General features: G+C 42.2%; 11 protein-coding genes across 17 annotated transcripts; 4 read left to right on the forward strand and 7 right to left on the reverse strand.

Annotated features, from left to right (window-relative positions):
• Nucleotides 1–1,296: 1,296 nt before the first annotated feature.
• LOC148341558 (solute carrier family 41 member 2-like) lies at nt 1,297–10,807 on the reverse strand. 3 transcript variants are annotated; one of them, XM_088287695.1, is made up of 11 exons: nt 10,569–10,802; nt 9,032–9,676; nt 7,474–7,581; nt 6,542–6,613; nt 6,105–6,249; nt 5,784–5,930; nt 4,665–4,812; nt 4,131–4,210; nt 3,006–3,137; nt 2,771–2,919; nt 1,297–1,772 (listed from the first exon to the last, which is right to left on the reverse strand). In XM_088287695.1, the coding sequence occupies exons 2-11, from the start codon at nt 9,560–9,562 to the stop codon at nt 1,587–1,589; spliced, it is 1,698 nt and encodes a 565-aa protein (XP_088143821.1). In that variant the 5' UTR covers nt 9,563–9,676; nt 10,569–10,802; the 3' UTR covers nt 1,297–1,586. The 3 variants fall into 3 exon arrangements, with proteins under 3 accessions (XP_088143821.1, XP_088143822.1, XP_088143823.1); XM_088287696.1 differs by lacking the exon at nt 10,569–10,802 and adding an exon at nt 10,513–10,553; XM_088287697.1 differs by lacking the exons at nt 2,771–2,919; nt 3,006–3,137 and having other exon boundaries at nt 10,569–10,807.
• Nucleotides 10,808–10,930: 123 nt separating this feature from the next.
• Nucleotides 10,931–12,346, forward strand: nopchap1 (NOP protein chaperone 1). Its single transcript, XM_088287698.1, has 4 exons — nt 10,931–11,079; nt 11,457–11,525; nt 11,627–11,760; nt 11,841–12,346. The coding sequence occupies exons 1-4, from the start codon at nt 11,022–11,024 to the stop codon at nt 12,018–12,020; spliced, it is 441 nt and encodes a 146-aa protein (XP_088143824.1). The 5' UTR covers nt 10,931–11,021; the 3' UTR covers nt 12,021–12,346.
• Nucleotides 12,347–12,348: 2 nt separating this feature from the next.
• On the reverse strand, nt 12,349–17,586 carry rint1 (RAD50 interactor 1). The gene is made up of 15 exons (XM_088287693.1): nt 17,254–17,586; nt 17,059–17,184; nt 16,726–16,841; nt 16,482–16,655; nt 16,277–16,417; nt 16,026–16,197; nt 15,843–15,953; nt 14,958–15,183; nt 14,761–14,898; nt 14,569–14,663; nt 13,922–14,026; nt 13,601–13,821; nt 13,341–13,521; nt 12,990–13,108; nt 12,349–12,689 (listed from the first exon to the last, which is right to left on the reverse strand). Exons 1-15 carry the CDS (start codon nt 17,485–17,487, stop codon nt 12,470–12,472), a joined length of 2,379 nt encoding a protein of 792 aa, XP_088143819.1. The 5' UTR covers nt 17,488–17,586; the 3' UTR covers nt 12,349–12,469.
• Nucleotides 17,587–20,343: 2,757 nt separating this feature from the next.
• On the forward strand, nt 20,344–22,047 carry prl2 (prolactin 2). Its single transcript, XM_088288462.1, has 5 exons — nt 20,344–20,572; nt 20,637–20,815; nt 21,088–21,195; nt 21,277–21,456; nt 21,595–22,047. The coding sequence occupies exons 1-5, from the start codon at nt 20,551–20,553 to the stop codon at nt 21,787–21,789; spliced, it is 684 nt and encodes a 227-aa protein (XP_088144588.1). The 5' UTR covers nt 20,344–20,550; the 3' UTR covers nt 21,790–22,047.
• A 557-nt stretch (nt 22,048–22,604) lies between these two features.
• On the reverse strand, nt 22,605–27,633 carry hspa14 (heat shock protein family A (Hsp70) member 14). Its single transcript, XM_088287863.1, has 14 exons — nt 27,533–27,633; nt 27,169–27,249; nt 26,423–26,505; nt 25,504–25,552; nt 25,301–25,406; nt 25,142–25,232; nt 24,968–25,072; nt 24,616–24,777; nt 24,372–24,527; nt 23,620–23,722; nt 23,285–23,500; nt 22,959–23,123; nt 22,811–22,878; nt 22,605–22,726 (listed from the first exon to the last, which is right to left on the reverse strand). The coding sequence occupies exons 1-14, from the start codon at nt 27,587–27,589 to the stop codon at nt 22,648–22,650; spliced, it is 1,521 nt and encodes a 506-aa protein (XP_088143989.1). The 5' UTR covers nt 27,590–27,633; the 3' UTR covers nt 22,605–22,647.
• Nucleotides 27,634–28,176: 543 nt separating this feature from the next.
• cdnf (cerebral dopamine neurotrophic factor) lies at nt 28,177–29,474 on the forward strand. Its single transcript, XM_088287832.1, has 4 exons — nt 28,177–28,251; nt 28,440–28,567; nt 29,032–29,173; nt 29,242–29,474. The coding sequence occupies exons 1-4, from the start codon at nt 28,179–28,181 to the stop codon at nt 29,412–29,414; spliced, it is 516 nt and encodes a 171-aa protein (XP_088143958.1). The 5' UTR covers nt 28,177–28,178; the 3' UTR covers nt 29,415–29,474.
• krr1 (KRR1 small subunit processome component homolog) lies at nt 29,037–32,270 on the reverse strand. Of its 2 annotated transcripts, none has more exons than XM_088287831.1 (10): nt 32,140–32,230; nt 31,570–31,745; nt 31,370–31,504; nt 31,168–31,293; nt 30,993–31,076; nt 30,808–30,864; nt 30,392–30,562; nt 30,236–30,313; nt 30,062–30,155; nt 29,037–29,825 (listed from the first exon to the last, which is right to left on the reverse strand). In XM_088287831.1, exons 2-10 carry the CDS (start codon nt 31,666–31,668, stop codon nt 29,680–29,682), a joined length of 990 nt encoding a protein of 329 aa, XP_088143957.1. In that variant the 5' UTR covers nt 31,669–31,745; nt 32,140–32,230; the 3' UTR covers nt 29,037–29,679. The 2 variants fall into 2 exon arrangements, with proteins under 2 accessions (XP_088143957.1, XP_088143956.1); XM_088287830.1 differs by having other exon boundaries at nt 29,154–29,825; nt 32,151–32,270.
• Nucleotides 32,271–32,532: 262 nt separating this feature from the next.
• On the reverse strand, nt 32,533–81,929 carry LOC148341565 (uncharacterized). Of its 2 annotated transcripts, XM_088287791.1 has the most exons (24): nt 81,882–81,929; nt 80,634–80,724; nt 48,786–48,916; nt 44,058–44,216; nt 43,503–43,695; nt 42,499–42,622; nt 39,251–39,309; nt 39,113–39,173; nt 38,175–38,326; nt 38,023–38,087; nt 37,865–37,958; nt 37,375–37,641; nt 36,943–37,236; nt 36,299–36,550; nt 35,865–36,185; nt 35,677–35,789; nt 35,312–35,531; nt 35,087–35,242; nt 34,688–34,878; nt 34,315–34,466; nt 33,625–33,882; nt 33,384–33,537; nt 32,830–32,968; nt 32,533–32,674 (listed from the first exon to the last, which is right to left on the reverse strand). In XM_088287791.1, exons 6-24 carry the CDS (start codon nt 42,561–42,563, stop codon nt 32,550–32,552), a joined length of 3,138 nt encoding a protein of 1,045 aa, XP_088143917.1. In that variant the 5' UTR covers nt 42,564–42,622; nt 43,503–43,695; nt 44,058–44,216; nt 48,786–48,916; nt 80,634–80,724; nt 81,882–81,929; the 3' UTR covers nt 32,533–32,549. The 2 variants fall into 2 exon arrangements, with proteins under 2 accessions (XP_088143917.1, XP_088143916.1); XM_088287790.1 differs by lacking the exons at nt 42,499–42,622; nt 43,503–43,695; nt 44,058–44,216; ... (1 more) ...; nt 80,634–80,724; nt 81,882–81,929 and adding an exon at nt 39,373–39,531.
• On the forward strand, nt 43,857–50,756 carry LOC148341566 (cAMP-regulated D2 protein). Its single transcript, XM_088287792.1, has 3 exons — nt 43,857–44,223; nt 44,377–44,549; nt 49,908–50,756. Exons 1-3 carry the CDS (start codon nt 44,076–44,078, stop codon nt 50,358–50,360), a joined length of 774 nt encoding a protein of 257 aa, XP_088143918.1. The 5' UTR covers nt 43,857–44,075; the 3' UTR covers nt 50,361–50,756.
• Nucleotides 81,930–86,223: 4,294 nt separating the features above from the next.
• phlda1 (pleckstrin homology-like domain, family A, member 1) lies at nt 86,224–89,149 on the reverse strand. Its single transcript, XM_088287635.1, has 2 exons — nt 88,480–89,149; nt 86,224–87,831 (listed from the first exon to the last, which is right to left on the reverse strand). Exon 1 carries the CDS (start codon nt 89,013–89,015, stop codon nt 88,521–88,523), a length of 495 nt encoding a protein of 164 aa, XP_088143761.1. The 5' UTR covers nt 89,016–89,149; the 3' UTR covers nt 86,224–87,831; nt 88,480–88,520.
• Nucleotides 89,150–90,577: 1,428 nt separating this feature from the next.
• Nucleotides 90,578–100,800, reverse strand: nap1l1 (nucleosome assembly protein 1-like 1). 3 transcript variants are annotated; one of them, XM_088287634.1, is made up of 16 exons: nt 100,662–100,800; nt 97,854–97,892; nt 97,513–97,601; nt 96,591–96,693; nt 95,221–95,362; nt 94,977–95,069; nt 94,690–94,818; nt 94,529–94,600; nt 94,313–94,452; nt 94,085–94,230; nt 93,973–93,992; nt 93,756–93,878; nt 93,380–93,412; nt 93,250–93,300; nt 92,430–92,466; nt 90,578–91,211 (listed from the first exon to the last, which is right to left on the reverse strand). In XM_088287634.1, exons 2-15 carry the CDS (start codon nt 97,868–97,870, stop codon nt 92,461–92,463), a joined length of 1,164 nt encoding a protein of 387 aa, XP_088143760.1. In that variant the 5' UTR covers nt 97,871–97,892; nt 100,662–100,800; the 3' UTR covers nt 90,578–91,211; nt 92,430–92,460. The 3 variants fall into 3 exon arrangements, with proteins under 3 accessions (XP_088143760.1, XP_088143759.1, XP_088143758.1); XM_088287633.1 differs by lacking the exon at nt 92,430–92,466 and having other exon boundaries at nt 94,989–95,069; XM_088287632.1 differs by lacking the exon at nt 92,430–92,466.
• Between the last annotated feature and the right edge of the window lie 9,542 nt (nt 100,801–110,342).

Genomic DNA, 110,342 nt, shown 5'->3' on the forward strand with positions numbered 1-110,342 from the left:
ATCGAGCTATACTATCGATTTCTATCATATATATATATATATATCTTTTTATAGAAATATCTATCTCTCTACATCTGTCTATCTATATCGATCTTTTTATATCAATATCTATCTATATCCATCTCTATTGATATTATCAATATCTATCTTACGTATCTGTATTCATCTATACTATCAATATCTATCTAGATTGATATCTATATGCATCTGTCTACATCTATCGCTCTAAAACTATCTTTCTATATCCTCTATCTATACTACTGGATATATTTCAATATCCACTTAGCAACACGTGATTATATACACCATACCATACAACTATGCACAAACCTCTGGAGACGTTTTCTTCTATGGCGTGTCGAAATCATCAGTTGTGTCCTGCTGCTGCCTTCACCACCAGACCTCCCCTTCGACCCCCTTCTGTGCACAGGCCTCATATAAACATTGCGCTAATGGCCCGGGGGGTTGACAGGATGATTGACAGGCAGGGGATTCGGTTTCACAAGGCCCCGTGTTTGGGTCTGGGCCAGTGCCATTTAAGTGGCAGATCGCTCCGGAAAAGCCAAATGTCTGGCATTGTAAATAGTTGACCTTATTAAAAGACAATTATGAGCATTGATATGAGCTTCGGGAGAAGGAACTTGCTGCATTCAAATGGCGAGGAAGTTCATAAACATGAAAAATTCTCTCTGCACGATGGCGCGTTTGATCACAAGATTGAAGAACATTGCTTTAATAAGGCAGCGCTTTTGCACCTTCAAAGACATGTCAGGGAGGCGCTTTCACATTCCGAGGCCCGAGTTAATTGTGATTTGAGGCGCCTGTCATGTGACCAAGACACCTTGGATCTTAATTGGACGCCGTCGAGTTTGTGCAGACTTTTCGCCACGCAAAAGCTTTTACAAATAATTCTGTAACAAAAGGACCTGGTTGAAAGAGTGAAAATTCAATTTGAAATGCTTGCAACATTGATAAAAATAGAGAGAAATGTTTTATTTTATTGAAAACATTTATTTAGACAAAAAACATTCGAGGCATACACACTGCTGCTACATGTTAGTGTTTTTTTTTTTTTTTTTAGATTTTTTTTCTTCTAGTTTTTTTTGGGGGGAAACTGACATTTTTTTTTTTTTTTAGATTTTTTTTCTTCTAGTTTTTTTGGGGGGGAAACTGACAAACACTTAAAACACAATTGTAATAAAACAATACCTTGTTCACCAGTCAATCTCAAGCGGCATATGGGCTACTGGAAATGAATCCTGGTTCTCGTCATACGTACAAAAGAGGACAATGAAATAAGTGTTGGCGTGCAGCCATCCATTGTAAAAGTTTATTTAAAAAAAAAAAAAATAGGTGAAGCTTGATTGCACCGACCAATTTGCATGTAGAATTGGAACACTTCCACATAGCTCCCAGAAAAAAAAAGTCAATCCAAGAAGCATTCTTGCAAAGTAGAAGACCTTGAAGGGCTCATCGAAAGGTCCGGCCAAGTGATACGCAAGTGCTTCGGTGCAAAAGCCTCGACGACGAGAGCAGTGACGATGTACGGCATCAAAGTACGTCACCCGCTGTCCCTCAGCGAGGCGTCAGTCGCCCACGTCGCTGTCCTGGTCGCCGATGAGCCACAGGAAGTGGAAGCTGAGCGCCAGCAGAGCCGTGCCCAGCAGGTCGCCCAGCGCCGTCAGGTAGGGGATGGAGAAGCTGTCGGGGTCTTTGCCGCTGCGCCACATGGAGTGCACCATCCAGTCGGCGATGCACAACAACAGCAACACCTGCCAAAGGACACACAAAGGCTGACATGGGCAAGTTTTTCCACGCAGCTTTGACACCAGGGCAAATTTTCACAATTGCGATTTTTCACGAAAGTCTGTTGCCGTGGCGACGAGCAATTTGCCATGAAAACAATGTTGCTTTTGAGAAAACTCACAAAACTCTGCACAAGCATCAGGCCTGGCAAGACAACCTCATAATCACGCGCACATCGTTCTAAATTCGACTTGGTTTGATGCTGATTAATACTTTTCTCAAGTTTTTGACAATTATGTTTGCGAAATACACATGGAAAATGACCACGGCGATTATTTTTTATTTCCATGCGCCACTCAAGTGTGCAAGCGCATGAGCCGCGAAACAGGATCAAAGTAGAAAACAAGATGGACGCCAAAAGGATTCAACTCCAAAAAGTGGTCTCGCTGATACTTTTTTCCACGTTCCTCAGCCAACAACTTTTGAGCTTTGGAGTCAACGGTGGCATGAATGTTACATGAGCAGCGTCAGGCATGCTCATCCCGGAATTCTCCAGTTGCTTTGGTGACGAAATACGTCAAATTTAGCAGAAAAAAAGGGATAGTGGCAATTCCATTGTTATCCAGAAATGAACAAAGAAAACACATGAGCTTCAACTTCTCGGTGTCGTTCCTCAAAAGTCGCTGGCTCAACTGAACGTGCTTTTCGTGTGGTGGGTCATCTGATGCTGAACTAAAAAGGAAAATCTCGCTTCATCCGCACATTATTCCAATCCAACAAAAACACAGAAAGTTCACGATCGTCACAGTCAGAATTCAAGGCATTCCCTTCTCGTGTCAAAACGAGGAATAAATACTCCTCCCGGCGTCCTGAACGCGCCAAGCTCTCGAATTGAGATGACGCGCACACCCCCCCCCCGCCAATTTTGGCTTTCGAGAACACATTAGCATGTGCCACAGACAACGTGGGATGACGCTCGACATTTCAAGTCACGCCACCACGTCAACGGCGGCCGTAGGCATACCTGCAGCAGAGCAGCAGCCAAGTAGACGGACATGAAGATGGGCGTCAGCGTGGTGTGGCCGCTCTTCATCAGGTGAATAGTATAAAGGAATATAAGATGGCCGGGGATCACCAGGAGGAGGAGAACCTGAGCAGATCGGTGATTGGCTCCTAGAAATAGACAAAAAAAAATAAGTCGGACAAATGCTTCATTTACAAGGGCGGGAGTCCGGCAGGGACACCGGTGCAGGATTGACCTGTGCCGAAGAAGGTGCGGCAGGGGTAGTAGCAGCCCTTGGCCTCGTCAGGGACCTCCCCAGGGGCGAAGTGGAAGTGCAGGAAAGTGGAGATCCGGCTGGACTGAATGGCCACCAGGTTACCTCCGATACCTAGACACCGCAAAGGGATTCATGACAGCAAAAACATGCGGCGATCAAAAAAAGGACAAGCGGTCCGTCCTCATACCGCGACCTGTTCAAGTATTTCACCGCCGCCGAAATCAAGTCGAGTGCAATCAATTGCTGTCACAGAAATCGAAAAGCGAGCGCAAGAGGTCATGGTCCTTCCGCTTCACAAGTGAGCGCCATGTTGTGCGAGGCGATCACATGAATGAAATGGAAGTATGTGTTGGTAGAAAATTGAGCCATGGCGTCCCACAAGGTTTTGACCTCAGCCCACATTTTTTTTTATCCGGGCAGAAGACATTATTCTCAAAACGGATTTTTTTTTCTGTAAAACTGCACCCCTGAACCTGGACCCCAACATTTTGAGAACCCTCGCCTCAAGCAACATTTCAATATTCTGCAGATGACTCTTCTTCTGCTTTTCCAGCCATTTGCGGCGATTTTGTCTTTGGCGTTCTCATCAAGTGCTCTGTGGTGACAGCCACCAGATGCAAATTGAAATCAAATTCGTCACCATGTTGATCTTTTGGCGACGATTCAAATCAGATGATTTCCATGAATAAATAAATTGCTCCTGGCTACGGAAAATCATTAAATGCACGAGTCACAGACACAGCTGGGAAAGAGTTGCATGTAATACAACAAAAAAAAAAAAAAGTGTCGCAACCCCCATTTACTCGTTACTTAACTGTCCTACCCTCAAGTGCATTTTGTTTTTCAATTTAAAGAGGTTCAGTGGAGCAATCACGATATAAAGCAGGCTATGAGCGGGTTTAAAAAAGCCATAGACAACTTTTTATTTTTTGGAGTCAATAAGTGAGTCAACCTTCTGCAAATGCGATGCTACAAAACGGATGATGGGCAGCAAAAGTTCGACTTTTTAATCAGACAACTTTCATTTCATTTGAATCAATTTCATGATTGGAGCCATTAATGAATGCATACACACAAAAAAAAAAAAATGTCAAACTGACTCACCATTGATGACGGGGGTGTACACCACAATTCCAGCCAGATTGGGGTCAGACACCGTTTTATCCAGGATGAGCCCTCCGATGCTGCAGACGACAACATAATTTGCACCTGGATGATGATGAAAAGTAATTGGCACCAACGTCGCGCCACTCCATCTGAACGCCGCTCAAAGGACGCAAGGCAATCAGATGACTGGAGCGCTCACACATGGGGCTGATAACAGAAATATTATTGCTCCTAGAACGCGCGCTTTGTTATAAATGCGCAAAAAGTCGGAAATGGGCTGAAAAGAAAAGAGTTTGTAGCCCATGCAGTCGGGCATCCATTCGCTTTTCCAGCTCGTCTATTAAAAGATGGTTTAAATTGTACACGGGGGGGGGATATAAATAAACACAGTCGCGTTTATAAAGCTTGGGGGACTCCGAGAGCATCCGTGCGGCTGCAATTTCTTTCGAGGGTGAGTCATCACGCAAACCAGGAGCTGAAAAAAAAAACGTATGTCCACCCGTTCCCTTTTGAAGCGCCGGAGACAAATACCTGCTGATGACCATGGCCGTGATGACCGGCTCCCATCCGGAGTAGAGAAGGGTGCGGCTGGCCGGGTGCTTGGAGGAGATGACCATCCACAGAGGCGTCAGACACATGAAGAAGGCACAGACCAGGGAGGAAACGTACGGGTAGGAATCTGGGGGGGAGGAAGCGGAGATGTCGTCATCAAGTCGGCCGAGAGCTGAACTTTCGGACGCTCAAAGACGTTTTATGCTCACGCGTGGTCATTAAGCTGAAGCAACACAAAGAAAGTTTTGTTTCAACCAACAAGACGAGTATTTTGATTTTGAAGCATAATTGGGTTGAACACCTGCTTAAAGCCGCCACCAGCTGGTTTCCACGTGCATCTGTTTCGCTCCAATACTAAAGAACTCTTATAGGAAAACAGGGCAAGATTTTATCTGCATGGTGGCAACGCGAGAGAACACGAGGGGATTTCCGAGTGCCATTGGCAGTCACGCTATCTGCTGAGCTGTGGGTAAAAAAAAAAAAAGATCTGCAATGGTGCATAATGACCCGTATCAGAAAAGCGGAAGTGGTTATAACGGCAAAGGGGAGACCAAAGCAACAATTATTTTCTTCTACGCAGCGATTCTCAAACTTTACACACTTCAAAAAAATCTCCAAGGACCACCGGAATCAGCAACATCAAAAAGGTTACATGACGATATTAACATGGCACTTAGAATATCTTGCAAATGCAAGTAATACCACAAGTCACAAAAACGTTCTTAAAGATGATATGCAAATGTCATATATTGCCTCGGTTTTCTTGAGGCGGGAACATCTGTGTCTCAAAGGTAGAGCTGACAGGGTGAGTTTGAATGCGATGCTATATTCAGCGGCAAGAGCGTTGACTGTATCCTTGTATTAGAAGCAGGTTTGGGTGTGACATGAATTAAACATGTGGAATGTGCCTTCAAAAAGAGAGGACGTCTGTTCTGCAAATTCAGATTGTGCATTTATGCTTTGGAATGACGCAGGGGGGGACCTCTAGTGGCTGAATGGGGAAATTACAAGAGACAACCGCAGAATGGATTTTTTTTTCTAAGACTTCCCTAAATGGAATACGAGTAAAAACAAGTTATTTGGTGCTCAATCACCTACCCAGGCACTTGTAGAGGCCCTGGCTGATCCAGGCCAGGATGGCCAAGGTGATGAGGTCACCGAAACTGGCGGCGATAGGCGTGGCGACGTTGTCCGGGTTGATGCCCGTCTTCTTCGAGCCCACAATCACGCCCACCATGATGAAACCTGAAACACGAGGTGCAAAATATAAAGAAATGAGCTTTATCACTGATTTCCATCTGCGGCGGGTGAGTCTGGAAGTGTTCAGTGTGCTGAGAATTCCAAATAAACGTGCTTTTTTTTTTTGTCTGTCTGATTTTGCTGTGGTGAGGAGAGAATGCAAGCCGTCTACGTATTTACCCTGCAGCAAGGAGGCGATGAAGGCCGTGGCGACGCTGCTGGAGCACAAGAGCACGGCGTGGCTCATCTGGAACTTCCCCTCTGGGATCCAGCCAAGAACCACGGCCGCCACGGCCGCCAAGAAGCCCACCACAGTGGCCTGCACCTAAATAAAACAAAAAGAAACAGCAAGTTTTTTTTTTTTAGTATGGGACGCATTGTGCAAACAGGGATGATGCGCTCGCCAGGATGAGTTTATCAACGTGTGGGTATATGATTAACAATGTCTCCATCTAGCAGACGTCCCTGACATGATAAGTCTGAGGCAACACCAACATTGGTTCACCCTCTTCCAACATGTCTTTAGAACAAGTACAACAAGTACTCATTACATAAGTGTGTGTTTACAGGCGAGCGATAGGAGAATCTATCGCTTTTTAGGTCCAAGAAGAAGTTACCTGCTTGAGCGCCAGGTTGCCTATTATTAGATTCCACTTCTCTATCGGCGAGTCCATCTTGCCCACGTTCACCTGTGTTGGTGCACACAACAGACGCAAATAACTGTTTGTTTTTGGAATTTTTTTCCCACGTGGAATGTGGGCTTGTTTATTTGCATGCTATTGTTTAAAAGAGTTTTTTTGTTTTTGTTTTTTTTTTTAAGAGCCTTTTACCACAGGTCCTGCGGTTTGGACATAACACTTGTTGTTTGGAATTATTTTTGGTTGACTCATTGCAGCACCCTGTTCCATAATTGCAGATGGCTATGAGTTGTACACGAAACGTAAAAACTAAAATAGCAGTGACGCATGTCCCAACTTGTTTTCTCCCATAACAACAGCACGTTTCCGACTAATACGCACGGATTGAAATCTGGCCCATTTCAACAAAGTTGACCCAATGTGCACTGTCAAAAGTCTTTCCCAGCTCACTTGACATGAGGTAAATCCACTCCACTGCGAATGTGAGGCCTGTTTGTGGGGAGCCGGGGGGGGGGGGGCAAAGCAAACAAAGGCAGAATTCTGCTGGCTACTTGTTAGCGCTTCAAAAAGTGAAACAAGGGAATGAACTGAAATGTCAAACGGATTTCGCAAATCCTTTGGATTTCCATGTTGTGTTATAACAAAGTAATTACACGTTCTGCTAAAGAGCGCATCCGAGTAATTCAATCGCAACTCACATTTTACTGCTTAGTTTTTAATTACCAGTAGTCATTGTTTGGACACTTTCATGAGTGGTACATTTTGCAAGAGGCTCTTTTTTTTTTTGGTGATGACTCGCCTCTGACCTAACTCCACCAAACTCCTCCTTTTCTCATGACGCCAATTTCTGGTAATAAATGAGGCAAACAACCAGTTTGCGCGCGTGTGTGTGCGTGTGTGTTTTGGCAAACCGCTGTTGAGAGGCGTGAGGCCAGAGTCATCTCCAAGTTGCCCTTGAGGCCGAGCAGAGCGGGAACCAAGATGAAGATTTCGGTGATGTACTGGAACGCCTCCCAGTGCTGCGTGGGCAAGACAGAACCAGGAAGGACATTTGATTACACTCGGCTTATCCCTAAAGGGGCACATTTTGTTAAAGGCGCATGCATGTCAGCGGGAGAGAACAACGAGCCAAGCGAGTACTGCCAACCCAACACATTTAGTGACATTCTAATCTTTGACAGTCATTTAATATGTATAATCAACGCCTGCCAAATTATGGAGATGAGATGGCGATGCATCATTAGCACATGCGCCTGCGGGGCAACTTCACAGAAAGACTTTTTGTTGGCAGTCAAACAAAAGAAGTCATTAATGCAACAATGTGTACCGACGGCTTCTTAAGAAAAGGAGTTTCAATTTGCCGAGTAGAACAACACTTTTGAAATGTCCCAGACAGCGCCCAGACTTAAATCCAAACGGAATTTGGACTTTAGAAGTCCAGGTATTTAGTTGTAACGTATTACTGAAGTTTTGAATTATTTGTGCCCTGTGTGATTTTTGTTTAGTATTCTCTTTTTAGTGTAACTCTTGGCAGAAATTCACATTTTTTACTTGATTTCTCAGGAAACAATCATGTGGAGAGAGCTGGCAACTTTGATGAAAACCAATTCTAAGTGTAATTTCTAAGTAATGCATCTTCACTCGCCGCATCAAAAACTAAATTATCTTGTTTTGAATAAAAACATACAACGAAAATCTTAATTTTGTCTTGATTTCCCCTCAAATACATGAATCTAACATGGCAGTTGTAACGCAAAACCGCTCCAAATTTGGTAACTATTTGTTTTTACTCAAAAACACAAAACAAAAATGACGAAATGTTTTTCGTTTGGGATAAATATTTAAAACATCGCCACAAAAATAAAAGTAACAGAAGCTAATGCGTAAAATTAAATTAAGTTTGTGCCAAAGAAATACAATTATTACATAAAAAAATACAGAAATACATAAAAAGCAGAAAATTAAGAAGTACAGAAAATTGTTTTGCTTGGACCAAATATGTTTAAAAATAAAAAATAAATTTTGAAAAATAAATACTAAACTGAACAAAAATCACAAATATAAGACCAAAAAAGCTGGGCGATATATTTTTAAAAACAGAATTGAATTAATTTTTTGTTCAAGAAAAAAATTAAATAGAAATACTTTGACAAAAATACACATTTCAAAACATTTTGGATTTTTTTTTTTTAATTTTATCTACTTATTTATTTAATTATAAATAGTACCACAATTTTTTTTCCATAATGAAAAAATTGCAATTAGAAGTGCGATGCCCGAAAAAATGATTAATTGTAGCGTTTCATGTTTTTCACTCAAGCAATAAAAGGGAAGTGTGTATCCACGGATGTTCTAAAGCAAATATATATTTATTTGGGGGGGCGTTGGCAAAGGTGGGGCAATTCTAGTGAGCATCTGCTGACAGTTAAAAAGGAGTGAAATTTTTAATTAAACTGCTGCATGTGTTACCTGCACAACATCCAGCACCATACCGGCTGATACTGTTCCAAAACCGGCCAACAGGAAAGGCACGAGAATCTGAAAAGCCATGGCCAGAGGCGACTCCTTGGGCAGAATGTGCGCAGCGGGTTGCGTCTCTTCCTCCTCATCCTCTACACCATCCGCCTCGTCCCCGGACAGCCTTCTCTCAGCCAACATGGGCTCCAGTTCCGAGTAGCTTCCATCTCCGGAGTCCGACAGTGTGACAGAGGAGCGAGAAGCGCGGTCCAGCAGCCTTCGGCCTTCCAAGTGAGGCATCTCTTGTCTGTAGCCGTTCTGGAGCGCGCCACCCTCGGGTTTGGCACCAAGGTCGGCCATAGCCAGGCGCTCCTCCTGGAGTTTGGTGTAGCTGGTGGGGACTATGGTTTGGAGGAGGGAGGTGATCCGACCAGCGGATTTCAGGGAGAGAGAACTCCGGATTCCCCCTGCGCCGCTCATGCGTACCGTCAAGCTAGAGCCCAGGGAATCCCCGATCGCTCCGCCGAGACTCTGGATGCTCATGATGTGGACTCGCGCAGCAGTGTCTCATCTCCAATCGCCTCCTCTTCATCTGAGAACGGGTTTTAAAACAACACTGGTGGAGCGTCCATTTCAGGAGGTTGGAGACTCATCAGCCTGCAGAAAAAGAAAAAAAATTATCCATCCAACAGCCATTCATATTAGATAATGCTTATCCTATCTAGAAAATGATGTAGCTGAAGCCTATGTCAGGATGTCAAAAGGAAGATTATTTTAGAAAGAACCAAATATTCTAACCCTGAACCCTGAAGTGAGGCTGATGAGTTAACCACTAGTGGGCAACCCCTCACACCAATGAGCAATTTAATCATTTATCTAGCATGCATAACAATACACAAGTGTACCTGGAATCCAGTTTGAACACAGTACCTTAATTGCGGCTGTCATACATTATTAAGGTTGGAGTGAAATTTCATTATTACTTTTTAGAAGATTGAAAACCTAGATCTTGAAAATAGGATTTACTGCACATATGTATATTTAAGTAGATAAACGACAACTAAGAAATTTTTTTAATGGCTGATCAATTTATGGTATGGTAAGAAACATGGGCAAATTAATTGATATTAATAGTTAACGTCTGAAGTCGTATCCGCATGAATAATAAAGTATGGAAATTTAGTCTTTAAAATATAAAGGCAGATTTAACACATTAACATGTGCACTAGGATGACGTTTCGCAGTCCTGCGTACTGACTTTGTCTCTTGAGATTACGCCTCATTAGTGCACTAGCTTCACATTGAATGTGCTTGTTTTGCGAATAGCCTAAAAGGCACACAAATATTTCCTAAATCTCAGCGTGAGCTAGCATCGCGCTACATTAGCTGCGTACAAATGAGAAATGTTAGGAGGCTCCAGCAGCCTTCCCCTCGTTTAAGAAAAAGCGTAGAAAAAACTAAAGCTAAGGTCATCATTTCGGACGGAAACGAACCACATAGTTATAATTCATGTCGTGGTGATTTGTAGCGTCTTAGTCGGGAAGTTTACCATTGCGAAGCGAAGATATGCCATCCAAAAATCGAAGAAGATGCAAGGCGATGATGACAGTCTCTCACACAGCCGCGTCAGTGAGCTGTTCGAAGATAATTTGCGACGAAAAGATACTACCTCTCTTTCTCCAGCCCGTGCCGCACTCTTTTCCATTTACGAGTATGACGCGAATAAAACGACCTTTTGTAGTTCTAGTCATTACAGTGTGCACTTTATTTCGTATCTTCTGTTAGTTACATTTTCTAAATGATTTAAATCGTGACGTAACGCATAAAAGTACAAAGCGCTTTTTTTTTAGTTTTTTTTTTTTTTAAATACTTACCGAATTCCTCCTGAACGCACGAGGCGCAATACACATTCGGAACATTGCGGGCGTCGATGTGAGTAATGACCCGGATGTTGTTCTGACCAAAAAACACGCTAACATTTTGCTGTCGTGTTGCTTCTGTAATGGATAAAAAAAGTAAATCAAGTTCACAGGATTTGCTGTCATGTGGTAGCGATGGGGGTGAGTAAAGAAAACTACATTTTGCTATCAAAGAGGGGTTTTAAGTGGAAGGCGGAGTTGCTTTTGCCGGATTTACTTAGAAAACCTCATGCTAGGACTGTAAACGTAGAGGGTACTCGGTTTACGACGGGTGAGTTTATAAATCGGCACGCGCTGTACATTAGGCATAATTATACTGAATTAAATTTAACTCACTTTTAAGATATACACAATCGAAAATGTATATAATCAAAACTATGTAAAAAAAAAAAAAAGTAACTACAACGGTGTTGTGTGGCTTCATGCCCGCCCCGCGTATTGACGTAAACCGAGGACCGACTTTATTCGTTCGTTAACGCTTATTTAATAGCTTAAAAATGGTCATTTTGCCAACTCAGGTTTCGTCGAGAAACTACTCCTTAAACCACCAGCTGGCCTGAAGACAGAAAGAGTTCCACGCAGCAGCGGTGAGATGAATTGTGATTTGTAGATTATGCAGTATTTACACCGTTGGAATTAAAAATAAACCCATGTGCATACACAATTTTGTCTTTGTTTTCTGGAACAGTGATGGAACGGCTGCAGAATTTCCTCCCGCAGATCGCAGAAGCCAATCAAAAGCTAAAACAGCAAATTGAAGAAACGTCTGCAGGACATTTCAACATAGAGGACGTCGAGGCGGCAGAGAAAGTAATCGAAATGGTGAGCAAAATTACTTCTCACTGTTGGCTTGACAACCTGATTTATTCAAGGCGTCTCAATTCTCCCTTGCGTTTTTCCAGGACGTTGCGCTGGTAGAGCTCAGCGGATCAGATAGCGAGTCGGAAGAGGACGAAGATTCTTCTGACTCTCAGGAGGAGGAATCTGAGATTATTTTAACTGAGAGGAATCTCAAACTACCAGGACACAAAGGCAAGAAGGAGAACATTCACATCCAGGTAGTGGAGCAGCTGGAGAAATAGATGCGTCGACCACATGGGAGATTTCAGACTTTCTTTTGACAAGACTGCACAGTCTCAAATTACTTAAAGGACACAAAAGCTCCTCCTAAACTGAGATGAAGTGCATCCTCACAGGAACAGTTTGCACTCATTCAGATCGGCGCCAAGTCATTTGCCTTAAGAGTCAGAACAGATCCGGCGACCAAATCATGTTTGCCCAATGGGGATTTTTTTTTTTTTTTTTTTAGATATATATTCATGAATGATGTGATCCATAGTCTTCATGTACAACATGCCATTATGGATAAGAATGTATGAGCTTTGTAATAAAACCAGTCATCACACCAGCTAAAGTTCCAGAAAAGGACATTGATGGGTTTTGCAATAACAACAAATGGGTCAATATACATTTAGTACATGATAGAACTCAAACGTTAAAATTGTGGATTGATCAGTTTGAGATACGATTGTCACTGTCCAGGCCAGGAGGCTCTGAGATTAAAGAGAATTAGTACGTCACAAGGAGCCAAATAGTAAACTCCCAACTCGTTCAAGGCAGACTGCGGCGAAGGGTCGTCTCTTCCCGTCATATCCCTCGTGTCGCCAGCCGAAGAAGACTCATTGATGAGGTTCCTCAGCAGGATGGCAGAACCCACGTTAAGGCACAAGATGATGCAGGCTTCCTTAACACTGGGAAGACAGGAAATTTGATTAAAAAAAATGTATGAGCTTTTTTTTTTTTTGGAGGGGCGGGGGCAGAATGCTATTATAGGACATTTTAAATAAACATTGTTACATACCTCTACAACAGTGTCGATTAAAATTTAGCATACGCCATTTTTCATCAATATGTGCTTGAAATGTCAACTTTTGTACATGCGGTATTATATAACGGGCTGTAAAAAGATTTTCCAGATTTAAAGTCTGGTGGAACCCCCTCCTCCCCCTCTCTCTCTCTCTTGCAGAAGAATACACTTTGTCTGTACTTACTGCTTAAAAAAGTTCTCAGGTCTTTTGCAGTAGTGACCAAAGAGAGGGAAAAGGTTTCTGGTCATGTCAAACTGAAGTTGAGCTGCTCCTCCATCGCTAAAATGATTGGCCAGGACCACCTGAAAGAGAGCGAGCGACATATGGATTTATGAGATATACATGGTGGACAAAAGTAGGGACATTGACATTGACAAGTGTAGCTAAAAACAAAGTGTGATAAACTTGTCCTCAGCAAAAGCTCTGATTACAATTTTCGAGGAGAGCAAAAGCAAAAACAATGCAGGATAGTAGCCCTTGAGGACTGGAGTGACACCGGTTCTAAAGAATTATTGGAGAGATACAAGTCCTTACTTCCTGGTAGAGAAAACTGTCCAGTCTTTCTGCAAGACCCTGCCAAGCCAGCTGGAACAGAGACAGACTTAAAACCTGATGCAGGTTCAACAGACTGTCCCTGACGCAAAGCATCATGGGACACGCGGAACTGGACAAAGACATGGCGGACATGTCGTGCTGGGATGGATGCGAAAACCACCTACAAGGGGAGGGCAACAGAGGCGATTAATGCTCAGCTAAAGCTTGCAACTTCCTGTGATGATGATGATAACTCTCACCTGTCTTGGCAGTATGACTCGGCTTTTTCCGTGATGTCCCTCATGATGCCATCCAGCAGCCGACCCATCATGTCCCCTCGAAGTCGGTCCAGCAGGGCCAGCAGGCCTTCGAAGAGCGAGCTCTCCATAGAGGCCAGGCGACCCATCTCCAGCAGCCCCAGACCACCCACCACCGCCTCGTCGCCCAGGGACACGGCCGCCTGCTGCAGCTGCAGGAAAAACTAAACACGCGGGAAACAAGCAATTATCATTGCCCAATGAGAATAATTCTACATGAACATTTATATACATAAAAATAGAAACGGACTGGGCCTGACTGACCACATTGTCGCCCCAGTCCGTCAGGATGGTGGAAATGTAGTTGACGGCGTTGAGTATGGCACAGTAGCGTGGACTGAGTGGACAGCGAGACTCCTCCTTCATCACCTGGATCAAATGGAATAGAATAGTAGTCCGTCAAACGCAGACCTCGACTCTGGCAAAACATTCCATCTGTAGCCGTCATTTTGACACACTGCGCTGCGGCAACGACGTCATCGACTAGAATGATTATTACTTGCTGCTCGAGTGTCTAATAAAGGGATTTTGTTTATTTCATTCAAGTCCCGCGATGTCATGACTATCACGTCGAACAGCCTATTACTCGCAAAGTAATAATCACTCTTTAACTATTTATTTCGATAGTTTCATTGCATGAAAGTGCACCATTTGAATTCAATTTATACCAGAAGTTGAAAACCGCCAAAATGACTGCTGTCATAGAAAAAAAAAAAAAATTCACACAGAAATCTCGAAGAAGGTCAATAATTGCTATTTCTTGGGAGGTTAAAAAAAAAAAACATTTAAACAATTTTAGAGCAGCACAAAAACAACGTATTTAATGTCCATAGACTATTGAGCCCTTGGAAATGGAAGAACACATTAGAAATTGGGGGGGGGGGGCAAGCCTGACTGTTTGACATAATTACCTGAGTGAGTCGAATACGGAAATCATCTACCAACTCTTTCTGCAGCTCCAGAAACTTCAGCTGTGCAGACGGACACGGTAATGGCTGGTAGCGGTCTAACGGTGGAAAAAAAAAAAAATAAAAAATCCCCAAAAAGCTTACTTTTAACATTGTAGTGGTACACAGAGTTCATCACGGTGGGGTCAAGCTTACCTGTGATGACCTGTAGCAGAGTCATGAAGGTCTCAGCACAATCCGGGGATTTGAGCTCATCCATGTCTCGGATGTCTTTGTACTGAGAGCTCCACGCTCCCTCAGCCGACAACATGGCGTCCACCTTCTCCAACGCCACTGTGCGCACAAAACAGTTTGAGCTGAGCTGTCACTCGCGGGGAAATTAGCCAACCTACTCTTCTTCTCCACCGTGAGCCACTTCTGGAGGACGCCGTCGTCAAGCAGCAGGTGGAGCACGCCGGGCAGAGGCGGTGGGTATGAGTGGTTGCTCCGCAGCTCCTTTTCGAACTGCAGCACCTCCTCCACCAGGTGGCAGAAGAGCGTGTCATCGTAGAGGAGGCGGGAGGCGTCTCCTACCACCTTCTCCTGGACTAATGAGAGCAAGCCTCGACACAGCTCTACCTGAAAGAGTACATTCAGTCATTTTGATGAGAAACTCACTCACTATATGTTTTTTTTTTTTTTTTAGTAGGCCAATGTGTTCATAAAAAACAAGGAAGGGGTAAACGAAACATTAACGCCACCCTTCATTATAGGAAAATAAAAAGCTATATTTGTAAATTAAATGAATTAAAATGCACCACACCTAAAAATAAATTTTTTTCTTGGTAAATGTTTGAAAACCATACCATTGTGAATTTAAGAAATGTATTCTATGCAATTAAAAATAAAGAAAAATCAAGCCACTGTAACATAAATGCAGTTTTACCGTTCAATTCAGGGATTATTTTTACGTACCACAAGAGGGCGCCATGTACCACATTTTGAAATCCACTGGGTTCAATCGTAACTCATTCACTTGTTTTAAATAAACTTTAAAAATAAAATAGAGATTTGTTAAAAATGTAAATACATTGAATTAATTACAATTCACTGGTGTTCACGCAATATATTTTTAAACCCACAAGTGAACATTATTCGACTAAAATTGTTCTGCACACAAACGTCTTTGTAGCATATGTGTAAATATTGCAATAATGACTCATCTTATAATTACTTTGACAGTGCCCATTAATACTGAGTAGTGCCATGATCGCAAAGTCAGATTTCCTAATACACACCCTGGCATTGATGGTGGCATTGGCTCGATCCAGGATAGGTTGGATCTTTTCGTCCATGAAAGTTGTGCTGTTCCCGATCCACATGAGCACTTGTGTCAGGTACCACTCAGGCTGCACACGGAAATTTCACAAGCAGAGGGTTACTAGTGTGTGTGTGTGTGTGAGAGATGAGGTCAGAGCTACCTTGCTGGGGGTGTTGGTCTGTCGATTGCCGTAGAAGTGGTATCGGAACCTCTTGCTGAGTGGCTGCAGCATGATCTGGATGGGCAGGCAGAGTGGAGGATCTTGCGGGAAAGCAACTGGCTGGGCTTCGGCTTTGGAGGGAGGCGACGACCTCTGAGAGACGAGGTCATCTCTAGACAAAGAGTTAAAGAATGGGACGGTTCATCCGAGTCACGTCATAAACTTGGACAGACGTTTTTAGCGAAGGATACGATGTCTGTAGGGCCAGGAGCTGTGTGACGAGCAGCTCTAGTTGACTGGCCAGCTCTTGCCCATTGGCGGTGGGCGTGAGGGACTGGGTTGGGGGGGATATGATTGGCCAGTGGAGCTGAGTCAACACCTTCTCCAAATCCCTGAGAATTGGAGACATATATTAGTTCAATAGGGAGGAATGATTAATTTTACGTGGGTGTTTACCCAGTGAGCCGATCCTTGATGATCTTGTGCCAGAAGTGAAGAGTTTCTCGGAGGAAGTCCCGCAGGTGAGAGCATTTGGACTGACTCAGGCCGGCGTCCATCACAGCCATGCTCTCCACAGCCCTGATGGCCTCCCACACGCTGCTGGTCATCAAACACTGCTGGACGACAGCGCTGTGGACACGCAAGTGCGCATTAATTCAGGGGGTGTTTAAAAACAGATGTCAAATGTTCGACTTAGCACCTGAGCTCTTCAATGTGTTGAAGACAGCGGAGGTACTTCATGTGTCTCTCCACAGTTTCCACTTGGCGCAGCTTCTGGCTGAGAGTATCCATCCATGGCTGGGAGCATTGAAGGTGCTACAAGTGGGAACAGAGAATTGCTTTTTACAAAGTCTCATAATTAGGTCACAAACTTATAATTATTATGTTTTATATTGTAGTTCATTGACAATTACACTAAACTGGGGAATTATTTTCTGACAAAAATTTCCAAATGCATTTTGTAGACACTTCACAGGGATACGTTTGTACATGTAAAATTTTTTAAAAATATATATACTTTCATGTTATTTACCTCTCGCAGTTTTGTGGAGATGACTTTCTCCCGTTGCAGGAGCTCCTCCAAAGAAGCTCTGGCATCTTCAGCAGCAGACAGAGCTGCAGCCACTTGAGGAGGTACAGAGCTGGATACTGTCAACACCTAAGGGACGTACGAAATATCAATTCAATTATTGTTGCAAATTCATTTCCAAGCTCGTTTAACAGTCACCTGTTTTTCTAATGTGCTGTTCTCCTCTTTTAATTTCTCCAACAGGCTGCCAACATTCCTCAGAGATTTAACATCGCTGCCTACTTCTTTGTCTATAAAGCCCACCACATAGTCACGCAGTTCGTCAGAAAGGTCCGAAAAACAATCGCTGTCGGAGGTATCTGCTCGAACAGGATTTGAAGACTCTTTTGACAGATTTTCAAAAGGGGTGTCTTCGGCTGAGGACGCCGCCATCTTGGCTCTGACAGGAAACAAACTTCCTGCCACGAAAGTGTTTCGTGAAAGGAAGGCGCTTGTTTTAATGTCAAGCGTCGCCCGCAGGGGGCGAGTTGTCGAAAATGCACTTGTTTTAACGTAACTTCGCCCACCCGGGGTTAGACGTTGAATGAATTTGGGACACTGCACTGATTATTTCCGTCATGTCGTTTAAACAATAGAACAAATTAACAATTAATAATAAACCCTAATTAATTTAATAATAAAGTTCAAACAGTAATATGTTGAAGAAAAAAATATATAATGACTCAACACCACGAAGCCCCTTTCACAATAAAATGACTTCCGCCTACGTCATTTACAATATTTACATTTATGGCCAACAAATGCTTTTCATACAAATTATTATTTTTTACGGACGTACCAACTTTTTAAGTTTTCTCAAAAAATACGAAATTAACAGTTTGGTCTCTGTGGCGTTTTTGGCATTTCTGCATTTCGCACCTCTAGGCATAATGCGTAAACTACCAAATATGTAAATGCATCTTAAATTAGGTTACAGATATCCAAGAGTTCAATTTAAAAAAAGGTTCTCCTAAGATCATACTTTTGAATTCACTGCCTCACTTCTACATTTAAAGTAATATTCATTGTATTCCACATCTTGTAAAGTTGATTTTCAGGTTTCCATTAGCTGCAAGCTATAATATAATAAAATCGTAAAATATTTCACGATGCAGTCTTTTTTTTTTTAAATATACGAGTTTTTTTTAATTCAACAAGAGTAATAAATTGCATATTCCATGACATTCTTATTTACTAAGACCCATCAATGTACATTAATAAACTAAAAAAAAATGTTACATTCCATAGAGTGAGTTCCTAGGTGACATTTGTGCCCTGGCAGACTGTCTTTAAAAAAAAAAAAAAAAAAACTGGTCACAAATAGCAGTTTAGTTAACCCACTCCAGAGCAGGTCAGTCTGAATTGGACAAGGGGACAAGGTGCCAGTGTCATCTTGTGTTTAGGTGAACGTGCAGCAGAAATCACGTGGCGCCCCACTTTTCATCACTGGGGCGGTCATCGAGGAAATTATGTACAACTGCAGGACGACCCAAATGACCGGTTCGCAATACCAAAAGAAAATTGTTGCATTACTACAAGAACTTGAATTTTGTTGCTGTGGCCCATCGTTTATGGATCAAATTCCTCCTCTACATTGATAATCACAAATGCTTATATTCTTTTCAGAGATGCGTTTTTTGGCATTTTCGTGGTCATCATTATTGTAACTGGGATGGTTGACTTATTTCAACATTTACATTAAACATTACATTGGCTGTTAAAATATAAATAAATAAAATACGCACTACTGCTCAAATGGTAGGTTTTTGTGCTATAAAAAAAACATTTCACATTTTAAAACTTTTATTTTATAATTCAAGGTAAGCAAAACAAATTTCCCTCCAAGAGCACCCAAATTTAGTCAAATATGTCACGCATCACTACTACGTGGACATACAACTGAACAAATCCTAAATCGTTTTGCCAAGAAAACGTCTTCAATGAGCATTTAACATTTGCGACAAAAACAGTTTTAGGACCCAACTGCGGTTAACCAGTTTCCCATTTCAGCAGCCCTGAAGAGGATGAACACCACAAAATACAGCTCGGACCATTTGGGGTCCCCAACCCACAGTTTGGGAAACCCTGCTCTACTACGTATGCCGGTGAGTCAACTGCTTACATGAATTAAAGCCACAACAGTTTGACATTCAACCATCATTAAACACAAAGTGACACAGTGCTCTCAGTGGCATTGTGAGCTCTCGCAGAAGGTCGCCCGTCGGGCCAGTCTTCTCTTCCTGTTAGTGGCGGCACTGCTTCCAATGACCTTTTTTTTTTGGCATCTGTTTGCAGGGGTTCACCACATGGCTGCTGAGTAAACCCAAACGTTTTGAGAGTAGTGGAATGACATACCCTCTTTTCATGATGTCACTGCTTTCGTAGCGCGCCCGGGGTTATCCTGGTTCGTGCTTGCACACAGGAAGACAAAACGTGCACCGGGCCGGACGTGAGGGATGGTTGGGTGCAGTCATGGAGGATATCATGTGCTCACTCAGTTAAGCCTTTACATATAAATACGCAATGCATTTGGAAAATATTAGTATATTTATTTAAAATTTTAATACTTTAATTTTACATACAACACCCCATGAAAAAATGAAAATGACTGGATTTAAATTTTCTAAAAATAGATGCACACTGACAAGAATATTAAATTAAATAATTCCTCCAGAAAGCACATTATCCAAGAAGGTGTTATTAAAACATTGATTTCTCAATAGACTCGCAGCTCTTTGTTAAATATTAAATGCACCTCTTTCGCCGTCAATGGTGAAATGGTCGGAAATGAGTTAAAGGTAAAATTTATTATTAATGCATCTGAACCAGGGGTGCTCCTTGATAACATTTCAGAGTTTGTGGAGTGGAAATTAGGTTAAAAACAGCTGTATGTATATGCACTGGAAACTTTTAATAAAACAATCAATTTGGAAATGTAATACAAAAACAGCCAAAAAAAAGTTTCACTAGCGAGGACTGTGAGGATTCACTAATGGTGTACCACAAGGCACCACCCTAGGTCCCTTCTTGGTGAAATTATTTTTTAATAATTTATGACTCAACAATCAATATTTTTAGATCTAAAACAAGATTTTAACAGTCACACCTCCCTCCATGGAAAAAATAAAATAAACGCTAAAATCAGAGTCTCAGGTATAATCCACCCATCCATTTTCTATAGCGCTTGTCATTGTTTGGGTTGGGGGGGGGGGGGGGAGAAGAAAAAAAATATATTAAGATCTCTTTTTTTATTCATAAAATGTTTCAGCGTATGTGTGATCTCAAAGGTATGATTCATAAATCCCCAAAGTGCTACTGTATGTCAAATGTTTGACCCCTTTTTAACCTGCCTCCCGCCCCGCCTCCTCGCTCTTCTGGTCACTATTAAAGACAAGAGTCAGAGAGGGACACTCACACTGCACACACGGAGAAAGGAGCTCCTCCTCACTTTGCAGGATGCCGCGAAACCTCATATCAGGTAATTCTTTTGCGTCCTAAGTCATCCTAACCTCGGCGTTTATCGTGTCAATTCCTCCTCTCAGTTTGGGTGTTACTGGCGAGTACCACGCTGGGCAGCAGACCCGCCAACGTGGCTGCAGCGCCCATCTGTGCCAACAGCCCGGACAGGTGCCGGGTCCTCTCGCTGGCCAACTTGTTTGACAGAGTCATCCAGCACTCGGCCAGAATGCACGGCCTCTCCAATGACCTTCACTCTGAGTTTGTGAGTTGCTTTTTTTCCATCAATTGCAAATAAATCGTTTTGTATTCGGTGAATTGAAATGGGTTATCTGAAAAGACTCAGGAAGCCTGATCGATGTTTTTAAGTTGTGTTATTTAAATAAGCAAAAACACTAAGAATTTGACAAAACAAACATTGAATTCGACCTCACATAGCATTGTAGCACAGTCATCACTCGTTTCCCGAGCTACTCGTTGACATTTACATGACATCAGACCTCTTGATATTTAAATCGTGGGATGTGCACCGGGCAGGAGCAATACTTCCTGCCCAGTAGGAATCACGTCGGAAGGGTCAGCCGCAACTGTCACACCTCCACCCTCCTCACCCCCAACGGCAAGGAGAACGCTCAGAAAATAGCGGTAAATCCACCCGTTCCCTGAACGTTCCGTATAACCTGACAGAATTTCCGATCCCCATTCCAAATTGTCTCGTGACCGTAGCGCGAGGAGCTAACTGAGGTGATCCTGAAGCTCCTAATGGCGTGGAGGGACCCCCTGTGGCACTTCCACCAAATCACGGCCCACCAGCACGAGCTGGCCAACTTCAGCTCGGACAAGGCCCTCGAGATGAGCGGCATGGTGCACGAGCTACGCAAAGGCGTGGAGAAAGTGGCAGAGAAGGTATCCCACTTAGCTCATTTACTAAAAAAAAAAAAAAGATCTTTGACGTCTTTAGCCGTCAATGGTATTAAATGAGTTAAAAAGAATAACGGAGCACTTTCTTCACAGTATATTGTGCTTTTTTTTTTTTAACCTTAGATGCAGACACTGGGGATGATAAGCAACTCCATCAGCACCCTGTCATCCCTGGAGGATCTCTTGCCCTCGGAAAGCGGCGAATGGCGCCAGATGAAAGACCACGAGCTCCTCTATTGCTTTCGCCGCGACTCAGACAAAATCCAGAATTACCTGAAGATCCTCAAGTGTCGCATCGTACCTGAGCACGACTGCTGAATGGAGGGGGGGAAAAAAAAGAGAATGAATTACTCATCTGGGAATGGTTTTGAAATGGAGAGGCTCCGGTTCCTAACTACACAGATGAAATTTTTTTAAGTATGTGTAGGAAGCAAGAGTGAAACGCAAAGACTTTGAAAAACCATCATGCTCCATATAAGCACAGACAAGGATTGATGTTTAAATATCATGAATATTCCTGTTTCGCTGCATATCTTTTACCTAGAATTCAATATAAAATATCGGAACAAACCTTTGAGCTCAACTCCTTCATAGAGGACCGCATCGTATCCTCCTACTGTTTACGTACCGAATTTGAATTGATTTGGATTTCATGAGAGTTTAATAAACCTGCCCCATTTTGTATTTGAGGCCATTACGTTTTTGATTCGAGAGATTTTTTTTTTATCAGCAGTGGAGACATTTTTCCAAGGACACCTTTATCTTAACATCAAAAGCCTGTTTTACATATTATCACATGTATCCCTAAGTGGATATAGCAATTAAAAAGTTGCCTCTTTCAAGGAGAAAAACAAAAAATCATACTTTTAAGACAAAAGAAATGTAATGGGAAGGGAATAAAGTCAATACTTACAAGAAAAAAGTGTGTCGTTTTTTTACGGACCCCTCAAGCTCCGACTCACAGACCTCCAAGTTTGAGTGCATGGCGCAGGTGTACCTAATATTGTGGCCAGTGAGTAGATACACGACTGAAAGTTATTGACATAACCCCGTGCGGAAGAGCATTTAGTAGTCACTGGCAGCCAACCGGGTATAAATTTGGATTTATACATTTATTGATCACCAGATATAAAAAAAAAAAAAAAAAAAAAAATGTGATAGTGTGTGGTGTAAATTTCAGGATGCGGCAGCGATGTTGATAATCTCGGACCTCCCGCTGTTCTGCTCAACACAGGCGACATGGAGGGAACCGTCCCTGTAATAAACAAACACGCAACGGGGAGAGAAATTAATGAGGGGTGAATAGTGATGATAAAAAAAAAAAAAAAACAATCTGTACCTTTTCATAGTGACCACTGTGTCAATGTTGTGGTGCTCCTCTTTGGGCTCCAGGTCACGCAAAATAATCTGTAGACACAAAAAAAGTATTTTTCCGGGAATGGCTGAATCCGCAAATAGTCGCTCGCATATGTTGGGGCTTACGACACCTTGGCGAGCTTCTCTGGCTGCTCAGAGTCAAATCGCTGGTAAATCTCCAGGCAGAGGGAGGAGAGTTTGCCTCCTCCGCTCAGGGTGTGATGGCGGCGGGCGGGAAGCGGCAGACCGGACGGAAGGAGCACGGTGAATGCTTCCGCACCGGATTCATCCACCTCCTGCCACACGGTCACAAAATATATTTCAACATTAGCTCGGAAAAAATATACTCGAGTATGTGATGAAGATTTTGAACAATTCCAAGTTGCTCGAATGCTGAAAAAAAAAATTCAAAGGTTGTTTGGCATAAAAAAAATTAACTTGGTTTCAGTTGAGATACCTTAAGCAGGATGTCCGAGGCCGACACATCCACTTGGACGGATTCCTCATCGGAGACAAGGTGGTCCCTGCCCACCAACAAACCCGCCTGCAGGGCCGCACCCACCGCAATAACCTCATCGGGAGGCGCCGAGCTCAGGAGCTCCACGTCGGGAAACATGTCGCGAATCATCTGCTGCAGACGAGGGATCCGCGCCGAGCCACCACACAGAACCACCTGCGACAAGTCCGATTTGAGCATTTATCGTCCCTTAGAATCAAGCAACATCAACCCGATTATCATGTCGTTCTAAATGACTATCACATGGTGTGCAAGAGTTGGAGGAGGAGACAGACCTTGTTGATGTCACGGGTGGAGAGTTTGGTCTCCTCCAGCAGGCTTCTGATGGGCTGGATGCTCTTGTTGAAGAGGGAGGAGCAGAGCAGCTCAAATCGAGCCCTGATAGGACAGACATTGTATTTAAAAAAAAAATTTTTAAAAATAAATTAATTAATTAAAAAAAATTAAAATAATAATAATATAATATTTATATATTTAATTAAATTTTTTTTAAAATAATAATAATATAATATATATATATTTTTTCTCCTTGTTATTTAATTATGTGAATGCGGAAATGCATGCTATGTAGCTGTTTTTTGTTTTGTTTTTTGGATCGTTCAAAGGATGAACAAACTTCTTTTGGGCGACATTCCAAAATTACATTATCCACCCAAAATTATTGAGAACATTTTGTGAACCCTTTTTCACATTCCTCAAATTCTATACAAATCACAAAAGCCCCAATTTTCAAGAGACTAGCTTCTCCTTAAATACTTCACCAATTAAACCCATTGCAACTCAAAACCGTTTTGCTCATTGATGACATCAGAATATTCCTAAATTAAGACATTTTATATATTGACTTCCTCCTTCCGCATTTGTTGAATAAATCAAACCCTGCGAACTATGAGTCTCAAGTTCCAATTCAATCATTATTTCAGCCTAGTTTCAACTTCTCTGCAGTCACATGCAATTCCTACAGAAAATACATTCACTAGCTTCATACATTTCTATTTGTTGTTCCTAGCGCATTTTTAACACCAACCTGGAGACATTGCAGTCAAAGTCGGTGCCATCGTGCAGGGAGTCCACAAAGCAATTGGCTGATCCCAGTGTAGACAGTGAGTGCTTGGCCATGTCCGCTCCATTCATCAACTTGAGCATTGCTCGCGCATTCCCTGTCACGTCGTGTTTAAAAGTGCTGCACCGCACACAGACAAAAGCGGGGAACGAGTTAAACAACGAATCGCGCACATTAGAAGAGGACGACACTTATATTGTGACGGTACCGTTTGAACTCAGTGGCAAGATGCTGGGCCAAGGCCTGCGTGAAGCTTTCTCCGCCGATGCTGTGGTCGGTGTGGGTATTCAGGACGCGAAACATTCCTCCGTTCACCTGCAGCACGGTCACGCTCAAAGACGTACCACCCAGTTTGTAGACCAGAACATGGCTGCCGACACAAGAGCGTGGTTGCACAATACATTCAGTTCAGCATTTCATCAAAAGATTATTACTGTTGAACGTTGAGCACTAAATAGCTGGTCTCTATGAGTAAGAATACAAAAGGCATAAAAATAAAAAAAAAATAAAAAAACACTTTTTCTATCCGTGTGGACTTGAACAAAAATGGAGTGCGGCACCTCTTTGGAGCAGAACAGTCCTGTCCAATGTTATAGGCTAAAAGAGCAGCGGCGGGTTCGTGGATCAACCTGAGGACGTTGAACCCTGCGGCTTCAGCTGCCTCCCTGCATGATGGGGAAAAACTCAAATTAGCACGGAACTCAACTAGCCCACGAAGCGTGGATGTGTCCGACCTCAGTGCGCGCTTCTGAGGGTGCGCAAATTCAAACGGGACGGTAATCACGGCATCGGTCACATCAGAACCGAGAGCTGACTGAGCCGTTTCTGGAGAAAGAAATATTCAATATCAACATCAATTGTGAAGTCAATTTGCGAGTGCGAATGCGGGGTACCTTTCATCTTGTGAAATATAAGTTTGGCGACATCCTCCGGAGAAACGTACTTGGGATGGTCTCCTGCTGTAATCTCGTAAAATGGCTTCTCTGATCGGTTGACAACCTGTGGACGCATAACATGCAACGCTCACAGGTTCATGATGAAAAAATTCCAAGTGGAACATTCCAATAATGACCAAAAAAAAAAAAAAAAAACTCACCTGACACTTGGTCTGTGACTTGTGAGCTTGCGTCTCTGTGTCATCAAAGCTGCTCATTGAGAAACAACCATCGTCATACAACACAAGTAAGTTCAGCAGACAGTCAAGATTCTTGTATTATTGTACATTTCCAGAGGAATATTAGAGCCACACGGAAAAATAATGACAACCTGATTATCGATTTGATTGTACAAAAACAAAGCTGAATATTTTCAAGAAAAAAAAACGTATTGGCAATACCGGTCAAATTCATAAATGTTACTCATAAAAGAGATGGGAATAATTATTCCTTCACTTCCCCTTATAAGAATGACTTCAACCATGAATTCAAACTTGAAAACTATATAAAGTTTTCTGGTATTTTACTTGTTATATTCGTTTTATGTAAAAAAATACATTGCCTTTAATCTAAAGAGAAGCTTTCTTCTAAAATATACTAATTTATTTTTTGAAAAATCACTAAAAATATTGATTATTGAAATATGACTATTAAAATTATTGAGCATTATTCTCATATGACAAAGCGTTATGTTACAGCTGCAGCTGTTCTAAAATGCGTGATGCAAATAATTATCTTTTATATAATTGTCTTGGGGCTTGAAAAAATAAATAAATAAAATGAAAAAAAATCTGACTGTTCTTCTTATATGGTGGCCCTTCATTTTAAAAAATATCCCAAATTAATTTCCAAATTAAACATTTTGGATCACTAAAATACCTAACGTTCAAGTACTCAGTATATTAAAGTTATCAAATTTCCCGCCTGCCAAAAATATGACATTTCATTAAAAAAATATGCATGCACTATAGCCCTCCCTGTCACATTGTGACTTTGTTTTTCACTGTGGCCTTAATAGTCCTTCGTAAAAACTTTACCCTGATTTGACTTCATAAAAATGCTAAGAAAATGCGGCGTCACCTTCTGCCCAGCACTTGCTTGACTTTGTCAACCGTGTTGGCGGCATTGCGGACCCGCCCCTGCTTTGCTGCAATCCCCACAAGCTGCAGAGGACAAACACATTTAAATCTTTCATGGGTGTTTTTGATGTTATATCATCGTAGGACTGGGCGATTTTTTGAAGCCATTCTTGTGAATTGGTGTGACAATTAGGAGAACAGGTATCACCAAAATGATGGTGCCTGTTTATATGTGGTATAAAAAAAACAGTTATTTATTTATTTTACCCTAAGTATGTGCAACCAGCCTGCAAAGGTTTTGCTGACATCACTTTACCTCAACCCCGCAACGATGCATGATAAAAGGGCATGAAAGTGCTAGCAAAAGACCAGCTGAGCAATGCATCTTAACAGTTCGTTTTATAACGTTTACTTGTCAAAGAAATTATTGTCAATTTATTATGGAGTCCATTTAAATTCATTTTTTGAAAATAAAAAAAAGCAAATAATAGGATTAGGAAGCACATATTTTCAGATTATCTGTAATTAAATTAATATTTAATGCAATTGTTTCTGTTGAAATTGTATTCTTATTTAACATTAAAAATAAAGTATTTCCCCGTTGGGGTTGTGGACAAAACGTGGAACTAGTGTGATATGATTTGAAGATAATATTTATACTTCTGAAGCGTACGCCAAAGCTGATTTGTGGTACATGGAAACCTTTCAAGAGAAGGGAAAAAAAAATACATTTTCGATAAATTTTACCTGCTCATTCTCTCTGTAGGCGACCACAGCTGGAGTTACTCGATCTCCTGCATCGTTGGCAATGACGTCAGCTCGACCGTCCTACACATACGCGCGCGCACACGCACGCATTAAAAGCATATTCAAACAAAACTGCAAATATACAACTAGTGTTACAACTAAAGAATATGACGTCACAACACAACATATAACTTGTGTGCTATTCGCTAGCAGTCATACGGCACCCATACACGTTAGCATGTTAGCATTTGTCAAAAAAAAAAAAAAGAAAAAAAATATGTTATTTCTCTCCCAATATAACAAGGCGATAACTACTGTTGCTACTGACAACAACATGAATGGAACATCACCGGGAAGAACCCACCTTAAATATCGCCACACAAGCGCATGTGTACCCAAAGTGAACGCCGATAGCGGCCATGCTGAACGAGCTGTAGCCGGCATCACGTGGACACGAGGCACGCAAACAGCATCCGGGGGGGGGGGATTTTCAGAATAAAAGCGTGACATTGTGCCAAGAAAATAAGAGTTTTAATTTTATTTTCAAACTCCCTAATGAGTTCAAATGTGAAACGATAAATCAGATTTTCTTCGTTTAAGGACAGAAAACAACCAAGAAATGAATCAAATACACAGTAATTGCATCTTAAGGGTCCAGTTCTTCAGGGACTTTGCCTCAGTTCAACAGTTAGTTGGCACAAAGATTCTACAAGATGGAGCCTAAGCAATATTTTATATTAAACATGGCTTTGGCCTGACCGGAGATTAAAAAAACTGCTCAAGGGTGACTTTTCAATGAATAATGCCACATGGGTTTCCAGTAATGTCGTGCAAGTAAAAAAAAATAAAAGGATAAAGAATAATAAAATAAAAAAAAGATGGAATCTATTCACAACCAATGCGTAATACATTATTTGTGAAGACAGTGACATCGCTTCATGTGTCTCCGGGCTAAAGGAAGCACATTTGGTTTCGGCCATGCATCTATTAATAACAGCAAACACGGCACCATGTCACCACTTCTCCTCCGCACTCTTCTGCTTTTAAATGTGGTGTCATGTTCCAAAGCAAGAAAATGTGAAGGTAAAAAAGAAAGTGGCCGTGATTTAAAAATCTAAATTGCATGTCACTGATTTACACAATAGCTAGAGGGTGGTCTCTGCTTTGAATGTTACATACAAGGCTGAGGGCCCAATCACGTCTTGCACAAGAGGCATGAATAAGATTAATAAGCATGTTTTGTGACAATTAACCATAATACCTGTCGGCAGTGTGCGTGGGGTTTCTTCACAGACTATATGGAAGTGTGACATCAACACACAAAGAGCTGACTCCTGCTCTGGTGGAGAAAGAACTCTTCCAGGCATGCTCGGCTGCTCAGGGGAAGGAGGCGAGGCTGGTGAGTACACACACTATTGAGCAAAGAAGAATAGAAGAAAAGTAAGTTTCTTAATGATCATTTATTAATTCCTATTAAATATTTTCTACATTATAATGTATATAGGAGCATAAAATTTGCATTCATACACACACGCACACAGATTTAAAGAAAAAAGCATGAAAAAAATCCAGAATTAAAATCAATTTTGAGTTAACTTTTTTTATATACAATTTACTGTACTCAATCAAAATCAAGAAATCATTTTATTTTTTGTTAAATCGCTGTGTATATACAGGTAAAAATCTAATTTTGATCTATTAAAAATGTCAATGCATAGCTTAATTTTTTTACTTTTTCTTAAATTGTTTTTCCTCAACAATAAAGTCAACTTTTGAATTTAGTGAGAAATTAAAAATGTGCTTACTTTATCCCATAAACATTTATATTTATACATTGGATAACGATCTATATATTGCGTCAAGTGTTACTACCTAGGTGCCAGCAATGACGCAGCCACCCGCGTCACAGCATCCGTCTCTCAGCCTCTGGCTTCCCACGTTCCCGTGGAGAAGATATGCCAGCGCCTCAGCAGCAGAGACACGCAAATATGTCAACTCAAAAATGGTAATACGGACAAATGCTCATCTTTTTGGGGTTATATGCTTTTAAACGCCATCCCCACCCCTCGCTAGAGCCTGACTTGAGGGACCTGAGCAGTGAAGGCCTGAAAAAGATGCGAGTGCTGGAGCTGAGGAACATTTTAGCTTCGTGGGGAGAGGAGTGCCGCGGGTGCCTGGAGAAACACGAGTTTGTCAGCCTGATCCTGGAGAAAGCCCCAATTCAGAGTCCGAAAGGAGAACTGTGAATTAATGTATGTCTGAACAGCAATAAAAACCTTAAAAAAACAACAGCTTTATTTTTTTTTTAATAAAAGTGGTCCACACACACACACACATCACAGAGCAGAGAAATAGATCGAAGTGATAAATACTGACCAAATCTGCACAACAGAGAATTTAAAAAGTCAGATTGCTAGGTGGTAAGTTCCTCACAGAACATTTCACTTTCTCTCCGAGTCAAACTAATAGCACATCACATGCCGGTACATGACAGAGTTCTGAGTGTGATCTTCAGCTTTTGCTCTTGGTTTTCTTTTTGTTGGTGCTGCTGGTGACAGGAGGTGCTGGGTTCACTGGTGGAGCACCCAGCTTCTTGGTTTTGGCCTTTTTCACTTTGTCCTTAATGGCGTCGATGTCCAGCTTGCTTTCCGCATGTGCTGAAAATGGCAGATATGAACAAATCTTAGCCCCGCATTTATGCTAGCTAATACTCTGGTTAATTTGGATTGAAAATTTTAAACACAGAAGACGTTTACGTCATGAGAATAATGCGCTTTGCCATCTATAGCCAATTACAAAGCCCTTTCAAGGATATCACTTTTGTTTCGAGTTTCGTTCATCCCAGCAGTTGGGTGCATTACTGTAAGACACCAAGGTAAGTTTGCATTTCTACCTTTAGTCTTCTTCGGTAAGGGTTTCTCCTTAGGAGGAATAAAAGATTTGTTCCTCTGCTCCTGCTTCTTGGTCAGTGCCTTGGCTTGCTTCACCTAAAAAAAATAAAAAAAAAACATTCATGAGATAATGGTCTCACTTGATTAATAAGTCATTCGCGCGTGAGTGTACTGGCCTTAATTTCTGCCATCTTCGCCCTCTTTTTCACGCTATTCCGTAGGAAGAATTCACCCGAAGCCAATTCCTTGTCAACCTTTAAAAAAAAGAAAAATTGTCAATGATGATGATTACATGTTATTGATATAATTCAAGCATTTGTGATTGTGCTGACCTGGCTGTCTGGCTGTGGCGGTGGGAAGGGCGTGTACTCTTTCTTGACACGCTTGTTCTTGGGCTCCTTGCGCTTGGTCAAGTTCTTGTGCCGGAACTTGGGCAGGAAGCGCTCCCAGTTCTGCACGCGGAGGTCAGGGTCTTTGGACAGTTCCCGTTTGATCATCAGTGTCTGGCGATTCCAGCAGAAGGACAAAAATTAAAAAAATTAAAATAAATAATAAATGAATTTTTGGGGGGGAACTTTGCAGTGAGACACACTAGACATCTTTTGTGCCCTCAGCCCTGGGTTGAGCCAACACGGGCAGTCAAACCCAGAGAGAGTGATCTCTGTCAGAAGGGTCAGAACAAGGATGAAAAACCATCTTCATCAGGCACGTGACAAGGAAGGGAGGGGAATAAAGCGAGCAGACGTACCTTGATGTTGTAGATGGGGTGGATGTTTTTCAGCGTGTCCATGACAACTTTGCGCACCTGAACAAGATCATGTGACGTAACATTATGCACCTGTATCATCTCCTTTGTACTATTTCTATGCAAGTACAATTACTGTAAAAAAATTAAGAATCCCGTTGCGCTGTCGTTATCAGGCAGGGACTTACCTCCTTAAGGCCATTGTACGGCCCCAGGGCTGACACGGTGTTGCCCTGAACCATCACATAGCAGTTGGTCAGCAGTTCTAAAGCCTGAACATAATTTTTATTGAGATGGAGGAAAATAAATAAATAAGGTTGCTTTGACGGGCATAGGACATGACATACAAGTATAGTGACTCACCTTTAAGGTAGAACCTTTGGGGCCGATAAGACGCTGTCTTCGCTTCACAAATCGTTCCCTGTTCCTCACCAAGGTCCCAATTTTGATGATGTCACACGCCACATCATCCTGTAATATCCGTACAGCCTGGTGGGGAAGAATAAATGCATGTAAGAAAAAGAATCGCAGCTCCCAATTATGTTGCTCCCTCAAGAGTAATCACCTGTTCAAATGGAACACTTCGAGCAAGCAGCTTGATGAGATCTCTGGCTCTGATGATGGCATATGGGTCAAAGGTTTTTCTTGTGGTGCAGACAGTCATGCTTCCCTCAATCAGGTCCAGGGAGGCTTTAATATACTGTAAAGAAGAGGATCAACCACATGAGCAAACCCAGTAACATGACTAATTTGTGGCATACCCACCGTTTCTCCCAAAGCCTTCTCCACCAGTGGCCAGCAATCTTTTAGATAGGCCTCTCTGTATTTTGGGAAGAGTGTGGCGAAGCTGCTCTCCTCCAACATACCACGGGGATTGTCTTCTTTGGTGAAAGGTGACTCTTTCCACCCATCAGGAACAGTAAGCAAATTGGCTTCATCCACTATATGGCAGAAATCAAATTCATTATAGTTTGTCAGACTAAATACAAGAGCAATAAAACAAGAGTTTTGTGTAATTCACAGTTATGGAATAAGTGTCCAGGCAAAGTTAATTTTGGTGCTGAAAGAAACGTTAAAGTCACAATACAAATAAGTCTTTAAGGAACAAGTTAACCGAAATGACATCTCTAGAACACGATTAAAAGGACAAAGAACATCCTCATTTAAGTCGCCTTATCTAGCCAAATGGTGTAATAAACAACGCAACACGTTGCTCAGTATTAGCTTAGGTGCTAATTGCAGCACGCCTACCATTCAACACGTACAAGCAATATTAGCAGTGATTTGAACGTCTCTTTGTGGCGCTGTGTATTTTCGATATATGGTACAACATACGTATAAATTACCGGGCTTATTGTCGATTTTTTCCCCAGTTTGCGCTTCGCTCACGCCGTCCATGGCGTTTATAGTCGCCATCGTTGAGCGCAGGCGGAAATGACGTTTGAACTTTCTTCTTCGGGGTTTTAATGTTGAGGATACAAGCGTGACAACGCTAGCGTATTACACTGCTGCCACCATCAGGCAGCAAATTATATAGCTGGTATTGATTACACTGTTGGATACAATCCAATCCAAAATAGTCATTATTTAGCCTCAATTTCAATTATTCACAAAGAAATATCACACATATGACTTGTCATTTAATCAGGTGGAAAGGCAGTGTATGAATCCATTCAGCCAAGTAGATCTAAATGTATGATATTAAAAAAAAAATGGAACAAACAAAAGTGACAGTTTCAAGCACTTTATTTCTGTTGTTGCCGGGTGTGGAAAGCCATAATAGCTTTGGTTGCACTCACTGACAATACTGCTAACCCCAAAATGCAAACTAACCCCACCACAATGGAGATCATTGTCAAGTTCTCGTTCCCTGCAAAAAAAAAAAAAAAAGTGCACTTGTCAATCATTCGATATTAGACATTGCAACATAACACATTTAAATTTGTATTATACATTGTCAAAATATGAGAATATTTATAAGAAAAGACAAGACCATCACAATCTGATAAGAATTGCATAACTCACAGGAAGACCGTTTGACTCGTGACGCCTCCCGACTGACAATGAGAGGGCCAGCGGACACCACAGCCGCTCGTTTGGAGTTTGGTTTTGTGTTCATCATGCGGGTGGCTGCTCTCTTGGTGCGCTGAGGGCCTGTGCAGTTCTACAAGTTTGGAGGAATCGTATGGAAATACTTTAAGATGTAATGGACATGAACTCCCATGCAATTTTTGGTCTTAAAAGAAGAAGTGAAAAAAGGCATCAATGATGCCACCGAATTAGGCTACAATGTAAAATTCACTGGCTTATATTTATACGAAAGGTTCTGTTGTTCACATTCATATCATTGACTATTGTCTTGAGAAAGCTGAAACAAAGATGAGAATCTTAGATTGACACCTTTGGCAAGTGGAACAACAATTTTTCTTTGTCCCTTAGACAATGTATGCCTCACTATTTGTTCTGATCTTAAAACTGATAGCGCTCAGTAGTTTTCACTGATTATATAAAAAAATGTGAAAATGTCTTGCCCGTTCATTGAGGGATAGCTACAACCCGTAGTGACCAAGTAGCATTACCTTTGTACAGTTTTCTTTAAGGCCACATATGCCAGCCAGGCAGTGGAAATAAAGGGGCATTTCCTCAGGCATGTGAAACATTTGCAAGGCGAATCTGCTTTTCTGAGCCGCGCCATTCACAGACAGCCACCGGAACGTGTTGTCGATGGGACAACTAAGGAGAACAAATAAGTAATAGCAGTAGAACAAAGTCGTCGTTGCACACCTCCCATTTTGGGGATTAAAGGTTCAATTCCCTCACCCGTTCTCAAGGAAAATGCCCTGAACTTCGTTCTGAGGGTCACTGCTCTCAGTAGCCCAGCAGGACTCCACGTGCAGAAGGACGTTGGAGGCGAAAGAGGCGTTGGTGTCCAGGGCAACTTGGAAGTACAGCGTGTCCTCCGGGTCCATGCTGGCCAATTCGAGATAACTGTTGCTAAATGACTTGTCGCTGAACAGGTCCATGGTCAGGCCGAGCTGCAGGGAGGTGTTGAACTCCACCAGGGAGTAATCATTGAACCTGGAGAACAAAACGGGTGAGGGTGTGAGGTATTGTAATAGAAAAATGGTTCTCAATCCTAAATTAAAAACAAAATACTGTCCTTAAATCTTATTCAATAAAAATGCATTGCACAATTTTTTTTTTAACTAAATTAATGTTTAAAAAAACATACAATTCTTTCTATTGAGAGTATCTCAGCGTCTCTAAAAAAATAAATAATTAAATAAATAAAAAAAATTCTTATTTGCTGCTTATTTATTTATTTAATTGCGGTTTGGCGCTATCACTAAATATAGCAACAGCGAGTTGCCCTTTGCTTCGTAGTACTCGCGAGATCTGCCCTGGTTGTCATGGTAGCAAAAGAAAAAAAAGAACAACCCAAGTAGCCTCTTTGTATCTTAAATGATATCCCTTGCGAGTCTAAACGCTTCAATGTCAAACGTGACTCACCATTTCAAATCAATGCTGACATGAGCGTTGCGAATATAATGCAGAGGGTAGACGCACTTCCAGACCACTTTCAGATCCCGCCGGGTGATGGCTTCTTCCCTGGTTAAGGAGACTGCGAGTGTGTTTTGGAACTCAATGTGGGTTTTGTTCACCTGAGGGAACACAAAATTATTTTTAAGGTGATTTTGGAGGAGAAACACTCAAAATGCATTTACTTCCGTAAGGCGGGATTTTCACCGCATGATTCAAAGAGAATCTCTGATTGTTTCCTCGCAGTAAAACAGACCGAAATGCAAGAGAGCAGAAAAGTCCGAGTTGAGTTTTCGTCTCACTTTGAAATGATTTTCCATCCACAGGAAGTCCAGTCACTCACCCGCCTCTTTGTCCCACATTCCGAGCCGTGTCGAGGAGTGCGGAAGTGGAACAACATTCCGCTTTCTTCCACTTGGCAGGTGGCGTTGTTCAGCACAACCTCAACCTTCCCGCCGATGTACGCAGTGAGGTAGGGCTTCGCCACGCCACCAGTCATCACTTTCTCCAGACACTGACTGAAAATGCCTTTCTCTGTGAAGACAGGGGTGACTTTAACAGGTCAGCAGCAGACAAAAATGATTGGACTTTGGAGAGGTGACTCAAGTGGACAGTGACAGTGCTTCTTCCCTGCTAAAGGTCTGATTTTTTTTTTTTTTATTATTTCTGCCCGATGCAAAGAGTAAAATAGCACTTGAGACAAACTCGCATTCCATATAGTAAAAAAAAATATTTCCATTACCGTTGCAGACTGGGTGGGAGGGCACTGGTGCCTGAAGCACAGCGCTCACATCATAGTAGCCAAAACTGCACGCACAGTGATATGAACCCAGTGTGTTGACGCATTGTGAGTTCTGAGGACACAACGCATGGGTGGATGACGCACAAAGATCCGGACCTGAGAGAACAAAACTCCATAAAACGCACGCCCAATAAACTGATCTCAAGCAATTCCGTATTCTCCTACCGTCCCAGTAGAGCACTCCATCGCGAACGGAGACATAAGCATTGTCACGGGACGCAATATAGTCCACGTGAAACTGAATCGGCAGGGGCATGTTGTCGTCTTTGTGGGAGGCGTCGAAAAGCATCATGTAAATCTGCGTTTTGTTCATCTCGAACGCAGGTTCCATCACGGTCACCTCCATGCGGATTGGAGGACGGACTTCACTCAACAGCTCCTGCAGCTGGAGGACACAAAATGAACACCACAAACGGGTCGGCCATTTAATTCCTATACATTCAACAACAACATTTTTGTTATGTATCAAAACGACTGAATGTATTCACTAAAACAAAATGTTGACGATGCAGAACGCTGTGATGCCTCACCAAGGTTTGGATGCTCTCAACCAAAGTAGTCGTCGTCGCCTCGGCCATTTCGCCATCCAGATCATCAGGCAGAGAACCCGGCACGACCATTCTGAGCACGTAAATATCTTCGGCTACAGCGTAAAAACGGAAAAAGCAACCATCAGTAATTAGACGAATGTGACTTGCGCTACATTCGGGATTCAGACCTCGGTCTTCATTGATGGAGTCAAGTCCAACACCCCTCACAAGAAAGCCATATATTGACTTGTCGACTGTGAAGCACAACGCCGTTCGTTCCGACTCCCACAGGCCGTAGCACCGCTCCTGTAGCTCTAAGATGTACGTCTTCCCAACTTCCAGTCCCGGCAGTCGCAGCTCGGTCTCGGTCAAGCTGTCCGTCTGGAGAGCGCTGCCATTTTCCAGGGACAGTTCATATAAAAAAGACAGGGCGGAACTGGGTGTGCCGGGAATCCACAAGGCTATAGAGTCGTTTGTGCGGTACCGGAGTTCTAACACACCACGGGGTCCTGGAAATCCAGACAATGCAGCAATGGAATTATATTTTTGAGATAAAAAGATTGAGCTTTGCGAAACAATGATTAGCCTTTCAAATTGATTTTTCCATGCGATGCATTTTTACCTGTGTGTACTTTAAGGGTCTTGGTGCTCATCAGAACGCCATCACCACACAGTGCGTCCACTCTGGCGTGGTAAAGGCGGCACGGCAGCAGCCCTTCAACCATATAGTCCGTATCGAATGTTGCGCCCAGCAGCGAGCCCTCGTGGTAGATGTGGAACCTGGAAATGGACGAGGCGCCGCTCACCTCCCAGCTCAGCGTGTAATTGTTGGGCCCGAATGACGTCTGATGCAAGGACTCGATGCTGGAGAACGCTATGTGACACAAATGGGTTCACCTTGGCTGTCATTTTCTCTCTTTAGAGCAGGCGTGTGCAAACTACGGCCCGGGGGCCACATGCGGCCCGTTAAATGTTTTAATCCGGCCCGCCAAACTTAAATAAAAATTTAATGAATAAACTTTGTTAATGTTTTATTTTCTAAACACTGTGGTTTTTCAAAGACATATATAATGTAATGCTTTTGTTCACTTTCATTTAAAATTAAATCCATTTTTTTCCTTCTATGAGGTGAGGTGACCAAAACACTCCATCCATCTGCTCCTGGTCCGGCCGCTCTGTCAAATTTTAAAACCCATTGTGGCCCGCCAATCCAAAAGTTTGCCCAGCCCTGCTTTAGAGTCATCCGTGACAAAAAGTAGAGCTTACCAGCAGTTCCATCATTCAGGACGATTTCACTATAACGGGCCTCCAACCCTGCTTGGCAAACCGTCTGCAGGGCAAATTTAACCTTGCTGCAGGGCTGCAGGTCAGACAGGGTGAAAGCAAAGTCATCCGCTGCGAGCCAGGTGGGCACCTCCTCCATGACGTGGTCCGTCCCGTTGAGATGGAAGGCTGTGAGAAGGAAGAGGGAGAACCCGAGGTTCTCTGGCAAGTTCCAGCTCAAAGATATGCTGCTGCCGTTCCATGAACTGACCCAAAAATGTCTGGGAATGTCTGGATCTGATGGGAAAAGACGACAAAACATTTTACAGTACGGTTTGTATTAAAGCCAAGATGTAGAATGAGTGAAGTTTCGCTGGTGCAAAGGCATTCTTTCGGACTCGTCAATAAGAATCCACTCTCAACATTGCAACTTACCAGTTAAAGTCGAGAGACAGGTGACAAGGAAATTGGCCTCTGTGTCCACGCACACCACATAGAGCATACAGGAAATCAGGGAAGTGAATTGATAGTGAGTGTCAGTGATCGTGTTCCTGGACAGCATGTTATAGGAGCCCTGGTCAGCATTGAACAGGGACACAGTGTGGGTGCTGCCGGCAGGAGCTGATCGGGCCACGGTCCACGACAAATGCAACGTGGCGGGAGACCGAGCCTCCACCTTGATAGGATACCGCAACGAGTGGCCTGGAATGAGGATAGTCAAAGATCAAACTAGTAGGAAAATGGATTAGGTTTGTAAAAAGTCACCAATTTTAATTAAACTGAGATCCTGTCCTGCCATTTGAAAACAGACATTGAGATTTTTTTTTATTGGTTTGCTTGGTTGGATTTATATGCCCCCCCCCCCCAAAATAAATCAGTTTATTATGTGTTGCATTTATCGCACACAACACATGCATGCTCTTACCAAAAGCAAGGAAGAAGTTTTCATCTTGAAAGAGGAACAGTGTGCCATTTTGACAAGGGAACGCCTCAGAGGGATCCAGCAAATCAAGGATGCTCTACAAACAAAGATTAGGTTACAAAAACAGCTCCATTTTATTGCTATATAGATTATTCCAGCACCTGTGTCGCACTTGTTGGATATTTCTCGGGTGCCTGTCGCCCAGTAACTTTGGTTTGCTTGGTACCTCAAAAACAAACAGCAACGTTTGAGAATGTTCTCTTCTTAATGGCTAAATGACATTAATCAATGAAGAATGATTTAGTGTGCTTACCAGGGGAAACAGTTAAAGTCCACGAGTGAAGAGAGCCGGCATATTCGAGGGTCACATTGTTTTCTACAGATGGCGGTACCGTCAAGGACACCATTTCACCGTTTGTCCAGAGGTTTTTTAAAGTGGTTCCATTAAGCCATAGGTTGCCAAAACTACGAACCAATAATAAGTCTTGTTACCCTCCGAGCTAAAGTGGGCCAACGTTTGTTCTCAATTACTTTGGATTTTTAAAGTGGACAGCTGGACAAGAACAGGTAGTGTCAATGTAAAACAATTATTTTGATAGTTATTCTTCCATAATTGCATTCGTAATGAATTTGTCATTTTCTGTAGAGTTTTCCTACGGCGGAGCTAGACATTTTTTTTTTTTAAGTCATTGAGAATGTTGAACACAAGACAGAGATTGTTAAAGTGCGGTAGACTAGAAACACGAGTGCTATGCTGACTCCCTTACTGGTATGCAAAAGAATAAACTCTTAGGCACTGTTCGGTTGTATTTAACTTGTTAGCATAATACACACAAGATAAAATTGAAGTGATGTTTTTAAAACTTTATTTGTTTTGTATTTGATTTAATGTGTAATACATTTCAATTGAATCATCACTTATGGGTGCGGTAGAAATGTTCAAACTTTTACCATAGTTAAAATTAATCAAAGGAACACTACACACATAATACCATAATTCTAATTGTTGGCCTTGGTGATTTGGAGTGCAAAATGTTACAGTAGGCCAACAATGTGCAAAAACGTTTGAGAACCACTGAGATGGACGTTTCAACATTAGGTTAATCAACAGCATCGAAAGAAGACAAACTCGAAAGCAAATTACGTAAATCAATACAATGCAATGCAATTTCTTGTTAGCATGGCGTCAGTGAGCAGAGAAAAGACTAATGGTATTTCAGGGAGAGAAAAAAAGGGGGAAAAAGTATTTACCTTTCCTGAGGGTTGCCCAAGTCCATCCAACAAATAGAAAAATAAACGTCACCTGTGCGTCCTGTGAAAGGAACAAGAAAAAGTGTTTGTATATCGAACTACACGTTAAAAGAAATTCGAAAGCAGCGTCAGGCTCACCTAACGAGATTGCTTGAGCAAACAGTGTGAAAAAGACGACTCGAAACTCAAATGAATGCCTGAAGATATATTCAGAATTAATAAAACAGAAACATTTCAATTGTTCATGTGTGTTGTCTTACATTTTTCTTCATAAATCCAGCAAGGAAAACGCGTTTTTGTTCCGTAAAAAGTAGGCCTTGCTGGAAAAGGACAGGCCACTAATGAGTGACAGGTGAGTGATGACGTCACATCACGCCGCGAAACGACGAGGACGTTAAGTAGTCGTCGTTGCTTATTGTATGAATGATAAAATCAACGTATGTCAATATAAACACAGCTATGTGTAAAAAAAATATGTTTAAATAAATATTTCCTCCTATATGATCTTCTCTTTTGTGTGTCAACTGTGGCGCCTCGTTCATGGCTTCACTAGCAATTCTTAGATGGGCCTGTAGGTGTCAGTGTGCACCAAAATGGAGGCCTGGAGTTACAGGTCAACATCCGCATACACCTTTCACTAAAATTTGATTAAAAATGATAATTAGTTTGCCGATTAATTTCCTTGCAGGGTTCGGGCATGTACAAGTAGAACCACTGTGTAAATGGATAAGGGGGGGGGGGCTAATATCAAAAGGGCATTTCATGGCATACAAGCAGCTACGATACATATTAACCAAAATAAACCACTTTAAATTACTTTAAATTACAATAACACGACCTAAAATGCCGAAAAGAGCCTTCTATGGAGAAAAGTGGACAGTAAATTGATCGGAAAGTAACAAAATCAATAATAATCGGTTTTGGACTTGATTCTTTCCGGCCTTTTTCAGGTTGTTTAGCTCAACCACACAAAATAATAATAATACATTTTAAAAACTAACCAACTAAATAAAATGATGCCCGTTTGGTTCAGTGAATACGGTAAATTGTTTAGAGTTGCGAATATCAATGTGCTCATGTATGTGTCATGCGTATGACTGGCAATCATTCCAGGGTGTTGAAATCAATGTATCATTCGTTTTTCGAAACAATACGGAAAGTATAAAAACAACAAGCACAACAAAAGACTTGTTTTGTAAATTTTCGTTCTACAAAAAAAGGGGGAGAATATCTAACGATTCGTATTCCAATGTCCGATTTTGTGCACAAATGCTCATGGAACATAAACAAAAAAACTAATATTACAGGCGATTTGTACGTTTCATGTTCTTCGAATGTCATCCGCTACAAGTTGCGCGACACGGGTCGGAAGTTCAACCGGATGAGCGCTTTCATTTGACTCACGGGAACTTCTATTGAGACATAACGAAGTACACGAGCCGTCCAAATCGCGTGTCATCTGTTTTTTTACCTTCTTTCCTTTTTCTAGTTGAGCACAAGATCAGAAATCGGTAAACGAGTCGTTATCCGTTTTTTTTAGTTCTTGGAACGAATATTGACTTTTTATTTGGTTTTTTTTTTTTTACTTTCCGTTTTGTTTTGTAAATCGAATGCATGATTCTTCCTCACGTGTGTGAGTTTTCATCGCGTGTAAACTAATTCCATTCGGCAAAGTAAAGGCGATGTGTCCTTAATCAGAGTGCAACATTACAGTGCTTGTATTTCGGTGTCCAGGGTCCAGTGAACAGCACTGTGCGTGACTCACACAGAGCAACTTTTGTCAGATGAATTTTAACAAGTAATTGGAGTCACAAGCCCGTGGAGAGTCTGAGGCAGCAGTCTTGTAAGGGGATTTGTCTCATCATGATCTGAGTTGAGTGTGTTGGAAAATATTCGTGTTACTTAGTAAATATGGGGAGCTGGAAATATTCGTTGTTGTTGTGTACATTTTGCTTGGTGCTGACTACTGGAGAGGTAACAAAAAATGATGATGAGGTCAACCTCGTCAGCTTCCTGAGAGGAATCTACGCCGGACTCTTGGTGAGGGAGGACCCGTTCGTCCTCAACACAGACTTTGGGATAAACTCCCTGGCTTGGGAAAAGCCGGAGGGCCTCTCAGAAGAAAGCGAAGACAAACCACTCAAGGAGGACAACAATGAGGATCCTGGACCAGTGGTGTTGACCAAAAACGGGCCGATCAAGGGGATTACAGCAGATAAGGCCCAGATATTTTATGGGATACCATATTCAGATCCCCCGATTGGGGCTTATCGCTGGAAGCCACCGAGACCTGTGAGTCCTTGGAAGGGGGTTTATGACGCCACCTTTCCCAGGGACCCGTGCGTGCAGGGATGCAGAGGATCACTTGCTGTGGAATGTCCAAAAAATGTAAGAATCGACACTTATTATACAGAAAGACATTTAAAGGTATAGTGAGGCAGTTTATTTGAGTTAGTTGTGCTCAGTGATCATCGATTTTTTCCAGTTTCCTTCCACATCCCCCAAACAGGCATGTTAATTACATTTAAGATTCTAAATCAGGGGTCAGCAATTTCACCCCTCCCCTAAATTATCCATAAATGAATGAATCCATAAATCGTGTTACTAATAGCCAAGCTGTATATATTAATTGACGCCGATCAAATATCCCACTTAGGTCCGCGAGGATTGTCTCTATCTGAACATCTTCGTCCCCCGGGATGTGAATTTAAGCTCGCCGCAGCACAGTTCACTTCCTGTGATGGTGTGGATCCACGGTGGGGATTTCATCGCCGGTTCGGCCTCCAAGCCGCTGTACGACGGCCGCTTCATGAGCAACTTCACCCACACTGTGGTCGTAAGCCTGGAGTACAGACTAGGTGAGGAATAATTGTCGTAAACTTGGAGTATAAGACAAGGCGAGGAAGTCTCACAGGCAACCATTAAAATAATGTTTATGGATATTTGACGCGGAATGAGGACACATCATGTGCATGCGTGTGAGAGTCATTATTTGAAAATGGCTGTTAGTAATTATTCCGTCTGCCTCTGCGGCAGAACACATGAGCAATTTGGCAAATGGCTGCCACGCTGGAGTCAATTTGGCCTTCTGGGATGCTGATCATGTGACTGTATGATTTAAAGGTGCGTTTGGGTTCCTGGTGTCTGGCAAAGACCCCAAAACGTCAGCCGTGGGAAATTACGGAATTTTGGACCAGCAGGCGGCACTTATTTGGGTCCAGGGAAACATTGCGATGTTTGGAGGTGACCCCAGCAAGGCAAGTATCAATCATTTATTTAATAGCAGCTGAATGGCAGAAATTCCAAGTGTATAAAGTAGCGACGTGCTTTTGTGTCAGGTGACAATATTCGGAGAGAGTGCGGGTGCTCAGTCGGTGAGTCTTCACCTGATGATCCAAAGCAGCAAGCCTCTGTTCAAACAGGCAATTCTGCAGAGTTTGCCTTTCTCCATCCCTCTCAAGACCAGGTGAGGAAGCGGCAGCTCTATATCTCATCTCTCCCACAAACACTCTGTCATGTTAAAAAAAAAAAAAAAAAAAAAAAAAAAGACTCCTTGTTAGAAATGTTTCAAATCGTCACACTTCTTCCCAATTTCCGCATTTTTACGGCCAAAAGACGCGCTATACCAAAGGGCGCAGCACCAGTTGAGGGTGCTATTTCTGTATTTAAGACTGGGCGCGGCGCACTACCAGGCGCATGCTAGCGCATGCTAGCTGGCGCATGCTAGCTGGTGCATGCTAGTTCACGCATGCTAACTCGCGCATGCTAGCTCGCGCATGCTAGCTGGCGTATGCTAGCTGGTGCATGCTAGTTCACGCATGCTAACTCGCGCATGCTAGCTCGCGCACGCTAGCTCGCGCATGCCAGATGTCGGTACCAAAAATATCTCTGAACAGCATATAAGCAAACAATGAAACAAAGAAATAAAAATAACACAAAACATGCATCTTTCATGCCATTTATATCCCCAAAAGAAATTAAAATAACACAAAAAACAGTATTGAGGCATTCTGGGAGCCTCAGCCAATCAGATGGCTGGTTAGAGAGATGTGAATGGTGTGCTTTGGGCAGTGTGTTTTTTTTTTTTTTTTTTTTGCAGTCTGTTGTCTAAACCTGTGATGTTTCTTGCTTGCATTAACATGAATGATAAGACAGACTACGACATCTTGGACAGCTGCCCCTTTGTCTAGCTTTCTCCTGCACCATCACTCAAAGAACGCATTCACAAAATGTATTTGTCACACTCAATTCGAAGCATAGATGTCTCAGACATCGGTTGCATGACAAGGCGCCTCGTTTGTTTTGGGGGAAATTTGGGACTTTAAAGTGCGCCTTATGGATGCAAAAATACGGTAATTGGCTTTCTATTTGACCAAACATGGCTCCTTGCCCGACAACGGGTGGCATACAAATAACGACTCCAGGCCAGATATAGTTCAACTTGACGACGATCATGATGATGATCCAGTTTCCACGTTCCCCTCAGACACGACGCCCTGAAGCTCGGGAAGGACTTTGCAAAACAGACCAACTGTTCGGTTGGCGACATCGTCTGCCTGCTGTCTCTCACGCCACAGGCCGTCCTGGAAGCGCAGATGAAAACAAGTAGGACGACGCACAACATCAACAACAACAACAGCAGCAGCGGCGGCGGCGGCGGCGGCAGCCCACACTTTGCAAACTCGACTGTTACATAAGCGGCGCTTGGCGAGTTCATGATGAAAAACACAAGTTTTATCTTGATTTATGGCATCCTGTGAAGCTAAATAATTCTTGGGCAGGACCTTGAAAGGAGCAGTTTGTTTTTTACTGCTATAGTATATCTTTCTGAGGTGTGATAGCCCTGAAACTCAAAAACAAAAACCAGGAGGTGATTTATCGACTGTTTTTTTTTTTCCCTGGCCGGCCTTTTAAAAATCTGATGTCAAATCCCTTCAGGTTGTACTTTTGAAATAATTCTGTGATGCCAGGTTCCAAGCTGGTGAACCCGTTCCGATTCCTGGAGGCGTTCGAGACGTGGGGTCCCTTTATTGATGGCGAACTCATCAAGGAGCAGGCGGTGACCGCTTTCCAGAACGGCCACTGGCAGAAGGAGAAACCGCTGCTGCTGGGTGAGACACACACACACACACACACCCCCCCCCCACACACACACGGTTCATTATTAATGCGAGGCACGCAATCCCCAACGCTTCTCATTATAACAGCGCACAATCATCACGAGGGGTTCATATTTGAGTTTTTGTTTTGTTTCTGCCCTGCAGGTACAACCTCAGAGGAAGGCGTGATCTTTGTCTACGGCGTCTTTAACAAGCCCGTGTCTACGGTGGAGTCCATCATGTACGTTACGGCCATCTTCAAACAGCACAGCCTACGGATCCTGCACAAGTACCTGCCGCTTTACAGAGACTCTGATCGGAGAAATATGCTGGCTCAGGTGAGACCTCCTGAACAATTTTAAAAAAGGATGTCATTAACAAAGGCCGAAGGTTGATTGGAGTCCGGCCCACGAATTGTCCCCTGTGCGTGTGATGAACCTTCTTGCATAATGGACAAACGACAAAAAATGCCTCAGAACGTGTCAAAAGCGCCACTAACAACTGTTTCTGTACGACTAAACATTTTTTATGAATAAGGCCGGAGGGTTCAAGCCGGAACTGTACCAAAATTGCTCCCGGAGTGCGGGGGACTGACCGGCAAAGAAGGGTCAAGTGCCCGGCCCATGTACAGTGGTTATAGTACGTGACAAATACGATCAATAATTCCATGTAGTCAGATCTATTGCTAAAACAACAAACGTAATGAGGCCTTAAACACATTCATGATCGTATAAACCAGGCGTGGGCAAACTACGGCCCGGGGGCCCCATGCGGCCCGTTAAACATCTTAATCCGGCCCGCAAAACTTGGAAAAAAAAATGAAATGACTAAAACTTGTTAATGTTTTATTTTCTAAATACTCTGGTGTGTCACTTTCATTTCAAATGAAATCTATTCTTTTTCTCGGATGAGGTGAGGTGAGCAAAACACTCCATCCATCTGCTCTTCGTCCAGCCCCTCTGTCAAATTTTAGAACCCGTTGTGGCCCGCCAATCAAAAAGTTTGCCCACCCCTCGTATAAACAAACAAAAAGGCCAGTTAATTGCTCACCGTGGCAATCATCAGGGCTCGGTACCGGTCCCACAGGAGTCCATAATTGAGTCTTAACAGGCAAGTGAAGCCTCAAAAGATAGCAGGATCCATTTATGATCCATTCCAAGATTTCAAATATTGTACAATGACATACTTAACTCATTCAATACCATTGACGGCTAAATACGTCTTTTTTTTTTTTTTTTACTCAGCTGGTAGTGAATGAGTTTTAAGAGAAGCCTTGATGGAAGCCTTGCTAAATAAAAGGATCACTTTGCGCCAAACAAAACACAGCTCACTAACAACCATTGGGAGTTTGGCAGGCTTGTGTTCTTCAATTTAACTTTGGACTCAAGCCTCATTGCTCGCGTCTCAAATTATTGTGCAATTATTTGTAATGTAATGTTGGCCTCTGCGCACAAGCTTGGAGCTATACGATCACATGGAAGCCAAATGCGTTGTGAGGGAATTACAGAGATGGAGTAGAATGGAGGAAGGCATCACATGGTTACTTTTTTTATTGGCCAAATGCGGGTTTGGGAGATAAACATGTTCTCGTATTTGTTTTTACGCTAAGACAGAGACATTGATTTCATTCAAATGGTTAGTAGAGACACTTTTGTGGACTTTATTGGTTTATTAATAATGGTCGTTTTCAGATAAAGGAATCAAATGAGAAAAGTCAGGCCAAAAGACTACAAAATTATATCCAACGCTGTATATGTTATCGTTTAAAAGAGAATAGCTCGCTCGTTATACGACAAATCAAAGCAGTGAACCACTAATACTTTAGTAAAGAATGTGTCTTCCCCTCCATTAGGAATGCAAGTACCATAAGAAGCAAGCACTTAAACGCACCGTCGGAAAATATAAGATATGCAATGAATGAGAACTACTTTTTTTTTTTTTTTTTTTTACCCAGACATTAAAACTGACTCGCAAAATCTCTTTAAACCTCTGCTGCGGGGCGCATTTAATTAAGCAGAAGAGACAATAATGTATGCAAATTTGAATTTCCCAGCTCACAGAAAGAGATACTGTTGCAAAGCGCCCGCCATTCAGACTGAGTCCAATTGTGTGTAAATAAGAATTTTGATTCTATTTAATAGCAATTTGGGGCTTTTATTCAGCCCAAGACACCTGATTTAGGGCACAAGTGGATGAATGGCTTCGAGCACGTTGCAGCCCGGGCATCAATAAGCCGCCATTAGGTCTTCGACAGATGGGTGGTCATGCATGGATCAATGTCTGCAGTTGTCGGCCTCTGCAGTGTCGCTTGAGGCTGTGATTTATGCAGGGAAAAAAGGTCACGCGTCCTAAAAGTCGAGCAATTAAGAAAATAATAGACGTCTGGCTTGAGCATTTATTCGATAGTACTCGTATACTATTTGTCCTCACGAGTAGTCATTTTCCCATCACTTTTGGCCTACTAGTGAGCTATTAAATTTTATTGTGCTGCACAAGGAACGCTACAAGGCCCAACTAGTAGACATATGTCACATACTAGTAGCCTCCTTATCAAATACAAATGTATTCAATATTCATCTACTCGTGTTATTTTTTTCTTCAATGCTAGAACATGTTTTGCATACTAGAACAAGTACATGTTACTTGTGAGGTAAAAACTGTGCACTAGTAGACAAGCGTGTTTTCTAGTACGACTACTGACATAACAAAAAATCTCATGCTTCACTAGTTGTACTACTAGTGCACAGTTACCATCGTTTCACCTCACTAGTAACATGGAGTGGCGCTACTAGTGTGCCGAAGTTGTCCTACTAGTGAGGACATGGATCGTTCTAGTATCTTAATTTTGATATCACAGATAGCAAATAAATGCTGAAATGGATTTATAATAAATCATTTCAGCATTTATTTAATGAAGTGACCATCAGGCAGTGACACATGCCAACTAGTTGGGCCTGGTCATGTTACAGCCGGGATACTAGTAGGACAGCTAGTGAGGCAAAAATGATGCACTAGTTGGCGACTATGTGCTACTAGTGCAACTTGTAAAGTGTTTGATGTTAAATAGAAGAATTGTATTTTGTCACGTTGTGCTACTATGTTTCAGTTTTGCCAAACTGCTAACATGCAGTTGTCTTACCGGAATGTGTAGTTGTCACAAAAAGTATATTAGCGTGAGAACTTTAATAAGATGCATATAACACATAGCGAATAACTGTTTAACTGACTTTCGTCAGGCTTTTTGGACATGGACATCCTCAAGGGCAGGCGTGGGCAAACTACGGCTCATGGGCCACATGAGGCCCGTTAAACGTTTTAATCCGGCCCGCCGAACTTTAAAAAAAAAATTAAATGAATACCCTTGTTAATGTTTTATTTTCAAAATACTGCAGCGTGTCAAAGACATATTTTGTCGTAATGCTTTTGTTCATTTTCATTTCAAATTAAATGTTTTTTTTGTTTTTTTTTTCTCAGTTGAGGTGAGGTTACCAAAACACTCCATCCATCTGCTTCTAGGTCCTGCCCCTCTGTCAAATTTTAGAATCCATTGTGGCCCCGCCAATCAAAAAGTTTGCCCACCCCTGCTCAAGGGTGTCATGTCCTGCCTACAGAGGGAGCTAAATCTGCAGCTTCTTTCGCTGGCGACTAAAACCCTCCCTACTCCTTTCCATCATTAGTATGGAGCTGGAAACTTGGAGAGCCAGCTACCTGCATGGTAGTCACGAAGTGCGTCTCTTTGAGATGCAGCCAGACTGTTCACACCAGGAAGTGACTTGTCTGTCATCAACACCCCGCAGTGACAGTGTCATCACCCCGGAATAATTAATGAAGCGCTAGGCCGACGTAGTCCGGTAATGCGGGGATGCTGACTGAGATGTTGATTTGAGTACACACATTTTGGTATACGTGTCATCAAAATGTGGAATTCAAAATATTTAATGATGTTGTGAAAGCGTTTTGGTTTGGTGTATACAAAGTTATGGGGGGAAAAAAAATCCAAAAGTTATCATGGAGTGCAAAAGTACACGCAAAAAGTGTGTGTGGGGTGTAGACGTCTGCTTATTTTATAACGGAGGATATGTAAAAAAAAAAAATTTAAAAAAAATCGTAATTTGACACGGATGTTTATATAAATCCAATTAGGAAGTGTTTTAAAAAGCCCGAAAAATAAAAGATAAATACTCATAATGATGCATCAAAAAACATTGATTTGGTCATATTTAACATAAAACTTTGTGTGGGTCCCCGTATGTCTTCCTACCCTTGGCTTGAAGCAAAAAGAAAATAAAAGACATAAACAAATTCCATGAGCGTAGCAACAACGTTCTAACGATCAGAACATAAATCCCTTTCTCTGTTTTACAACCCCAAAAAATTGATTGGAATTTGGAAGCCTGGAGCATGTTTTATTTTTTCCCCCCATCTCCCTCTGTGATGTCGATGAAAGTTCAACGTGCGCACTTCGGGGGAGGACGCGGGAGGTCAAGAGGTGATACTCTTGCGCGCGTTTAGTATTCACCGACAGTTGGGGCCACAGCTGGAACACACACTCACACATACGCACACACACTTACATGTCTTCATAAAGGGCACTTCTCCGGAGGTTGTGGGAGGAGGTCGCGATAAATGTCAGCCAGTTCACCACAGAGGTTGATGTTGAGCGCTCAGCATTTTTTTTTTTTTTTTCCCCCTCCACAACTTGTGCCTGCAAACACGGTGGAATTGGATCAGCACAATTTGGCAAATGTAGGACACAGTTTGCAAAGCAGCACAGAAGTAGAGACAAATACGGTGTACATTTACAGAACTACGACCTTTTGAGGGCTATGTTACATAACGTCATCCCAAGACTAAATGTCTATGTCCAGTATGTGCTGTGAGGAACAAAAGAGAAGTGAATCCGTAGGTGTGTGAATCTCGGCATACAGCTCTGTGGGTGCAGGTTGCAGTTCTGGAAAAAGATTTTTGTTAAGTAGCGTTAAAATAGTCTCCATTTATTTTTTTAAGTACGGCAGTAATCATTTAATTTCATACAATCGGAGGTGTCCAATTGCCCCTGTCACATCCATGGCCAACTACATCATCCGCAAGGGAAGATCTTGCAGTCCAGCATTTAATATCATGCATGGGCCGCGAGTCTATTTCTGTTCCCGCAATGTCAAGCACGGGATACTCGGTCGGACGTACTACTCATCCGACCGCCCTGATTTTCATGCAAATGAGGGATGCCGCAAGGATTGGCTGGGAAAAGACAACTTCGAACACAAAACGGTATACAAAGCCGCCAACGAACTGTTTTGTCCAGGTCTACCTGTGCAAAGTCCAGCAAAATAAATGAAAGAAAATTCTACCCGTGCACACAATTAAACTTCGCTTTGCGCTAGACTTGCATGAAATTAGGGCCCGTTCAGTCAGCCCTCCCAATGCAAGTCAGCATTTAACTCCATAAGACGTATATATATACGTTTTCAAAATTGTAATCCCTGCCTCCCAAAGACGTATTTATACGTTAAAAAATTTTGCGGCATTGCTTCATGTTTTTATATCTTCAGAACACAATATTCTGTCGGCCTTGCAAAAGCAGTCAAAATCCAGAAAAACAACGCTGTGATGGAGGTGTTTCCTCTCGTGAATGTGGATGGAATTAAATGAGTTAAGAATTAAGGTAGCATATTTGTGTCTTCTCCTCCCTTCAGATCGTCACAGACTTTGCCTTCCTCTGCCCATCGCGAAGGGTGGCGCGTGCCGGCACAGAAGCAGGAAGCCGAGCGTGGATGTACGTATTCGACCACGTGACGTCGGACCCCCGCGTCTGGTCCGGTCTGACCTTCTGCTACCGACACGTCTGCCACGGCGCCGAGTTGCCGTTCGTCTTCAACTCGGCTCCCGTGGCCGACTTCACCATGACGCCGGCCGAGAAGCTGCTGTCCAATCGGATGCTGTGTTACTGGGGCGCCTTCGCCCACACGGGCGACCCGACCTCGCGGGTCAGTCAGACGACCTTCTGCCGGGAGCAACGTCTGCCTGTGTGGCCTCGCTATTCTGACACCAGCGGATGGCTGGTCATGAACCTGACGGTGCGCTCGCATGCACAAGTGGGGACCAGGAGCCATGTGTGTGACTTCTGGGACCATCTGGATGTCTACTAGGGTTGCAAAATGTTGGGAAGTTTCAGAGCTGGAAACTTTCTATGGGAATAAACTGGATAAACCAGGAATCTAGAATCTGGAATTGAGAAAATGAAAATCATTGAGAAAAGTATCATTTTTACTTTTCCTGACAATTCCCATGAGAAGTTTCCAATTTGGAATATTTCCAAAATTCCCCATTTTAAATCCCCAGATTTAATCCTCCGCCCCTTTGCAATCCTAGCATTTAATAGCTGACAAATAGTATAAATTATCACCAAACCTTACTTTAAAGGTCCTGTATCATGCAAAATGAACTTTATTTGTAGCCTTTAGCAATTATAAAATGCTAATTCCTCACCAAAACACCCCCAAAGTGGTGTTTTCCTCCATTCACCCATCTGAGCGTTGCTGTTCATTCCTGCTCTGCCCAATCAAAGGAAACGATTGGGTCCTCATACTTATATGTTTACAAGACTGCAGACTACACACATGCCCATTTTCCCAGAGGCGCCGGAGTTGGGAATAAGTATCAGTAGATGTTTTCGCAACTAGTCTTCCTAGTAACAAGAATTGTTCATTTTTTTTACTTGCATTTTCATTTAGAAAATGTGCAAGTGTCAAAAATGTGTTTGGGTGTGAGAAGTTTAGAAGTTTGTTCGGTCTTCTTTCAGATAAAACTATGCGCCAGAAAGGGTTGGAATTTCTTTTCGGAAGCACGCGACAGGCCATGCAGTTGCTATTTGTCTGTGAGCGGCATTTCTCAGAGAGCCGCCTGGTGACCCTTGGCCAGTATCTAAGAGGACTGGCTGAGAGATTAAACCGTAAAACTGGCACCATTGCCACAATCAAATCTGGTAGAGAGGCCAAAGCTTTACTGCTACCGTATTAGCATTAAGCCACTAACGTTAGCGTCGTTGTCAAGCACGATATGTCATGTTGTTGTCAGAAAAATAAACTCGAGTGTTTGCTGACGGCAAACGTTCTCTTCTTTATTGTTTGGCAATTTTCAAAATCCCAAAAATTAACCACCGACATAATTTATATTTCATCGCGCCAAAGGTAATATCTAATCATATACATGCCCCTTCTTTACTTCTTTGTCGACCAATCATAAAACTGCAAGGTGTCATGTGACACACGTTACAATCTACTTTCTTTTGGTGCATATGAGTAGTCTGGCCTCTCACTCGTTTCCAAACTAGACATTTGTATTCAAATATTTACAATGAGGGGAATCTTTGCCATATTTACATTAATAAAGTCCCTTTCCAATTATTTCTTTAATAACATGATATTCACAATAGAACAGGTAATATTATTAAAGTCCAAAAAATGGCATGGACGATATTTGTAATTAAAAAAAAAAAATGTCTCATCGTGTGGTCTGAAGAATATAAAAATATTTGTTTCCCCTTTTTATTACAATGTGTGTTTCTTCTACTTTTCAGGCTACTGTATATTCCCACGAGATTCATCATATAATTGAGGAACAACCCCGTCTCGATTTGTTCATAAATCACCGAGCATCGCGTTATTCCGAACGTTGCCCGATATAAAGAAGAATAATTAGGTGGATGGTGAGAAAATAACGATTGTTGGCTCAATTACGATTTAGTCACGTGACGTCGTTTGCACGCTCCCGAGCTATGGTATCACGCCGCACATTTAATCACGCGGTTATTTTCGACTGTGTGCCATAAAAATGTTATTGCGGCAACAAAAACACACTCTCCTGCATATGTGAGCTTGATTTGTCGTTATGGCCGCAAATAATTTCAACTGCGCGTCGACGGTACTTAAGGCGACAAAATTGCTCCAATACATTTCATTTCAATTTTGTTTATCGACTCAACTGTTGGGACGTGTTGGATCAAAATCGCCGTCACCGTCTTGAATTGGACTCAGAAGGGACAGACAAATGGCCGATTTACTACGACAAAGATCATGTATTGAAATTCTGCAGCTGCTTTGAGGACTCGCTGATTATTGCACATAAAGAGGAGATGGCCCAATAAACTAAGTTTATTTCAAGGTCCGTAAAAGCGGCGGCCTGCGGCGCCCGGGCGCAGTAACATTTAAGGTCAGCCAGGTGCACTTTCATCACTGCTTGGTTATCAGGATGACGGTCCCGGGGCTCAAGAAGAATCCGATAAATTAACTCCACGATGCCCCATGCATTGATCCTCGCGTGGCTACAACTGGATTGTTCTCACCTCCGCGCTGTTGGCTTAGCCAGGCACTAATGGCGCTTGTTTGCGAAATTCTTTTTGCGGTGCACTTAAAGAACGCCGTCGCTTTCTAGAAGGCTTTTAAAGTGCATTTGAATTAAAGTGAGAGATGAACTTGATAGAGAAGTTCAAAGTCTTCTGCGGACTATTCAAAATGTCAGTCATACTTAGAGGGAGATGGACTGGGTGTATTTAGTTTTTTTTGCAGGATTCCGTTAAGATGGAGGTATGGGAAAATCTCATTCGCTGCCATTGACGGATATAGAAGTCAAAAAAGTACTTTCGTTGTACCGAGGCTGGCAGTGCATTATTAAGGTGAAATTTTGACACGTCATCATTTTTAACGATTAAAATCAATGGAAATTAAAATGATTCATCATGCATTTAGTATGTTACCACCTAAAAAAATGTTTTCATGAAGTCAGATCTTTTCAACATATGGAGCACAATAGCTCGGAAACGGGAACGATTCCCACTTCAGTTGCGGAACAAGATGTCTGCACATTTTCACACTTGACTGCGGCCAAATAAATAATTCCAAGCTCACTTTTTTTCTTTCTTCCGAAGCAACAGCAATTATCAGAAATACCAAATTAAAATCTCTTCATTGTAGTATACAGCTCTGAAAAAAAATATCATCTTCAGTATTTTGACCATTTTGAACTTGATTATTTTTTTTTTTTTTTTCAAAAGCAGTTCAGTATCATTGTCACACTGAGCTACAGGTGAGTAAACATATCTGGCTCCTGGCGCCTCTTAATTCCAAAAGTGGCGGCTGTGCTGCAGTGCATGCAAGTCTTTTTTTTTTTATTTATTTTTTTTTTTGGGGGGTCTTCAGCCTTGAGCATCTATCACAACACATTACTTTGTCCTGCGTAAACACAGCGTTGGCTCGCCCAAACTGAGCAGCACAAGGACCCGCTAACCAATGTGCGTGCGTGTGATGTCCCCAAGGCTGTGTGACGTCAAAGTGCATTCAAACTCTCCCCTACATACAAGACAACGTGACGCATTCTGTTAGTCGCTGCCAACTAAGACAAGACTGAGTAAATGCGGTGCAGAATGTTCCACATATCCTCAAGGCAATGTTAAAATGAATGGCTCATAAAATTCACTGGATACTTCCTTAGGCACGCCTCCAAATTTGAGCTTCTTATAAAGCAGCCTTGATTAAAAAAAAATAAATAAATAAAAAGATAATATACAGATTTGTTTACTACTATCAGAGATATATTAATTTAACGGGGGTATGTTATGAAATAGACTTATTACATTTATTTTCTTGCTTATAAATTGTTGGCTCGCTGGATTTCCTTCCCATATATCGACTGTGAAATTACACAAAGATGTAAATATTTTGTTTGGAAAATGTGTGCGTCACATCACAATTATGATCATTTACATAATACCCTGACCATGCCGAGTTTCTAGAGCAGGGGTGGGCAAACCATTTGATTGACGGGCCACAATGGGTTTGAAAATTTGACAGAGGGGCCGGACCGGGAGCCGATGGATGGAGTGTTTGGGTAACCTCACCTCGTCAGAGAAAATAAATACATTTAATTTGAAATAAAACTGAACAAAAGCATGACAACAATATGTACGTCTTTGAAAAACCACCGTATTTAGAAAATAAAACATTAACAAGGTTTATTCATTTAAGTTTTTTTCAAGTTTGGCGGGCCGTATTAAAACGTTTAACGGGCCCGCATGTGGCCCCCGGGCCGTACTTTGCCCACCACTGTCCAAGCGGAAGATCCGCCCAAATTGTCAATTCAAAGCAAAAAGGTAAGCAGAGCTGCATTGAGGTTCTGATAAGTGGAAGCGTGCAGTTCACGACGCACTATTTGCGTTTGTCAATGTGTCCAATGCATGCGCCACATACATGGATCTGCACACTAATTAATCATGAGACGCTGCCTCCATGACGGAAAATCTCGATGGGAACTTGTTGCTTTTCTTGGGGGGGGGGAATTCGGGGGCTCCACCTTTAGCTACGCCAATAGTCACCATGGTAACGAAATCTACTCGCCAAGCTCATCACATACACCTGGGGAATTGTTTGAAATGATGAAATTTACGGAGAAAAATAAGTATTGGTCTGTTTAATTCATAACGTGTGACAATAACCAAGTTCCCTGGACTTGAACTTGCATGTGTGCAGCGGTGTAACGTTTCCTGTGTGGGTAGTCTTTCATGTGAACAGCAGTATATCCTTTCTCTTTGTCCCATCTTTCCTACACATCTCTCAACAGACTAAGGAGGACTCCCCTCAGGGGAAGTAACCCCGCCCCCCCCCCCACCCCCATCCCCGCCAACCAACCATCCGTACATCCTTCTCACATCACAGCTACCTGATCTTCCCTTAAAGTGACGCTCAGCCGACCGCTTCGATTAGTGTAACCGAGGCCTTTCTTGTGTTCTCGAGTTACAGCTCACCCGAACACACTAATGATGTTTTATTCTCATAAATCCGCCCTCAAACATGTTTTCGCAGATATACGATACATTGTAAAGGACTGCCGTTTCAAAAACGTCACTCGCTTTTCAAAAGGCGACCCCGCCGCGCCATTATGTCGTCATTCAATACGTTTGCCGCGCATTCACACATTGCTGGGAGTCGAGACATTATACTGGTGGGAAATATAAGACGGGAACACAACAATGTCAACCCCCGCGCGGCGGAATTTGTTACAGTCATGCATTTAAAAGACAGATCAATCTACTCGAGCGGAAAACGCGCCATCTGTCCGACATAATGGATTGCAGCACAACAATGTCATGCGCAAAGTCAGTACACACAGGGAAATATATAAGCACATAAAACTCTTTTTTTTTTTTTGTTTCGCAGGTTCTCCTATGACAAGTCGCTGCGTCTTCCAGTGTATCTTTAGGACCAAAGTGGCAACATTATGAGTAAGGATGCAGCTCAATGACAAGCTGGCAAGAGAAAAATGAAGTATCATAATGCTGTAAAGAAAGGGAAAGCAAGGTGTTCACTATCTCTTGGAAGAATAATGGTTTCCAAAATATGTGTTCATGTCCCGAAATGTCAGGGAGGGGAAAAAATATGGAGGAACGACAGAATAGTTTAGAATCCGAAGGATGCCGCACCATGCTCCAAAGCATACCACATCATCTACAAGACAATGAAAGGTATGGAAAAGCCCAAATGTCATTTCAAAGCATTTTTCACCATGAATGTGGTCAATAATCTGTAATGAGCTCTCGTGAAATCTTTTTGAGGGAGAAAGTAAAACTAAACAGATGAAATAACGGGGTTGCAAAAGTGTGCACACCCTTTTATATTTTCGGAATTAACCAGTCACATTAAAAGTCATGTGGAATGGGAGTAAGCAGACATGCGGCACCGTTTAAAGGGCCTTTGATTAACCACAAATCATGTTCAGATGTTCTAGTGGGCTTTTCTGGCGTCACGTAGTACAACACAAGCCGTGGCCCTCAGAGAGCTTCCAGATCAAAGTTCAGCACGGAAGATCATATTTTTTATACATCACAAAAACCTGACATTTGCAACAAGGGTGTGTAAACTTTTTATAGCAACGGCACTGTATAGGAAGATGAATCGTTTGGAGAATCAAAGGAATGACTCTCGATCCAAAGCAGATACAAGTTGGGAACCAGCGATCTGAATGTATTTTGTTGATTGTAAAATTCCACAGCTACGATGTGGTTTAAATAATGAAAAGTGACAGTGTTGCTCAGCCTGGCTGCTTTCCACGTTTCCAACGAAAGCCGCGACGAAAAAGGTGGGGAGCAATTGGCAGCGGTTGAGCCACTCTCTTCCCAAGTCCCTTCACACCACATATTGCGTGAAAGAGGAAAGACAGACACACACCTGCGTCTGTCCTCGCTACCTCCACGCTGCCGGCGGATATCGGAGTTGGCTCTGAAAGTTTGCGCCCACATTTGCCCCCACGGCTCCCTCTCCTGGGATTGAGTGACGTGTGGGCGTACGAGAAGAGGGGAGTGGGGGGGGTCGGGGGGGGGGGGGTTACTCCAAAACTAGCTCCTATCAAACAGTTTCCATAGCAACGGCCTCAGGAACGTTTAGCAGGTATGGGGATGATGTTGAGTCTCAGAGAGGGCCGGTCGGAATAAACCACTCAACGCTCGCTGACTTTAATGAGATCCGCGTGAAAGTTTGATGGAGGGCTGTCACGGAACGTTAGCGGCGCGCAACCCCCGGGGATGCAAGGGGGTGGGGAGGGGGAGGGGCTTAGGGGAGCCAGAGTGTTGGGAGGGTGACAGCAAAAATAAAGAGTGGCCTTGAAACGCTGTTTATTGGTGACCTTTTTTGAAGAGTGATTTTCAAGCCGGCTCCGGTTGTCATCCATTATTGAGCAGTGCGGAAACAGAGACACAATGCAGACATTTTTAAAAGCAAATACACAACGTTATAAATTCTTGGCATATCTTCTATTGTATTTTTGGTTCTCAGCGTAATGTGGATCACAAACTATCTGGCCAGTCATCTGTTGAGAAACAAACATTAAAACGCATAATACCCTAACTCAAAGGTGGGCAAACTACGGCCCGGGGTCACATGCGGTCCGTTAAACGTTTTAATCCTGCCCGCCGAAATTGAAAAAAAAAAAATGAAATGAATAAACCTTGTAAATGTTTTATTTTCTAAATATTGTGGTTTTTCAAAGACGTATATATTGCTGGAATGCTTTTGTGTACTTTCATTTAAAATCAGATTTATTTTTTTTCTCCATTGAGGTGAGGTTACCAAAACACTCCATCCATCTGCTCCTGGTCCGGCCCCTCTGTCAAATTTTAGAAGCCATTGCGGCCCGCCAATCAAAAGGTTTGCCTACCCCTGCTCTAACTGGTTGGCAGTCAATCGCAGGGCATGTTCCAATCATTTTCTGTAGAAGTGAAACATTGTCTGAGTCACTAATGAACAAGATACAGGTTCTGCACCCACATGCAAAATGCATATTTTCACACACTGAATATATTTCCATATATTGCTAATATCTGCCTGACTCGTAACCACCTACAGTACATGCATCGGCACTCTCCAACACGCGTGTCACGGTGACAGAGTGTGTATATATTATCTCAGGGGTTGGGGTGGGGTGGGGGGGTGAATGTGACCTGACAGGTCCAGTAATTGCATTCAGCGGATCATAAAATTGCACGAGTTGCATCACTCTTGCCCCAATGACAGGAGGCGGCGGCGAGGGGATGCGGCCCCGAGGTTTAAATGCACGGTGCGTTCCCATGCAGTGTTAATTAAAAAAATTTTTTTAAAAAGAATGCAGGGGCGCCTGCGTGCATAACAATACTTTACCAAAAAAAGTCCACTCCATAAATAATTTCATGGGAGTCATTTATTTTTTTTTTTCACCTCCAACCCCAGCAGCTCGGAGACTCAATTCATCGCCCGGGTGCTCATCTGTGTAAATACACTCGACACACGAGGCAGCTTCTCCATGCATTTAGTAGCAAGTCTACCCTCAGAGTTGCAAATTTGTTTGTCAGCCAAGAAGCAACGACACCATTTCGAAATACTTGTCCTTTTCACAATGAATATTATTTTTACAGATTACAGCAAAAGTCGCGGAGCTTCGCTATCGCTTCTTAACATCTGCATTCAGACGGTTGCTTCCGGTCCAGACTGAATTGATGCTGCGGTGAGAAATATATTATGTATCGAAGACAGCTATACAGTCGGTCGTTAACAAGCCTTTTAACGTCAAAATTAACTCCGACTGCATAATTAGTTGCTTTGTTTCTGCCCTCAACGGGCTTTTCAAAGTCTTTCTCCGTCACAATGCGGGTGACAAGACACATGCAAAGCTGTCAAATAAAGGAAAATTGTCTTTTTTTTTTTTTTTCCACACCATCCTTTGTTTTATTCACGGAAGACAAAAAGAGTTTCTGACAGGCACGGACCAACGGCTGAGCGTCGACGCTTTCAGTCAAAGATAAAAAGAATTGCAGGAGAGTTGTGTTGGAATAATAATGTTAACAGTCTTCAAAGGTAATGAAAAAGACAAAGAGAAGTTGTGGAAAAACCTTGTTCTCAATCGAAACAGTCTGCACGCTTTAAAAAAAATAAATCGCCATTGAATGTTTGAGGGGAGTGGAAAAAATAAATAAATAAAAAAAATCAGAACCTGATGGAACATTCAGGCCGGACGCCCACGCGTGTTTTGTCATTCTTTGAAGCTATTTCATAAAACAAAAGGTTTTTCTGGAACCTTGCGAGTGTTGCTATTTCCATGGCAACCGCATGTACGGCAGCCGTGAGCTTTCTGGAAGCCGCTCGGATTACATGGAGGGTCACGGTGGAGTGGAGCTGAGAAGGGCAAACATAAGGAAGAAAGAAAAAAAAAAAAGAATTGATGAATTTTGGAACGCGCACAGAAAGCAAATTGTAAGAAAAAAAAAAAAAAAAAGCAAAAATAGAGAAGCACTTTCTAAAATGAACGGCTTCGTAATTTAGGTCGAACATCACTTAATAATCCCTCGAGGTCCCCGATGTTACCTTTTAATGAACTTTCAAGCGACATCTGACGACAATAAAGCTGCCTTGTACTCTCGAAAATCAAAACAAGTTTTCCTTTTTAACTAACTCAACCCAAAGCCTCAGGACACAATTAAAAAGCAGACCCAACAAACCTGTCGCGTATGGATTCGATGAAGCGATCAGAGCTTCTGCTCACAAAGAGCTTTTCCATTCGAAGCAAGATGGAGACGAATTTATTGTCTATTCTCTTTGAGGAAACGGCAGCAAAGAATGTTTCTTTGATAATGTGAGGCTCTCTCTGAAGTCTCAGCCAAATGCTCTCTGCGAGTATAGAAATGGAGAACACCTCCCCTACCCCCGTGTCATTAGTTAACGTGAATAAACAAACAGCGGCAGATATGTCATTTCACTTGCTTGATTGGATGCAGAGTTAGTCTGTCTGGTCTCTGGGTTGGCTCTCCAGAGAACGCCGACTTTCTGGCAACTGGCGCTTAAAGAAGCGGACTGAAAATCTACAGAGCGTTCTCGAGCCACACGGTGAATAATACATGCGCGCATTTGTACACGAGGCTTCGATGTAAACACACATTTGCAGGAAGTGAGCGGTTGAGTCACGAACGCTGGCTAACGCAGCTTCAACAACAGGTCGTATGAATAAATGCATGAGAATAGGATCGGAGAAGGTTGAAGAAATGTGTATTTTTTTAAAAAAATTTTTTTTTACATTTGTAGACGCAATACTTGCAGGGGTGGACTGAAAAATTCTCATAGATAGTCATTTGTATTATTTTTTTTATATTGATTATATAATGATTGTTCCCATTCATGTATTGGACCAGGTGTGGGCAAACTACGGCCCGGGGGCCACATGCGGCCCGTTAAACGTTTCAATCCGGCCTGCCGAACTTGAAAAAAAATGTCATGAATAAACCTTGTAACCCACGCCTGTATTGGACTATTCTATCTTGATCTTAATCCATCCACCGAACATATCTCCGCAAAAGCGAAGTGCTCACTAACACAGGTTTAGACAATATTTGAGAGATATATTTCTCTTGGGTCTTTGAGTTGAGTTCCTGAAATTTGGAGCAAAAACAAACATGTTGCATTTTTTTGAGTCGATGGCCGACAATTTTTATGAATAAGGCCGCAGGGTCGAGGCCGGAAGGCTGCCCAGATCGCGGCCGGGTGGTAGGGGACTGACCGGCAAAAAAGGGTCAAGTGCCCAGCTCTGGTGTTCAGTTGATTTCAAGGAACTGAGTCAACTATGTTAAATTGATTATATAAGACACATTTTTTTCCTGGGAAATTGCACCCTCTCAATGAACAAGAGTTCTGATTTAAAAAAAATAAATAAAAACAAACGGAATCTGTAGCTAGCTCGACATTCACGATTGGTTTAGAGAGAGAGGCCATTTTGCCAAATGACATGCGGTAAAAGGTCGCTAAATTATTCGCTTAATTGGGACATCCTTCTATTTTCACAGCTTAGCATAATTAGGGTGCTCTTTTAATTGCCTAATTTCAGACTACGCAAGACCTTTGCATGCGCCATCATGGATTTGTCTTTAGAAGATTTGTGATACAAAAAAATAAAATGAGCCTACGAGAACATCTGAACTTTATTTGGGGGTTAATATAGAACAAAGGGGTGTGTAGACTTCTTATATCCACTGTATTAGCTAATGGAAAAATCAATGTATGCCCCATTACATTCTTATTACATTAGCCGCATACTCTCGGCCCTAATTTACATATTTGCTCCTCACGGGTTTAGGCCACATTAAATTGCTAAAACGCAACCATCCAAACGCTGCCACTTTTCCCTTTAAAGAAATTACCCAAGTGGCAGACCTAACAGCACTGCTGACAAATGCATTTCAGGTGAAGCGATTTTAATTTACACCGACGTAGTGGTTGAAATATCCAAATTCGACATCGCAAAACAAATCCGGTTATTTGGCTTTAGCATTGACTCGAGAAGGTAAAGACTTATTCCGTCGCTTGACAGTCTGCTAATTGCCTGCTACTTTAGGTTGTAATTAGCGCCGTGCATGTTAACATCGAGGGTCTTTCCATTTCATTGTCAGAATGTTTTGACAGGTGCTCGCCGAACGCTGACACATGAATGGATGTAGTGGAGTGGAACTATTGACATGATGTGGGATTTGTACCTGCTTGTTATTTCCCCAGAGGATTTTTTTTTTTTGGGAGTAGACCTTGCAGTGCAAAGGCCCTCTTGAAATTGCTTCTTCTTCATCTTCATTATTCTGTGGTCAAAAATTTGAATTTGGGATGTGCGCCTTTCGTGAACAGAACACTCAGGAATTCTAAAGAACCGATGAAAAAAAAAAAACACAGGAATTCTTTCATTTTGGTTTGTAGCAGGCATGTTCAGGATATTAAGGAGGGATATACTCGGTGTATAGGAATCGTTCGTTTTGTCTGTGTTTCTATGAAGCTAGCTAGCTAATTTTTTATACATTTGTATGTGTACTATCTAAAGCAACTTTTTGATTGGCGGGCCACAATGGGTTCTAAAATTTGACAGAGGGGACGTGGATGGAGTGTTTTGGTCAACTGACCTCATCAGAGAAAAAAAAATACATTTAATTTTAAACGAAAGTGAACAAAAAAAAAATGTGTCTTTGAAATACCACAGTATTTAGAAAATAAAACATTAACAAGGTTTATTCATTTAATTTTTTTCCAGTTTGGCGGGCCCGATTAAAACGTTTAACGGGCCGCATGCGGCCCCCGGGCCGTAGTTTGCCCAGGGCTGATCTAAAGCATACTGTATCTGTGTCTATGTTTATGGATAATTTACATATTTATTTATTTATCAATTTAAAACATTTATCTGTCAATAGCAGGAATATTTATCCATTTTTTATTTTTTATATCCCCATGTCCATGCAGCACTCCTCTTGGTAGCGTATTTCAATTTCTACTCAAATATGTCTATATATCTATATCTCCTTATAATGAATATATATTTACTAGTTCTGTCAAGTGATTATTTTTTTTAACTAATTAATCAGAAAAAAAAAATTCCATGATTAATCATGATTAATCACATTTTTCAACTACTATTTTTTGCGAAGCTTGTAACAGTTCGTCTCCATAGCTATCTCGTCATCCATGCATCCATTTTTCCCGGGGCGTCGGGTGACTGGCTGATGGTGTTAATTGCTGAGTGCCACACTTGTGAGAACCATTTAGTCTTCCATTCTAAAAACCGTCTCTGGTTTGAGTTGTTCATCAGAGAAGTTTTTCAACTGCATTGCGGCAGATGGCTTCAAAAACGTGTAAGTTGCTTTTCATAATCTCACTAACAAGGTGTGACAATTTGTTTCGTGCTTTAGCAGGCAGGAAGGTGCTCATCGTGTTTGGCCGCCAGAGCCCGGGATTGTTCAATTTTGCTGCCAAAGACACTGCTGTGGATGTCGTGACAGCTAAGGGCTGCACGGTTGAAGTGTCTGACCTCAACGGAATGAAGTTTAAAGTCACTGCCACAGCTGAAGATGTCGAGGGTAATGTAGTTTCGCCTGTGTAATGAATGTCGGGACTGCCTTGTCTGGATTAATTGGTGATTTCATCGGAACCAAAACGGTGAAGAGCCAAACACTTTATCTTGGTGCGGTATATTGACTTGGGCGGCCATTTTGTCACTTCTGTCGACTAAAAATGACATCGCCGTCGCTCAGCTGATGACTAATCATGGCTCACCTGTTTTATGAGGCTGAACCCTGAAAACTGTGATGTCATTTTTAGTCGAGAGGAAGTGACAAAATGGCCGCCCAAGAGATGGCGAAAAAGAGGCGGACTTTATTGCTTAACTCATTCCACAAACGCAACGTGAATCTGAATGCTGCGTTTTGAGGAGTGGGGATGCATGGAACATTTTTTATTTATTTATTTATTTTTTTTTTTGGAGGGGGGTTTGACTTCCCCTTTAAAATGGAACTAATTGCTTGGATACACATTTTGATGTCTGAGGATCCATCAAGCATACAATAAAATTACAAAAGTGTTTTGACTCAACCGGGCAGTGCCCTCGGTGTCCAACTTGGATGCTGTCTGGATGAGCGGCCATTTTTATTTCCCCAGAAGCAATGTCCGCACACATAAAAATGATCCAACTGTTCTTCTTCCACTACCGGCTCTCGGGAGACAATGTTCATTGCTAATGGCATCAACGGACACTTGAATGGAACACTTTGGCCACTTCGGGTTTTGTACACTTGATATTGACCACCGAACAACCACTGAATAATAAAATGCGTTTCAATCTGTTTCTGGACACTTGTACTGATTTAAATGTAAACTTTAGATTGGGTTAGTAAAAAAAAAATCCCAACTGACCATCGCTGAAGTTAAAGCTTTGCAATTATGAATGCTGAAAAACTTTCAAAGTTACCGATAATTTTACAATAATTGTGTCGATTTGGTTCCTACGTGGGTGATGTGAAATTTGCATCATTTTATTTTTACTCTCCACAAAATTCCACTAATGTTGTGCCACAAGGTCAGAGCCCCCCCCCCCCCAAAAAAAAATAAAATGGTCACCAGAACCTTGTGGCACGTACAAAGCACAGCCTCTGCATATAAGAAAAGCAGCTAGAGAAGCGCCGCTTGCCCAGCACCGTCTAACATTGAAACATTTGAAGTTTTCCCTTTCATGTAAAGAGAATATTTGATTTGAGAACACTGTCAATTGCAAATGGGGAAATGGTTGTGCTGCTGACACCGTAGAACAATTTTTTTTTCTTAACTGCCTTCTCACTAAAAAGCCGCTCGCTCGCAATATCACTTTTTCAGCAGCGAGTTGCTGTACGGCCCCGGTGTATTAGCAACGAGACGGAAATAGAACACGCTCAGCCAACAACGGACATTTCAACTGCAGAGCTTCCGCTGTTTTAACGGCCCACTTCGCAAGAACTTGGCGGCGCGCTTGCACGTCACCGAAAGGAAGTTAAACGCACTCCGTATTCACGTCCACCCCGGACTAATTCGCACGCGGAAGTCGCTGAGAGAAGTGCAATCCATTATTCATTATGTATCTGGAAAATGTGGCACGGAGGGAACGATGCGGCGTGTTTTTAGGTCAGCATGACGATAGAAGTGCGGGGGGGGGGGGGGGTTGGGGGGCGGGGTTAACGTAACAAGCGCAAAACACAGAAATTCCATTTGTCACGATCGCTGGCTTGACTCGTTCAGACTGCGGTACTCCGTGACTGGGCATTTTGCCAGTTGAGAGATAAGCAGCGGACATCTTATTGGTGTCATAAAACACCATCAGTGTCATATTGATCCACTTTTCTCAGTTGCATCTATCAGTCAGGGATGAGAGACTCAAGGGATCGCCGATGGCCATTATTCTATTTTTAATTTGCAGTCTTGCCGCATTTTTTTTTTTATAGTATAGCACATTATGTTAGACTGCAGAATTTTGTTCGACAGCGAAAATGTCATGCCCTCGCTTGCAGAATAACATCGGCGGGCGCGTTAACATGACCGCTCATTAATTGTCATTCGAGTTAAAAAAAAAAAGTGTTTTATTGAGTCTAACATAAGAGACTGGGTCGTTTTTATGACTTTTCACATGATGTGACTTTTAAGCATCGCGTGAATAGTTAATAAATGTTTTATGGAAGAGTATAATCGATTGTGAACTCCATTCCATTGCTTTGGATAGTTTCTAAATGTATATGATCTGATTATAATAATCTGCTCGGGATTCACCTCAAAAGGGATCATTTTGATACATGGCGTGGAGGGGGAGAATATACCAATTTGTGTGCATATTTTCAGAAATTTATGAATTCTGTTTCTGAAATGACCAAATGAATAGTAATAGTTTTCCGTAAAATCAAAATTAAGTAGCCGTTCCAGGAAATAACGAAGGCTCATTAAAAAGCAGCGCCGTGCAGTTATGAAACCATTCTCGAAAATGCAATAAACGTCTTCATTATGCCCACAAGTCACGCTGTAAAAGTTGAGTTTAAAAAGATAAAACATACAGATAAACAAGCCAATTTGTAAAGCCGAACTATATCTTCCTGCAATGAGAACGACTTTCATGCTATGTAATCACAGAACATAACCCGTGATTTATTGCATCGATTCTACACAAGGTCCCTTTACAAACTCAAAAGCACATTTTCACCACGTGGTTCGACGTCTGAGGCGCACACGGCACAGCGGGGACGCGTGTGTGTGCGTGTGTGCGTGCGCGCGCGCGTGTGTGTGTGTGAATGAAGCCTGGAAAGATTTATGCCAGATGGTCCAACTCTTTGTGCGCCGCCACTGGGTATCCTAATTATTATTTGTGTGAAGTGAGTGACCCCGCCCCCTCCCGCACCCCCGCCCCCTTTGAAAGCGGCCGCGCTGGATGACACGGCCCGAGGCGAGCCCAAGACTGACCCTGAGCACAAAGTCGCTATTCTCCACACTCGCATGCACGCCGAAGGAATATTTGTTAAAAAGTGCACACGTAGACAATGTAATATATACAAAACGCACAGTCGAATCAATGCTTGCGTGCGCGTGGACAGGGACACACGCGCCAATGTCGTGTCTAAAATAGCAGCGGTTAATTAGATTGTGCTGAAAGGAACTTTTATAGTCTGTATGGTCTTTTTAGGCCACGAATAATTCGATGAAGCCAACGTAACTTAGAAGGAAGTTTAAAAAAAAAAAAAAATGAACGCAACAATTATGTGACTCTTTCAAAGCATTTTGTTCACGTTGGATTCAAGTGTGACGTCACAATTGACTCGTCACGTTACAAAGCAACAATCGGATTTAATACAACTTGACTTGATGGCGGACATTTAGAACAAGTGAATATAGTAGCGGAATATGACCACCAGACCTCCTTTTTTGTTTCGTTTTTTTAACCAATAAGAGCAGGTGTGGGCAAACTACGGCCCGGGGGCCACATGCGGCCCGTTAAACGTTTTAATCCGGCCCGCCGAACTTGGAAAAAAAAATAAATGAATAAACCTTGTTCATGTTTTATTTTCTAAATACTCTGGTGTGTCAAAGACATATTTTGTTGGAATACTTTCATTTAAAATTAAATGTATTTTTTTTCCTCAGAAAAAAATCCATCCCATCTGCTCCTGGTCCGACCCCTCTGTCAAATTTCAGAACCCATTGCGGCCCGCCAATCAAAAAGTGTGCCCACCCCTGAATTAGAGACTGTGTTGCTTGTCGCAGAGGGTGACCATATGTTTCTTAAACTAATTGTCTAATGAATTTAATCCGCATAATCTGTACGCAACAAAGGTTCTTTTTGTTCCAGCGGAAACGGCTGTCATCCCTCGCCAAACAGATGGCAAAGCAAAACTGGTCTCCGAAAGACGAATTGTGCTTCGAGACCACTTTTGTTTTAGGGGTGTGTCCTCCCTTGGAATAAATCAAGGTGAGGTTCTGGGTTTGAATCCCGACTCAGGTGGGGCGTTTACACGTTCTCCAGCGACTGTGAAAAACGTTGTTGTCTAAATGATAATAATATTAATGGTAAACATTTCACAACAGACGCATGAATGGGATGACAGAGAGAAAAGGGGAAAAGTCAAGGACACCTCATATCATCCAATCAAATTTATAACTTGTACTAAGTACATTCGGCAGTCTGGCTCCCAGAAATTGAAAAAAATGGAGCAAGTGTGTCCTCTGGCATGCTCCCGCCAACCCCAACCCACACGCACACACATGTATTCCGCACTTCAATCAAAGCACAGCCAGGTGTAAGTACCATTTCAGGCGATGCCCATTATGCAAGGGAAATGTCATTAGTGATTAAACAATTTCATGCATCGGCGCATGCTGCCACATCTCGGAAAAATGGAAGGGCACGGATGGAAAAAAGGTAGCTCGAAAAGACAATGTGGGCATGGGGGGGGGGGGGGGGTGGCAGCACATTGCTTCATATGAGCATCAGTCAGCTGAAGCAAGAGTTTGCTTTTTGTTTCATTTTATCACCTTGAAGTGGAAAATTAAGCAACGTAGATGGCATGAAATACTGATCTACCGATCCATCTACCAACTCACAGAGCTAAATGAGCACCGCAACACTTCTGAAGTCGCTATCTGACTTGATGAGTATGTTACTTTAATGACATCAAATTTATTCCCCACTTTGTTTGAATGGCGGCGGCGGTAACCGCTCGATTAAATCAAATTTCCACTCAATGGCAGGCAATTGTGTTTATAGTGTTGGTGAGGGGTGATAATAAAGCTAATGTATCATAACAACCTTCAGGCTAGTTTGCAACGAGGGCATACTGAGCGCGAGCGTAAGTGTCTCTCCCAAAGGGGCGGCGTGCAGTCGGTTTGACGTCACGGCGCACTCGGCGCAAATCTCTCGCAGCTCGGAATACGTCACCAAAGGACGGTGGCAGAGGCAAACGGATGCCCACGGGTGGCAGTGTGACCTCGGTTGCCACTGAAACGGGGGGCTATTAGCGAGCTACACGCGCTGACGAATATTCAAGATTTTGACTGTTGTATACAGACGTGACATTTTGCTATTACTATCTTTTCAACGGCAGAATCCGTAGGAGGCCATGTTGACGACTCGTCATCGTCAACCTTTTCATCTCGCAAGTGAATGCCGCTTTGTATCGGGGTTAGCTTGCAGGCTAACGAAGGACTTGTAAAATCAGAACGGAGCCACCCATTTGTTCATTTTCTACAATGAACTGAGATTTTTTTTTTTTTTTTTTTATGACATTCTTGTCATATGCAGCTCTGGCCAACATTAACGGCCCAGTCACAACATATATATATATATATTTTTTTTTTTTTGAATGGTTCCAAACCACATCTCCGTTTTGACCAACTACCAGTAATGAGGTCAAAAACAAAACAAATAGCACATCGCCGACTAACAGGATCGACCTATAATATTCCAACAATACTCATTTTTGCGCATTTCATGTCACTTGTCAAGTTTTAGAATGACATTGCAGAAAGAATGGAGCCATCAGTTTGTGGTAGCAATTATGGCCAGGCTTTAAACGAGTGATTCTCAACTTGCAGACAGAAAAAGTTTAATTGCTTTTTGTTTTTATTTTTTTTTAAAGACCACAAATGGTCATTTGTTAGCTTCAAGCTGGCTAATTAGGCGCCCAAAGCGAAAGGATTGGATAAAGGCGTAGTTGTGGAGTAGAGATGGGAAAGATATTGTTGGGAGGATTACTCTAAGCAGGTGTGAATATGGCACCAAAACAAAAGTGTCAGACGGTGGTGGATTTCCGAGATGAGGGAGTTTAGTGATCATTCTAAATTAAAGCCTAGGCTGGTAAAGGCAACATCTGAGGACTTCATTCAGTAATTTGGGTATTTTTCTAACGCTACAGCAGTGAATACATATAAGATAGGCCGGGTGTGGGCAAACTACGGCCCAGGGGCCACATGCGGCCCGTTAAGCGTTTTAATCCGGCCCGCCAAACTTGAAAAAAATTAATTGAATAAACCATGTTAATGGTTTATTTTCTAAATATTGTGGTTTTTCGAATACATATGTGTTGTTGTAATGCTTTTGCAATTATATATTTGCACATTGGTTAACCTCACTTTTTCAAATGTACCACCACAATGAATTAAGGTTGCTGTTTTTTTTTATTTTTTTTTTTTTATGAATTGTCACAAACAAATGCCATGTTTATTTTCATTCACACCATCCCAATTAGTCAGCAGTGAAAATAATTAAAGTCCTGCTTCGGAGTCTAATGAACCAGTCAGAGGAATTAAATGGGAACCTGAAACCCACGCACACATTCCAACATCAATCCAATTATCTTGGTGGCCTTGTCATTTTTTTTTTTTTGTTCCACTGAGAAACGACCCAAAAAGAATTGCACACACAACCCTTGAATGACGTTAAAAAAAAAAAAAAAAAAGTGTGAATTAATAAATACACGGCGGGATCACCTACTGAACCCACGTGGTGCATCGGTGCTCTTGGCCGGCAGCTTTGACGGCAGCGGGAGAAAAGCAGGGAGATTTCCAGTGAGCACACAGACAGAAGCAGAATTTAACAGCCGCACGACGACTTGCATTTAAATCATGTCCCAGCTCTCCTGTCAGTCCTCTTGAGACTCTCACTCAAACACACCGCAAACGACCAACGGATAGTACCCGTTTCATACTGTAGGTACCGCGTCGCTGCTGATGTGCGTGCATACAAATTCCTGATGAGAGAATGTAAAGCATGCCGACATATTACACTCACATGCTGGTAAAAGAAATGATGATAAGTTGATGCATCCGCCTACAAATTTGCTGTATCGGTGTTGAAAGAGAACCCAGTAGTTTAGTCGGTAGGCAGGTTGATCAGTTGTTTGGTATGTGGAAGATGGGCAGGTAAAACCATAATGCCTTTAAAGAAAATAAAATGTAATTTAGTCGATCGCTAAATGTGTAGGAAGAATGGATGGTGGAGCAGTCGGTGAGTATGTAGTTTTGTCGTTTGGTCAGCCTTTAGGTAATTTGACAGAGGGGCCGGACCAGGAGCAGATGGATGGTGTGATTTGGTAACCTCACCTCATCGGAGAAAAAAAAAATGTAACGTTAAATGAAAGTGAACAAAAGCATTAAAACAAAATATATGTCTTTAAAAACCACAGTATTTAGAAAATAAAACATTAACAAGATTTATTCATTTCATTTTTTTTTTTTAAAGTTTGGCGGGCCGGATTAAAACATTGAACGGGCCGCATGAGGCCCCCGAGCCGTAGTTTGCCCACACCTGGTCAAAAGGGGTAGTCGATCAACGCAAAGGTAAGTAGGTACTGCATCTCGGACGGTCCAATCCAAATGGTTTTTTATCCAAGCTACCGCTACCGGTTTGAATAATTGCTCAAATGCTGATAAAAAAAAAAAAAAAACGGACCCAATCCAATCAAAGCACTTTGTAATACTATTTACTTCATTACAAGATGAACGGCGGCATCCCGACGGGTGCCAGAGAGGAGATTGATTTGACTGCTGAAACGTCGAGGCGAGGTCACCTTCTGAATCATTCATTGCAGAAGATGATCGATGGCTAAGTAAGACCTCGGGAGTGGGAGAAAGGAGCGATCCGTTGAAATACGACTCGAGATCAAAACCAGTAAAAACAGCCTGGAGGGGGGGGGTTTATTTATTTGATTTATTTTAGATTTTTGTCAACGATTCGTTTACAGCGTATGGGTTGTATAATAATCACACGAGACACGGCGAGTACTTGTTAACACACTGTTTAGTCATTCGCCGGAAGTCCCTTCCACACCACCCTTCAATACAAAGCATTATGGGACATGTAGTCCTAAATACCTATTACTACATGGGTGGGAATTGGGGAGAAGCAAGCGATGTAAAGCACTGACGTTAATTCAACTGTGAGACTAACGGCAACTGTCATCTTGGACTGTTTGTGCGTATTTGTTTCGAAGAGAAGCGAATATTTATTTCAGTTTGCGTCACGGTGCAGGTGTGTGGCCCCATCACAACATTAGTACCATCGCAGCAAGGTTACAAGGGCCTGTGTGCGCATCCATCCCGACAATGCGAATGGAGTATCATCATTACAGCCTCAGAGGTCCCGGCGGATCATTTTAGCCGTGAGCGTTCACCGCCGATGCCGGGGAAATGTTAATTACCTCGTTGAGCATTCGCACAACTACACACATGCACGCGCATGCGTCCGTTGTGGATGCAAGTGTCCTTCTTCCAAAGACGCATTTCTTCAGCAGGCAAACGACTGTATGTTGAACATTATCTTTGGAATTGTTTCAAATGTCGCTTTACGGGTCCGGCACGGACATCGTTGCAATTTTGGAAATATGCGACATCAGGGGCAAAGGAAATGATTGAACTGATTTAATGAACTACTTCGGGATTCACCTGTGAAATGTGCAGTTGTTTTGAAGCGCGATTGGTTGAGGATTTGCTTCAATGGCTGTGCGGCAAATAGATGAGAGTTAATGTGTGCTCGAAAAAAATGGTGAGTCAAGTCTTTTTTTTTTGGGGGGGGGGGGGACGCACACACAGGAAACTGTCGACATCATTAAACATTTATTAACTATAGAGGCGATGTTATAAGCAACATTTTTAATATAAGTATCAAGAGAAGTTAACCACCGCCACATTTGTTTTCCCCTGAAATATTGTCTGAACTTAAAAAATGACCCCCTTTGGAGTGTATTAATCCTTTAAAGTCGATAACGCAAATTATCGCGTCATTTTCTATTTCCTTATTCGGATCACGTGTTGGGCAGCGACAAACCCCGCTGACTTCAGACCAGAGGTGTCGACCTCATTTTAGCTCATGGGGCCACATGAAGGAAAATCTATTACCGAAAGGGCCCCGGACCAGTAAAATCAGGATCTATAACAGGTGTGGGCAAACTACGGCCCGGGGGCCACATGTGGTCCGTTCAATGTTTTGATCCGGTCCGCCAAAATTGAAAAAAATAAATAAATGAATAAACCTTAATAATGTTTTGTTTTCTAAATACTCTGGTGAGTAAAACACAGATAGTTTGTTGTAATGCTTTTGTTCACTTTCATTTCAAATTAAATGTATTTTTTTTCTCTGATGAGGTGAGGTGACCAAAACACTCCATCCATCTGCTCCTGGTCCGGCCCCTCTGTCAAATTTTAGAACCCATTGTGGCCCACCAATCAAAAAAGTTTGCCCACCCCTGATCTATAACATCAAACAATTGGCGTCAATATTACGCAGATTATCGCAATTTGCATGCTGCCCTGGTGTTACCCGATAAAATCACGATTTAAGGTGGTCTTTTAAATCGTTCTTGTTCAACTTGCTCTCCTCATCTGAACATTGCTTGCAAATATCAAGAATAACACTTGGAACAAAAGATTTACGGATTGACCGCCACATTGATTTTACGATCCATATTAAAAGATCTTAGGTTATGGTAAACGTCCATTACATTAAGATTACAGATGCATCTTACCTCGGCCAGTTGGGAAATTTGGGGCGGCCGTACTTATTTTTTATACATCACCAAATCTTCTTGCGGGCCGGATTAAATTTGTTTGCGGGCCCAATCCAGCCCGCGGGCCCTATGTTTGACACCCATGCTTTAAACTGTATTTTATACTTAAGTAATAGGTCACATTAATAGTGCGGGCAATTTTGACTTCATTTATTAATGTGAACCTGCAGCATGTCCTTCTAATTTTCTGCTTTGCTATGTGAAACCCAAACAACCCCGCTGGTTATTCAAGACGCAAGTGTGTAAAGAAGAAAAAAATATTGAGAACAGAGTGCAGCAGCAGCAGCGGCAGAAGCAGCTGTTGCTCCAAGCATAAATTCTGCATCAAAGTTGTACTGTACACACAATGGGGTCTCTTGTTTCCTGCCGTCTTCTGGAGGCAAACATGAAGCAAATAACATGTTTTTTTTTTGTTTTGTTTTTTGGCGTGCGCTCACATGAATGCGGGTCTTTCTAAACCCCGTTGTTCATGCGCAAATGAAAATGGCTGATTTTTAAATTACATTCAGTATATCATGTCACCAAAATCCCAAAATACTGTACATCGCAATCAGCAAAACAACTCAATCACAATTACTGAGAAAAGAGCAGACAAATGTCCCTTTATAAGCGGATATTATCCGACGCACAATTCACAGTGCATTTGGCTACGGGCTAATGTCCAGTTGACAATGCTGACCCAGTTTGGCGTGTTGGCGTGCAAAGAGTACGCACAAAGCCCAGTTTGAGGAGAATGTCATAACAGTATCTCGACTTTGACTTCATAAAAAGGGAAGCCGCACTAAATAGGCTCAACTAAAAATATAAAATCACTGGAGAAATATACTTTGACAAACATGCATAGACACAAGTCTCAAGTTTTGAGCCACCTAAAGAGCACCATATTTTCCAGACTATAACGCGCAGTGGTATATAAGGCCCAGCAACTCTTTTTGAGGAAGAAAAAAAAAAATAAAATAAAATAAAATAAAATAAACCGATATTCAAGACGCACCGCAGTTTTCTAAGTTGAAAAAAATGAGTTGTTTATTGCATGTACAGAACGATTTTGTACTGTGAATGCACATAAAGGAACATAAACAGATTGTTAAAACAGTCCCTTTTAACACGGCAACAACTTTGCTAATTAAAACAGAAAAGACCCGAGAGAGAAAAAAATGTAGATTTATTTAGCGTATTTTCTGAACTATAGAGCGCCCCTAGTGGTGAAAGAAAAAACACAGAAAGCTGCACTGCTGTATTAGCCGCATGGTTCAAAATCGAGGGAAAAAGTAGCGGCTTATAGGCCGGAAAAAACTAATACAAATACAGAGTCATGAGTAGGCGTTGAATGACTAAAGATTTTTTTTTTTTTTGGTAGTTGACGATCTGATGAAAGTCGATCCAAAGTCAATTAATCAATGACTATAGTGTTATTTTATTTTTTATTTTTTTTAGCACATTACAGTAGTTTCAGGCCTTTTTTTGCGTTTATTAAAAGACTTTTTTTTTGTTCCACTTGGAAAAAAATGTCCAATCCACTTCATGTTTTTGTACTGTCGTTACACGTGCATTACAATTGTTCGCCCCTCACATTTGTGCGCCAGGCATACATATATCACAACCACTGACACCTCTGACCCCGTCCTTCTGTCGTCCTATGAACCCAGAGCAGGAAACACGTCTCCCCTGCCCAGGCCCTCGCTCTTGACCGACTCCCGCCCGACAGCCAGACAAATGACTGTCTGCTGCGTTCAATCAGAAACGGTTAGCGCCGGCAACATGAAGAATTTGCCACACTAGTAAAGCTGAAACCACATCCTCCTAAGTTATTGCCTTCCCTGTAATTCAGCTGCGGGGGGGTGAGGGTGTTTGGGGTGGGGGGGGTCTGGGTTGCGCAGAACGGGGGATTTATTGCAGCCGTGTGTCTGATAAGAAATTAATGAGGGCGATAAAGCAAGTACGGGCCGCGATCAAACGGAGCGCGGGATGACGCCACTGAGTAAGAGGGAGCCTTCATCCTCTCTGTGCCGCACGCAGCTGTGGCGACTTGTCGGTTTTGACATGTGCCTCGATGAATAAGACATTTGTATTTTTTTTTTTTTTTGATGATGAATTTGGAGTGGTAACTCATTTAATGTTTGTCAGTGTGGGCTAAGATGTAAAAATACTTCCTTCTTGGGTTGCTACGATTACTGAGCTATGCAATTACAATGTAATTACTGTTTTTGAATAGCGGGCATTCCTTTAATAGACATCTTGCCCCAATAAGTCACCAGGTGCATTATCCACTTCAAATGACGACTAAACGCTCGCCACATTAAGCTGCCTTGCCTTGAGGCTAAATCTAATCGCTCCCCCCATTGTAGAAGTAATTTGCTACTTGAACGACGTGGCTCCGGAGATAAGTACAGTTGTTGGGAATACAGATCGGGAAATGGTGTTAAAAGTAAGAAGTGAGTGAGTACCAGTGTGTGCGCGTCTGTATGTTTTTTTTTCTATTGAACAATAGAACATGCAGCTCTTTTTGTTGGACTTTTCAAATAAATTTGTCCATTTTCAAGGATCAAAGTTGTAAATCATTAAAGTTGGTGAAGAAACGTGTGCTGAAAGGCATTTAAACTAAGTCGGGTTTTAGTGTTTTTGGCTTACAAAATGACGATCGACATAAAATAGACAATTAATAATCGATATCGGTATGGACCTTGAAGAAAGCATACCAGCAGCGCACGTGGGCCAACTTTTATGTCAGGTGTGGGCAAACTACGGCCCGGGGGCCACATGCGGCCCGTTAAATGATTTTGATCCTGCCCGCCGAACTTGAAAAAAATGAACTGAATAAACCTTGTTAATGTTTTATTTTCTAAATATTTTGTTTTTTCAAAGACATATTTTGTTGTAATGGTTTTGTTCACTTTCATTTCAAATTAAATGTTTGTTTTTTTTTCTCAGATGATGTGAGGTTACCAAAACACTCCATCCCATCTGCCCTCTGTCAAATTTTAGAAGCCATTGTGGCCCGCCAATCAAAAAGTTTGCCCACCCCTGTTCTATGTGAATTACACAGTTATACACATCCAGAGTGTCAAAACTTCACATTATTATGTCTGAGAGGCCGATTTTTTTTTCTTCATATAACGAGGTATATGAAAATGCACCTCATGAAGTATCTGGTGACCCTTAATCAATGCTGACTGATTCGGATCACGATGGAGTTTGACAAAAGCTTCGCTATCAGCCCCACACAGTCACGTTTGCTTCAATACAGTGAGTGGCGAAATATTGATCGGAGCGAGACCTCAGCTGAACGCTCTGCAGATAACGGTAACTAAATGATGGATCGCTCAATAGTATCCCCGAGGAGGGCGTTCAAAACAGATCTCCGCTGTCTGGTGCCCGCAATGGCCTCGGGGATGTTAACTCTTATCTACGTGGTATCAAACTGTATCCGTGACTGCGATGGGGATGGGAGTAGTGCTTCGACGCCTCGGGGGTTATTTTTTTTTTTCAGAAATGAGTTGCTCACATCTGCCTTCTTGCATCCCCCCAAGCCCCTCCCCCCTCACCCTCCTCTGTGCCTGTCAAACACTTCAGGCTCACTCGGCCAATGCAAATGCCTGCTTGGTGTTGATTGATAGAGACAGCTGTTGTCGAAATACAAAACGTTTGGGCCCCGCACACACACGCACACACACACACGCACACACAGACTGTTTATAGAGGGTGCAACCAGAGCCTGGTGGCAGATTAACGACTTTACTTTCCAATTAGCCCACTCAGCAGGAGAGGAAATGGCTCTTACTGGCCTCGTGCTTCCTTTCCTCGTTATTTCTGCGTGTATTCCTATAACGGCGTTTGCGTGGTCGGCTTTCTCTGATCTAATTCGAACTTTCTACAGCACTGCCCACGAGCCAATTGCCTTTCACTTCCTGTTGGTGTAAAGAGTCTTCCTGGAGGACGTTTGAGGCTTGGGGCTGCCCTGTGACTTCCAGATGCATGTCAGTTTTGGCTCGTTTAAGTGCACACCTTGTTAAAGACGGCCTGAAATGACTGGAATTGTATTTATTTATTTATTTTTTTGTGATAAGGATGGGTTTTCTTTTTAGTCCTGCTAACTATTTTTACCACACAATCAAGGATTTTGGTGTTCCACAGGGATCCCTCCTTGGACCCATTAACATGCTTGCTATTGAAAATACTGGCAAAAAAAAATATCTAGATTTCTATTTAACTCAATGAGTACCATTGACGGCGAAAGACGTCAAAGATTTTTTTTTTTTTTCCTCGGCTGGTAGTGAATGAGTTAATCAATGTTTGCCAATAATCACTCTAAAACTGAAAACAGTATACTGTATCATAAATTCTGCAGGACATTCTAACTGTAGCATTTTCACACCCACGGTTTCCTATACACTCACATTACTCACTCCAATGCTTTCCGCTAGCCCATAATATTGCCGCTGATTTATTGAAACAACCACCAGGTCATTTAAATTCCACATTCGGTCCACTGGACTCCTGCACAATGTTGCATTCAATACAGCTGTTCTGAGAATGCCCAAGTCTGCATGTTTCAAAGATTAAACGTGTCGAGGTCTACAGCTGTTTGCTCATGCGTACAAAAGAATTCCTCGCTTGCCTTACAGTGTTCCGAACAACTCGCAAAAACTCCGAAAAACGAGCTAACTTTGTGAAAATGTTCCGTTTATGGTTGTTTAAATATATTTGGCAGTTACCTCACTCATGCTGTCGTATTTATGGCCGCATGGGTGATACTTGAGGCCCTTAGGATCGACACGTCGGTGGATTTCACTCAAATTAGAGGAGGAGCTTCTTTGCCAACCCAAATTTATCCTTACACCCATCGAGAGAATGTTTGAATAATCAAATCGAAACCTTCCTCCTTTCTTTGCCGCGCGGTCATCTTGGACACACCAGTCCGCTCGACAATATTCACTCAAGCCCCAGGCTCATTACTCGCCCTTTGGTTGCCATAGGAACCATTGGTTATGGAGAAACACTAATGAAGCATGCAGGGCCGTTATCATGCCAGGCTCCGAGGCGGCCAAAAAACTAAAATGAAGAAAACAATTTGACGACGTGATGTTTGCTTGTTATTAGAAATGGGAGGGGGGGGGGGGGAATCGGTTGACACTTCTGCTCTCATCCGGCCTCTCTCCAGCTCGATATGGTCTTGGCTTACCGTTTCTCCGCCCATGACCGAATCAGCAAGTCTGGGTGAAGATCCAAAGCATTCTTCAAGTGCTTCAAGTCTACATTCTCAACCATCGAGGACATTCGGGATGCTCCGAATCCAAAAAAAGTGCGCATTTTAGAGTGGCCTCTTATCGTAGGCAAACTAACGCACAAGTGTGCGATAATTAATCAAGCTGTCTAATCAGCAGGGAGTGTGTGTATACACACACACACACACACACACACACACGTCACAGTTATGATTTGTTAAGATTAAGGTCGTGAGGCTTGGACAATATTCGTTATGTTTTGTGTTTTACGTTTGGCGTAACATTTCCCGCCGGTGTCCTTCGATCGGACGGTTGCACGTCCCAAATCGATTTTCTTCTGAGGATTCTTATCTCGCAGTGATTCATCGCAGTACTTTTATGTAGTGATGGTCGAATGAAGCTTCAAATTTGCCTCATGAACCAGTTGTTGTATTTTTTGACTCCTCTAGATGGCACTGTTGGTTGAAATAACGAGTTTAAGAAATAGCAAGTCAGTGTGCTTTCAGCCCAATGTTGAACCAACAGTGCCATCTACAGGAGTCCAAAAATACTACAACTGGTTCATAAAGCAGATTTGAAGCTTCATTTACCCATCACTACTTTTACGGTAATTGATCAACATTTAATATAATTTACGATGTCAATATTTATATTTATTAAAATGAGGTCTTCCAGGAGAAGTTTCGTGACAAAAAAAATACAAAATAAAATAACATTATGCCTCCGCCCTACTTGCGCTGGTTGCAGAAGCACAGAAACGTCTGCATGAGGCCGGAGTTAATGATTTATTCAGTGGGGTAAATTGCAAGACGGCGCTCTGAAGAGCTGAATTCAAAAGCATTTTTTTTTTTTGTTTTGTTTTTTAATGCGCAGACGGATTTTCAGGAGATGAGGGGAGGACACGCTTCTATTTAACCGCAGCTCTCGCTCCACAAATTGATGTTGTTTGGGAAGGGATCTCGCTGTGAAGATTGGGGCTCAAGCCTCTGCTTTTAAATCTTGGCATTCATCAATGTCGTTGGGGTTTTTTTTTTTTTTTCTTTATCTGGAGTCTTAGCTTAGCTTCGAAGATGCAACTAATATCAATCTTATCTCGTGTCTTGTCGGAATATCAGGAAATTACTTATCACGTTAACGCCCAAAAATACGAGGCCAGACATAACAACATTCTGTTATGCAAATTATTAAAGGGGACGTCAACTCAAAATATTTCTTAACAAGAATATGTTCTATGCAGCACCGCTAGTCGAAACATTACATTTAGATTAATAGTGCGTTTGCGGAATAGGAGTGAAGCAGTAAAAAGCTCCCGTTTTGACATCTCAGGCGGCGGCCATTTTGCCACAAATGACCAAACAGTTGCTCAGGGCTCAGCTTCAGAAAACAGGTGAGCCGTGATTGGTTATTGCCCTGAGCAACTGTGATGTCATTTTCAGGTGACAAAATGGCCGCCCCCTGAGATGGCTAAAAACGGGTTGCTGAATTCTTATCCCGCAAACACAAATTAATCAGAAGGCCATGTTTAGACTTGACAACCGGAGAGTACTTCCCCATTATTATTTTTTTTTTTTCGCAGCGGGGCTCGGCACCTAACACCGTTCATTGATGTAACTTTCACCACATTTGTCTCTGTCAGCAATTTTTTCACATTTTCCCCTTTATTTTTTTTTAACAACAGTGTGTAATTGTTGAGCATAATGAAACTGCAAATCTGACCTTCTCAGCCATTGTCCCCTATGTTCCATTTACCGCAAACGCTATGAATTTCCCCACGTAACCCAACCCAGGTGCGGACAGACGCCCCGATTAAATGAACTCCACCTAGCCGCTGCGCTTTTGATTCTGGATGAGTCACTGTGCAAGGCTGCCGGAACATCCATAAAGCTGACAGTATCGCTAGAGAGGGGGGGCGGGGGGGGCCCTATACCAGTCTGTGTGACGGCCGTTTGATTATTACGAGGTGGTTATGAAATATAGTCTGAGTAAGAATCACAGGATGGCGAGAGGAGAAAGTGATGAAGCGTGTTCGATTCCAGGGTGACATTGAACGAACCCTCTATACCCCCTTTTTTTTTTTCCGTCCCCACCCTCAACCCGCCACTCATCACTTCCCGCTCATCACGCCGCACTCCATCCCATCTGCGAGGGTCTCGGACGGTGGCATCTCGGCGGCATCGCACAAGCGCACGTCCGACGCTCTCGCTCGCAAGTGTCACAATTATTTTTCCCGCGAACGAGAGGGCCGCTGAAGGATTTTCAGGGCTGGGGGGGGGCGGGGGGGGAGAGGAAATTACAGGAAGACAAGAGATGAGATAAGAGGATCAAGAAGAGGATAAGAGCAAGGATGAAATCAGGGAATGAACACGGGAGCTAAACAGAGGAAGTAAGCAAAGACCAGACTTGTGTCAGGTGGAAAGAAATGGAAGGAAAAAGGATGAAACCTCCGATGGATTGCGAGTTTTTATATAAATGCATCTGCTGCACAACATTACAATTCCAATAACTTACCGGGCTTGTTTTTCTTGTACTACGCACGCTGACATTTAGTTTACAGGGGCAGTAACTTGTTTGCTCGTTCCCCCCGATGGGAATAAACATCGCGGCACTTCCTTCGTAACACCTTTTCAACATTTGCAGTTCAAGGAGACACTTGCAGTTGAACAAATAAACACCCGTAGACAAAATGGAAAAGGGAAGACTAAATATTAACATGGTCATTTTTCCCACTGGATAAAATCTATAAAGTAACAATGAAAAAAAAATAGTTACTAAAATCACTTGTAGCCCAAATCATCGTTCCACATTGAAATGAATGGAAATGCCATTAATCCGTTCCAGACCGCCGAAAAGACACTCTCAAAGCTTTTTGGTATGCGTCTCAGTGGAAAAAGGACAACACAAACATGATGTGAGGGTGGAGGGTGGAGCTGTGTTGTCACGTGCTTGGTCCAGATTTACACCGTCAGAGGGATAAGGCTAAGAAAGCTAAGATGAGAGCCTGAACTTTATGTAGACGGGTCAGCTGACTACGCTACATGAGCAGCTTTTTCCAACACTCGCAACGATAGCTGGACACTAAAAAAAAAATTACAAAATAAATAAATATTGATATTTGCAGTGGATATAAAAAGATGACATCCTTGTTTAAACTACATGTTTTGTGATATAAAAAATTTAGACCAAATTTAAAAAAATAAATACATTTGAACATGGGTGCGAAGACCTCTGACTTAAACCAACTACTACACGTTTCTGTATTATTATGTGTGTGACGTTTCCCATTCATCTCATACACACACTCATTATGAGCCTACCTAAGCCACAGCTTGGATGCTGACTCAGTGTCATCCACACGCTTTCCCAGGAAGTGAAGTGGGCGTCCTAGGGACATGCAAAACTCTCCACCTGACGGTAAAAAGAAATAAAGTAGTCAGTAGTCATACCATGAGATGGATTAGAAATGAAAAACTACACTATGCTTTTTTTTCGTGCAGTAAATTTTACACTATGCTCACACAATTCTTATGCAATATATACCGCACCATGACTGATTCTCATATATTGTAGTCACGTATAATGATAACAGTAAAGACAAAATGAGCTCGACAGGAATCTGTAAATGCTAAATGCCTATAACTTCAACACAGATGAGCTGGTACTTAATACTTATTGGCATGATATTCTAATTGCGACTAAGTAAAGATTTCTTTCATAATAAAAACTGTAACCTCGCTTTTGCACCTCTCTGTGTCAAAACTAATATATTTTATGTTTTATGGTGTGACATTTCACTATACATCCCCCAAAAAATCAAATGTGGGAATCAAATGTTGAAATCTCAAATTTATTTTTATTATTAATCGATTAAATTTTAAATGGTTTACCAACTATTTAATGAAAGGATTTCAAACATATTATGCATTTAAAATAGCTTAATATTTTTGGATAATATTTTTTTTTACAAATTTCAATTAACACATTTTTGAATGGGTTGAATTAATTTTTAAGAAGACTAATAAAATAATTCAATCTCAATTTGCAATTATTCCTAATAAACGTAATTCTTATTGCTCAACAAATTGCCTAAAAATGAAACGTTTAGATAATATTGCACATGTTTTACAAAAGAAAAATCAACTAATTATTTAATTGGCTAAATAAATAAAACCACAAAAAATAATTAAAATTCAAATTAATTTCAACCAATTTTAAATGGAAACGTGTTGTAAAAAAATAATAAATTAAAAACGCAGTCATTCATAAAAACAATTGAGGCATAATAACAAAAACTGGATATAATCGTATATAAACTGATTTGTACATCTTATGCCGTCTGGTAAGTTTTAATTTATTGGAATTGCAATAAAGCAAGTACACTATCTTATACTTATACTCTCTTATTTCTACTGCTAAATATGTTAAGAATTAGACGTCAAAAAGATACTTTATTCACAAGCAAGGGGCTAATGCTACACATTTGCCCCCTACTGTTTAAGCTAGCTAAAACGGCACCGGAGTATCTTGGAAGGTAAAACCACTTTGAGAAAAAAGATCAAACTTACGCTTGTCACAATCCAGTGTGATGAATGTTGACTTCCTGGTTCGTTAGAGTGACCTGCGCAGCCCCTCCCACTTCAAGCTGTCATCCAATCATCTGCCTCCTTACCCACCTGGGTTTCATCTAAACGATTTTGACGATGACTATTTCCATTTTATTATTCATCTTTTTTTATATATATTATACAGTATGATGAAATGTTTCTGTTGTGAATTCATTGCTGACGTAGAAAATCTTCAGTAAAACCGTATGACAAAGTTGTAAAGTAGTTTTGACAAGTGTTTTATTAAAAAGTATGTAATTGTATTTCATTTGCATTTTTTTGTATTGTGCACGACATTTATAAATGGTAAGCCAATAGTAGGTACTGTAAACACCTTTTGGAGGAAGGAAGGAAGGAAGGAAGGCAGGAAGGAAGGAAGACACTCACTGGCACTTTTACAACTCTCCACTAGGTCAACACAAACACCAACTCACATCTGGCCTTGAAACCCTAATTTGAAACTTTAACCCTTGTTTAAAACCAAAACTGTGGTTAGAAATATTTTTGAAGAATTTAAAGAATTTGATTAATTGGATTGGATTTAATTGTTCTGCCTGTCACTCTATGTTGCTGTCAAAGATGAACATGGATAAATCGATTGTCGTCATAGCAACGTGGACATCTTCCTGTATATTTCAGGGTACTCTCAAAATCATCTAACCGAGGGTTATTATCTCATTTAATGTGTGATCTTAAAATGACAACAATCCAAGGAAAACACAAACAACACTGTAAAGAGGGGGGGAAAAAATCATATTTGAATTAATTTACTTCCTGGTTGGACTGTGAAATTTAAAAAAAAAAAAATCAAGAGAAAGTCCGACAGTTTTACACACAAGGCAAGCCACCAGGGAGCCATTCTTATTTGCATTAACTGCTGTTTGGCTCCTGGGAGAAGATAATCCCGCTGTTACAACGGCGTTATCGCGCACGAAAAGAGGAAGTGAGCATTTCACACAAACAAGAGGGAGGCGGGCAAATGGCGAGGAGACAGCTGTGACCTTGAGGGAAGGGAAGGCAGGTGGGTTGGGGGACGTTTTGGCTACGCCAGACTGCCGTTATCACCGGCAGACATTGTGTCACCTGTGAGTGCGTTTCCTTGTTTGCAGACGAAGTCAGCAGCACGTCCACCATGTGTGTTTGTGTACAACAAAAACAGCACCAAAACTGTCGCTCTACGAGAGTGCCTGAGGGCTGAGCAAATATCCACACCCTGTCGACAAATTTGAATTGTCTTCAGTTAAATGGTTATTAATAAACTCTTTTGGAGGTCATCTTGGCTCAAGCGTTTTTTTTTTGTTTCGTTTGGAAAAATCTTCTTCGAAAAGTCCATCAAAAAGTATTGTTGCTTGGTGCTTGTTGATTGTTGTCGCAGTTATTAGTGTTGGTTGTTGTTGCATGAAAATGCCGAAACTTCCCCCCGGGTCTTTATGCCAAGTCATGGGCGGAGAATCTCAGTGTGGGGGTGGTACAACGTAAACTAACTGTTACATTTACGAGGAAAAACATTTTTTTTTTCTAAAAGACTGAACTGTAATAAACTTGAACCTGAATTTAAAAATAAAGGTAAAATCAATGTATATTGCACAGTTTGAACCATTAATTGAGTGATTATTTCACGTACCACTAGAGGGAGCCTGTGTCGCACGAGAGCAGGTGTGGGCAAGCTACGGCTCGGGGTCCACATGCGGCCCATTAAATGTTTTAATCCGGCCTGCCCAACTTGAAAAAAAAATAAATAAAAAATCCTTGTTCATGTTTTATTTTCGAAATACTGTGGTTTTTCAAAGACATATATATTGTTGCAATGCTTTTGTAAACTTTCATTTAAAATTAAATCTATTTTTTTTTTCTCCGATGAAGTGAAGTGACCAAAACGCTCCATCCATCTGGTCCTGATCTGGCCTCTCTGTCAAATTTAAGAACCCATTGTGGCCCGCCAATCAAAAACTTGCACTCGATGGAGCCTCTGTAGCACTAGTTATCGTAGTGCCACACTTTCAGAATCACTGTTTTCAAATAAGCGATAACATTTGTATGCATCTAAGCAGATGGCAAGGACGCACTTCGGCATTTTAATACACTATTCCACCCTATAGCCAGCTTGCTAATGGCTAATTAGCTAAAGTAGAAGTGCCGAATCGGCGTTTAGAAAGGCAGCGTGATATACGGTTTTATCCACTCCACATTGTTGTTACCACTTGGCCCCGATTATGATGGCCTAGAAAATAACACGATGAAGAAAATAATATACGGTAATATGCGATCATGCTCTTGCGTGGTTGTCACGTGCGAACAATCTGTTGCACCAGATGTCCTCCAATAGTAGACTTATTTATTTATATTTTGTGAGAAACAAAAGCCCCTGATGGTAGCATATGATGTGTCATTACCGTGATTATAGCGGCGGTGGTGATTTGGCTTTGTTATAATAACGAGTTCTATTCAAGAAGTGCTGCCGAATTTATAATAGTGTGTTGTGCATCGGCAGGCTTTGTGAGCGCCTCCTGACAGCGTGAAGTAGCAGGTGGCGGCACATTATGAACAAGTTTGATCAAGGGTTTTCTCTTGATCAAAAAAAAAAAAAAAGTGTGAGGACTGGATGACATCTCATTTGAGTCAATTCTAATTACTTCTTGAGATTAATGCATGCAGATTTGGAATGAGACAGAATGGCTCAATAGTGGAGGGCTGGGGTGGGCGAACTTTTTGATTGGCGGGCCACAATGGCTTCTAAAATTTGACAGAGGAGCAGGAGCAGATGGATGGAGTGTTTTGGTAACCTCACCTTATCGGAGAAAAAAAATAATTAAATGAAAGTGAAGAAAAACATGACAACAATATATATGTCTTTGTAAAACCGCGGTATTTAGAAAATAAAACATTAACGAGGTTTATTCATTTAATTTTCATTTTAATTTTTAAAGTTCAGCGGGCCCGATTAAAGCGTTCAACGGGCCGCATGTGGCCCCCGGGCCGTAGTTTGCCCACGGCTGGTGTAGTGTGTCTATGAGCTCACATGAACAGTTATTTTTTGCTGCATTTCTCGAAAAATCTTTCCCATTTTTTTTTTTATTCTTGTTTTCACTTGACATAAATTGGAATATGGGTGATCTCAAAAGTTTCAAAAGGAGCAAACTTCAATAACATTTTAAGTTGGGCAATTTGTCAAAATGTTTTTGTTAATGTGAAGCAAACAATTTGCTCACTTTATTGTGCTGACTAAGATCGTTGCCATAGATGTCGGTTATTCATATTTTAAAGTCGTTCCAATTGAAATAAAAGCACATACAAAAACATACGCGCCCAATATGGATCAATATGCATCCAAAGAAAAATTCTTCCGGTCCATTTAAAAAAATTACATGTCCGTATTTCAATATGATGTGTGAAATGAAATCGGTTTTGTGCGCCAGAGCGGCTGAGTGGTCTTTGAGAGGGTTTTCGGAAGTCTTTGAGAGGTAATCCCGAATGACATCCCTGACGGCTCCTCTTACCTCCCTGGCTCAAATCACAAAGAGTCGGCTGTGGCGAGGAATACGTCGGCGGTCAGCGCACATGCCAAGATGCGCAAACCTGTCGACAACAGCTGACGCTCGAAAGAGTCCATCAAAGGCCGGGGACTCCACCGCCACGTTTTTGAAATGGGATGTCAACAGTGTAACTTAAGCATCGTGTCCTCTACTCTTCGTTTTGTGACTTCTCCAAGGACAATTGCGGCAAAGTATTGTAATAAATTGTGTTCGTGGCTTAAAATGTTTATTAAGAATGCAGAGTGTCATTTGAATTTCTGACACACGTCAGCATATTTGGTTCTGGAATGAGAGAGAGCGCCAAACATCATGGATAGATTAAATACAACCAGGGCATGATAGAGCAAAGCAGCCCCAAATTTAACCAAGTTTCACAGTTGGTTCCACCTGTCCTTTTTTTTGTGGTTGTCAACATAAAGCTTGTCATACAACCAAAAAAAAAAAAACCACAAGCGCACGAGTGGTGATGATTCAAGTCAGGCGTCAAGTATTAGAAGTGACAAGATCACCCGGCCGGCAGCCACGAAGCCTTCCCGTGTCACAAACGATGTCGTCACCACGTGGCGCGTTTAATCGAATTAGCCCGGATTCACAAGCTTTTTGACACGACACACTGGTGGCGCTTCATCCGAGTGGCAGCAACTGGCAGAGAAACTCAATCCCCCCCCGCGCTACTTTTAGACTCGGAAATGAGGTGGGCTGTAAAACATGAAAGCAGAGACCGCGCTGACCCGAATGAACCGGCTCGGAAAAACGAAACATGAGCGCAGTTGCCTCTTTATACTTTTTTAATGGAATGTATCATTTGGAGGTATGAAAATAGATTTTGAAGTCAAAGAAAACGGACGGGAGCAGAGAAGCATGTCAGTGAGGAGCAGCGAAGGCGAGATAAAGGGCAGAGCCGGTACCCCGCGTGAGGGAGATGACAACAACACTGAGGCATGTGTTAATTCGGCCGCCATACACTCTCGAAAAGGACTCACACGATCAACATGAGCTACTGGGAAATCAACACATAACCGCCTTGTGAAGTCAGGCCGTTCGTTTGAAATTGCTGTCAATCATGACACATCCCTAAATAACTTGCAGAAGGGTTAATACCTTGCAGATGACACATGTGAAGGGTTTAGAAATTGTTTTGAACTAATTGGCAATTGGACAAAGAAAATGAAAGCCACAACCGGGGGGGGGGGAACAAAAACTTGGGCTTGCCAAATAGTGAGCCAACTGGTCCAGATTGGTTTTTAACCAGCAATGCCCACGGGGCAGTCACCAAAGTTTGTTTCTACTGCCATGACATTATTAATGAAAAAAAAAATACTAAATAAAATCAAGCCACTGTTTTATTTTATTTTTCTATTCCATTAGAATGGAACACTGACAGAGGGTGCCAAATAGTGAGACGACTTTTAGTTCTATGACCAAGTTGTTAGTATGACCAAGCTAGTTAAACGGAGAGCCAATGTTTTTAGTTGCAAACTATAAAAAAAAAGTATTAATACGTTTAAAATGCCATTGTGAACAATTTATAAACCCTTCATCAAGGCACCCATCACTGCACTTGGCTAAAATATATCACACAATGTCCAAATAGTCCAAAAAATGATGAGTACCTGTGTCATAATATATTACTTGTCTTTTTTTTTTTTAACAGATAAACATAAATTCGCCATTGTACAGATTAGCGGGGCCATGTTAGCATAATGCTAACGACGGGAAAAGCGCTAGCGAAATGCAGGAACGTGTAGGTTAGCGCCAGGCTAACGCTACACACAAGACAAGAAATGGAAACGGCTAACTCACATTACACGTTTGACTCTTGTGAAGGCGTGTTTCGTCAGATGAGCTAACAGGCTTACTGCTAGCATCAAAGATCAGCCATGTTGCATGTGAATGAATCAAATACGATCACTACGATCCTAACCACCCCTCTGTAGCCAGAACATAACAGACACGTTCATACACTAAGATCAGATTTAAGACTTCCATACAGGCTAACGTGGCTAATTGTCCCATTCATTAAAACAAGCAAAATTGGGTCTGGAAAAGAATCTTTGGTTCAATGATGCTGACCTAACCGCTAATAAGACGACGACAGTACAAATAAAGGCATATTTCCAATCATGGACGTCCCATTAAACACACGCATAGAAAAAAAATATATACACGACTAATAAATAACTGCACGGTCCAACGCACTTGTTTTCTCACATGCTTTTTTGTTAGTCCATGAGTCTTTAGTGGGGGAAGTCCGTGTGGCAGGGGAGGAAGGTTTCTGTGAAAACATGGGTCGGCAGGGGGGCGGGGCTTGTCCTGGAGACCTGAAGCTGATGCGGCAGAGGTGGGAGTCGATATAAATCGTCCAGTGTCCAATTAACCTGTGAACAGAATCAATTAGACGCGTTGCTGCAAATTCGATTGAAAAGTCGCCCAATACGTGCACTTCATTAACCAGTTCAATTGTCTAGACGAATGGGTTTCCAAACTGTGGCTTGTGGGACTGCTTTTAAATATGTTAATGGGAAAAATGAGAAAATCCAAGAAACTGACAATTTGTCTACCCATCATTCTATTTTGAACTGTGGGTCTGAAACTTTTACACCAAGTACCACGTAAAAAAAACATATTAACATTTAGAATCATTTTTCCCCACAAGTTGTACACTACAAGTTTGGAGACTTCTCCGAACATTAACAATGCCCTTAAACATCAAACATAAAAAATCTGACAATATTTTGATTCAATTGTTAGTGGCAGTCGTACTAAAAAGTAGTGGTTATTTGATTTACCAAAACTAAAAAACAATTGGCACTTCCAAAGATGATAATAATATTCAGTAGTATAGCAAAAAATATATATATTATATTACTATTATATAATGTACTGTACTATGTTTGTGTTTTAGGCGGTCAACAGCTAGGGATGCCAATAGAGACAAGGACCCGGTCCAATTCACACGGGGATTCCCCAGGTCGTCCCCCAGACATCTCACCACCACCACCCCGGGGGTCCTTCCCTCCTCTTACCGCAAACGGCGCTCCAATGTCCGCCGGACTCGCCGGGCAGGTCACGCCACGTTGGGCGAGCTCCGCAGCGTCTTGTGGCTCTGCCCGGGCATGTGCACGACCAGCAGCTGCTGCTTCTGCCGGGTCGACTTGACCGCCAGGATGGCCTGGCGATTCTTGTACTGGACCATCTGCAGGGTGATCTCGGCGTTCCAGCCTTCGTCCTGCGGGCACCTGAAGTCGATCTCCTTCCCCTCGGACATGACCACGGTGAAGTAGACGTACTTGCCCTTGCGCTCCACGCAGTCCACGGTCTTCATGTTGGCGAAGTGGAGCTCCTTGACTTTGCCCGCGTCTTCGCCGCGGTGGTGGTGGTGGTGGAGATGATTGTGGTGCGGTTGCGTTTGCGGCGGCTGGTGATCGTGCTGCTTGGGCGGCAGCAGCAGCACGCCGTCCTCGGTCAGGACGCACAGCTTCTTCTTCCACAGCTGCAGCAGGCCGTCGCTCCTCTTCTCCAGCACGCCTTCCTTGAACACCTTCCTGCCGTTTTCCAACATGCTCACTCCGAGCCTGCCACTTTTTTTTTTTCCTTTCCTGGGGAGAGGGCACAGACGCGGAGGTCTACCCCGGAGAGGGCGAAGGCATACGGGACGCGCAGATGGCGAGCGTCGGGTCGGTTGTGGAGGTTGGTTGTGCTCGACTGGTTGCCCGAGACGGGCGGGGGAGGGTCGGGACCGCCCACACGAAGAGACCCAACCTACTCCAAAAGCAAAAAAAAAAAAAAAAAAAAAAAAAAACAGACCCAGAAATACACGTGGGCCACTTTAATAGGAACACCAACGCTTGTCTAACACGATCTTTTTGTAAAACATAGAATTATTAATTTCGTTACATAATTGGTAAAGTGATTTATTATAATTACGAACACTAAAGCAATATATTTCATTATGGGCCAACGTCAATTCCAAATAAAACTACATAATTAAATATACTAAAATACTTCAAAATTACAAATTAACGGGTTAATCCGTAATTTTCCCAAATCCAAAACATTGACAAATTCAGGCGCAAACTCGAGATTAATTAAAAAAAATAAAGCAATTAAATATTACTTTTTTTATTTACTTCAAAAATAACTACCATATCTCGTAAAGCCAAATTTAAACACTGTACCATATTAGATGTGCATCTTTAGCACATTATCTCACAACAAAACACCGTCCTCAAATTACCACTAAACGCATAAATTTAGAGAATTATTTTGAGAAAAATGTCTGGCAAGGTGACTCGTTTAGATCCTATTCAAGGATGCTTTAACACTATTCGGTCTTTTGTTTAAAATACACTTCATGTTTGGCGATTTTACATTTTTAACAAGATATTCAAGTCAATACCTGTTACAAGCTTCACAAAAGAATTGTTGAAAAATGTGATTAATCGCAACTACGGAATTTTATTTGCGATTAATTCGTTAAAAAAATAAAAAATTACAGTCCTTGTAAAGTTATAATTTTGTCACATTAAAACTGCTTTAGACGTCAATGTTTTAGTTTTTTTTACATTTATAATATACATGGCTACTTGTATAAAGGCAAAACGCGCCCCCTGTTGACGAAAGGAAGAAGTCAACTCCAGCTTCTTCACAAACGCAATCATTCACACGCGTCAAATTCAATGTTTAACCGATTTATTCATGAACATACACGTACAGTAATTGAGTACATCAGTATTTTTTTTTGGTAGCATAGCAATTTGTCTCGACAACAGCTGCTGCCCAGGCAAAAACAGCCGTTTTAGCAACGAAAACAGTTGCCCTTCTGCTTCTGAATATTGCTCCTGTGGCCCTTGAGGGGTTACACCAAAAAAGGTGGGGGGGGGGGGGGGGGGAAATGTTGAAGTGTGGAGAGGAGGGTAGTGGGTCATTGGCCACATCGGGGGGGAGGCCTTGTCACACGTTCCCTCGTTTTCATTCACAGTGATAAACGGGAGTTTTGTAGTCAGTTACTCGAGATACACGAGGCAAGTGAGACGTAGTGTGCTACAAGACCACCTGTACGCCTGCTAAGTACGACGGTGGGGACGTCACAAAATGGAGTCAGAAAATGGTGGACCCGTGCGGTTGTCGGTTTCATACCCTGGTTTTTATTCAATGCCTTGAGTGTTTCACCAATGGACCCCGATTAAGTGGTTTGACTGGAATGTTTTGGAACAGGAGGAAGAGGAACTGTACAACTGAAGCGCGACACAAAGGCCCACCGGGGGAAAATGTAAAGGGAGTGGCGTGGAATGAGTCGGATCCGGTCTCAATCACAGCTGTTGTCTAAGAGCAAATACCACAAAAAGACTTCACAAGAACTAGTTTAGCGGTGAAGATCATGCTTTTTTTTTTTTTTTTTTTTTACTTGTTTTTTCATCTTTTCTATAGTACAGAAGAAAAACAGGTCTAGTAAAATACTATATCACGAGCCACACGGCTCAAAGTATTATTACCGTGTTTTTAATTCAGGTTTTTTTGTAACGAAAACCTTGAAACCTTCAAATTGTCTACCAAGAAAAATACAAAAACATTATAAGGCGGTAAGTTACTAGTTCGTTTTTTTTGTAATATATATATTTATATATGTACGTTTTCCCCTGTTTGTTTTGTTTTGTTTTTTTTTTTAAATGAAGTTGTTAACAGTGCAGTTGGATCCTGGAGGCAGCGAGGCCACACTTCACTGAGGCTTGCACTCAGCTGGGGAGGCCGTGTCCTTCTGCAAGAGACCAATAGAAAGGCGACATTGAACAAGCTGAGCAAGAGCCACGGACAACGCTTCAACGATTCCAAACAATCGTTATAAAGAGCCGAAAATAAATTGCATTATTCTCTCTAAAAAAAAAAAAAAAAAATGATTGCTTTGGGATTAATGGAGTCATGGATTATTCCATTTATTTGAGGGAACAAATTATTCATTCCACTTAAAGCTTATGGTTACAGTTTGATTTAACGGAAGGAACTGTGGATAATGACGCAAGTATCAAACTTGACCAATCAATCAATCATGCTCGGCGGTTTATTCAGGATTCACAAAATTTACGCCCCCTAGTGGCAGCACCAATTTCTTTTTTTTTTTTTTTTTGAGACATCTATTTGAGGATTTGCTTGTGGGGTTCATAGACTATTTTGGGTGTGGGGCCACTATTACAAATATAGTAATTACATGGTTACGCACACGCTGGTTGCTCAATTGTCTTGAGTTTGAGGAGTACATTTGACAGTAATTTAATTTCAGGCTCTTTCACTTGGAGATACCCAGGAGAATGAATAGCACTCAAGTTACGCAGTCGCGGCCAAATGCTCGAGTGGAAACGGGGGGGGGGGGGGGGGGGTGTTGAAAAGCATGCGCCGGAATTAATTAAAGCCTCATCATCTCGGGGATGGGGCATCCTTCCAGAGGTGATGGCAGCTGCTCAGTGAGTTGTCTGTGGCAGTGTGCCATCCACACTGGAGATGCGTCGGATGCTGCTCAACTCTTGCGGGTTTGCCATTTAGTGCGCGACGACTAGCGTTTAATCTGCGGCAACCGTTTTTGGGGGTGGAATTGAAATTCTCTGGTTTTAAGCACTTTTGCAGCAATCGGGAAGATTAAAAACTCAAGGGTGAAATGGATCAATGATGTTCCAAACACACGCAGCAATCGTCAGAGAGCAAACTATTCTGGCAAAACAAACATAAAAAAAAAAAAAAAAAAGAGACTGGAACACGAACAAAAAGACGAGCTTCAACATAGAAAAAAGAAACGGGTAGAAATGCAGCGTGCACTATGGGTTAAACTTCCCAAAATAAAAAATCCAAACCAAATGAGTTAGTGAGGAGCTCATGGCAGCAGGACAGAAGAAGATGAAGACAGCCCAAAGAATAAAGTTAAATAAAAGGTGAAAGGTTGGGATTAGGGGTGGTAGTAAGCCGACAGTTGACAAGCTGTACCTACCGGGACAGGGTTATTTTTCTACTGTCACCACTTAAACCTAGTGAGGAAAAATTTAAAAAGTAGCTGACAAAGTATGCCAAAAAATGTGACCGATCAGAGATGAAGAGCACGATGAGTAAAGGAGAGGGCAAAAAAAAAAAGAAAAAAAAAACTAGCATTGTGTTGAGTGACAAGAGCAGCATGCTGGTTTCATGTGATGGTGGAAACATACAAACATCTCTGCTTTTAGCAAACGTGGTTATCAGGAGAGTTGTGTTCAGAATAATAGAGTTGGGGGGAATTCCAAAGCGCTGTTTTTGAACGAGCTGCTCAAGCATGGAAATGTGGAAAATTGCATCCAGCGCATACACAAAATCGGCACAACCATTTGACAAATTGCAATCAGGCGGCTTTGATGAAGTGCTGCCTCCGTAAGTGAAAATGATGCATTTGCGGTTTATAAACGTACGATTCATTTGCAGTCCTCACAAAGGGAATCGCCAATGACACAAAAACGTGGCTAAAATTAAAAAAGTGGCATTTTGCAATTACATGAGACAGCCTCCTGCTACTATTGTGAACACAACGAAAAATGTGAAGTAGTGGCAGTGAGGAGTGGAGCGTCGTACGAGTCTTGTTTTAGCCAAGGAGTCAAATTAAGATGACAAGAAATCCAAGCAGATGCAATGAGATTCATAAGACAGTATGGATTGTGTATGTTGAAGAGACAGCGGCAGTTCTCAGTCGCCCAGAGGCGTTTTATGGCACTTATGATATGAAGGAACGGAGAATGTTTTTAATGGTGCGGAGACGTTGAGAACCGCCGCGCGAGGGATCTTACCTTGGGATCGTAGTCGGGGTCATTCTCCTCGTCGGCTTCCTCCTCGCCTTCCTAAATGATACAAACATTAACGTGCGACGCTGACGTCAACGGCGCCAGCCATTTGATTCCAAATCATGTGCAGCCTCACCTCGTCATCAGCCTCCTCGCCCTCTTCGTCGTACTGCAAAGCACACGAGGGGCGTTACGAAAGTGGCATTTTGTCATGTTTAAAATCATCGCCTGGATTAACTCACATTAAGGGAGAGGAGAATTACTGTTCTGAGCCAGTGTTATATTATTGAGAATAATTCGAGTCGGAATTCAAAAACCCATCTCCAGGAAAATTATACACAACACCACTAAAAGCAAAACGAAAAAAAAAAGTGGTTGAATTTATCTACTGGCATAATTAATACAAATTCCGACAAAGAATAAAAAAAATTCAAATATTGAATCATTTTTTACAGGAAAGCGTCGCCCCTCTCAATTTCAGTGATAAACTCGACACGTGAATGAGCACTTACGTCGTCATCGTCGTCCTCGATGGCCTCTCCCGTGAAGTACAACACGGCCCGGGGAACGATGCGCTCGCGGATGAAGTGGCCGATCTCAAAGTCGGCTGCCAGGACCGCCTCGGAGTCCTCATCCTGGAGAGAGAAAGAGATCAAGTGGGACTCATTGGCCTACGAAATACGGAGGTGAATACGCCATATTTTGTTTGTTTTAGGGAAGGCGACTTACCAACTCTCCATTTTCAGGGACTGCGCGAAAGAAAAAAAAAAAAAGGAGCTTATGAGATGAAAATATACACCCCCAAAAAATTAAGTTAACAATAGTTAGCTCCTAAGCTTACCTTCTGGTGGGGTGAAGAAATTGAAAAAGGAGTCGTTGGGGACCGTTTTGGTGACTGTCCTGACTGTGCCGCGGCCCTTGTGCTTCTGCTTCTTCTTGATAGTTTTCAACGTGACGTTCTTGCCCTTTGTCCATTCGATCGTGGAACTGTGGCGGCGGAGGAACAGAACTTTAGATTTAATTCAATGAATACAAAAATGTGTCGTTCCTAATGTACTCCAATACTCACCCCGTGCATGAAATGATCTCAGGTCCGTCAAAGGAGAAAGGATCGTTCTCATCGGGCTCTGACCTCATTTTGTAGGTTTTCGTCAACACTGTGTTTGTGAAGAATTCGTTGGCCTCAAAGTGGAATTCCAACCCGAAGCTCTGCGAGGAAAAGATGGAAACGTCAATTTTTTTTTTAATTGCTCCAAAATACTTTCCAACATTCAGTTTGACTCACCATGGGTTGCCCCGGGTCTGAGAATTTCACTTTGATATCTTGTAAATGTTTGAGGATGGGCTCATCGTGTTCCTGAGGAGTCCACAAAGCGAGCGCGTCATCTTCTGAACACACTAGCAGATGTTGGCCAGCAGAGGGAGGCAAAGCACAGCCGAGTTTACCTGCAGCATGTCGCTGAGCAGGTCCACGTTTTTGAACACCGTTAACCAGAACTCCGGGATGCCTTTGGGGTCCTCCTTCTCTTCGTCCTTCTTCTCCTCCTCTAGTTTAGCCTTCTCCTTCATCTCATCCTGCAGGAAGGGCGGACATTTTCTCATTGGCAAAACCGCTTTGCCTGCACTTCAGACCCCCACACACCCCACAGGCAGACAAGAGAGGAAGACAAGCAGCGACTACCAAGGAAACAAAAAAACGGAGGAAGACATGCGAGCATAGATGTCACCTGTACCTGCTTACTTACTGTCAGCTCTTCCTCCTCATCTGCTTTCCATTCACATTCCTCGTCTGTGGGCTCATACGCTGCTTTGACAATGTCACTTCTCTGCAAGAAACAACAACATTATTTTCCGCAACGGATTCTGCTGAATCATGACTCATCACTTTTGGACGGATGATGCATAATGGTAGAAATAAAAATCCACCTCATCAGGTGGCGGAAGATAATAGATAGATAAGGGCCGATGGTGACGTACTTTGTCGAAGAGTGGCTGGTAAAGGGCGGCGTACTTTCTCTCCAGTTCGTGGACTTCCTCGTAGAACTTGGCCTCGATGTGTGCGCACTTCACCTGCAGGTTCTTGAGGGCGTTGATGCGTCGCTTCACAACCTTTGGTAAACTAAACACAAAGTGGAGGAAGGATGAGGAAAATCCGCGTAGCCTCTGGATACCAAACGTGGGAGTGAATTCCACAAAACATACTAGAATTAAGCTAAGTTTTTTTGGGCGTCATTTTTAAACTGCTTCCATTTTTTCAAGTGCATCCCCGCTGATTATCGCTGTTTCTACAACTAATAAGGCTGCAAACCAAGCGGAGCTAGTTAACAAAAATTAGTGTTGTTAATAAAGCGACTTTCTGGGAATTACATTGAAAAAAAAAATATTAAAAAAAAAATATATAAAAAAAAAATCTGACCTCTGAGGTGAACCATTTTCATCCTTGCCCAAAAAATAAATAAATTAAAAAAAATAAAATAAAATAAATTTTTAAAAAAGCGCAATCAGAGAAAATTACATTGAACATTGCCAAAAACATGGCGGTTGTTTTTTCCCCCCCTTGCATTTATCCACACGATTGTTCACTTTTACAGCAGAAGCAGGATGAAATAAACGACCCAAGCCAATAACGTAGCCTGGAGATCTCGTTCTATTTGCGCTACTAGTGTCCAATCAGAAAGGGCTTTGGACGTGATTCATCGGCACCTTAGAGGCTTTTCACCAAACTAGCCGCTGCTTTCAAGCTGTAAATATTTTGCATCAGGGCCTTGCCACACCCGTACAACTCCACAGGAAAACAATTTCAAAAAGCGCGAGGAGGTACGATGGAATAGGCATTTTGCTTACACACACACACACACACACGTTTTGAATAATGATGAATTAAAAAAATTTGAATAATGTGATACTCATTAGCTTTTTAAATAAGCAAGGGCATTGAAGAGATTAAAAAAAAAATTGATATTTTGCAAGCTTTGATTTCACAGCCACACATCGACCAGCCCACCAAGATGCACTTTAAATCTGATTAACTCAAATCCAGTCAGCTCTCCTATCAAACAACCTAATGTCAATTCTGATGGAATTTCCAGCATCGATTATTATTTTGTCCCCATCCCAGCCCACCTCAGCAGTGCCCAGGAAATGAAGGCTGTTTTCAAGCCAACCAGACTCAAGTTTCTCAGCGGTGAGGTAAATTAATATGCCTGCACTATCGGAAACCTTCTTTGGGCCAGAGCATTTAGGATGCTGCAAGTGGGGACCGTCAAATACGCAGACAAGAGTGATCTTGGCAACATTCTTTCATTCTCCGAAAAACGTTTATCTAACTAAAAATAAAATAACCGTACCTCTCGATGTACCCCGATGGTGAACCGTTGAGGCCGTCAAGGCCCTCCTGTAGCGCAGCCAGGATCTGTGGATTCTGCATAAGCTGCTCTGTCAGCTGGCGAGCTGTGGACAAACACAAAACGCTATCAGTAGGCGAACGACAAAACTAATTAGTCGCTACGACCGTCTTTGCAAAGAATTGAATGGAGCGCAAGCTTGGACTGAATGGGCGGCTGGCTGAAAGGGCAATTAAAATGTTCTTTTCTATCCGTTTAAGTCTATTTAATAGTCTGAGCTTCAATGATTTCTGTAGTGTTTAAAAAAAAAAAAAAAAAAAAAAAGTTGAGTAAACATAATCGGGCCAGCAGTTGTGCAACAGTTTTTAAAAGCAACAATATGGAGTCATTTTGACATCATTTTGCTTTATAACGAGAGGACTAAGTGCCTCGGGCCGTTGCCAAGGGAACCACGGATTGCCTTCATAATGGGCCAAAACAACCCTCACAGAAAAAAAAAAAAAAAATGTCGTTTTCGCACCTGCGCTAATTTTACTCTCTCGAGTTTGTGTAGTGATTCAACAAAAGATCGAAAAGGGGACTACTGAGTAAGCATACAATTTTTCTTTAGGGTACTTCGTGATTACTTGGCTGCCCGTAGCTGAAAATGTCATTTGGGAAGTTTACATCAAATCCACCCCCAAGCTTCTCTGCAGCAAGGCCCAGAAATTCCCAAGAAAATGTCACAATGTTAAGGGCAAAAGGTAAGCAGACCTGCAACTTTATCAGTGCAGGGAGGTGATGCACTCTAATGTGTCCGATGCATTTGCGACACTTTTGTCCACGTGTAAATCGGCGGAATGTTGTGATGCACCAACAAGTGAAAATAAGCCATAAAAAAAAATAATCATAAAAAAATAAATAAAATGTAACCTTGGTAGGATACCTTTGCTTTTGGAATTTTCTACCGTCTCCTCCTCTTCCACTTCCTCCACATCTTCCATATCTGCCGGGTCCATCTCCGCTTGGTCTTTGCTGTTCACGGGGGGGGAGACGAGAAGGGAAAAGTCAGCCAAGTGGGCAAACACCGAAGCGGCAAAAATCACACATTGAACAATCAAGATGAAATCTATGCAGACCCTTTTCGTTAAAACAAAACGGCAGCAAATGCATATGAGGTGTCAAAGTGACGTGACTTGGTATGGCTTCAAACGTAAACTTCCTCCCACAGCGACGAGCAGACATTCACCCCAAAACTGTCAAAGTTTGACTGACGCTCATACTCACTTGTCAATGTCTGCCATCTCAGCTGAGTTTCAAGCGATGCTAAAAAAAAATAAAAAAAAAAAATGAGTAAGACATAGTTGAATAGCAAACGGGCTTGGCTCCTTGAATTATTCATGACATCCCATCATTGTAGTCCCAAGTCCATGGCGACGGCGCATGCCAGGCAAGCTTATTTAAATGCATCACCTGAGTTAACGTTTACAGTGTGTGCATAGGAACTTTCACTATCAGCAGTTGGATTTAGATGGCTGAGCTGAAAGGAAGAGTAGAAATAGCTGTCCAAGATTTGGGAATTAAAAAAAAAATTCAAGAACTTTAATAAATTATGAGGGGGTTTGTTTGAGTAAATTAACAGTGCATCATTTAAATGGCATCCCCAGACTTCCCGGCTTTGCTGAACTCAAAACAGCAGATCGGGTGGTTCAATTTAGGCAGCACTTATTAAAAAAAAGGTCAAAAACAACATGTGACATTTACCCTGCCCACAAGTTAAGAGCTCAAACCTCTAACAAAGGCTTGAAACGTTGCGTTTCCGTTGAGCAGCAATACAAGCAGGCTAGAAAAGAGCAGAAACGATGCACTGATAGTCGTGTAGGTGTGCGGAGGGAGAGGATGTAGACACTTTGTATGTGATCGGCCGCCATGTTATTGATGGTCAAGTCCTTTAAAAGGCTTTTAGTAGCCAGTGGAGCATACATTCTTCTAATACGGTAATGTTGAACAAAATATGATTAGTGAAGCATTTCCAAATGTGTGTGTGTGTGTTGGGTAATGGTGGGCGCATAAATGAGCAAAAATTGTTACACACCAGGATACAAGAGATTTTTTTTTTCTGGCTCAGCAGTTTGAATAGTGTCCGTGTACACTGACCAACATGACGGCGAAGAGCAACTTATACATCCACTCCAACGACTGTTTTTCAAAAGGGACTACTGATTTTAAATCCCGCTGAGGAACAACGTGAGCTGAACAACTTTCACAGTGTTTTGCGGATGACGAGAAAGGAGCCGAGTAGAAGGCATTCAGCTGCAAGAAAAAAATTGTCAAGGGGAAATGACTGAAATTCACATTTTTCCAACAGTTCGGCCAAATCAATGATTTCGACCAAGATTTGAGCCAAATGTACTGAATTGAAACAAATACATTTTTATATTGTATCGTTTACTGCACAGAGAAGCTGTTGATGATACTGACGATCATCCAATAGTCAATAAAGTTGAAGAAAAAAAATCATTTTTTTATTTATTAATATATAAACATGACCCACCCACTGTTTTTGCAAGTGAGCTCTATGACTTTCTCTCTTGTTAACCAAGTTGGTTTGTTCAGAATTTGTTTTCATGAAACTTGTTTGCAGATTTTAACTATTCATAGTAAGGCTGGCCGGGTCCCTAACGCCAGAGAAATATGCATTTCAATTTTATTTAAAAAGATTCCAACTGTTTAATTTGGTTTTAAGGTCACTACTGTACCTACAGAGCACATTAAATGATTGAGGATTACCCGAAATAATAAATTTTAGAGCTGTAATTGCAGCACTATAATATTTTTGTCAAGGTTATCATTACATTAAAAAAATTGATACAGGCCGGGACGGTTATTAATTTGAAAATTTATTTATATTTAAAAATTTGACTGGAAAAATCTCATTGTGCACCAGCAAAAAAAAAAAAAAAAAAAATCAAGGTCAATTATGGATTGTCTGCCAACTAAAAAAAATATTTTAGTTGTTCAGTTTGTTACTACATGTTGCTGGCAAAACAGAAATTTTTGTGCTGATTGTTTTTCAGAACACTTAACTGAAACTGGATTGGGTAATTTCAATTTAAATACCTATGTGACCGCTAAAAATGATACGTTTGGTTTGTCTGTTGATTCTTGACCACCAAATTGACGCAGCACGCTCATGTTGAATCGAGGCAACATGAATCTTCTTCTTGTCGCATTTTTTTTCTAGTTGTCCGAAATTTTGACTCAGGTAATCCTTCTATTCGGATGTTTGTACACGAGCGCCCCAAGTCGACAGGTCCCAAAAGCCCTTTCGCAGATCCTGCCAGCGACCACGTGTTGCTCGCTCAAGTGGAGCAAACCTTGCGCTTACTTCCTTCAAGGGGGGAACAAATCAATCAGGTTAAAGTGCACGTCGAGATCATCAGTCATCGTTTGAGGGGCACACCCGCACGCCGATTTTGGGCAAACGACAACCGGGCGGTGTCACGTACCTCAACCGTGTGCATCCTATCGAGCGACTATGAGCTAACTTTAGCCACCGGCCTTGCGTTTTGCCCATTGTCGGGTGCACTTAGCCCGTTAGCTTCGCAGTACTGTGAGAGGCACTGCAACCATATCGACACTTGTTTTTTTTTTGTCCCCCCCCCCCCTTGTCAACGTGACTTACTTTCTTTCAATCACCTTCCGCCATTATCGACATCATTTTACGTCGTATTGAATTCCCGTCGTGTTATCGCGTTAGTTGACTTCCGACAAGGTTTCCCCCATCCTCAAAAAAATAAGGTCAACTCCAAAATCTTACACAGGCTAAAGACGGTGACATTTCGCTATTTTGTTGTTTTAATCGTCAAAATGTTTGTCGTTATTGTACAGCGCGGCAGCGTGACAGTTAATCGAACGTGAACATATTATGGAGGAGACGGTCGGTCTCAATGGCTGCTGCTGCTTCACTAGCATTAGCCGCCTACCCGCCACTGACGCCGCTTTAAATATCCATTGTGGTTAAATGCAGCCTCGTGAACGGTGAATTTAAATTAAAGCACCGCTGGTAGGACCACAACACACACCGTGGCTTACCGTAGCTCCGTGGCCGGCGGCGAGTGCTGGTGAGGTGGGCGCTGCGCTGTGAGTCGGTCCGAGAGTGGGAGGAGAGAAAAGACTCCGCTCTGATGGCGGTAAAAGAGGAGCGGGAGCCCGCCGCCTGCGCTCATATATGTCTGACGTCATCACGTAAACCGGTAGTCACCACGGTAACGCTGCAGGTGGGCGGGGAGACGGTCAACCAAGCCCACCCTAAATTTGGGCTTTGATTTCTTTTGGGCATATTCAACAAATTATTATTATATTTTTTTTTTTCGTTTCAAATATTTTTATTCTGGGACAGAGCAGAATCATTAATACAGTTATGGAACAGACATTGTGTCTCATTTTTCAGAATCCAACCAAAAAACAAACAGTGAACGTAACTAAATAATAATAATAATAAAACATATATATATATATATATATATATATATATATATATATAATAATGATAATAATAAATAGAAATTTCTCTATAAGGAAAAACAAATACATGTAACAAAAAAACAACAAATATTTTTTGGGGATTATTAACAAAATACCTGATTAACTTAATATCGCTCACTCTCTCTAGCGTTCTCTCTTTTGCTAAATATTATATTAATAAATAAATACACGAGTTAATGGTTTGCTCACATTGGATTCTTTTTTAAATTGTACTTATTTGGGTGTATTTGAGGTGGCTCGGGCATCTGGTTAGGACGTCCCCTGGACGCCCCCCTGCTGAGGTGTTCTGGGCATGTCCCACTGAGAGGAGGCGCCGGGGACGGCCCAATCCGTTTACTTCCCCTCAAACCTTATTTACCTTGTTTAGGGAGGGGGGAGGCAAAAGGTGGAAACACAATCCCCCTAGGAATTGGGAATGCACTTCCCCCTGCGACCCATGCATAATTTAATGGATTGATCGATACTTATTTGAAATTATTGAATTGTCTTATTTTCCAATGAATGTAAAAATGACAAGTTGTAAAAGGTAGTTAAAGGGCTATTATATCAGCATCGTCAGCTATCCCGTTAGGAAATTCCCCTTCAAATTGAATTGGGCCATCCCCTGATATCGAGTGTGGCTCATACTGTTGACTCACAGCTCGCCGACTTGTGACAACCATTTCAGATACCTGCAAATAAATATTTTGCTGAGTCATGGAGGCATTTGTTGTGATAGCCAAGGCAAGGACAACGGGTCGGCATTGAGTTTTCGAAGGACATCGGGTGTAGATAGACGAGATGGAAAGAGAGCAAGACAGATCTGTTGTTGTGCCACGACGGTGCCAGTCTTCATCACGGCGTCCATTACAAGAGAAAGTGTCAGTCTTAGGAGGGACAGCTGGCACAGTGACAGATGCGCACATCCTGTGGCAATCAACCTGCAAATTGCCCGACAGTGCCTGCGGTCCACACTGCCGAGCCTCCCTAATGAATTGTTTAATTCGGCCATCCTTTGCAAACGAGACCTTCGTTAGCAGTGGCGTGAATGTTGTATTATGACGCAAACACGTGGCTTCGGTGTTGCTATAGCGCTGAAAATATCTCCCGACACACTTGTCATCACCAAGGATTCGCAGCCAGCTGATAAATGGCTTCCATCCCAAAATACTAAAGATGTTTGTTTCCGGTACCTCAATCATTTATTCAATGTGGGAGTGCTTAGTCCGAAAATAAAATCCCCCACTCGCTTCAATTCTCAGCCGTGTAATTTCTTAATAACCTTGAAGTGTTGAAAGTAAAGTCAAAATTAAAATTTAAACTAGTCCGTCTAGATAAAAGGCACACCTGTGTACATTAGAGTGAACCCCCTTGGGTATTCGCAAATTCAACATTTTAGTCAAAACCCGGCCTCGCATATTAATATTATTTTGTCGCCATTTTTTGGGAAAAAGACCTACCTTGGAGTAAGTAAGTCATTCTTAAAATTCTATAAATCAAATTCATTCTTGTTGTTTTTAATTGTATTTATTTAAACTTGCAATTGAGAATGCAGTCTTATTTGCAATACAGAAAATAGATAATTATCACTTGGGGAGGGGGGGGGTCATAAAATAATCCTGAATTATTGTAAATATTTTTTTTAGCTTGACTTCCCCTTTAAGAAATATTTTAGAAAAATTGACTGCTGCATGTATCACATACAAATCTGCACATCGCTGCTTCCACGAGTGAAAACTCACACCATGTTGCCTTGCAATTCGCAGTCACGTTTTCAGACTCCCGGCTCTGCCCCTCGTCGTCACGGCAACGAAATTCTTACTCAGCATTGAGCCGACAGTACAAAGAGGATTGATGAGTAGTGACTCTCTTGTCTGAGAGAGAACCGCCCCATCGAAATGGCAAATTTCAAAAGAGAAGGTGCAAAGTACTCATCCTTGGGTTATTTTGGCCAAAAATAAAATAATAAATAAATAAAATACAGATTTTAAATTGTAAGAAAAAGAAGTGTAATGTAGTAAGATGCTTATAATTGTGTATAGTTGTCAACTTTTTCAGCCACGTAGGTGACAATCTGAGCCGATCTGTGGTTTCTGCTCGATTGTCTGCCGATGCCCTCGTCATCAACATCTCTTGTAAGGAGAGCTGGCCTGCAGAGCTGCCAAATTTAAATATTCATGCTTCGCTACCAGCTTCGTTTGACCCTTCCCCTAAATGATGATGCATGCGTCTTCTTTCTTCATTTTTTCCCCTCTCACCCTACTTGCTCTCGTCAGAGAAAATGGATTAGGGGGAGAGCGGGTGATGACGGTCCGAACGTCAGCTGGCTGACGAAACGCAGCGGGAGGCAGCTGGAAGGGAGAGTGAAGCTAATATGGAGCATGTGGTCAACTGATTCGAGCTATGGAGTCCTTACCATCAAATATAGCACTTATGCTAATGCTAATGCTAATGCTAATGAAAAACTAGCTGTTTAAAGTGGAATGACTGAATATGCTCATGTGTTGGATATGTTCCGACAAGGGGCACGGCCTCGTGAACAACGTCAGCAGCTGGAGTTGGTTCGTCCGCGTGTGAGCGTCTGTGTGAGTAGTGGACCAAAGCAGCTCCTTGCGAGTGTGCTTTTCTTTTTGTGTCTTTCACTGGATTGTTTCGTCACATGAAATAAACAACACCGCATTTTACTTCACTCAAGTGGTGGGATATCGGAATGTCATTCTCGTAGCTCGTTATAAAAATTCCACACATCCCATTTTCAAATGCCATGGTTTTCAGATATAAATAACCGAGATTGCGATTTTTTTTTTTTTTTTTTTTTTTTACCATTAATGACTTATAACCTGCTTGTTTTTAGTTTGACTTTTCAATCTTATCGAGAGGGAAAGTATAAACAACCAACTTACAAAATGTGGTTGCGCAAGTGTGCACACCCGCTTATGACTCAAGTATGCAACGTGTCTTTGACTGTCCCCAAATAAATATCAGCCGATCTACTAAGTTAGTTACAATTTTTATGGGCGGGGGGCTTTCTTGCAGATGCTTTCGTTGTTAATTCTGATTGAGGATTTTTGAACTGTCCATAATTCCTTCATAACAGCCAAACCTTGATGTTGCCAGTAGGTGTGCATGCGCCATAGAAACCTTTTGGAATTAGAACCAAAAATGTTCAACCACGGTTTTATTGGAGCATAACAGATTCCCTCAGACGCGTATGAGAGATTTTGCAATTTGTTTTTTTAAATCACAAAAAACTGCCATTTGCAGGTTGTCGCCACTGACTCTGTGACGCCTCAGTCAGGAGTCGTCGTGATGCCGCATCGGATGGGAGTATTACTGGCAAAATACGGGAGCAAATTGTCAAATTGAAGGGATGAGTCAGGAGCCTCCTGCGGGGAGGGAAACACACAAGCACTTGAGAGTGAATGTGATGAAAACTGATGAAGAGTTGAGGCAAGACGGCGTCGGGTCAACTGGCAGCCGCCGCCTGTCCACCGCTTACACAAGAGGCTTGATAAATACTTAACTAGCCCGTAGCACATGGCATAAACCCCTGTTGCATAACAAGCAGGGAATAAGATTTGGGAGGCTGATGGGGCAGCGGGAGGGCAGGGCAGGGGAGGGGAGGGCTGCCGGTTTCCAAGGGTTACAAGCTGAGCCGCCAGCTGTGATCCTCTCGGCATTGTCGCGATGTTGCATCACAAGGCGACGGGCCCTCTTTTTATTATTCTCCTTTCCGAGCGGTATCGAACCAATCCGGGAGGGGGGGGGGTCTTGAAGGTCGACGCGAAAGTCGCGCTAATCGATGGCGTTAATCACATGAAATTGAATAAAGTGGGAGATGTGGAGTGGATCCTTGCCACCTGCTATTCGGCATCTCTGGATGAAAAAAAACAAAATTTCTTGAAGAATGAATGTAAGTAAATGTGCTCAAGAACAATATGTGATCAGGTATGTTGAATTAACAATCTTCCCCGGGATGAAATGGGATTATTGGTACATAACAGTCACTGACCGCCGCTCCAAATAAAGTGGATGGGGATGAAAGGAATCCCGAATGCGAGGTTAATCGGCCGCTGTCATCGCCGCGAAAATCCCGCTGCCTCCATTATCGTTAATTAAGGAAAATAAAAAAAATATATAAATAAACACCCCCCCCCCCCCCAGCAGTCTCTCGGGGTTGATTTGACAGTGCTTAAAAATAGCCCCATGGTGAAACGAAAAAAAAAATAAAAAAATCATCTTTGTGCTGTCAAGCTGTTCTGTAATCCTGTTCACTGTTGTCGCCACACGGGCCTGACCAGCCGTTCAAAACCAATGACATTAATCGTCCCCGGCGGGGATTTAGAATATATTTTTACCGCGCAATAAAAAACATTTAGAAAGTTGCGATTGGAAATGAATGAGAGTTTTGAACTTGAGGCGTCACCTCCATATCTTATTCATGGCCTCTGTCGCCTATTAACTTCAGCGAATGACGACAAGAAAAATCTCATTGGACTTTTACAACTCACATACAGTTGAAAGAAAAAAAAAAAAAACAACGTGACCCTTTTTGGAATAGCGCAACTTACAGTAAAAAAGCCAGGCCGGACATAACAATGATGTACCTGTGTCGGACTTTTCCATTGGTGAGGGCGTGAATCTATGAGCGGCAACCTATGCACGCTATGTTCGGGGAGGGGGGGGGGGGGGGCTCTAAAGAGACAAGTGGGTTCTAATCCTCAGGTTCAATAGAAAGTGCCTGGGTCGGCTCGTTGGGCGTCATTGTCAGCGGCAAAAGCAGGAATGCAGTCGGGGCAGGGCGGGGTGCGACGTGCAGCCTATGTGCTGAATATGGAATAGCGGGATTGAGGGACAGGGGGGGGGGATTGACATTGATGCACCTGTGACAAAAACAAGGGGATACCGATTACATTTAGACTCGTTACAACAGTACGGGCTGACGGTCTAATTCAGAGGTCGCCAAAAAATATTTTCTGGACCGCTCCATATAAGTCTGGCAACCTTGCCTCATTTTTTTTACTCGTTTTGCTAGCATGTGAGTTTAATATTAGCGCGATGTGACAATTAGCGTGACCTGCATCAAATCTGTCAGGAGAGAAGCTGGTTAATTTTCAAAATAAAATATTTTTAGCCTTGAATAATAAATAAACCGGAATTACTGCAAGTTTTTTTTTTCCTTCCGTGTGGCCCACTGTGGCCCGGTCCGGAGTGACCCGCAGACCGATGGTTGAGGACCTAATTTGAGTCAAAAGTCAATCTAGGGCTACAATAAAATCTGTACGGGCGGTGATTTAATAAACAAATATATTGTCAGAAGTGTTGGAGTGCATGATAAGTGTATTTACCATAGCTGGGCAGTCCGCCCCGGGGGTGGAACGGTCAAGCCCTCAGACCCGACCGGATGCCCATTTTTGGAAGAGAAAGGGTTCGAAGCTGGATTTTAGTCCGTCTTACGAATCAGCCCGAATATGCGTGTGATGAACCTACTCGTGAAATGGGCAAACGACAAAAATTGCCTTGGAACGGTCAAAAGCGGAACTCCAACTGTTTGGGTATGAGGAGACGTGAGACAGCAGCGTGCGTTCAAGCATGCCTGTATTTCCTTATTGTGACATCACCTGCCTCCCACCTGCGGAAGGGGGCCGGGGACCGACAATTTTTATGACTAAGGCCGGAGGGTCGAGACCGAAACGGTACAGAGATCGCGGCTGGAGGGTGGGGGACTGACTGTCAAAAAAGGGTCAAGTGCCCAGCTCTGGTATTCACTTTAGCACCTGCTTGTTAAAATTAGTGTGTGAAACTTTTTCAGGAAATTCTGGTTGAACTCCAAATTGTTCAACAATACTTGGACACATCAAAGCTGGCCTTTGCCTTCATCACTTGTTTCCTGGCGTGCCAGTCATCCACAATTTATATCCCAGGCCGCTTCCCTGGCAGGTTTAAAACAAAAGCAATCGAAAATAGTCACCTTCATTCCCGGGTATCGTCGCATCTCGCCACTGCGCTCGGGAGCATCTGTAATGAAAAGTGCCCCCCCCCTCCCTCCCCGGGGTCCTCCTTCCCTCCGACTTCATCCACGCTCACTGAGTCATCCCCACAGTTTGTGCTGCTTTCATCACACGTGTTTATCTGTTGACGGCTGACATATTCTCCATCCTTTTTGCTTTACTGACAAGAGTGTGGGTGATTTTCTGTACAAGCGCACACACACTCAAGTCTATTTGATCAGGTTTATTTACTCCGGAGCGTGACAGAGTTAATCATCACCCCGGCTGCGTGACATGTAATTTAGTCCACTTGAAGCAGAGCCGCCGTTTCCGACTACTATTAATAGCTCCATTTGCATAATGTTGAATATTTTCAGAAGCTCAGTTTTCTCACCAGCTCAACACTCATCTTACCCGACCACCCCCCCCCCCCCAGTCTACATCTTTGTGCCAAGGGAAAAAGTTGGGAGGCAGAATAGAAGAGCACTGATTCTTTCAAATGGCATCAATCAGCAACGCAAAACATTTATGATCAAAGTTAGATGAGCACTTCAGCAGCATCCTGCCGAACGAGACGGTTGAGCGGCGTTGCTTTTAGACTTCCATTAGCGCTATGGAAGACATTTTCAAAAGTCCAGCCAATATATGAAGGTATTGCACAAATAAAAACAGGACGTAAAACAAATCAATTCAAACTGTATTTACTGAAGGTTCTGTACCGAATGAGAAAAAAAAAAGTTGAACCCACTGTAACACTATCCAAACATTTTTTCCAAGCCTTATGCCAGTCTTAAGTCTGCAGGCGCAACCAAAGCGATGGCAAACATCTGATAAGGCGGCGAGGAGTCAGCAAAATGTCGGCCACACTAGACGGGCCGGGCTGGCAACCGGAGGAGACAGCGCCTCCGAAATCTCTGAGTCATCGCCCGGCGTCCTTTGATTGCTTAGCAAACTCCCCCTCCTCCTCCTCCTCCTCCTCCGTTGTTGTTTCAGCCATCCATCGCCGGTGAAAGCCAGTGCTAACCACACAGACTCGGGACGATTGGGATTCCCGGGCCTGAACGGATCATAAATTGCAGTCAGCTAAAAGTCACCATTTTTAATTAGCCTTTAATCAGGACGTGCTTGAGAGAAAATGAATGTTCTGAACTCCTATAATTCTGCCTTGAGAAAGCAAACAATTTCACACGAATTGTCAACGATTATGTTTCGGGTATGTTTCAGGCTGCTTCACAAAAAGGTGTTCCCCCGAAGTCATTCCTCATTCTAAAAATAGCCGCGTCGCAAGTCCGGGGGAGGACAGAGCATTGCTACTCTGCACCCTCAGTGTCATTTCGGGTAGAAGAGAAATAAACACCAAAATAGACAACTGGACGTTCTGTTAATCCAGCTGTGAATGAGAGTGGCTCACTGCAGCAGTTCTTTTCATGGTGTTGATAGCACAGAGGTGGGACGAGTTGGGGTGGGGGGGTAAACACGATGCTGAGCCAGCGCAACTTTGCCAGCCATGCTGCACCACACATGAGCTCATTTATTATCAATTAACCCATTTGATCCCCACGAGCATCCGTTTAGCCAGCGACTAGTCACTGGGATTATTAATAACCTCGCTAATGAATAAATAACACCCATCTCTCGGGTGAGTAATAGCCTCGTGAAGTAAAGTCTGGTCCACGGCCACCATTTTGTTCATATGTCAGAACAATGTAATGAGAATCAGTGAGAACGCTTTGGCGCCACATTACCAAAGGGGTGGGCACGTAAAATTGCTCTCCATCTTTTCCCTCTTCAGTCGCCATGACGACGTACCCTAAATCTTACATTTCTCCTCCTTTCTCTACATGGTCTGCCCTCTTTCTCCCAATATCCCGAAACGCCAGCCAACAAGTCTGCATGTCTCCTAGCAACCACGACCACATACAGGAGCCACCAATTTATTGGCAAATGGGAAAATGGGACCCCCGCACTCTACTTGCATTATGTGGTTTAAATACAGAAATAATGAAAATAGCACTGTATTGTATAACAAAATCTAATAAAAGAGTGTTATTACTGTCCATACCGTATAATTCATGTGTTGGCAGTGGCATAGTGACGGAAGTCAGAAGCTGGAGCTGAGTTGTGGCTCATTGCAAGTGTATTTATTTTGCATTTTGAGCGATATACTCAAAGAGGTGACTGGCTGACATTGAAAGAGACCAACTATAGCATAAGGTAACAAGATAACAAGAATATATTACTTTTCAAAAATTGCAGCATGTTTTACTTTTTTGATCATCTGATTGGGACCGTTAGAACGCTTGTCCTTGAATGATTATGATAAAATATATATTAAAAAACATTTCCTTTACCCTCTTGGTATTAAGTTGTTTTTTTGACAGTTGCCATCTCCCTAAAATCGGCTACATTCTCAAGCAGATTTTTCAATTCTCATTTAAATAACAAAAATCACAGTCACCAGTTGGTTCAGTGTTACGTGATTTCTGAAAAAAAACAAAAATACTTAATACGGTTTATCATTATGTATTGTCGTGACTTATTGTGATTGTGATTTGTGTCTGCTGACATCTAGTGGCCAAAAGTGTAAACAACAAGTCATTAGGTAGTTTGAAGAAAATAAATAAATATGAAACTAACGAAAGTACGCGTCATTGAGTTCCCCCTTGTTGAAGTAATGTAATGTTTTTCCAACCAACCACAACAAAAATACGTAATTGTCCAATTGTATGTCTATTTATCGTGAAAATAGCATACATTTGGATTGGCATCATTGACGGCCTGCATTGTAGGATGAGCAAACAATTTATACACTCCAACTGTAACGGTCATTTCAGATACATTTTAAAATTGTTGACTGAATTCTTTAGAAATAAATACGGTCAAATTTGGTTTCAATACCAATTTAAGTTGCTTTGTTACAGCCGCAGCTGTTGTGAAATGAACTGTATAAATCAAGTTTTATCGTATTGTATTGAATATTCGGTTAGCACTTAATGCTAATCATGCCTCGGTATGCTAGCTGCTGTGACAACTGGTCAAAACCAAATTTAGCTTTATGATAAATTGTAGATGTTTTTTTTCTTATAATCTGAGTAATAGTAATGTTGCCTTGGTTGGTGTGACAAACTCATTTTTGGCTGAAACCATTTTGAAAAATAAAACATTTCTTTTTTATGCTTTACTATCATGATCTTTACCTGTATGGACAACCATAGTATGAAATTCACATGTTGCATCATACAATTAACAGTAATGTTAT

The sequence above is a fragment of the Idiotropiscis lumnitzeri genome, chromosome 2 (genome assembly GCF_059441095.1).
Source record: "Idiotropiscis lumnitzeri isolate Australia: NSW breed Sydney's pygmy pipehorse chromosome 2, RoL_Ilum_1.0, whole genome shotgun sequence".
NCBI lineage: Eukaryota > Metazoa > Chordata > Actinopteri > Syngnathiformes > Syngnathidae > Idiotropiscis > Idiotropiscis lumnitzeri.

What these genes read in the sequence shown, in the direction of transcription:
- LOC148341558 (XM_088287695.1), bottom strand. Translation starts at nt 9,562, where the DNA reads ATGAGCATCCAGAGTCTCGGCGGAGCGATCGGGGATTCCCTGGGCTCT. An exon ending in TGGTGCTGGATGTTGTGCAG is followed by an intron (nt 7,582 to 9,031) that starts GTAACACATGCA and finishes TTGCCCACGCAG; the next exon opens with CACTGGGAGGCGTTCCAGTA. An exon ending in CCTCACGCCTCTCAACAGCG is followed by an intron (nt 6,614 to 7,473) that starts GTTTGCCAAAAC and finishes GCACCAACACAG; the next exon opens with GTGAACGTGGGCAAGATGGA.
- nopchap1 (XM_088287698.1), top strand. Translation starts at nt 11,022, where the DNA reads ATGGATAAAAAAAGTAAATCAAGTTCACAGGATTTGCTGTCATGTGGT. An exon ending in GTCATGTGGTAGCGATGGGG is followed by an intron (nt 11,080 to 11,456) that starts GTGAGTAAAGAA and finishes TTGCCAACTCAG; the next exon opens with GTTTCGTCGAGAAACTACTC. An exon ending in CAGAGAAAGTAATCGAAATG is followed by an intron (nt 11,761 to 11,840) that starts GTGAGCAAAATT and finishes GCGTTTTTCCAG; the next exon opens with GACGTTGCGCTGGTAGAGCT.
- rint1 (XM_088287693.1), bottom strand. Translation starts at nt 17,487, where the DNA reads ATGGCGGCGTCCTCAGCCGAAGACACCCCTTTTGAAAATCTGTCAAAA. An exon ending in TCTCCACAAAACTGCGAGAG is followed by an intron (nt 16,842 to 17,058) that starts GTAAATAACATG and finishes TCCCACTTGTAG; the next exon opens with CACCTTCAATGCTCCCAGCC. An exon ending in GCTCACGGTGGAGAAGAAGA is followed by an intron (nt 14,899 to 14,957) that starts GTAGGTTGGCTA and finishes TTGTGCGCACAG; the next exon opens with TGGCGTTGGAGAAGGTGGAC.
- prl2 (XM_088288462.1), top strand. Translation starts at nt 20,551, where the DNA reads ATGCCGCGAAACCTCATATCAG. An exon ending in GCCGCGAAACCTCATATCAG is followed by an intron (nt 20,573 to 20,636) that starts GTAATTCTTTTG and finishes TCCTCCTCTCAG; the next exon opens with TTTGGGTGTTACTGGCGAGT. An exon ending in AGAACGCTCAGAAAATAGCG is followed by an intron (nt 21,196 to 21,276) that starts GTAAATCCACCC and finishes TCGTGACCGTAG; the next exon opens with CGCGAGGAGCTAACTGAGGT.
- hspa14 (XM_088287863.1), bottom strand. Translation starts at nt 27,589, where the DNA reads ATGGCCGCTATCGGCGTTCACTTTGGGTACACATGCGCTTGTGTGGCG. An exon ending in CCTCAGAAGCGCGCACTGAG is followed by an intron (nt 25,073 to 25,141) that starts GTCGGACACATC and finishes CCCATCATGCAG; the next exon opens with GGAGGCAGCTGAAGCCGCAG. An exon ending in AGCCAGAGAAGCTCGCCAAG is followed by an intron (nt 22,879 to 22,958) that starts GTGTCGTAAGCC and finishes TTGTGTCTACAG; the next exon opens with ATTATTTTGCGTGACCTGGA.
- cdnf (XM_088287832.1), top strand. Translation starts at nt 28,179, where the DNA reads ATGTCACCACTTCTCCTCCGCACTCTTCTGCTTTTAAATGTGGTGTCA. An exon ending in CAAAGCAAGAAAATGTGAAG is followed by an intron (nt 28,252 to 28,439) that starts GTAAAAAAGAAA and finishes ACCTGTCGGCAG; the next exon opens with TGTGCGTGGGGTTTCTTCAC. An exon ending in AATATGTCAACTCAAAAATG is followed by an intron (nt 29,174 to 29,241) that starts GTAATACGGACA and finishes ACCCCTCGCTAG; the next exon opens with AGCCTGACTTGAGGGACCTG.
- krr1 (XM_088287830.1), bottom strand. Translation starts at nt 32,220, where the DNA reads ATGGCGACTATAAACGCCATGGACGGCGTGAGCGAAGCGCAAACTGGG. An exon ending in GAAGTGTTCCATTTGAACAG is followed by an intron (nt 31,294 to 31,369) that starts GTGATTACTCTT and finishes CTTCCCCACCAG; the next exon opens with GCTGTACGGATATTACAGGA. An exon ending in CTTACCGAAGAAGACTAAAG is followed by an intron (nt 29,826 to 30,061) that starts GTAGAAATGCAA and finishes TGCCATTTTCAG; the next exon opens with CACATGCGGAAAGCAAGCTG.
- LOC148341565 (XM_088287791.1), bottom strand. Translation starts at nt 42,563, where the DNA reads ATGGAGAAAGGCAAACTCTGCAGAATTGCCTGTTTGAACAGAGGCTTG. An exon ending in CTGTCTCTCGACTTTAACTG is followed by an intron (nt 37,237 to 37,374) that starts GTAAGTTGCAAT and finishes TTTTCCCATCAG; the next exon opens with ATCCAGACATTCCCAGACAT. An exon ending in ACGAGTCAAACGGTCTTCCT is followed by an intron (nt 32,675 to 32,829) that starts GTGAGTTATGCA and finishes TTTTTTTTGCAG; the next exon opens with GGAACGAGAACTTGACAATG.
- LOC148341566 (XM_088287792.1), top strand. Translation starts at nt 44,076, where the DNA reads ATGCCAGGTTCCAAGCTGGTGAACCCGTTCCGATTCCTGGAGGCGTTC. An exon ending in GGAGAAACCGCTGCTGCTGG is followed by an intron (nt 44,224 to 44,376) that starts GTGAGACACACA and finishes TCTGCCCTGCAG; the next exon opens with GTACAACCTCAGAGGAAGGC. An exon ending in GGAGAAATATGCTGGCTCAG is followed by an intron (nt 44,550 to 49,907) that starts GTGAGACCTCCT and finishes TCCTCCCTTCAG; the next exon opens with ATCGTCACAGACTTTGCCTT.
- phlda1 (XM_088287635.1), bottom strand. Translation starts at nt 89,015, where the DNA reads ATGTTGGAAAACGGCAGGAAGGTGTTCAAGGAAGGCGTGCTGGAGAAG.
- nap1l1 (XM_088287632.1), bottom strand. An exon ending in TCGAGGACGACGATGACGAC is followed by an intron (nt 93,413 to 93,755) that starts GTAAGTGCTCAT and finishes TGTGCTTTGCAG; the next exon opens with TACGACGAAGAGGGCGAGGA. An exon ending in ACCCCGACTACGATCCCAAG is followed by an intron (nt 91,212 to 93,249) that starts GTAAGATCCCTC and finishes GGTCTCTTGCAG; the next exon opens with AAGGACACGGCCTCCCCAGC.